Below are 144,179 nucleotides of genomic sequence, written 5' to 3' on the forward strand. Positions count from 1 at the left end.
CTTAGGTTTAGTGTATTTATTAAACCTATCCCACCCTCTAGAAAACACTTAGCACGTGAATGAATATTATTTGGGGTCCAGCCATGGGGAAGAGTTTAGACACTAGGATAAGATAAGGAACACACCCGTTAAAAAGAAATCACATTATGATTATCTTTTTAACCTGTTCCTTAAAACACTAGTGCTTAGGAAATCTATTTGAGGCATAATCAGTCAAGGGTAGCTTCGGGTTACAGTTAGGGTTAGGGTTAGTGTTAGGGTACGGCTTAGGGTACGGGTTCGGGTACGGGTTCTAGTACGGGTTCGGGTATGTGTTAGGGTTACGTTTAGTTTTAGGGTTAGGGCTCGGTTTAGGGTACAGGTTAGGATTAGTGTAAGTGTTAGGGTTAGGGTAGGGGTTAGGATTTGGGTATGCGTTAGGGTTAGGGTATTTATTAAACCTTTCCCACTCTCTAGATACCACTTAGAACGTAAAAGAATATTATTTGGAATCCAGCCATGGAAAAGAGTTTAGACACTAGGATAAGATACGGAACACACTCATTATAAAGAAAACACATTAGGATTCTCTTTTTAACCTGTTCCTTAAAACACTAGTGCTTAGGAAATCTATTGGAAACAGAAGCAGTCAAGGGTAGCTTAGGGTTTGGGTTAGGGTTAGGGTACTGCTTATGGTACGGGTTCGGGTACGGGTTCAGGTACGGCATAGTGTATGGGTTACGGTTAGGATTAAGTTTAGTTTTAGGGTTACGGCTCGGTTTAGGGTACGGGTTAGGATTGGGGTATGTGTTAGGGTTAGCGTAGGGTTTAGCGTTAGGGTACGCGTTAGGGTTAGGATATTTATTAAACCTATCCCACTCTCTAGATACCACTTAGCACGTAAAGGAATAGTATTTGGGGTCCAGCCATGGCGAATAGTTTACACACTAAGATAACATAAGGAACACACCTATTATAAAGAAATCACATTAGGATTCCCTTTTTAACCTGTTCCTTAAAACACTAGTGCTTAGGAAATCTATTGGAGGCAGAAGCAGTCAAGGCTAGCTTAGGGTTAGGGTTAGTGTTAGGGTTAGGGTACGGCTTAGGGTACGGATTCGGGTACGGCATAGGGTATGGGTTAGGGTTACGGTCAGAGTTAGTTTTAGAGTTAGGGCTCAGTTTAGGGTACGGGTTAGGATTAGGGTACGTGTTAGGGTTAGGGTAGGGGTTAGGGTAAGGGTACGCATTAGGTTAAGGGTATTTATTAAACCTATCCCACATTCTAGATAAAACTTTGCACGTAAAGGAATATTATTTGGGGTCCAACCATGGAGAAGAGTTTATACAGTAGGAAAAGATAAGGAACACACCCATTATAAAGGAATCACATTAGGATTCTCTTTTTAACCTGTTCCTTAAAACAATAGTGCTTAGGAAATCTATTGGATGCAGAAGCAGTCAAGGGTAGGTTAGGGTTATGGTTAGGGTTAGGGTTAGGGTACTGCTTATGGTTAGGTTTCGGGTACAGGTTCGGATACGGTGTAGGTTATGGGTTAGGGTTAGCGTTAGGGTTAGTTTTAGGGTTAGGGATCGGTTTAGGGTACAGGCTAGTATTGGGGTACGTGTTAGGATTAGGGTAGGGGTTACGGTTAGGGTACGCATTAGGGTTAGGGTATTTATTAAACCTATCCCACTCTCTAGATACCACTTAGCACGTAAAGGAATATTATTTGGGGTCCAGCCATGGAGAATAGTTTACACACTAGGATAACATAAGGAACACACCTATTATAAAGAAATCACATTAGGATTCTCTTTTTAACCTGTTCATTAAAACACTAGTGCTTAGGAAATCCATTGGAGGCAGAAGCAGTCAAGGCTAGCTTAGGATTAGGTTTAGGGTACGGCTTAGGGTAAGGATTCGGGTACGGCATAGGGCATGTTTTAGGGTTAGGGTTAGAGTTAGTTGTAGTGTTAGGGCTTAGTTTAGGTTACGGATTAGGATTAGGGTACGTGTTAGGGTTAGGGTAGGGGTTAGGGTTAGGGTACGCTTTAAGGTTAGGTTATTTATTAAATCTATCCCACTCTCTAGATACCACTTAGCACATAAAGGAATATTATTTTCTGTCCAGCCATGCAGAAGAGTTTAGACACTAGGATAAGATAAGGAACACACCCATAATAAAGAAATCACATTGGGATTCTCTTTTTAATCTGTTCCTTAAAACACTAGTGTTTAAGAAATCTATTGGAGGCAGAAGCAGTCAAGGATAGCTTAGGGTTAGGGTGAGGGTTAGGGTTAGTGTTAGGGTACGGCATAGGGTACGGGTTCGGGTACGGGTTCGGGTACGGCGTAGGGTATGGTTTAGGGTTAGGGTTAGGGTTAGTTTTAGGGTTGGGGATCGGTTTAGGGTACGGGTTAAGATTAGGGTACATGTTAGAGTTAGGGTAGGGGATAGGTTTAGGGTAAACGTTAGGGTTAGGGTATTTATTAAAGCTATCCCAGTCTCTAGATACCACTTACCATGTAAAGGAATATTATTTGGGGTCCAGCCATGGAGAAGAGTTTAGACACTAGGATAAGATAAGGAACACACCCATTATAAAGGAATCACATTAGGATTCTCTTTTTAACCTGTTTCTTAAAACACTAGGGCTTAGGAAATCTATTTGAGGCATAAGCAGTCAAGGGTGGCTTCGGGTTAGTGTTAGGGTTAGGGTTAGTGTTAGGGTACGGCTTAGGGTACAGATTCGGGTACGGGTTCGAGTATGGGTTAGGGTTAGGGTTAGTTTTAGGGTTAGGGCTCGGTTTAGGGTAGGAATTAGGATTAGTGTAGGTGTTAGGGTTAGGGTAGGGGTTAGGGTTAGTGTACGCGTTAGCTTTAGGGTATTTATTAAACCTATCCCACTCTCTAGATACCACTTAGAACGTAAAAGAGAATTATTTGGAATCCAGGGATGGAAAAGAGTTTAGACACTAGGATAGGATAAGGAACACACCCATTGTAAAGAAATCACATTAGGATTCTCTTTTTAATCTGTTCTTTAAAACACTAGTGCTTAGGAAATCTATTGGAGGCAGAAGCATTCAAGGGTACCTTAGGTTTAGGGTTAGGGTTAGTGTACGGCTTATGGTACGGGTTCGGTTACGGGTTCGGGTATGGCGTATGGTATAGTTTAGGGTTAGTTTTAGGGTTAATTTTAGGGTTAGGGCTCGGTTTAGGGTACAGGTTAGGATTAGGGTACGTGTTAGGGTAATGGTAGGGGATAGGGTTAGGATACGCGTTAGGGTTAGGGTATTTATTAAACCTATCCCACTCTCTACATACCACTTAGCACATAAAGAATATTATTTGGGGTCTAGCCATGTAGAAGAGTTTAGACATTAGGATAAGATAAGGAACACAACCATTACAAAGAAATCACATTAGGATTCTCTTTTTAACCTGTTCCTTAAAACACTAGTGCTTAGGGAATCTATTGGAGGCAGGAGCAATCAAGGGTAGCTTAGGTTTAGGGTTAGGGATAGTGTTAGGCTTAGGGTATGGGTTCGGGTACGGTGCAGAGAATGGGTTAGCGTTAGGGTTAGGGTTAGTTTTACAGTTAGGGCTCAGTTTTGGGTACGGGATAGGATTAGGTTACGTGTTAGGATTAGGGTAGGGGTTAGGGTTAAGGTACGCGTTAGAGCTAGGGCATTTATTAAACCTATCCCACTCTCTAGATACCACTTAGCATGTGAAGGAATATTATTTGTGGTTCCCCATGGAGAAGAGTTTAGACACTAGGATAAGATAAGGAACACACCCATTATAAAGAAATCACATTAGGATTGTCTTTTTAACCTGTTACTTAAAACACTAGTGCTTATGAAATCTATTGGAGGCAGAAGCAGTCAAGGGTAGCTTAGGGTTAGGGTTAGGGTTAGGGTACGGATTAGGGTACGGGTTCAGGTACGGCGTAGGTTATGGGTTAGGGTTAGGGTTACGGTTAGTTTTAGAGTTATGGCTCGGTTTAGTGTACGTGATAGGGCTAGGGTAGGGGTTAGGGATAGGGTACGCATTAAGTTTAGTGTATGTATTAAACCTATCCCACACTCTAGATAACACTTAGCACGTAAAGGAATATTATTTGGGTTCCAGCCATGGAGAAAAATTTAGACAGTAGGAAAAGATAAGGAACACACCCAATATAAAGTAATCCCATTAGGATTCTCTTTTTAACCTGTTCCTTAAAACACTAGTGCTTAGGAAATCTATTGGAAGCAGAAGAAGTCAAGGGTAGCTTAGCATTAGAGTTAGGGTTAGGGTACTGCTTATGGTATGGGTTCGGGTACGGGTTCAGGTACGGGGTAGGGTATGGGATAGGGTTAGGGTTAAGTTTAGTTTTAGGGTTAGGGATCAGTTTAGGGTACGGGTTAGGATTGGGGTACGTGTTAGGGTTAAGGTAGGTGTTAGGGTTAGGTTACGCGTTAGGGTTAGGGTATTTATTAAAACTATCCCACTCTCTAGATACCACTTAGCACGTAAAGGAATAATATTTGGGGTCCAGCCATGGAGAAGAGTTTAGACATTAGGATAAGATAAGGAACACACCCATTATAAAGAAATCACATTAGGATTCTCTTTTTAACCTGTTCCTTAAAACACTAGTGCTTAGGAAATGTATTGGAGGCCGAAGCAGTCAAGGGTAGCTTAGGGTTAGGGTTAGGGTACGATTTAGGGTACGGGTTCGCGTATGTCATGGAGTATGGGTTAGTGTTAGGTTTAGGGTTAGTTTTAGAGTTAGGGCTTGGTTTTTTGGTACGGGTTGGGATTAGGTTACGTGTTAGGGTTAGGGTAGGGGTTAGGGTTAAGGTACGCGTTAGGGTTAGGGTATTTATTAAACCTATCCCACTCTCTAGATACCACTTAGTACGTCAAGGAATATTATTTGGGGTCCAGCCATGGCGAAGAGTTTAGACACAAGGATAAGATAAGGAACACACCCGTTATAAAGGAATCACATTACGATTATCTTTTTAACCTGTTCCTTAAAACACTAGTGCTTAGGAAATCTATTGGAGGCAGAAGCAGTCAAGGGTACCTTAGGGTTATGATTAGGATTAGGCTACGGCTTATGGTACGGGTTCGGGTACGGGTTCGGTTATGTCGTAGGGTACGGTTTAGGGTTAGGGTTAGGGTTACTTTTAGGGTTAGGGCTGGGTTTAGGGTACAGGTTAGGATTAGGTTACGTGTTAGGGTTAGGGTAGGGGTTAGGGTTAAGGTACACATTAGGGTTAGGGTATTTATTAAACCTATCCCACTCTCTAGATACCACTTAGCATGTAAAGGAATATTATTTGTGGTTCCCCCATGGAGAAGAGTTTAGACACTAGGATAAGATAAGGAACACACCCATTATAAAGAAATCACATTAGGATTCTCTTTTTAACCTGTTCTTTAAAACACTAGTGCTTAGGAAATCTATTGGAGGCCGAAGCAGTCAAGGGTAGCTTAGGGTTTGGGTTAGGGTACGATTTAGGTTACGGGTTCGCATATGTCGTGGAGTATGGGTTAGTGTTAGGTTTAGGGTTAGTTTTAGAGTTAGGGCTCGGTTTAGGTTACGGGTTAAGATTAGTGTACTTGTTAGAGTTATGGTAGGGTTTAGGGTTAGGGTACGCAGTAGGATTAGGGTATTTATTAAACGTATCCCACTCTCTAGATACCACTTAGAACGTAAAGGAATATTATTAGGAATCCAGCCTTGGAGAAGAGTTTAGGCACTAGGATAATATCAGGAACACACCCATTATAAAGAAATCACATTAGGATGCTCTTTTTAACTTGTTCCTTAAAACACTAGCGCTTAGGAAGTCTATTGGAAGCAGAAGTGGTCAAGGGTAGCTTAGGGTTAGGGTTAGGGTTAGGGTACTGCTTATGGTACGGATTCGGGTACGGGTTCAGGTACGGCATAGTGTATGGGTTAGGGTTAGGATTAAGTTTAGTTTTAGGGTTAGGGCTCGGTTTAGGGTACGGGTTAGGATTGGTGTACGTGTTAGTGTAACGGTGGGCATAGGGTAAGGGTACGCGTTAGGGTTAGGGTATTTATTAAACCTATCCCACTCTCTAGATACCACTTAGCATGTAAAGGAATATTATTTGGGTCCAGCCATGGAGAAGAGTTTAGACACTAGGATAAGATAAGGAACACACCCATTATAAAGAAATCACATTAGGATTCTCTTTTTAACCTGTTCCTTAAAACACTAGTGCTTAGGAAATCTATTGGAGGCAGAAGGAGTCAAGGGTACCTTAGGGTTAGGGTACGGCTTATGGTTCGGGTTCGGTTACGGGTTTGGGTACGTCGTAGGGTATGGTTTAGGGTTAGGTTTAGGGTTAGTTTTAGGGTTAGGGCTCGTTTTAGGGTACAGGTTAGGATTAGGTTACGTGTTAGGTTAACGGTAATGGATAGGGTTAGGGTACGCGTTAGGGTTAGGGTATTTATTAAACCTATCCCACTCTCTAGATACCACTTAGCACGTAAAGAATATTATTTGGGAGCCAGCCATGTAGAATTGTTTAAACATTAGGATAAGATAAGGAACACACCCATTATAAAGTAATCGCATTAGGATTCTCTTTTTAACATGTTCCTTAAAACACTAGTACTTAGGAAATCTATTGGAAGCAGAAGCAGTCAAGGGTAGCTTAGGGTTAGGGTTAGGGTTACTGTTAGGGTACTGCTTATGGTACGGGTTCGGGTACGGGTTGGGGTACGGCGTAGGGTAAGGGTTAGGATTAGGGTTAGTTTTAGGGTTAGGGCTCGGTTTAGGGTACGGGTTAGGATTGGGGTACCTGTTAGGGTTAGGGTAGGGTTTAGCGTTAGGGTACGCGATAGAGTTAGGTTATTTATTAAACCTATCCCATTCTCTCGATACCACTTAGCACGTAAAGGAATAGTATTTGGGGTCCAGCCATGGAGAATAGTTTACACACTAGGATAACATAAGGAACACACCTATTATAAACAAATCACATTAGGATTCTCTTTTTAACCTGTTCCTTAAAACACTAGTGCTTAGGAAATCTATTGGAGGCAGAAGCAGTCAAGGCTAGCTTAGGGTTAGGGTTAGTGTTAGGGTTAGGGTACGGCTTAGGGTACGGATTCGGGTACGGCATAGGGTATGGGTTAGGGTTAGGGTCAGAGTTAGTTTTAGGGTTAGGGCTCAGTTTAGGGTACGGGTTAGAATTAGGGTACGTGTTAGGGTTAGGGTAGGGGTTAGGGTAAGGGTACGCATTAGGTTAAGGGTATTTATTAAATCTATCCCACACTCTAGATAACACTTTGCACGTAAAGGTATATTATTTGGGGTCCAACAATGGAGAAGAGTTTATACAGTAGGAAAAGATAAGGAACACACCCATTATAAAGAAATCACATTAGGATTGTCCTTTTAACCTGTTCCTTACAACACTACTGCTTAGGAAATGTATTGGAAGCAGAAGCAGTCAAGGGTAGCTTAGGGTTAGGTTTAGGGTTAGGGTTAGGGTTAGGGTACTGCTTATGCTAAGGTTTCGGGTACAGATTCGGGTACGGCGTAGGGTATGGTTTAGGGTTAGGATTAGGGTTAGTTTTAGGGTTAGGGCTCGGTTTAGGGTACGTGTTAGGATTAGGGTACGTGTTAGGGTTAGGGTAGTTGATAGGGTTAGGGTACGCGTTAAGGTTAAGTTAGTTATTAAACCTATCCCACTCTCTAGATACCACTTAGCACGTAAAGAAATATTATTTGGGGTCCAGCCATGTAGAAGAATTTAGACATAAGGATAAGATAAGGAACACACCCATTAAAAACAAAGCACATTAGGATTCTCTTTTTAACCTATTCCTTAAAACACTAGTGCTTAGGAAATCTATTGGAGGCAGAAGCAGTCAAGGGTAGCTTAGGGTTAGGGTTAGGGTTAGGGTACGATTTAGGGTACGGGTTCGGTCACGTCGTGGAGTATGGGTTATGGTTAGGTTTAGGGTTAGTTTTAGAGTTAGGGCTCGGTTTTTTGGTACGGGTTGGGATTAGGTTACGTGTTAGGGTTAGGGTAGGGGTTAGGGTTAAGGTACGTGTTAGGTTTAGGGTATTTATTAAACCTATCCCACTCTCTAGATACCACTTAGCATGTAAAGGAATATTATTTGGGTCCAGCCATGGAGAAGAGTTTAGACACTAGGATAAGATAAGGAAGACACCCGTTATAAAGGAATCACATTACGATTACCTTTTTAACCTGTTCCTTAAAACACTAGTGCTTAGGAAATCTATTGGAGGCAGAAGCAGTCAAGGGTACCTTAGGGTTATGATTAGGGTTAGGGTACGGCTTATGGTACGGGTTCGGGTACGTCATAGTGTATGGTTTAGGGTAGGGTTAGGGTTAGTTATAGGGTTAGGGCTCGGTTTAGGGTACAGGTTAGGATTAGGTTACGTGTTAGGGTTAGGGTAGGCGTTAGGGTTAAGGTACGTGTTAGGTTTAGGGTATTTATTAAACTTATCCTACTCTCTAGATACCACTTAGCATGTAAAGTAATATTATTTGGGTCCAGCCATGGAGAAGAGTTTAGACACTAGGATAAGATAGGAACACACCCATTATAAAGAAATCACATTAGGATGCTCTTTTTAACCTGTTCCTTAAAACACTAGTGCTTAAGAAATCTATTGGAAGCAGAAGCAGTCAAGGCTAGCTTACGGTTAGGGTTAGGGTTATGGTTAGGGTACGGCTTAGGGTACGGATTCGGGTACGGTATAGGGTATGGGTTAGAGTTAGGGTTAGAGTTAGTTTTAGGGTTAGGGCTCAGTTTAGGGTACGGCTTAGTATTAGGGTACGTGTTAGGGTTAGGGTATGGGTTATGGTTAGGGTACGCATTAGGTTTAGTGTATTTATTAAACCTATCCCACACTCTAGATAACACTTAACACGTAAAGCAATATTATTTGGGGTCAAGCCATGGAGAAGTGTTTAGACAGTAGGTAAAGATAAGGAACAAACCCATTAAAAAGAAATCACATTAGGATTCTCTTTTTAACCTGTTTCTTAAAACACTAGGGCTTAGGAAATCTATTTGAGGCATAAGCAGTCAAGGGTAGCTTTGGGTTAGTGTTAGGGTTAGGGTTAGTGTTAGGGTACGGCTTAGGGTACGGATTCGGGTACGGGTTCGGGTACGGTGCAGAGTATGGGTTAGGGTTAGTGTTAGTTTTACAGTTAGGGCTCGGATTTGGGTACGGGTTAGGATTAGGTTATGTGTTAGGTTTAGGGTACGCGTTAGGGTTAGGGTATTTATTAAACCTATCCCACTCTCTAGATACCACTTAGCCTGTAAAGGAATATTATTTGTGGTTCCCCCATGGAGAAGAGTTTAGACACTAGGATAAGATAAGGAACACACCCATTATAAAGAAATCACATTATGATTCTCTTGTTAACCTGTTCCTTAAAACACTAGTGCTTAGGAAATCTATTGGAGGCAGAAGGAGTCAAGGGTAGCTTCGGGTTAGGGTTAGTGTTAGGGTTAGTGTTAGGGTACGGCTTAGGGTATGGATTCGGGTACGGGTTCGGGTACGGCGTAGGGTATGGGTTAGGGTTAGGGTTAGTTTTAGGGTTAGGTTTCGGTTTAGGGTACAGGTTAAGATTAGTTTACGTGTTAGGGTTAGGGTATGGGTTAGTGTTAGGGTACGCGTTAGGATTAGGGTATTTATTAAACATATCCCACTCTCTAGATACGACTTAGAACGTAAAGGATTATTATTTGGAATCCAGCCTTGGAGAAGAGTTTAGGTACAAGGATAATATCAGGAACACAGCCATTATACAGAAATCACATTAGGATTCTCTTTTTAACCTGTTCCTTAAAACACTAGTGCTTAGGAAATCTATTGGAAGCAGAAGCAGTCAAGGGTAGCTTAGGGTTAGTGTTAGGGTTAGGGTTAGGGAACTGCTTAAGGTAAGATTTCTGGTACGGGTTCGGGTACGGCGTAGGGTGTGGTTTAGGGTTAGGGTTATGGTTAGTTTTAGGGTTAGGGATCGCTTTAAAGTACGGGTTAGGATTGGGGTACGTGTTAGGGTTAGGATTAGGTTATGCGTTAGGGTTAGGGTATTTATTAAACCTATCCCAATCTCTAGATACCACTTAGCACGTAAAGGAATATTATTTGGGGTCCAGCCATGGAGAAGAGTTTACACACTATGATAACATAAGGAACACACCTATTATAAAGAAATGACATTACGATTCTCTTTTTAACCTGTTCCTTAAAACACTAGTGCTTAGGAAATCTAATGGAGGTAGAAGCAGTCAAGGGGAGCTTAGGGTTAGCGTTAGGGTTATGGTACGGCTTAGGGTACGAGTTCGTGTATGGCTTAGGTTTTGTGTTTGGGTTAGGATTAGGGTTAGTTTTAGGGTTAGGGCTCGATTTAGGGTACGTTTTAGGATTTGGGTACGTGTTAGTGTTAGGGTAGTGGATAGGGTTAGGGTACGCGTTAAGGTTAGGTTAGTTATTAAACCTATCCCACTCTCTAGATACCACTTATCACATAAAGGAATATTATTTTGGGTCCAGCCATGGAGAAGAGTTTAGACACTAGGATAAGATAAGGAACACACGTATTATAATGAAATCACATTAGGATTCTCTTTTTAACCTGTTCCATAAAACACTAGTGCTTAGGACATCTATTGGAGGCAGAAGCAGTCAATGATAGCTTGAGTTAGGCTTAGGGTTAGGGTTAGGGTATGGCTTAGGGTTCGGATTCGGGTACGGCATAGGGTATGTGTTAGGGTTGGGTTAGAGTTAGTTGTAGGATTAGGGCTCGGTTTAGGGTATGGGTTAGGATTAGGGTACGTGTTAGGGTTAGGGTAGGGGTTAGGGTTAGGGTACGCCTTAGTTTTAGGGTATTTATTAAACCTTTCCCACACTGTAGATAACACTTAGCACGTAAAGGAGTATTATTTGGTGTCCAGTCATGGAGAAGAGTTTAGACACTAGGATAAGATAAGGAACACACCCGATATAAAGAAATCACATTACGATTGTCTTTTCAACGTGTTCCTTAAAACACTAGTGCTTAGGAAATCTATTTGAGGCATAATCAGTCCAGGGTAGCTTCGGGTTACATTTAGGGTTAGGGTTAGTGTTAGGGTACGGCTTAGGGTACAGATTCGGGTACGGGTTCGGGTATGGGTTAGGGTTATGTTTAGTTTTAGGGTTAGGGCTCGGTTTAGGGTACAGGTTAGGATTAGTGTAGGTGTTAGGGTTAGGGTAGGGGTTAGGATTTGGGTACGCGTTAGGGTTAGGGTATTTATTAAACCTATCCCACTCTCTAGATACCACTTAGAACGTAAAAGAATATTATTTGGAATCCAGCCATGGAAAAGAGTTTAGACACTAGGATAAGATAAGGAACACACCCATTATAAAGAAATCACATTAGGATTCTCTTTTTAATCTGTTCCTTAAAACACTAGTGCTTAGGAAATCTATTGGTAGCAGAAGCAGTCAAGGGTAGCTTAGGGTTAGAGTTAGGGTTAGGGTTAGGCTACTGCTTATAGTACGGGTTCGGGTACGGGTTCAGGTACGGCGTAGTGTATGGGTTAGGGTTAGGGTTAGGTTTAGTTTTAGGGTTAGGGATCAGTTTATGGTACGGGTTAGGATTGGGGTACGTGTTAGGATTAAGGGAGGAGTTAGGTTTAGTGTACGCGTTAGGGTTAGGTTAGTTATTAAAACTATCCCACACTCTAGATACCACTTAGCACGTAAAGGGATATTTTTTGGGGTCCAGCCATGGAAAAGAGTTTAGACACTAGGTTAAGATAAGGAACACACCCGTTATAAAGAAATCACATTACGATTAACTTTTTAACCTGTTCCTTAAAACACTAGTGCTTACGAAATATATTGGAGGCAGAAGCAGTCAAGGGTACCTTAGGGTTAGGGTTAGGTATAGGGTACGGCTTATGGTACGGGTTCGGGTCGGGTGTGGGTATGTCGTAGGTTATGGTTTAGGGTTAGGTTTAGGGTTAGTTTTACGGTTAGGGCTCGGTTTTAGGGTACAGGTTAGGATTAGGCTACGTGTTAGGGTAATGGTAGGAGATAGGGTTGGGGTATGCGTTAGGGTTAGGGTATTTATTAAACCTATCCCACTCTCTAGATACCACTTAGCATGTAAAGGAATATTATTTCTGGTTCCCCCATGGAGAAGAGTTTAGACACTAGGATAAGATAAAAAACACACCCATTATAAAGAAATCACATTAGGATTCTCTTTTTAACCTGTTCCTTAAAACACTAGTGCTTAGGAAACCTATTGGAGGCAGAAGGAGTCAAGGGTACCTTAGGGTTATGATTAGGGTTAGGGTACGGCTTATGGTACGGGTTCGGGTACGGGTTCGGGTACGTCGTAGGGTACGGTTTAGGGTTAGGGTTAGGGTTACTTTTAGGGTTAGGGCTCGGTTTAGGGTACAGGTTAGGATTAGTTTACGTGTTAGGATTAGGGTAGGCGTTAGGGTTAAGGTACGTGTTAGGTTTAGGGTATTTATTAAACCTATCCCACTCTCTAGATACCACTTAGCATGTAAAGGAATATTATTTGTGGTTCCCCCATGGAGAAGAGTTTAGACACTAGGATAAGATAAGGAACACACCCATTATAAAGAAATCACATTAGGATTCTCTTTTTAACCTGTTCCTTAAAACACTAGTGCTTAGCAAATCTATTGGAGGCAGAAGGAGTCAAGGGTAGCTTCGGGTTAGGGTTAGTGTTAGGTTACGGCTTAGGGTACGGATTCGGGTACGGGTTGGGTACGGCGTAGCGTATGGGTTAGTGTTAGGGTTAGTTTTAGGGTTATGGCTCGCTTTAGGGTACGGGTTAAGATTAGGTTACGTGTTAGGGTTATGGTAGGATTAGGGTTAGGGTACACCTTAGGTTTAGTGTATTTATTAAACCTATCCCACCCTCTAGAAAACACTTAGCACGTAAATGAATATTATTTGGGGTCCAGCCATGGGGAAGAGTTTAGACACTAGGATAAGATAAGGAACACACCCGTTAAAAAGAAATCACATTATGATTATCTTTTTAACCTGTTCCTTAAAACACTAGTGCTTAGGAAATCTATTTGAGGCATAATCAGTCAAGGGTAGCTTCGGGTTACAGTTAGGGTTAGGGTTAGTGTTAGGGTACGGCTTAGGGTACGGGTTCGGGTACGGGTTCTAGTACGGGTTCGGGTATGTGTTAGGGTTACGTTTAGTTTTAGGGTTAGGGCTCGGTTTAGGGTACAGGTTAGGATTAGTGTAAGTGTTAGGGTTAGGGTAGGGGTTAGGATTTGGGTATGCGTTAGGGTTAGGGTATTTATTAAACCTTTCCCACTCTCTAGATACCACTTAGAACGTAAAAGAATATTATTTGGAATCCAGCCATGGAAAAGAGTTTAGACACTAGGATAAGATACGGAACACACTCATTATAAAGAAAACACATTAGGATTCTCTTTTTAACCTGTTCCTTAAAACACTAGTGCTTAGGAAATCTATTGGAAACAGAAGCAGTCAAGGGTAGCTTAGGGTTTGGGTTAGGGTTAGGGTACTGCTTATGGTACGGGTTCGGGTACGGGTTCAGGTACGGCATAGTGTATGGGTTACGGTTAGGATTAAGTTTAGTTTTAGGGTTACGGCTCGGTTTAGGGTACGGGTTAGGATTGGGGTACGTGTTAGGGTTAGCGTAGGGTTTAGCGTTAGGGTACGCGTTAGGGTTAGGATATTTATTAAACCTATCCCACTCTCTAGATACCACTTAGCACGTAAAGGAATAGTATTTGGGGTCCAGCCATGGCGAATAGTTTACACACTAAGATAACATAAGGAACACACCTATTATAAAGAAATCACATTAGGATTCCCTTTTTAACCTGTTCCTTAAAACACTAGTGCTTAGGAAATCTATTGGAGGCAGAAGCAGTCAAGGCTAGCTTAGGGTTAGGGTTAGTGTTAGGGTTAGGGTACGGCTTAGGGTACGGATTCGGGTACGGCATAGGGTATGGGTTAGGGTTACGGTCAGAGTTAGTTTTAGAGTTAGGGCTCAGTTTAGGGTACGGGTTAGGATTAGGGTACGTGTTAGGGTTAGGGTAGGGGTTAGGGTAAGGGTACGCATTAGGTTAAGGGTATTTATTAAACCTATCCCACATTCTAGATAAAACTTTGCACGTAAAGGAATATTATTTGGGGTCCAACCATGGAGAAGAGTTTATACAGTAGGAAAAGATAAGGAACACACCCATTATAAAGGAATCACATTAGGATTCTCTTTTTAACCTGTTCCTTAAAACAATAGTGCTTAGGAAATCTATTGGATGCAGAAGCAGTCAAGGGTAGGTTAGGGTTATGGTTAGGGTTAGGGTTAGGGTACTGCTTATGGTTAGGTTTCGGGTACAGGTTCGGATACGGTGTAGGTTATGGGTTAGGGTTAGCGTTAGGGTTAGTTTTAGGGTTAGGGATCGGTTTAGGGTACAGGCTAGTATTGGGGTACGTGTTAGGATTAGGGTAGGGGTTACGGTTAGGGTACGCATTAGGGTTAGGGTATTTATTAAACCTATCCCACTCTCTAGATACCACTTAGCACGTAAAGGAATATTATTTGGGGTCCAGCCATGGAGAATAGTTTACACACTAGGATAACATAAGGAACACACCTATTATAAAGAAATCACATTAGGATTCTCTTTTTAACCTGTTCATTAAAACACTAGTGCTTAGGAAATCCATTGGAGGCAGAAGCAGTCAAGGCTAGCTTAGGATTAGGTTTAGGGTACGGCTTAGGGTAAGGATTCGGGTACGGCATAGGGCATGTTTTAGGGTTAGGGTTAGAGTTAGTTGTAGTGTTAGGGCTTAGTTTAGGTTACGGATTAGGATTAGGGTACGTGTTAGGGTTAGGGTAGGGGTTAGGGTTAGGGTACGCTTTAAGGTTAGGTTATTTATTAAATCTATCCCACTCTCTAGATACCACTTAGCACATAAAGGAATATTATTTTCTGTCCAGCCATGCAGAAGAGTTTAGACACTAGGATAAGATAAGGAACACACCCATAATAAAGAAATCACATTGGGATTCTCTTTTTAATCTGTTCCTTAAAACACTAGTGTTTAAGAAATCTATTGGAGGCAGAAGCAGTCAAGGATAGCTTAGGGTTAGGGTGAGGGTTAGGGTTAGTGTTAGGGTACGGCATAGGGTACGGGTTCGGGTACGGGTTCGGGTACGGCGTAGGGTATGGTTTAGGGTTAGGGTTAGGGTTAGTTTTAGGGTTGGGGATCGGTTTAGGGTACGGGTTAAGATTAGGGTACATGTTAGAGTTAGGGTAGGGGATAGGTTTAGGGTAAACGTTAGGGTTAGGGTATTTATTAAAGCTATCCCAGTCTCTAGATACCACTTACCATGTAAAGGAATATTATTTGGGGTCCAGCCATGGAGAAGAGTTTAGACACTAGGATAAGATAAGGAACACACCCATTATAAAGGAATCACATTAGGATTCTCTTTTTAACCTGTTTCTTAAAACACTAGGGCTTAGGAAATCTATTTGAGGCATAAGCAGTCAAGGGTGGCTTCGGGTTAGTGTTAGGGTTAGGGTTAGTGTTAGGGTACGGCTTAGGGTACAGATTCGGGTACGGGTTCGAGTATGGGTTAGGGTTAGGGTTAGTTTTAGGGTTAGGGCTCGGTTTAGGGTAGGAATTAGGATTAGTGTAGGTGTTAGGGTTAGGGTAGGGGTTAGGGTTAGTGTACGCGTTAGCTTTAGGGTATTTATTAAACCTATCCCACTCTCTAGATACCACTTAGAACGTAAAAGAGAATTATTTGGAATCCAGGGATGGAAAAGAGTTTAGACACTAGGATAGGATAAGGAACACACCCATTGTAAAGAAATCACATTAGGATTCTCTTTTTAATCTGTTCTTTAAAACACTAGTGCTTAGGAAATCTATTGGAGGCAGAAGCATTCAAGGGTACCTTAGGTTTAGGGTTAGGGTTAGTGTACGGCTTATGGTACGGGTTCGGTTACGGGTTCGGGTATGGCGTATGGTATAGTTTAGGGTTAGTTTTAGGGTTAATTTTAGGGTTAGGGCTCGGTTTAGGGTACAGGTTAGGATTAGGGTACGTGTTAGGGTAATGGTAGGGGATAGGGTTAGGATACGCGTTAGGGTTAGGGTATTTATTAAACCTATCCCACTCTCTACATACCACTTAGCACATAAAGAATATTATTTGGGGTCTAGCCATGTAGAAGAGTTTAGACATTAGGATAAGATAAGGAACACAACCATTACAAAGAAATCACATTAGGATTCTCTTTTTAACCTGTTCCTTAAAACACTAGTGCTTAGGGAATCTATTGGAGGCAGGAGCAATCAAGGGTAGCTTAGGTTTAGGGTTAGGGATAGTGTTAGGCTTAGGGTATGGGTTCGGGTACGGTGCAGAGAATGGGTTAGCGTTAGGGTTAGGGTTAGTTTTACAGTTAGGGCTCAGTTTTGGGTACGGGATAGGATTAGGTTACGTGTTAGGATTAGGGTAGGGGTTAGGGTTAAGGTACGCGTTAGAGCTAGGGCATTTATTAAACCTATCCCACTCTCTAGATACCACTTAGCATGTGAAGGAATATTATTTGTGGTTCCCCATGGAGAAGAGTTTAGACACTAGGATAAGATAAGGAACACACCCATTATAAAGAAATCACATTAGGATTGTCTTTTTAACCTGTTACTTAAAACACTAGTGCTTATGAAATCTATTGGAGGCAGAAGCAGTCAAGGGTAGCTTAGGGTTAGGGTTAGGGTTAGGGTACGGATTAGGGTACGGGTTCAGGTACGGCGTAGGTTATGGGTTAGGGTTAGGGTTACGGTTAGTTTTAGAGTTATGGCTCGGTTTAGTGTACGTGATAGGGCTAGGGTAGGGGTTAGGGATAGGGTACGCATTAAGTTTAGTGTATGTATTAAACCTATCCCACACTCTAGATAACACTTAGCACGTAAAGGAATATTATTTGGGTTCCAGCCATGGAGAAAAATTTAGACAGTAGGAAAAGATAAGGAACACACCCAATATAAAGTAATCCCATTAGGATTCTCTTTTTAACCTGTTCCTTAAAACACTAGTGCTTAGGAAATCTATTGGAAGCAGAAGAAGTCAAGGGTAGCTTAGCATTAGAGTTAGGGTTAGGGTACTGCTTATGGTATGGGTTCGGGTACGGGTTCAGGTACGGGGTAGGGTATGGGATAGGGTTAGGGTTAAGTTTAGTTTTAGGGTTAGGGATCAGTTTAGGGTACGGGTTAGGATTGGGGTACGTGTTAGGGTTAAGGTAGGTGTTAGGGTTAGGTTACGCGTTAGGGTTAGGGTATTTATTAAAACTATCCCACTCTCTAGATACCACTTAGCACGTAAAGGAATAATATTTGGGGTCCAGCCATGGAGAAGAGTTTAGACATTAGGATAAGATAAGGAACACACCCATTATAAAGAAATCACATTAGGATTCTCTTTTTAACCTGTTCCTTAAAACACTAGTGCTTAGGAAATGTATTGGAGGCCGAAGCAGTCAAGGGTAGCTTAGGGTTAGGGTTAGGGTACGATTTAGGGTACGGGTTCGCGTATGTCATGGAGTATGGGTTAGTGTTAGGTTTAGGGTTAGTTTTAGAGTTAGGGCTTGGTTTTTTGGTACGGGTTGGGATTAGGTTACGTGTTAGGGTTAGGGTAGGGGTTAGGGTTAAGGTACGCGTTAGGGTTAGGGTATTTATTAAACCTATCCCACTCTCTAGATACCACTTAGTACGTCAAGGAATATTATTTGGGGTCCAGCCATGGCGAAGAGTTTAGACACAAGGATAAGATAAGGAACACACCCGTTATAAAGGAATCACATTACGATTATCTTTTTAACCTGTTCCTTAAAACACTAGTGCTTAGGAAATCTATTGGAGGCAGAAGCAGTCAAGGGTACCTTAGGGTTATGATTAGGATTAGGCTACGGCTTATGGTACGGGTTCGGGTACGGGTTCGGTTATGTCGTAGGGTACGGTTTAGGGTTAGGGTTAGGGTTACTTTTAGGGTTAGGGCTGGGTTTAGGGTACAGGTTAGGATTAGGTTACGTGTTAGGGTTAGGGTAGGGGTTAGGGTTAAGGTACACATTAGGGTTAGGGTATTTATTAAACCTATCCCACTCTCTAGATACCACTTAGCATGTAAAGGAATATTATTTGTGGTTCCCCCATGGAGAAGAGTTTAGACACTAGGATAAGATAAGGAACACACCCATTATAAAGAAATCACATTAGGATTCTCTTTTTAACCTGTTCTTTAAAACACTAGTGCTTAGGAAATCTATTGGAGGCCGAAGCAGTCAAGGGTAGCTTAGGGTTTGGGTTAGGGTACGATTTAGGTTACGGGTTCGCATATGTCGTGGAGTATGGGTTAGTGTTAGGTTTAGGGTTAGTTTTAGAGTTAGGGCTCGGTTTAGGTTACGGGTTAAGATTAGTGTACTTGTTAGAGTTATGGTAGGGTTTAGGGTTAGGGTACGCAGTAGGATTAGGGTATTTATTAAACGTATCCCACTCTCTAGATACCACTTAGAACGTAAAGGAATATTATTAGGAATCCAGCCTTGGAGAAGAGTTTAGGCACTAGGATAATATCAGGAACACACCCATTATAAAGAAATCACATTAGGATGCTCTTTTTAACTTGTTCCTTAAAACACTAGCGCTTAGGAAGTCTATTGGAAGCAGAAGTGGTCAAGGGTAGCTTAGGGTTAGGGTTAGGGTTAGGGTACTGCTTATGGTACGGATTCGGGTACGGGTTCAGGTACGGCATAGTGTATGGGTTAGGGTTAGGATTAAGTTTAGTTTTAGGGTTAGGGCTCGGTTTAGGGTACGGGTTAGGATTGGTGTACGTGTTAGTGTAACGGTGGGCATAGGGTAAGGGTACGCGTTAGGGTTAGGGTATTTATTAAACCTATCCCACTCTCTAGATACCACTTAGCATGTAAAGGAATATTATTTGGGTCCAGCCATGGAGAAGAGTTTAGACACTAGGATAAGATAAGGAACACACCCATTATAAAGAAATCACATTAGGATTCTCTTTTTAACCTGTTCCTTAAAACACTAGTGCTTAGGAAATCTATTGGAGGCAGAAGCAGTCAAGGGTACCTTAGGGTTAGGGTACGGCTTATGGTTCGGGTTCGGTTACGGGTTTGGGTACGTCGTAGGGTATGGTTTAGGGTTAGGTTTAGGGTTAGTTTTAGGGTTAGGGCTCGTTTTAGGGTACAGGTTAGGATTAGGTTACGTGTTAGGTTAACGGTAATGGATAGGGTTAGGGTACGCGTTAGGGTTAGGGTATTTATTAAACCTATCCCACTCTCTAGATACCACTTAGCACGTAAAGAATATTATTTGGGATCCAGCCATGTAGAATTGTTTAAACATTAGGATAAGATAAGGAACACACCCATTATAAAGTAATCGCATTAGGATTCTCTTTTTAACATGTTCCTTAAAACACTAGTACTTAGGAAATCTATTGGAAGCAGAAGCAGTCAAGGGTAGCTTAGGGTTAGGGTTAGGGTTACTGTTAGGGTACTGCTTATGGTACGGGTTCGGGTACGGGTTGGGGTACGGCGTAGGGTAAGGGTTAGGATTAGGGTTAGTTTTAGGGTTAGGGCTCGGTTTAGGGTACGGGTTAGGATTGGGGTACCTGTTAGGGTTAGGGTAGGGTTTAGCGTTAGGGTACGCGATAGAGTTAGGTTATTTATTAAACCTATCCCATTCTCTCGATACCACTTAGCACGTAAAGGAATAGTATTTGGGGTCCAGCCATGGAGAATAGTTTACACACTAGGATAACATAAGGAACACACCTATTATAAACAAATCACATTAGGATTCTCTTTTTAACCTGTTCCTTAAAACACTAGTGCTTAGGAAATCTATTGGAGGCAGAAGCAGTCAAGGCTAGCTTAGGGTTAGGGTTAGTGTTAGGGTTAGGGTACGGCTTAGGGTACGGATTCGGGTACGGCATAGGGTATGGGTTAGGGTTAGGGTCAGAGTTAGTTTTAGGGTTAGGGCTCAGTTTAGGGTAAGGGTTAGAATTAGGGTACGTGTTAGGGTTAGGGTAGGGGTTAGGGTAAGGGTACGCATTAGGTTAAGGGTATTTATTAAATCTATCCCACACTCTAGATAACACTTTGCACGTAAAGGTATATTATTTGGGGTCCAACAATGGAGAAGAGTTTATACAGTAGGAAAAGATAAGGAACACACCCATTATAAAGAAATCACATTAGGATTGTCCTTTTAACCTGTTCCTTACAACACTACTGCTTAGGAAATGTATTGGAAGCAGAAGCAGTCAAGGGTAGCTTAGGGTTAGGGTTAGGGTTAGGGTTAGGGTTAGGGTACTGCTTATGCTAAGGTTTCGGGTACAGATTCGGGTACGGCGTAGGGTATGGTTTAGGGTTAGGATTAGGGTTAGTTTTAGGGTTAGGGCTCGGTTTAGGGTACGTGTTAGGATTAGGGTACGTGTTAGGGTTAGGGTAGTTGATAGGGTTAGGGTACGCGTTAAGGTTAAGTTAGTTATTAAACCTATCCCACTCTCTAGATACCACTTAGCACGTAAAGAAATATTATTTGGGGTCCAGCCATGTAGAAGAATTTAGACATAAGGATAAGATAAGGAACACACCCATTAAAAACAAAGCACATTAGGATTCTCTTTTTAACCTATTCCTTAAAACACTAGTGCTTAGGAAATCTATTGGAGGCAGAAGCAGTCAAGGGTAGCTTAGGGTTAGGGTTAGGGTTAGGGTACGATTTAGGGTACGGGTTCGGTCACGTCGTGGAGTATGGGTTATGGTTAGGTTTAGGGTTAGTTTTAGAGTTAGGGCTCGGTTTTTTGGTACGGGTTGGGATTAGGTTACGTGTTAGGGTTAGGGTAGGGGTTAGGGTTAAGGTACGTGTTAGGTTTAGGGTATTTATTAAACCTATCCCACTCTCTAGATACCACTTAGCATGTAAAGGAATATTATTTGGGTCCAGCCATGGAGAAGAGTTTAGACACTAGGATAAGATAAGGAAGACACCCGTTATAAAGGAATCACATTACGATTACCTTTTTAACCTGTTCCTTAAAACACTAGTGCTTAGGAAATCTATTGGAGGCAGAAGCAGTCAAGGGTACCTTAGGGTTATGATTAGGGTTAGGGTACGGCTTATGGTACGGGTTCGGGTACGTCATAGTGTATGGTTTAGGGTAGGGTTAGGGTTAGTTATAGGGTTAGGGCTCGGTTTAGGGTACAGGTTAGGATTAGGTTACGTGTTAGGGTTAGGGTAGGCGTTAGGGTTAAGGTACGTGTTAGGTTTAGGGTATTTATTAAACTTATCCTACTCTCTAGATACCACTTAGCATGTAAAGTAATATTATTTGGGTCCAGCCATGGAGAAGAGTTTAGACACTAGGATAAGATAGGAACACACCCATTATAAAGAAATCACATTAGGATGCTCTTTTTAACCTGTTCCTTAAAACACTAGTGCTTAAGAAATCTATTGGAAGCAGAAGCAGTCAAGGCTAGCTTACGGTTAGGGTTAGGGTTATGGTTAGGGTACGGCTTAGGGTACGGATTCGGGTACGGTATAGGGTATGGGTTAGAGTTAGGGTTAGAGTTAGTTTTAGGGTTAGGGCTCAGTTTAGGGTACGGCTTAGTATTAGGGTACGTGTTAGGGTTAGGGTATGGGTTATGGTTAGGGTACGCATTAGGTTTAGTGTATTTATTAAACCTATCCCACACTCTAGATAACACTTAACACGTAAAGCAATATTATTTGGGGTCAAGCCATGGAGAAGTGTTTAGACAGTAGGTAAAGATAAGGAACAAACCCATTAAAAAGAAATCACATTAGGATTCTCTTTTTAACCTGTTTCTTAAAACACTAGGGCTTAGGAAATCTATTTGAGGCATAAGCAGTCAAGGGTAGCTTTGGGTTAGTGTTAGGGTTAGGGTTAGTGTTAGGGTACGGCTTAGGGTACGGATTCGGGTACGGGTTCGGGTACGGTGCAGAGTATGGGTTAGGGTTAGTGTTAGTTTTACAGTTAGGGCTCGGATTTGGGTACGGGTTAGGATTAGGTTATGTGTTAGGTTTAGGGTACGCGTTAGGGTTAGGGTATTTATTAAACCTATCCCACTCTCTAGATACCACTTAGCCTGTAAAGGAATATTATTTGTGGTTCCCCCATGGAGAAGAGTTTAGACACTAGGATAAGATAAGGAACACACCCATTATAAAGAAATCACATTATGATTCTCTTGTTAACCTGTTCCTTAAAACACTAGTGCTTAGGAAATCTATTGGAGGCAGAAGGAGTCAAGGGTAGCTTCGGGTTAGGGTTAGTGTTAGGGTTAGTGTTAGGGTACGGCTTAGGGTATGGATTCGGGTACGGGTTCGGGTACGGCGTAGGGTATGGGTTAGGGTTAGGGTTAGTTTTAGGGTTAGGTTTCGGTTTAGGGTACAGGTTAAGATTAGTTTACGTGTTAGGGTTAGGGTATGGGTTAGTGTTAGGGTACGCGTTAGGATTAGGGTATTTATTAAACATATCCCACTCTCTAGATACGACTTAGAACGTAAAGGATTATTATTTGGAATCCAGCCTTGGAGAAGAGTTTAGGTACAAGGATAATATCAGGAACACAGCCATTATACAGAAATCACATTAGGATTCTCTTTTTAACCTGTTCCTTAAAACACTAGTGCTTAGGAAATCTATTGGAAGCAGAAGCAGTCAAGGGTAGCTTAGGGTTAGTGTTAGGGTTAGGGTTAGGGAACTGCTTAAGGTAAGATTTCTGGTACGGGTTCGGGTACGGCGTAGGGTGTGGTTTAGGGTTAGGGTTATGGTTAGTTTTAGGGTTAGGGATCGCTTTAAAGTACGGGTTAGGATTGGGGTACGTGTTAGGGTTAGGATTAGGTTATGCGTTAGGGTTAGGGTATTTATTAAACCTATCCCAATCTCTAGATACCACTTAGCACGTAAAGGAATATTATTTGGGGTCCAGCCATGGAGAAGAGTTTACACACTATGATAACATAAGGAACACACCTATTATAAAGAAATGACATTACGATTCTCTTTTTAACCTGTTCCTTAAAACACTAGTGCTTAGGAAATCTAATGGAGGTAGAAGCAGTCAAGGGGAGCTTAGGGTTAGCGTTAGGGTTATGGTACGGCTTAGGGTACGAGTTCGTGTATGGCTTAGGTTTTGTGTTTGGGTTAGGATTAGGGTTAGTTTTAGGGTTAGGGCTCGATTTAGGGTACGTTTTAGGATTTGGGTACGTGTTAGTGTTAGGGTAGTGGATAGGGTTAGGGTACGCGTTAAGGTTAGGTTAGTTATTAAACCTATCCCACTCTCTAGATACCACTTATCACATAAAGGAATATTATTTTGGGTCCAGCCATGGAGAAGAGTTTAGACACTAGGATAAGATAAGGAACACACGTATTATAATGAAATCACATTAGGATTCTCTTTTTAACCTGTTCCATAAAACACTAGTGCTTAGGACATCTATTGGAGGCAGAAGCAGTCAAGGATAGCTTGAGTTAGGCTTAGGGTTAGGGTTAGGGTATGGCTTAGGGTTCGGATTCGGGTACGGCATAGGGTATGTGTTAGGGTTGGGTTAGAGTTAGTTGTAGGATTAGGGCTCGGTTTAGGGTATGGGTTAGGATTAGGGTACGTGTTAGGGTTAGGGTAGGGGTTAGGGTTAGGGTACGCCTTAGTTTTAGGGTATTTATTAAACCTATCCCACACTGTAGATAACACTTAGCACGTAAAGGAGTATTATTTGGTGTCCAGTCATGGAGAAGAGTTTAGACACTAGGATAAGATAAGGAACACACCCGATATAAAGAAATCACATTACGATTGTCTTTTCAACGTGTTCCTTAAAACACTAGTGCTTAGGAAATCTATTTGAGGCATAATCAGTCCAGGGTAGCTTCGGGTTACATTTAGGGTTAGGGTTAGTGTTAGGGTACGGCTTAGGGTACAGATTCGGGTACGGGTTCGGGTATGGGTTAGGGTTATGTTTAGTTTTAGGGTCAGGGCTCGGTTTAGGGTACAGGTTAGGATTAGTGTAGGTGTTAGGGTTAGGGTAGGGGTTAGGATTTGGGTACGCGTTAGGGTTAGGGTATTTATTAAACCTATCCCACTCTCTAGATACCACTTAGAACGTAAAAGAATATTATTTGGAATCCAGCCATGGAAAAGAGTTTAGACACTAGGATAAGATAAGGAACACACCCATTATAAAGAAATCACATTAGGATTCTCTTTTTAATCTGTTCCTTAAAACACTAGTGCTTAGGAAATCTATTGGTAGCAGAAGCAGTCAAGGGTAGCTTAGGGTTAGAGTTAGGGTTAGGGTTAGGCTACTGCTTATAGTACGGGTTCGGGTACGGGTTCAGGTACGGCGTAGTGTATGGGTTAGGGTTAGGGTTAGGTTTAGTTTTAGGGTTAGGGATCAGTTTATGGTACGGGTTAGGATTGGGGTACGTGTTAGGATTAAGGGAGGAGTTAGGTTTAGTGTACGCGTTAGGGTTAGGTTAGTTATTAAAACTATCCCACACTCTAGATACCACTTAGCACGTAAAGGGATATTTTTTGGGGTCCAGCCATGGAAAAGAGTTTAGACACTAGGTTAAGATAAGGAACACACCCGTTATAAAGAAATCACATTACGATTAACTTTTTAACCTGTTCCTTAAAACACTAGTGCTTACGAAATATATTGGAGGCAGAAGCAGTCAAGGGTACCTTAGGGTTAGGGTTAGGTATAGGGTACGGCTTATGGTACGGGTTCGGGTCGGGTGTGGGTATGTCGTAGGTTATGGTTTAGGGTTAGGTTTAGGGTTAGTTTTACGGTTAGGGCTCGGTTTTAGGGTACAGGTTAGGATTAGGCTACGTGTTAGGGTAATGGTAGGAGATAGGGTTGGGGTATGCGTTAGGGTTAGGGTATTTATTAAACCTATCCCACTCTCTAGATACCACTTAGCATGTAAAGGAATATTATTTCTGGTTCCCCCATGGAGAAGAGTTTAGACACTAGGATAAGATAAAAAACACACCCATTATAAAGAAATCACATTAGGATTCTCTTTTTAACCTGTTCCTTAAAACACTAGTGCTTAGGAAACCTATTGGAGGCAGAAGGAGTCAAGGGTACCTTAGGGTTATGATTAGGGTTAGGGTACGGCTTATGGTACGGGTTCGGGTACGGGTTCGGGTACGTCGTAGGGTACGGTTTAGGGTTAGGGTTAGGGTTACTTTTAGGGTTAGGGCTCGGTTTAGGGTACAGGTTAGGATTAGTTTACGTGTTAGGATTAGGGTAGGCGTTAGGGTTAAGGTACGTGTTAGGTTTAGGGTATTTATTAAACCTATCCCACTCTCTAGATACCACTTAGCATGTAAAGGAATATTATTTGTGGTTCCCCCATGGAGAAGAGTTTAGACACTAGGATAAGATAAGGAACACACCCATTATAAAGAAATCACATTAGGATTCTCTTTTTAACCTGTTCCTTAAAACACTAGTGCTTAGCAAATCTATTGGAGGCAGAAGGAGTCAAGGGTAGCTTCGGGTTAGGGTTAGTGTTAGGTTACGGCTTAGGGTACGGATTCGGGTACGGGTTGGGTACGGCGTAGCGTATGGGTTAGTGTTAGGGTTAGTTTTAGGGTTATGGCTCGCTTTAGGGTACGGGTTAAGATTAGGTTACGTGTTAGGGTTATGGTAGGATTAGGGTTAGGGTACACCTTAGGTTTAGTGTATTTATTAAACCTATCCCACCCTCTAGAGAACACTTAGCACGTGAATGAATATTATTTGGGGTCCAGCCATGGGGAAGAGTTTAGACACTAGGATAAGATAAGGAACACACCCGTTAAAAAGAAATCACATTATGATTATCTTTTTAACCTGTTCCTTAAAACACTAGTGCTTAGGAAATCTATTTGAGGCATAATCAGTCAAGGGTAGCTTCGGGTTACAGTTAGGGTTAGGGTTAGTGTTAGGGTACGGCTTAGGGTACGGGTTCGGGTACGGGTTCTAGTACGGGTTCGGGTATGTGTTAGGGTTACGTTTAGTTTTAGGGTTAGGGCTCGGTTTAGGGTACAGGTTAGGATTAGTGTAAGTGTTAGGGTTAGGGTAGGGGTTAGGATTTGGGTATGCGTTAGGGTTAGGGTATTTATTAAACCTTTCCCACTCTCTAGATACCACTTAGAACGTAAAAGAATATTATTTGGAATCCAGCCATGGAAAAGAGTTTAGACACTAGGATAAGATACGGAACACACTCATTATAAAGAAAACACATTAGGATTCTCTTTTTAACCTGTTCCTTAAAACACTAGTGCTTAGGAAATCTATTGGAAACAGAAGCAGTCAAGGGTAGCTTAGGGTTTGGGTTAGGGTTAGGGTACTGCTTATGGTACGGGTTCGGGTACGGGTTCAGGTACGGCATAGTGTATGGGTTACGGTTAGGATTAAGTTTAGTTTTAGGGTTACGGCTCGGTTTAGGGTACGGGTTAGGATTGGGGTACGTGTTAGGGTTAGCGTAGGGTTTAGCGTTAGGGTACGCGTTAGGGTTAGGATATTTATTAAACCTATCCCACTCTCTAGATACCACTTAGCACGTAAAGGAATAGTATTTGGGGTCCAGCCATGGCGAATAGTTTACACACTAAGATAACATAAGGAACACACCTATTATAAAGAAATCACATTAGGATTCCCTTTTTAACCTGTTCCTTAAAACACTAGTGCTTAGGAAATCTATTGGAGGCAGAAGCAGTCAAGGCTAGCTTAGGGTTAGGGTTAGTGTTAGGGTTAGGGTACGGCTTAGGGTACGGATTCGGGTACGGCATAGGGTATGGGTTAGGGTTACGGTCAGAGTTAGTTTTAGAGTTAGGGCTCAGTTTAGGGTACGGGTTAGGATTAGGGTACGTGTTAGGGTTAGGGTAGGGGTTAGGGTAAGGGTACGCATTAGGTTAAGGGTATTTATTAAACCTATCCCACATTCTAGATAAAACTTTGCACGTAAAGGAATATTATTTGGGGTCCAACCATGGAGAAGAGTTTATACAGTAGGAAAAGATAAGGAACACACCCATTATAAAGGAATCACATTAGGATTCTCTTTTTAACCTGTTCCTTAAAACAATAGTGCTTAGGAAATCTATTGGATGCAGAAGCAGTCAAGGGTAGGTTAGGGTTATGGTTAGGGTTAGGGTTAGGGTACTGCTTATGGTTAGGTTTCGGGTACAGGTTCGGATACGGTGTAGCTTATGGGTTAGGGTTAGCGTTAGGGTTAGTTTTAGGGTTAGGGATCGGTTTAGGGTACAGGCTAGTATTGGGGTACGTGTTAGGATTAGGGTAGGGGTTACGGTTAGGGTACGCATTAGGGTTAGGGTATTTATTAAACCTATCCCACTCTCTAGATACCACTTAGCACGTAAAGGAATATTATTTGGGGTCCAGCCATGGAGAATAGTTTACACACTAGGATAACATAAGGAACACACCTATTATAAAGAAATCACATTAGGATTCTCTTTTTAACCTGTTCATTAAAACACTAGTGCTTAGGAAATCCATTGGAGGCAGAAGCAGTCAAGGCTAGCTTAGGATTAGGTTTAGGGTACGGCTTAGGGTAAGGATTCGGGTACGGCATAGGGCATGTTTTAGGGTTAGGGTTAGAGTTAGTTGTAGTGTTAGGGCTTAGTTTAGGTTACGGATTAGGATTAGGGTACGTGTTAGGGTTAGGGTAGGGGTTAGGGTTAGGGTACGCTTTAAGGTTAGGTTATTTATTAAATCTATCCCACTCTCTAGATACCACTTAGCACATAAAGGAATATTATTTTCTGTCCAGCCATGCAGAAGAGTTTAGACACTAGGATAAGATAAGGAACACACCCATAATAAAGAAATCACATTGGGATTCTCTTTTTAATCTGTTCCTTAAAACACTAGTGTTTAAGAAATCTATTGGAGGCAGAAGCAGTCAAGGATAGCTTAGGGTTAGGGTGAGGGTTAGGGTTAGTGTTAGGGTACGGCATAGGGTACGGGTTCGGGTACGGGTTCGGGTACGGCGTAGGGTATGGTTTAGGGTTAGGGTTAGGGTTAGTTTTAGGGTTGGGGATCGGTTTAGGGTACGGGTTAAGATTAGGGTACATGTTAGAGTTAGGGTAGGGGATAGGTTTAGGGTAAACGTTAGGGTTAGGGTATTTATTAAAGCTATCCCAGTCTCTAGATACCACTTACCATGTAAAGGAATATTATTTGGGGTCCAGCCATGGAGAAGAGTTTAGACACTAGGATAAGATAAGGAACACACCCATTATAAAGGAATCACATTAGGATTCTCTTTTTAACCTGTTTCTTAAAACACTAGGGCTTAGGAAATCTATTTGAGGCATAAGCAGTCAAGGGTGGCTTCGGGTTAGTGTTAGGGTTAGGGTTAGTGTTAGGGTACGGCTTAGGGTACAGATTCGGGTACGGGTTCGAGTATGGGTTAGGGTTAGGGTTAGTTTTAGGGTTAGGGCTCGGTTTAGGGTAGGAATTAGGATTAGTGTAGGTGTTAGGGTTAGGGTAGGGGTTAGGGTTAGTGTACGCGTTAGCTTTAGGGTATTTATTAAACCTATCCCACTCTCTAGATACCACTTAGAACGTAAAAGAGAATTATTTGGAATCCAGGGATGGAAAAGAGTTTAGACACTAGGATAGGATAAGGAACACACCCATTGTAAAGAAATCACATTAGGATTCTCTTTTTAATCTGTTCTTTAAAACACTAGTGCTTAGGAAATCTATTGGAGGCAGAAGCATTCAAGGGTACCTTAGGTTTAGGGTTAGGGTTAGTGTACGGCTTATGGTACGGGTTCGGTTACGGGTTCGGGTATGGCGTATGGTATAGTTTAGGGTTAGTTTTAGGGTTAATTTTAGGGTTAGGGCTCGGTTTAGGGTACAGGTTAGGATTAGGGTACGTGTTAGGGTAATGGTAGGGGATAGGGTTAGGATACGCGTTAGGGTTAGGGTATTTATTAAACCTATCCCACTCTCTACATACCACTTAGCACATAAAGAATATTATTTGGGGTCTAGCCATGTAGAAGAGTTTAGACATTAGGATAAGATAAGGAACACAACCATTACAAAGAAATCACATTAGGATTCTCTTTTTAACCTGTTCCTTAAAACACTAGTGCTTAGGGAATCTATTGGAGGCAGGAGCAATCAAGGGTAGCTTAGGTTTAGGGTTAGGGATAGTGTTAGGCTTAGGGTATGGGTTCGGGTACGGTGCAGAGAATGGGTTAGCGTTAGGGTTAGGGTTAGTTTTACAGTTAGGGCTCAGTTTTGGGTACGGGATAGGATTAGGTTACGTGTTAGGATTAGGGTAGGGGTTAGGGTTAAGGTACGCGTTAGAGCTAGGGCATTTATTAAACCTATCCCACTCTCTAGATACCACTTAGCATGTGAAGGAATATTATTTGTGGTTCCCCATGGAGAAGAGTTTAGACACTAGGATAAGATAAGGAACACACCCATTATAAAGAAATCACATTAGGATTGTCTTTTTAACCTGTTACTTAAAACACTAGTGCTTATGAAATCTATTGGAGGCAGAAGCAGTCAAGGGTAGCTTAGGGTTAGGGTTAGGGTTAGGGTACGGATTAGGGTACGGGTTCAGGTACGGCGTAGGTTATGGGTTAGGGTTAGGGTTACGGTTAGTTTTAGAGTTATGGCTCGGTTTAGTGTACGTGATAGGGCTAGGGTAGGGGTTAGGGATAGGGTACGCATTAAGTTTAGTGTATGTATTAAACCTATCCCACACTCTAGATAACACTTAGCACGTAAAGGAATATTATTTGGGTTCCAGCCATGGAGAAAAATTTAGACAGTAGGAAAAGATAAGGAACACACCCAATATAAAGTAATCCCATTAGGATTCTCTTTTTAACCTGTTCCTTAAAACACTAGTGCTTAGGAAATCTATTGGAAGCAGAAGAAGTCAAGGGTAGCTTAGCATTAGAGTTAGGGTTAGGGTACTGCTTATGGTATGGGTTCGGGTACGGGTTCAGGTACGGGGTAGGGTATGGGATAGGGTTAGGGTTAAGTTTAGTTTTAGGGTTAGGGATCAGTTTAGGGTACGGGTTAGGATTGGGGTACGTGTTAGGGTTAAGGTAGGTGTTAGGGTTAGGTTACGCGTTAGGGTTAGGGTATTTATTAAAACTATCCCACTCTCTAGATACCACTTAGCACGTAAAGGAATAATATTTGGGGTCCAGCCATGGAGAAGAGTTTAGACATTAGGATAAGATAAGGAACACACCCATTATAAAGAAATCACATTAGGATTCTCTTTTTAACCTGTTCCTTAAAACACTAGTGCTTAGGAAATGTATTGGAGGCCGAAGCAGTCAAGGGTAGCTTAGGGTTAGGGTTAGGGTACGATTTAGGGTACGGGTTCGCGTATGTCATGGAGTATGGGTTAGTGTTAGGTTTAGGGTTAGTTTTAGAGTTAGGGCTTGGTTTTTTGGTACGGGTTGGGATTAGGTTACGTGTTAGGGTTAGGGTAGGGGTTAGGGTTAAGGTACGCGTTAGGGTTAGGGTATTTATTAAACCTATCCCACTCTCTAGATACCACTTAGTACGTCAAGGAATATTATTTGGGGTCCAGCCATGGCGAAGAGTTTAGACACAAGGATAAGATAAGGAACACACCCGTTATAAAGGAATCACATTACGATTATCTTTTTAACCTGTTCCTTAAAACACTAGTGCTTAGGAAATCTATTGGAGGCAGAAGCAGTCAAGGGTACCTTAGGGTTATGATTAGGATTAGGCTACGGCTTATGGTACGGGTTCGGGTACGGGTTCGGTTATGTCGTAGGGTACGGTTTAGGGTTAGGGTTAGGGTTACTTTTAGGGTTAGGGCTGGGTTTAGGGTACAGGTTAGGATTAGGTTACGTGTTAGGGTTAGGGTAGGGGTTAGGGTTAAGGTACACATTAGGGTTAGGGTATTTATTAAACCTATCCCACTCTCTAGATACCACTTAGCATGTAAAGGAATATTATTTGTGGTTTCCCCATGGAGAAGAGTTTAGACACTAGGATAAGATAAGGAACACACCCATTATAAAGAAATCACATTAGGATTCTCTTTTTAACCTGTTCTTTAAAACACTAGTGCTTAGGAAATCTATTGGAGGCCGAAGCAGTCAAGGGTAGCTTAGGGTTTGGGTTAGGGTACGATTTAGGTTACGGGTTCGCATATGTCGTGGAGTATGGGTTAGTGTTAGGTTTAGGGTTAGTTTTAGAGTTAGGGCTCGGTTTAGGTTACGGGTTAAGATTAGTGTACTTGTTAGAGTTATGGTAGGGTTTAGGGTTAGGGTACGCAGTAGGATTAGGGTATTTATTAAACGTATCCCACTCTCTAGATACCACTTAGAACGTAAAGGAATATTATTAGGAATCCAGCCTTGGAGAAGAGTTTAGGCACTAGGATAATATCAGGAACACACCCATTATAAAGAAATCACATTAGGATGCTCTTTTTAACTTGTTCCTTAAAACACTAGCGCTTAGGAAGTCTATTGGAAGCAGAAGTGGTCAAGGGTAGCTTAGGGTTAGGGTTAGGGTTAGGGTACTGCTTATGGTACGGATTCGGGTACGGGTTCAGGTACGGCATAGTGTATGGGTTAGGGTTAGGATTAAGTTTAGTTTTAGGGTTAGGGCTCGGTTTAGGGTACGGGTTAGGATTGGTGTACGTGTTAGTGTAACGGTGGGCATAGGGTAAGGGTACGCGTTAGGGTTAGGGTATTTATTAAACCTATCCCACTGTCTAGATACCACTTAGCATGTAAAGGAATATTATTTGGGTCCAGCCATGGAGAAGAGTTTAGACACTAGGATAAGATAAGGAACACACCCATTATAAAGAAATCACATTAGGATTCTCTTTTTAACCTGTTCCTTAAAACACTAGTGCTTAGGAAATCTATTGGAGGCAGAAGCAGTCAAGGGTACCTTAGGGTTAGGGTACGGCTTATGGTTCGGGTTCGGTTACGGGTTTGGGTACGTCGTAGGGTATGGTTTAGGGTTAGGTTTAGGGTTAGTTTTAGGGTTAGGGCTCGTTTTAGGGTACAGGTTAGGATTAGGTTACGTGTTAGGTTAACGGTAATGGATAGGGTTAGGGTACGCGTTAGGGTTAGGGTATTTATTAAACCTATCCCACTCTCTAGATACCACTTAGCACGTAAAGAATATTATTTGGGATCCAGCCATGTAGAATTGTTTAAACATTAGGATAAGATAAGGAACACACCCATTATAAAGTAATCGCATTAGGATTCTCTTTTTAACATGTTCCTTAAAACACTAGTACTTAGGAAATCTATTGGAAGCAGAAGCAGTCAAGGGTAGCTTAGGGTTAGGGTTAGGGTTACTGTTAGGGTACTGCTTATGGTACGGGTTCGGGTACGGGTTGGGGTACGGCGTAGGGTAAGGGTTAGGATTAGGGTTAGTTTTAGGGTTAGGGCTCGGTTTAGGGTACGGGTTAGGATTGGGGTACCTGTTAGGGTTAGGGTAGGGTTTAGCGTTAGGGTACGCGATAGAGTTAGGTTATTTATTAAACCTATCCCATTCTCTCGATACCACTTAGCACGTAAAGGAATAGTATTTGGGGTCCAGCCATGGAGAATAGTTTACACACTAGGATAACATAAGGAACACACCTATTATAAACAAATCACATTAGGATTCTCTTTTTAACCTGTTCCTTAAAACACTAGTGCTTAGGAAATCTATTGGAGGCAGAAGCAGTCAAGGCTAGCTTAGGGTTAGGGTTAGTGTTAGGGTTAGGGTACGGCTTAGGGTACGGATTCGGGTACGGCATAGGGTATGGGTTAGGGTTAGGGTCAGAGTTAGTTTTAGGGTTAGGGCTCAGTTTAGGGTAAGGGTTAGAATTAGGGTACGTGTTAGGGTTAGGGTAGGGGTTAGGGTAAGGGTACGCATTAGGTTAAGGGTATTTATTAAATCTATCCCACACTCTAGATAACACTTTGCACGTAAAGGTATATTATTTGGGGTCCAACAATGGAGAAGAGTTTATACAGTAGGAAAAGATAAGGAACACACCCATTATAAAGAAATCACATTAGGATTGTCCTTTTAACCTGTTCCTTACAACACTACTGCTTAGGAAATGTATTGGAAGCAGAAGCAGTCAAGGGTAGCTTAGGGTTAGGGTTAGGGTTAGGGTTAGGGTTAGGGTACTGCTTATGCTAAGGTTTCGGGTACAGATTCGGGTACGGCGTAGGGTATGGTTTAGGGTTAGGATTAGGGTTAGTTTTAGGGTTAGGGCTCGGTTTAGGGTACGTGTTAGGATTAGGGTACGTGTTAGGGTTAGGGTAGTTGATAGGGTTAGGGTACGCGTTAAGGTTAAGTTAGTTATTAAACCTATCCCACTCTCTAGATACCACTTAGCACGTAAAGAAATATTATTTGGGGTCCAGCCATGTAGAAGAATTTAGACATAAGGATAAGATAAGGAACACACCCATTAAAAACAAAGCACATTAGGATTCTCTTTTTAACCTATTCCTTAAAACACTAGTGCTTAGGAAATCTATTGGAGGCAGAAGCAGTCAAGGGTAGCTTAGGGTTAGGGTTAGGGTTAGGGTACGATTTAGGGTACGGGTTCGGTCACGTCGTGGAGTATGGGTTATGGTTAGGTTTAGGGTTAGTTTTAGAGTTAGGGCTCGGTTTTTTGGTACGGGTTGGGATTAGGTTACGTGTTAGGGTTAGGGTAGGGGTTAGGGTTAAGGTACGTGTTAGGTTTAGGGTATTTATTAAACCTATCCCACTCTCTAGATACCACTTAGCATGTAAAGGAATATTATTTGGGTCCAGCCATGGAGAAGAGTTTAGACACTAGGATAAGATAAGGAAGACACCCGTTATAAAGGAATCACATTACGATTACCTTTTTAACCTGTTCCTTAAAACACTAGTGCTTAGGAAATCTATTGGAGGCAGAAGCAGTCAAGGGTACCTTAGGGTTATGATTAGGGTTAGGGTACGGCTTATGGTACGGGTTCGGGTACGTCATAGTGTATGGTTTAGGGTAGGGTTAGGGTTAGTTATAGGGTTAGGGCTCGGTTTAGGGTACAGGTTAGGATTAGGTTACGTGTTAGGGTTAGGGTAGGCGTTAGGGTTAAGGTACGTGTTAGGTTTAGGGTATTTATTAAACTTATCCTACTCTCTAGATACCACTTAGCATGTAAAGTAATATTATTTGGGTCCAGCCATGGAGAAGAGTTTAGACACTAGGATAAGATAGGAACACACCCATTATAAAGAAATCACATTAGGATGCTCTTTTTAACCTGTTCCTTAAAACACTAGTGCTTAAGAAATCTATTGGAAGCAGAAGCAGTCAAGGCTAGCTTACGGTTAGGGTTAGGGTTATGGTTAGGGTACGGCTTAGGGTACGGATTCGGGTACGGTATAGGGTATGGGTTAGAGTTAGGGTTAGAGTTAGTTTTAGGGTTAGGGCTCAGTTTAGGGTACGGCTTAGTATTAGGGTACGTGTTAGGGTTAGGGTATGGGTTATGGTTAGGGTACGCATTAGGTTTAGTGTATTTATTAAACCTATCCCACACTCTAGATAACACTTAACACGTAAAGCAATATTATTTGGGGTCAAGCCATGGAGAAGTGTTTAGACAGTAGGTAAAGATAAGGAACAAACCCATTAAAAAGAAATCACATTAGGATTCTCTTTTTAACCTGTTTCTTAAAACACTAGGGCTTAGGAAATCTATTTGAGGCATAAGCAGTCAAGGGTAGCTTTGGGTTAGTGTTAGGGTTAGGGTTAGTGTTAGGGTACGGCTTAGGGTACGGATTCGGGTACGGGTTCGGGTACGGTGCAGAGTATGGGTTAGGGTTAGTGTTAGTTTTACAGTTAGGGCTCGGATTTGGGTACGGGTTAGGATTAGGTTATGTGTTAGGTTTAGGGTACGCGTTAGGGTTAGGGTATTTATTAAACCTATCCCACTCTCTAGATACCACTTAGCCTGTAAAGGAATATTATTTGTGGTTCCCCCATGGAGAAGAGTTTAGACACTAGGATAAGATAAGGAACACACCCATTATAAAGAAATCACATTATGATTCTCTTGTTAACCTGTTCCTTAAAACACTAGTGCTTAGGAAATCTATTGGAGGCAGAAGGAGTCAAGGGTAGCTTCGGGTTAGGGTTAGTGTTAGGGTTAGTGTTAGGGTATGGATTCGGGTACGGGTTCGGGTACGGCGTAGGGTATGGGTTAGGGTTAGGGTTAGTTTTAGGGTTAGGTTTCGGTTTAGGGTACGGGTTAAGATTAGTTTACGTGTTAGGGTTAGGGTATGGGTTAGTGTTAGGGTACGCGTTAGGATTAGGGTATTTATTAAACATATCCCACTCTCTAGATACGACTTAGAACGTAAAGGATTATTATTTGGAATCCAGCCTTGGAGAAGAGTTTAGGTACAAGGATAATATCAGGAACACAGCCATTATACAGAAATCACATTAGGATTCTCTTTTTAACCTGTTCCTTAAAACACTAGTGCTTAGGAAATCTATTGGAAGCAGAAGCAGTCAAGGGTAGCTTAGGGTTAGTGTTAGGGTTAGGGTTAGGGAACTGCTTAAGGTAAGATTTCTGGTACGGGTTCGGGTACGGCGTAGGGTGTGGTTTAGGGTTAGGGTTATGGTTAGTTTTAGGGTTAGGGATCGCTTTAAAGTACGGGTTAGGATTGGGGTACGTGTTAGGGTTAGGATTAGGTTATGCGTTAGGGTTAGGGTATTTATTAAACCTATCCCAATCTCTAGATACCACTTAGCACGTAAAGGAATATTATTTGGGGTCCAGCCATGGAGAAGAGTTTACACACTATGATAACATAAGGAACACACCTATTATAAAGAAATGACATTACGATTCTCTTTTTAACCTGTTCCTTAAAACACTAGTGCTTAGGAAATCTAATGGAGGTAGAAGCAGTCAAGGGGAGCTTAGGGTTAGCGTTAGGGTTATGGTACGGCTTAGGGTACGAGTTCGTGTATGGCTTAGGTTTTGTGTTTGGGTTAGGATTAGGGTTAGTTTTAGGGTTAGGGCTCGATTTAGGGTACGTTTTAGGATTTGGGTACGTGTTAGTGTTAGGGTAGTGGATAGGGTTAGGGTACGCGTTAAGGTTAGGTTAGTTATTAAACCTATCCCACTCTCTAGATACCACTTATCACATAAAGGAATATTATTTTGGGTCCAGCCATGGAGAAGAGTTTAGACACTAGGATAAGATAAGGAACACACGTATTATAATGAAATCACATTAGGATTCTCTTTTTAACCTGTTCCATAAAACACTAGTGCTTAGGACATCTATTGGAGGCAGAAGCAGTCAAGGATAGCTTGAGTTAGGCTTAGGGTTAGGGTTAGGGTATGGCTTAGGGTTCGGATTCGGGTACGGCATAGGGTATGTGTTAGGGTTGGGTTAGAGTTAGTTGTAGGATTAGGGCTCGGTTTAGGGTATGGGTTAGGATTAGGGTACGTGTTAGGGTTAGGGTAGGGGTTAGGGTTAGGGTACGCCTTAGTTTTAGGGTATTTATTAAACCTATCCCACACTGTAGATAACACTTAGCACGTAAAGGAGTATTATTTGGTGTCCAGTCATGGAGAAGAGTTTAGACACTAGGATAAGATAAGGAACACACCCGATATAAAGAAATCACATTACGATTGTCTTTTCAACGTGTTCCTTAAAACACTAGTGCTTAGGAAATCTATTTGAGGCATAATCAGTCCAGGGTAGCTTCGGGTTACATTTAGGGTTAGGGTTAGTGTTAGGGTACGGCTTAGGGTACAGATTCGGGTACGGGTTCGGGTATGGGTTAGGGTTATGTTTAGTTTTAGGGTCAGGGCTCGGTTTAGGGTACAGGTTAGGATTAGTGTAGGTGTTAGGGTTAGGGTAGGGGTTAGGATTTGGGTACGCGTTAGGGTTAGGGTATTTATTAAACCTATCCCACTCTCTAGATACCACTTAGAACGTAAAAGAATATTATTTGGAATCCAGCCATGGAAAAGAGTTTAGACACTAGGATAAGATAAGGAACACACCCATTATAAAGAAATCACATTAGGATTCTCTTTTTAATCTGTTCCTTAAAACACTAGTGCTTAGGAAATCTATTGGTAGCAGAAGCAGTCAAGGGTAGCTTAGGGTTAGAGTTAGGGTTAGGGTTAGGCTACTGCTTATAGTACGGGTTCGGGTACGGGTTCAGGTACGGCGTAGTGTATGGGTTAGGGTTAGGGTTAGGTTTAGTTTTAGGGTTAGGGATCAGTTTATGGTACGGGTTAGGATTGGGGTACGTGTTAGGATTAAGGGAGGAGTTAGGTTTAGTGTACGCGTTAGGGTTAGGTTAGTTATTAAAACTATCCCACACTCTAGATACCACTTAGCACGTAAAGGGATATTTTTTGGGGTCCAGCCATGGAAAAGAGTTTAGACACTAGGTTAAGATAAGGAACACACCCGTTATAAAGAAATCACATTACGATTAACTTTTTAACCTGTTCCTTAAAACACTAGTGCTTACGAAATATATTGGAGGCAGAAGCAGTCAAGGGTACCTTAGGGTTAGGGTTAGGTATAGGGTACGGCTTATGGTACGGGTTCGGGTCGGGTGTGGGTATGTCGTAGGTTATGGTTTAGGGTTAGGTTTAGGGTTAGTTTTACGGTTAGGGCTCGGTTTTAGGGTACAGGTTAGGATTAGGCTACGTGTTAGGGTAATGGTAGGAGATAGGGTTGGGGTATGCGTTAGGGTTAGGGTATTTATTAAACCTATCCCACTCTCTAGATACCACTTAGCATGTAAAGGAATATTATTTCTGGTTCCCCCATGGAGAAGAGTTTAGACACTAGGATAAGATAAAAAACACACCCATTATAAAGAAATCACATTAGGATTCTCTTTTTAACCTGTTCCTTAAAACACTAGTGCTTAGGAAACCTATTGGAGGCAGAAGGAGTCAAGGGTACCTTAGGGTTATGATTAGGGTTAGGGTACGGCTTATGGTACGGGTTCGGGTACGGGTTCGGGTACGTCGTAGGGTACGGTTTAGGGTTAGGGTTAGGGTTACTTTTAGGGTTAGGGCTCGGTTTAGGGTACAGGTTAGGATTAGTTTACGTGTTAGGATTAGGGTAGGCGTTAGGGTTAAGGTACGTGTTAGGTTTAGGGTATTTATTAAACCTATCCCACTCTCTAGATACCACTTAGCATGTAAAGGAATATTATTTGTGGTTCCCCCATGGAGAAGAGTTTAGACACTAGGATAAGATAAGGAACACACCCATTATAAAGAAATCACATTAGGATTCTCTTTTTAACCTGTTCCTTAAAACACTAGTGCTTAGCAAATCTATTGGAGGCAGAAGGAGTCAAGGGTAGCTTCGGGTTAGGGTTAGTGTTAGGTTACGGCTTAGGGTACGGATTCGGGTACGGGTTGGGTACGGCGTAGCGTATGGGTTAGTGTTAGGGTTAGTTTTAGGGTTATGGCTCGCTTTAGGGTACGGGTTAAGATTAGGTTACGTGTTAGGGTTATGGTAGGATTAGGGTTAGGGTACACCTTAGGTTTAGTGTATTTATTAAACCTATCCCACCCTCTAGAGAACACTTAGCACGTGAATGAATATTATTTGGGGTCCAGCCATGGGGAAGAGTTTAGACACTAGGATAAGATAAGGAACACACCCGTTAAAAAGAAATCACATTATGATTATCTTTTTAACCTGTTCCTTAAAACACTAGTGCTTAGGAAATCTATTTGAGGCATAATCAGTCAAGGGTAGCTTCGGGTTACAGTTAGGGTTAGGGTTAGTGTTAGGGTACGGCTTAGGGTACGGGTTCGGGTACGGGTTCTAGTACGGGTTCGGGTATGTGTTAGGGTTACGTTTAGTTTTAGGGTTAGGGCTCGGTTTAGGGTACAGGTTAGGATTAGTGTAAGTGTTAGGGTTAGGGTAGGGGTTAGGATTTGGGTATGCGTTAGGGTTAGGGTATTTATTAAACCTTTCCCACTCTCTAGATACCACTTAGAACGTAAAAGAATATTATTTGGAATCCAGCCATGGAAAAGAGTTTAGACACTAGGATAAGATACGGAACACACTCATTATAAAGAAAACACATTAGGATTCTCTTTTTAACCTGTTCCTTAAAACACTAGTGCTTAGGAAATCTATTGGAAACAGAAGCAGTCAAGGGTAGCTTAGGGTTTGGGTTAGGGTTAGGGTACTGCTTATGGTACGGGTTCGGGTACGGGTTCAGGTACGGCATAGTGTATGGGTTACGGTTAGGATTAAGTTTAGTTTTAGGGTTACGGCTCGGTTTAGGGTACGGGTTAGGATTGGGGTACGTGTTAGGGTTAGCGTAGGGTTTAGCGTTAGGGTACGCGTTAGGGTTAGGATATTTATTAAACCTATCCCACTCTCTAGATACCACTTAGCACGTAAAGGAATAGTATTTGGGGTCCAGCCATGGCGAATAGTTTACACACTAAGATAACATAAGGAACACACCTATTATAAAGAAATCACATTAGGATTCCCTTTTTAACCTGTTCCTTAAAACACTAGTGCTTAGGAAATCTATTGGAGGCAGAAGCAGTCAAGGCTAGCTTAGGGTTAGGGTTAGTGTTAGGGTTAGGGTACGGCTTAGGGTACGGATTCGGGTACGGCATAGGGTATGGGTTAGGGTTACGGTCAGAGTTAGTTTTAGAGTTAGGGCTCAGTTTAGGGTACGGGTTAGGATTAGGGTACGTGTTAGGGTTAGGGTAGGGGTTAGGGTAAGGGTACGCATTAGGTTAAGGGTATTTATTAAACCTATCCCACATTCTAGATAAAACTTTGCACGTAAAGGAATATTATTTGGGGTCCAACCATGGAGAAGAGTTTATACAGTAGGAAAAGATTAGGAACACACCCATTATAAAGGAATCACATTAGGATTCTCTTTTTAACCTGTTCCTTAAAACAATAGTGCTTAGGAAATCTATTGGATGCAGAAGCAGTCAAGGGTAGGTTAGGGTTATGGTTAGGGTTAGGGTTAGGGTACTGCTTATGGTTAGGTTTCGGGTACAGGTTCGGATACGGTGTAGGTTATGGGTTAGGGTTAGCGTTAGGGTTAGTTTTAGGGTTAGGGATCGGTTTAGGGTACAGGCTAGTATTGGGGTACGTGTTAGGATTAGGGTAGGGGTTACGGTTAGGGTACGCATTAGGGTTAGGGTATTTATTAAACCTATCCCACTCTCTAGATACCACTTAGCACGTAAAGGAATATTATTTGGGGTCCAGCCATGGAGAATAGTTTACACACTAGGATAACATAAGGAACACACCTATTATAAAGAAATCACATTAGGATTCTCTTTTTAACCTGTTCATTAAAACACTAGTGCTTAGGAAATCCATTGGAGGCAGAAGCAGTCAAGGCTAGCTTAGGATTAGGTTTAGGGTACGGCTTAGGGTAAGGATTCGGGTACGGCATAGGGCATGTTTTAGGGTTAGGGTTAGAGTTAGTTGTAGTGTTAGGGCTTAGTTTAGGTTACGGATTAGGATTAGGGTACGTGTTAGGGTTAGGGTAGGGGTTAGGGTTAGGGTACGCTTTAAGGTTAGGTTATTTATTAAATCTATCCCACTCTCTAGATACCACTTAGCACATAAAGGAATATTATTTTCTGTCCAGCCATGCAGAAGAGTTTAGACACTAGGATAAGATAAGGAACACACCCATAATAAAGAAATCACATTGGGATTCTCTTTTTAATCTGTTCCTTAAAACACTAGTGTTTAAGAAATCTATTGGAGGCAGAAGCAGTCAAGGATAGCTTAGGGTTAGGGTGAGGGTTAGGGTTAGTGTTAGGGTACGGCATAGGGTACGGGTTCGGGTACGGGTTCGGGTACGGCGTAGGGTATGGTTTAGGGTTAGGGTTAGGGTTAGTTTTAGGGTTGGGGATCGGTTTAGGGTACGGGTTAAGATTAGGGTACATGTTAGAGTTAGGGTAGGGGATAGGTTTAGGGTAAACGTTAGGGTTAGGGTATTTATTAAAGCTATCCCAGTCTCTAGATACCACTTACCATGTAAAGGAATATTATTTGGGGTCCAGCCATGGAGAAGAGTTTAGACACTAGGATAAGATAAGGAACACACCCATTATAAAGGAATCACATTAGGATTCTCTTTTTAACCTGTTTCTTAAAACACTAGGGCTTAGGAAATCTATTTGAGGCATAAGCAGTCAAGGGTGGCTTCGGGTTAGTGTTAGGGTTAGGGTTAGTGTTAGGGTACGGCTTAGGGTACAGATTCGGGTACGGGTTCGAGTATGGGTTAGGGTTAGGGTTAGTTTTAGGGTTAGGGCTCGGTTTAGGGTAGGAATTAGGATTAGTGTAGGTGTTAGGGTTAGGGTAGGGGTTAGGGTTAGTGTACGCGTTAGCTTTAGGGTATTTATTAAACCTATCCCACTCTCTAGATACCACTTAGAACGTAAAAGAGAATTATTTGGAATCCAGGGATGGAAAAGAGTTTAGACACTAGGATAGGATAAGGAACACACCCATTGTAAAGAAATCACATTAGGATTCTCTTTTTAATCTGTTCTTTAAAACACTAGTGCTTAGGAAATCTATTGGAGGCAGAAGCATTCAAGGGTACCTTAGGTTTAGGGTTAGGGTTAGTGTACGGCTTATGGTACGGGTTCGGTTACGGGTTCGGGTATGGCGTATGGTATAGTTTAGGGTTAGTTTTAGGGTTAATTTTAGGGTTAGGGCTCGGTTTAGGGTACAGGTTAGGATTAGGGTACGTGTTAGGGTAATGGTAGGGGATAGGGTTAGGATACGCGTTAGGGTTAGGGTATTTATTAAACCTATCCCACTCTCTACATACCACTTAGCACATAAAGAATATTATTTGGGGTCTAGCCATGTAGAAGAGTTTAGACATTAGGATAAGATAAGGAACACAACCATTACAAAGAAATCACATTAGGATTCTCTTTTTAACCTGTTCCTTAAAACACTAGTGCTTAGGGAATCTATTGGAGGCAGGAGCAATCAAGGGTAGCTTAGGTTTAGGGTTAGGGATAGTGTTAGGCTTAGGGTATGGGTTCGGGTACGGTGCAGAGAATGGGTTAGCGTTAGGGTTAGGGTTAGTTTTACAGTTAGGGCTCAGTTTTGGGTACGGGATAGGATTAGGTTACGTGTTAGGATTAGGGTAGGGGTTAGGGTTAAGGTACGCGTTAGAGCTAGGGCATTTATTAAACCTATCCCACTCTCTAGATACCACTTAGCATGTGAAGGAATATTATTTGTGGTTCCCCATGGAGAAGAGTTTAGACACTAGGATAAGATAAGGAACACACCCATTATAAAGAAATCACATTAGGATTGTCTTTTTAACCTGTTACTTAAAACACTAGTGCTTATGAAATCTATTGGAGGCAGAAGCAGTCAAGGGTAGCTTAGGGTTAGGGTTAGGGTTAGGGTACGGATTAGGGTACGGGTTCAGGTACGGCGTAGGTTATGGGTTAGGGTTAGGGTTACGGTTAGTTTTAGAGTTATGGCTCGGTTTAGTGTACGTGATAGGGCTAGGGTAGGGGTTAGGGATAGGGTACGCATTAAGTTTAGTGTATGTATTAAACCTATCCCACACTCTAGATAACACTTAGCACGTAAAGGAATATTATTTGGGTTCCAGCCATGGAGAAAAATTTAGACAGTAGGAAAAGATAAGGAACACACCCAATATAAAGTAATCCCATTAGGATTCTCTTTTTAACCTGTTCCTTAAAACACTAGTGCTTAGGAAATCTATTGGAAGCAGAAGAAGTCAAGGGTAGCTTAGCATTAGAGTTAGGGTTAGGGTACTGCTTATGGTATGGGTTCGGGTACGGGTTCAGGTACGGGGTAGGGTATGGGATAGGGTTAGGGTTAAGTTTAGTTTTAGGGTTAGGGATCAGTTTAGGGTACGGGTTAGGATTGGGGTACGTGTTAGGGTTAAGGTAGGTGTTAGGGTTAGGTTACGCGTTAGGGTTAGGGTATTTATTAAAACTATCCCACTCTCTAGATACCACTTAGCACGTAAAGGAATAATATTTGGGGTCCAGCCATGGAGAAGAGTTTAGACATTAGGATAAGATAAGGAACACACCCATTATAAAGAAATCACATTAGGATTCTCTTTTTAACCTGTTCCTTAAAACACTAGTGCTTAGGAAATGTATTGGAGGCCGAAGCAGTCAAGGGTAGCTTAGGGTTAGGGTTAGGGTACGATTTAGGGTACGGGTTCGCGTATGTCATGGAGTATGGGTTAGTGTTAGGTTTAGGGTTAGTTTTAGAGTTAGGGCTTGGTTTTTTGGTACGGGTTGGGATTAGGTTACGTGTTAGGGTTAGGGTAGGGGTTAGGGTTAAGGTACGCGTTAGGGTTAGGGTATTTATTAAACCTATCCCACTCTCTAGATACCACTTAGTACGTCAAGGAATATTATTTGGGGTCCAGCCATGGCGAAGAGTTTAGACACAAGGATAAGATAAGGAACACACCCGTTATAAAGGAATCACATTACGATTATCTTTTTAACCTGTTCCTTAAAACACTAGTGCTTAGGAAATCTATTGGAGGCAGAAGCAGTCAAGGGTACCTTAGGGTTATGATTAGGATTAGGCTACGGCTTATGGTACGGGTTCGGGTACGGGTTCGGTTATGTCGTAGGGTACGGTTTAGGGTTAGGGTTAGGGTTACTTTTAGGGTTAGGGCTGGGTTTAGGGTACAGGTTAGGATTAGGTTACGTGTTAGGGTTAGGGTAGGGGTTAGGGTTAAGGTACACATTAGGGTTAGGGTATTTATTAAACCTATCCCACTCTCTAGATACCACTTAGCATGTAAAGGAATATTATTTGTGGTTTCCCCATGGAGAAGAGTTTAGACACTAGGATAAGATAAGGAACACACCCATTATAAAGAAATCACATTAGGATTCTCTTTTTAACCTGTTCTTTAAAACACTAGTGCTTAGGAAATCTATTGGAGGCCGAAGCAGTCAAGGGTAGCTTAGGGTTTGGGTTAGGGTACGATTTAGGTTACGGGTTCGCATATGTCGTGGAGTATGGGTTAGTGTTAGGTTTAGGGTTAGTTTTAGAGTTAGGGCTCGGTTTAGGTTACGGGTTAAGATTAGTGTACTTGTTAGAGTTATGGTAGGGTTTAGGGTTAGGGTACGCAGTAGGATTAGGGTATTTATTAAACGTATCCCACTCTCTAGATACCACTTAGAACGTAAAGGAATATTATTAGGAATCCAGCCTTGGAGAAGAGTTTAGGCACTAGGATAATATCAGGAACACACCCATTATAAAGAAATCACATTAGGATGCTCTTTTTAACTTGTTCCTTAAAACACTAGCGCTTAGGAAGTCTATTGGAAGCAGAAGTGGTCAAGGGTAGCTTAGGGTTAGGGTTAGGGTTAGGGTACTGCTTATGGTACGGATTCGGGTACGGGTTCAGGTACGGCATAGTGTATGGGTTAGGGTTAGGATTAAGTTTAGTTTTAGGGTTAGGGCTCGGTTTAGGGTACGGGTTAGGATTGGTGTACGTGTTAGTGTAACGGTGGGCATAGGGTAAGGGTACGCGTTAGGGTTAGGGTATTTATTAAACCTATCCCACTGTCTAGATACCACTTAGCATGTAAAGGAATATTATTTGGGTCCAGCCATGGAGAAGAGTTTAGACACTAGGATAAGATAAGGAACACACCCATTATAAAGAAATCACATTAGGATTCTCTTTTTAACCTGTTCCTTAAAACACTAGTGCTTAGGAAATCTATTGGAGGCAGAAGCAGTCAAGGGTACCTTAGGGTTAGGGTACGGCTTATGGTTCGGGTTCGGTTACGGGTTTGGGTACGTCGTAGGGTATGGTTTAGGGTTAGGTTTAGGGTTAGTTTTAGGGTTAGGGCTCGTTTTAGGGTACAGGTTAGGATTAGGTTACGTGTTAGGTTAACGGTAATGGATAGGGTTAGGGTACGCGTTAGGGTTAGGGTATTTATTAAACCTATCCCACTCTCTAGATACCACTTAGCACGTAAAGAATATTATTTGGGATCCAGCCATGTAGAATTGTTTAAACATTAGGATAAGATAAGGAACACACCCATTATAAAGTAATCGCATTAGGATTCTCTTTTTAACATGTTCCTTAAAACACTAGTACTTAGGAAATCTATTGGAAGCAGAAGCAGTCAAGGGTAGCTTAGGGTTAGGGTTAGGGTTACTGTTAGGGTACTGCTTATGGTACGGGTTCGGGTACGGGTTGGGGTACGGCGTAGGGTAAGGGTTAGGATTAGGGTTAGTTTTAGGGTTAGGGCTCGGTTTAGGGTACGGGTTAGGATTGGGGTACCTGTTAGGGTTAGGGTAGGGTTTAGCGTTAGGGTACGCGATAGAGTTAGGTTATTTATTAAACCTATCCCATTCTCTCGATACCACTTAGCACGTAAAGGAATAGTATTTGGGGTCCAGCCATGGAGAATAGTTTACACACTAGGATAACATAAGGAACACACCTATTATAAACAAATCACATTAGGATTCTCTTTTTAACCTGTTCCTTAAAACACTAGTGCTTAGGAAATCTATTGGAGGCAGAAGCAGTCAAGGCTAGCTTAGGGTTAGGGTTAGTGTTAGGGTTAGGGTACGGCTTAGGGTACGGATTCGGGTACGGCATAGGGTATGGGTTAGGGTTAGGGTCAGAGTTAGTTTTAGGGTTAGGGCTCAGTTTAGGGTAAGGGTTAGAATTAGGGTACGTGTTAGGGTTAGGGTAGGGGTTAGGGTAAGGGTACGCATTAGGTTAAGGGTATTTATTAAATCTATCCCACACTCTAGATAACACTTTGCACGTAAAGGTATATTATTTGGGGTCCAACAATGGAGAAGAGTTTATACAGTAGGAAAAGATAAGGAACACACCCATTATAAAGAAATCACATTAGGATTGTCCTTTTAACCTGTTCCTTACAACACTACTGCTTAGGAAATGTATTGGAAGCAGAAGCAGTCAAGGGTAGCTTAGGGTTAGGGTTAGGGTTAGGGTTAGGGTTAGGGTACTGCTTATGCTAAGGTTTCGGGTACAGATTCGGGTACGGCGTAGGGTATGGTTTAGGGTTAGGATTAGGGTTAGTTTTAGGGTTAGGGCTCGGTTTAGGGTACGTGTTAGGATTAGGGTACGTGTTAGGGTTAGGGTAGTTGATAGGGTTAGGGTACGCGTTAAGGTTAAGTTAGTTATTAAACCTATCCCACTCTCTAGATACCACTTAGCACGTAAAGAAATATTATTTGGGGTCCAGCCATGTAGAAGAATTTAGACATAAGGATAAGATAAGGAACACACCCATTAAAAACAAAGCACATTAGGATTCTCTTTTTAACCTATTCCTTAAAACACTAGTGCTTAGGAAATCTATTGGAGGCAGAAGCAGTCAAGGGTAGCTTAGGGTTAGGGTTAGGGTTAGGGTACGATTTAGGGTACGGGTTCGGTCACGTCGTGGAGTATGGGTTATGGTTAGGTTTAGGGTTAGTTTTAGAGTTAGGGCTCGGTTTTTTGGTACGGGTTGGGATTAGGTTACGTGTTAGGGTTAGGGTAGGGGTTAGGGTTAAGGTACGTGTTAGGTTTAGGGTATTTATTAAACCTATCCCACTCTCTAGATACCACTTAGCATGTAAAGGAATATTATTTGGGTCCAGCCATGGAGAAGAGTTTAGACACTAGGATAAGATAAGGAAGACACCCGTTATAAAGGAATCACATTACGATTACCTTTTTAACCTGTTCCTTAAAACACTAGTGCTTAGGAAATCTATTGGAGGCAGAAGCAGTCAAGGGTACCTTAGGGTTATGATTAGGGTTAGGGTACGGCTTATGGTACGGGTTCGGGTACGTCATAGTGTATGGTTTAGGGTAGGGTTAGGGTTAGTTATAGGGTTAGGGCTCGGTTTAGGGTACAGGTTAGGATTAGGTTACGTGTTAGGGTTAGGGTAGGCGTTAGGGTTAAGGTACGTGTTAGGTTTAGGGTATTTATTAAACTTATCCTACTCTCTAGATACCACTTAGCATGTAAAGTAATATTATTTGGGTCCAGCCATGGAGAAGAGTTTAGACACTAGGATAAGATAGGAACACACCCATTATAAAGAAATCACATTAGGATGCTCTTTTTAACCTGTTCCTTAAAACACTAGTGCTTAAGAAATCTATTGGAAGCAGAAGCAGTCAAGGCTAGCTTACGGTTAGGGTTAGGGTTATGGTTAGGGTACGGCTTAGGGTACGGATTCGGGTACGGTATAGGGTATGGGTTAGAGTTAGGGTTAGAGTTAGTTTTAGGGTTAGGGCTCAGTTTAGGGTACGGCTTAGTATTAGGGTACGTGTTAGGGTTAGGGTATGGGTTATGGTTAGGGTACGCATTAGGTTTAGTGTATTTATTAAACCTATCCCACACTCTAGATAACACTTAACACGTAAAGCAATATTATTTGGGGTCAAGCCATGGAGAAGTGTTTAGACAGTAGGTAAAGATAAGGAACAAACCCATTAAAAAGAAATCACATTAGGATTCTCTTTTTAACCTGTTTCTTAAAACACTAGGGCTTAGGAAATCTATTTGAGGCATAAGCAGTCAAGGGTAGCTTTGGGTTAGTGTTAGGGTTAGGGTTAGTGTTAGGGTACGGCTTAGGGTACGGATTCGGGTACGGGTTCGGGTACGGTGCAGAGTATGGGTTAGGGTTAGTGTTAGTTTTACAGTTAGGGCTCGGATTTGGGTACGGGTTAGGATTAGGTTATGTGTTAGGTTTAGGGTACGCGTTAGGGTTAGGGTATTTATTAAACCTATCCCACTCTCTAGATACCACTTAGCCTGTAAAGGAATATTATTTGTGGTTCCCCCATGGAGAAGAGTTTAGACACTAGGATAAGATAAGGAACACACCCATTATAAAGAAATCACATTATGATTCTCTTGTTAACCTGTTCCTTAAAACACTAGTGCTTAGGAAATCTATTGGAGGCAGAAGGAGTCAAGGGTAGCTTCGGGTTAGGGTTAGTGTTAGGGTTAGTGTTAGGGTACGGCTTAGGGTATGGATTCGGGTACGGGTTCGGGTACGGCGTAGGGTATGGGTTAGGGTTAGGGTTAGTTTTAGGGTTAGGTTTCGGTTTAGGGTACGGGTTAAGATTAGTTTACGTGTTAGGGTTAGGGTATGGGTTAGTGTTAGGGTACGCGTTAGGATTAGGGTATTTATTAAACATATCCCACTCTCTAGATACGACTTAGAACGTAAAGGATTATTATTTGGAATCCAGCCTTGGAGAAGAGTTTAGGTACAAGGATAATATCAGGAACACAGCCATTATACAGAAATCACATTAGGATTCTCTTTTTAACCTGTTCCTTAAAACACTAGTGCTTAGGAAATCTATTGGAAGCAGAAGCAGTCAAGGGTAGCTTAGGGTTAGTGTTAGGGTTAGGGTTAGGGAACTGCTTAAGGTAAGATTTCTGGTACGGGTTCGGGTACGGCGTAGGGTGTGGTTTAGGGTTAGGGTTATGGTTAGTTTTAGGGTTAGGGATCGCTTTAAAGTACGGGTTAGGATTGGGGTACGTGTTAGGGTTAGGATTAGGTTATGCGTTAGGGTTAGGGTATTTATTAAACCTATCCCAATCTCTAGATACCACTTAGCACGTAAAGGAATATTATTTGGGGTCCAGCCATGGAGAAGAGTTTACACACTATGATAACATAAGGAACACACCTATTATAAAGAAATGACATTACGATTCTCTTTTTAACCTGTTCCTTAAAACACTAGTGCTTAGGAAATCTAATGGAGGTAGAAGCAGTCAAGGGGAGCTTAGGGTTAGCGTTAGGGTTATGGTACGGCTTAGGGTACGAGTTCGTGTATGGCTTAGGTTTTGTGTTTGGGTTAGGATTAGGGTTAGTTTTAGGGTTAGGGCTCGATTTAGGGTACGTTTTAGGATTTGGGTACGTGTTAGTGTTAGGGTAGTGGATAGGGTTAGGGTACGCGTTAAGGTTAGGTTAGTTATTAAACCTATCCCACTCTCTAGATACCACTTATCACATAAAGGAATATTATTTTGGGTCCAGCCATGGAGAAGAGTTTAGACACTAGGATAAGATAAGGAACACACGTATTATAATGAAATCACATTAGGATTCTCTTTTTAACCTGTTCCATAAAACACTAGTGCTTAGGACATCTATTGGAGGCAGAAGCAGTCAAGGATAGCTTGAGTTAGGCTTAGGGTTAGGGTTAGGGTATGGCTTAGGGTTCGGATTCGGGTACGGCATAGGGTATGTGTTAGGGTTGGGTTAGAGTTAGTTGTAGGATTAGGGCTCGGTTTAGGGTATGGGTTAGGATTAGGGTACGTGTTAGGGTTAGGGTAGGGGTTAGGGTTAGGGTACGCCTTAGTTTTAGGGTATTTATTAAACCTATCCCACACTGTAGATAACACTTAGCACGTAAAGGAGTATTATTTGGTGTCCAGTCATGGAGAAGAGTTTAGACACTAGGATAAGATAAGGAACACACCCGATATAAAGAAATCACATTACGATTGTCTTTTCAACGTGTTCCTTAAAACACTAGTGCTTAGGAAATCTATTTGAGGCATAATCAGTCCAGGGTAGCTTCGGGTTACATTTAGGGTTAGGGTTAGTGTTAGGGTACGGCTTAGGGTACAGATTCGGGTACGGGTTCGGGTATGGGTTAGGGTTATGTTTAGTTTTAGGGTCAGGGCTCGGTTTAGGGTACAGGTTAGGATTAGTGTAGGTGTTAGGGTTAGGGTAGGGGTTAGGATTTGGGTACGCGTTAGGGTTAGGGTATTTATTAAACCTATCCCACTCTCTAGATACCACTTAGAACGTAAAAGAATATTATTTGGAATCCAGCCATGGAAAAGAGTTTAGACACTAGGATAAGATAAGGAACACACCCATTATAAAGAAATCACATTAGGATTCTCTTTTTAATCTGTTCCTTAAAACACTAGTGCTTAGGAAATCTATTGGTAGCAGAAGCAGTCAAGGGTAGCTTAGGGTTAGAGTTAGGGTTAGGGTTAGGCTACTGCTTATAGTACGGGTTCGGGTACGGGTTCAGGTACGGCGTAGTGTATGGGTTAGGGTTAGGGTTAGGTTTAGTTTTAGGGTTAGGGATCAGTTTATGGTACGGGTTAGGATTGGGGTACGTGTTAGGATTAAGGGAGGAGTTAGGTTTAGTGTACGCGTTAGGGTTAGGTTAGTTATTAAAACTATCCCACACTCTAGATACCACTTAGCACGTAAAGGGATATTTTTTGGGGTCCAGCCATGGAAAAGAGTTTAGACACTAGGTTAAGATAAGGAACACACCCGTTATAAAGAAATCACATTACGATTAACTTTTTAACCTGTTCCTTAAAACACTAGTGCTTACGAAATATATTGGAGGCAGAAGCAGTCAAGGGTACCTTAGGGTTAGGGTTAGGTATAGGGTACGGCTTATGGTACGGGTTCGGGTCGGGTGTGGGTATGTCGTAGGTTATGGTTTAGGGTTAGGTTTAGGGTTAGTTTTACGGTTAGGGCTCGGTTTTAGGGTACAGGTTAGGATTAGGCTACGTGTTAGGGTAATGGTAGGAGATAGGGTTGGGGTATGCGTTAGGGTTAGGGTATTTATTAAACCTATCCCACTCTCTAGATACCACTTAGCATGTAAAGGAATATTATTTCTGGTTCCCCCATGGAGAAGAGTTTAGACACTAGGATAAGATAAAAAACACACCCATTATAAAGAAATCACATTAGGATTCTCTTTTTAACCTGTTCCTTAAAACACTAGTGCTTAGGAAACCTATTGGAGGCAGAAGGAGTCAAGGGTACCTTAGGGTTATGATTAGGGTTAGGGTACGGCTTATGGTACGGGTTCGGGTACGGGTTCGGGTACGTCGTAGGGTACGGTTTAGGGTTAGGGTTAGGGTTACTTTTAGGGTTAGGGCTCGGTTTAGGGTACAGGTTAGGATTAGTTTACGTGTTAGGATTAGGGTAGGCGTTAGGGTTAAGGTACGTGTTAGGTTTAGGGTATTTATTAAACCTATCCCACTCTCTAGATACCACTTAGCATGTAAAGGAATATTATTTGTGGTTCCCCCATGGAGAAGAGTTTAGACACTAGGATAAGATAAGGAACACACCCATTATAAAGAAATCACATTAGGATTCTCTTTTTAACCTGTTCCTTAAAACACTAGTGCTTAGCAAATCTATTGGAGGCAGAAGGAGTCAAGGGTAGCTTCGGGTTAGGGTTAGTGTTAGGTTACGGCTTAGGGTACGGATTCGGGTACGGGTTGGGTACGGCGTAGCGTATGGGTTAGTGTTAGGGTTAGTTTTAGGGTTATGGCTCGCTTTAGGGTACGGGTTAAGATTAGGTTACGTGTTAGGGTTATGGTAGGATTAGGGTTAGGGTACACCTTAGGTTTAGTGTATTTATTAAACCTATCCCACCCTCTAGAGAACACTTAGCACGTGAATGAATATTATTTGGGGTCCAGCCATGGGGAAGAGTTTAGACACTAGGATAAGATAAGGAACACACCCGTTAAAAAGAAATCACATTATGATTATCTTTTTAACCTGTTCCTTAAAACACTAGTGCTTAGGAAATCTATTTGAGGCATAATCAGTCAAGGGTAGCTTCGGGTTACAGTTAGGGTTAGGGTTAGTGTTAGGGTACGGCTTAGGGTACGGGTTCGGGTACGGGTTCTAGTACGGGTTCGGGTATGTGTTAGGGTTACGTTTAGTTTTAGGGTTAGGGCTCGGTTTAGGGTACAGGTTAGGATTAGTGTAAGTGTTAGGGTTAGGGTAGGGGTTAGGATTTGGGTATGCGTTAGGGTTAGGGTATTTATTAAACCTTTCCCACTCTCTAGATACCACTTAGAACGTAAAAGAATATTATTTGGAATCCAGCCATGGAAAAGAGTTTAGACACTAGGATAAGATACGGAACACACTCATTATAAAGAAAACACATTAGGATTCTCTTTTTAACCTGTTCCTTAAAACACTAGTGCTTAGGAAATCTATTGGAAACAGAAGCAGTCAAGGGTAGCTTAGGGTTTGGGTTAGGGTTAGGGTACTGCTTATGGTACGGGTTCGGGTACGGGTTCAGGTACGGCATAGTGTATGGGTTACGGTTAGGATTAAGTTTAGTTTTAGGGTTACGGCTCGGTTTAGGGTACGGGTTAGGATTGGGGTACGTGTTAGGGTTAGCGTAGGGTTTAGCGTTAGGGTACGCGTTAGGGTTAGGATATTTATTAAACCTATCCCACTCTCTAGATACCACTTAGCACGTAAAGGAATAGTATTTGGGGTCCAGCCATGGCGAATAGTTTACACACTAAGATAACATAAGGAACACACCTATTATAAAGAAATCACATTAGGATTCCCTTTTTAACCTGTTCCTTAAAACACTAGTGCTTAGGAAATCTATTGGAGGCAGAAGCAGTCAAGGCTAGCTTAGGGTTAGGGTTAGTGTTAGGGTTAGGGTACGGCTTAGGGTACGGATTCGGGTACGGCATAGGGTATGGGTTAGGGTTACGGTCAGAGTTAGTTTTAGAGTTAGGGCTCAGTTTAGGGTACGGGTTAGGATTAGGGTACGTGTTAGGGTTAGGGTAGGGGTTAGGGTAAGGGTACGCATTAGGTTAAGGGTATTTATTAAACCTATCCCACATTCTAGATAAAACTTTGCACGTAAAGGAATATTATTTGGGGTCCAACCATGGAGAAGAGTTTATACAGTAGGAAAAGATAAGGAACACACCCATTATAAAGGAATCACATTAGGATTCTCTTTTTAACCTGTTCCTTAAAACAATAGTGCTTAGGAAATCTATTGGATGCAGAAGCAGTCAAGGGTAGGTTAGGGTTATGGTTAGGGTTAGGGTTAGGGTACTGCTTATGGTTAGGTTTCGGGTACAGGTTCGGATACGGTGTAGGTTATGGGTTAGGGTTAGCGTTAGGGTTAGTTTTAGGGTTAGGGATCGGTTTAGGGTACAGGCTAGTATTGGGGTACGTGTTAGGATTAGGGTAGGGGTTACGGTTAGGGTACGCATTAGGGTTAGGGTATTTATTAAACCTATCCCACTCTCTAGATACCACTTAGCACGTAAAGGAATATTATTTGGGGTCCAGCCATGGAGAATAGTTTACACACTAGGATAACATAAGGAACACACCTATTATAAAGAAATCACATTAGGATTCTCTTTTTAACCTGTTCATTAAAACACTAGTGCTTAGGAAATCCATTGGAGGCAGAAGCAGTCAAGGCTAGCTTAGGATTAGGTTTAGGGTACGGCTTAGGGTAAGGATTCGGGTACGGCATAGGGCATGTTTTAGGGTTAGGGTTAGAGTTAGTTGTAGTGTTAGGGCTTAGTTTAGGTTACGGATTAGGATTAGGGTACGTGTTAGGGTTAGGGTAGGGGTTAGGGTTAGGGTACGCTTTAAGGTTAGGTTATTTATTAAATCTATCCCACTCTCTAGATACCACTTAGCACATAAAGGAATATTATTTTCTGTCCAGCCATGCAGAAGAGTTTAGACACTAGGATAAGATAAGGAACACACCCATAATAAAGAAATCACATTGGGATTCTCTTTTTAATCTGTTCCTTAAAACACTAGTGTTTAAGAAATCTATTGGAGGCAGAAGCAGTCAAGGATAGCTTAGGGTTAGGGTGAGGGTTAGGGTTAGTGTTAGGGTACGGCATAGGGTACGGGTTCGGGTACGGGTTCGGGTACGGCGTAGGGTATGGTTTAGGGTTAGGGTTAGGGTTAGTTTTAGGGTTGGGGATCGGTTTAGGGTACGGGTTAAGATTAGGGTACATGTTAGAGTTAGGGTAGGGGATAGGTTTAGGGTAAACGTTAGGGTTAGGGTATTTATTAAAGCTATCCCAGTCTCTAGATACCACTTACCATGTAAAGGAATATTATTTGGGGTCCAGCCATGGAGAAGAGTTTAGACACTAGGATAAGATAAGGAACACACCCATTATAAAGGAATCACATTAGGATTCTCTTTTTAACCTGTTTCTTAAAACACTAGGGCTTAGGAAATCTATTTGAGGCATAAGCAGTCAAGGGTGGCTTCGGGTTAGTGTTAGGGTTAGGGTTAGTGTTAGGGTACGGCTTAGGGTACAGATTCGGGTACGGGTTCGAGTATGGGTTAGGGTTAGGGTTAGTTTTAGGGTTAGGGCTCGGTTTAGGGTAGGAATTAGGATTAGTGTAGGTGTTAGGGTTAGGGTAGGGGTTAGGGTTAGTGTACGCGTTAGCTTTAGGGTATTTATTAAACCTATCCCACTCTCTAGATACCACTTAGAACGTAAAAGAGAATTATTTGGAATCCAGGGATGGAAAAGAGTTTAGACACTAGGATAGGATAAGGAACACACCCATTGTAAAGAAATCACATTAGGATTCTCTTTTTAATCTGTTCTTTAAAACACTAGTGCTTAGGAAATCTATTGGAGGCAGAAGCATTCAAGGGTACCTTAGGTTTAGGGTTAGGGTTAGTGTACGGCTTATGGTACGGGTTCGGTTACGGGTTCGGGTATGGCGTATGGTATAGTTTAGGGTTAGTTTTAGGGTTAATTTTAGGGTTAGGGCTCGGTTTAGGGTACAGGTTAGGATTAGGGTACGTGTTAGGGTAATGGTAGGGGATAGGGTTAGGATACGCGTTAGGGTTAGGGTATTTATTAAACCTATCCCACTCTCTACATACCACTTAGCACATAAAGAATATTATTTGGGGTCTAGCCATGTAGAAGAGTTTAGACATTAGGATAAGATAAGGAACACAACCATTACAAAGAAATCACATTAGGATTCTCTTTTTAACCTGTTCCTTAAAACACTAGTGCTTAGGGAATCTATTGGAGGCAGGAGCAATCAAGGGTAGCTTAGGTTTAGGGTTAGGGATAGTGTTAGGCTTAGGGTATGGGTTCGGGTACGGTGCAGAGAATGGGTTAGCGTTAGGGTTAGGGTTAGTTTTACAGTTAGGGCTCAGTTTTGGGTACGGGATAGGATTAGGTTACGTGTTAGGATTAGGGTAGGGGTTAGGGTTAAGGTACGCGTTAGAGCTAGGGCATTTATTAAACCTATCCCACTCTCTAGATACCACTTAGCATGTGAAGGAATATTATTTGTGGTTCCCCATGGAGAAGAGTTTAGACACTAGGATAAGATAAGGAACACACCCATTATAAAGAAATCACATTAGGATTGTCTTTTTAACCTGTTACTTAAAACACTAGTGCTTATGAAATCTATTGGAGGCAGAAGCAGTCAAGGGTAGCTTAGGGTTAGGGTTAGGGTTAGGGTACGGATTAGGGTACGGGTTCAGGTACGGCGTAGGTTATGGGTTAGGGTTAGGGTTACGGTTAGTTTTAGAGTTATGGCTCGGTTTAGTGTACGTGATAGGGCTAGGGTAGGGGTTAGGGATAGGGTACGCATTAAGTTTAGTGTATGTATTAAACCTATCCCACACTCTAGATAACACTTAGCACGTAAAGGAATATTATTTGGGTTCCAGCCATGGAGAAAAATTTAGACAGTAGGAAAAGATAAGGAACACACCCAATATAAAGTAATCCCATTAGGATTCTCTTTTTAACCTGTTCCTTAAAACACTAGTGCTTAGGAAATCTATTGGAAGCAGAAGAAGTCAAGGGTAGCTTAGCATTAGAGTTAGGGTTAGGGTACTGCTTATGGTATGGGTTCGGGTACGGGTTCAGGTACGGGGTAGGGTATGGGATAGGGTTAGGGTTAAGTTTAGTTTTAGGGTTAGGGATCAGTTTAGGGTACGGGTTAGGATTGGGGTACGTGTTAGGGTTAAGGTAGGTGTTAGGGTTAGGTTACGCGTTAGGGTTAGGGTATTTATTAAAACTATCCCACTCTCTAGATACCACTTAGCACGTAAAGGAATAATATTTGGGGTCCAGCCATGGAGAAGAGTTTAGACATTAGGATAAGATAAGGAACACACCCATTATAAAGAAATCACATTAGGATTCTCTTTTTAACCTGTTCCTTAAAACACTAGTGCTTAGGAAATGTATTGGAGGCCGAAGCAGTCAAGGGTAGCTTAGGGTTAGGGTTAGGGTACGATTTAGGGTACGGGTTCGCGTATGTCATGGAGTATGGGTTAGTGTTAGGTTTAGGGTTAGTTTTAGAGTTAGGGCTTGGTTTTTTGGTACGGGTTGGGATTAGGTTACGTGTTAGGGTTAGGGTAGGGGTTAGGGTTAAGGTACGCGTTAGGGTTAGGGTATTTATTAAACCTATCCCACTCTCTAGATACCACTTAGTACGTCAAGGAATATTATTTGGGGTCCAGCCATGGCGAAGAGTTTAGACACAAGGATAAGATAAGGAACACACCCGTTATAAAGGAATCACATTACGATTATCTTTTTAACCTGTTCCTTAAAACACTAGTGCTTAGGAAATCTATTGGAGGCAGAAGCAGTCAAGGGTACCTTAGGGTTATGATTAGGATTAGGCTACGGCTTATGGTACGGGTTCGGGTACGGGTTCGGTTATGTCGTAGGGTACGGTTTAGGGTTAGGGTTAGGGTTACTTTTAGGGTTAGGGCTGGGTTTAGGGTACAGGTTAGGATTAGGTTACGTGTTAGGGTTAGGGTAGGGGTTAGGGTTAAGGTACACATTAGGGTTAGGGTATTTATTAAACCTATCCCACTCTCTAGATACCACTTAGCATGTAAAGGAATATTATTTGTGGTTCCCCCATGGAGAAGAGTTTAGACACTAGGATAAGATAAGGAACACACCCATTATAAAGAAATCACATTAGGATTCTCTTTTTAACCTGTTCTTTAAAACACTAGTGCTTAGGAAATCTATTGGAGGCCGAAGCAGTCAAGGGTAGCTTAGGGTTTGGGTTAGGGTACGATTTAGGTTACGGGTTCGCATATGTCGTGGAGTATGGGTTAGTGTTAGGTTTAGGGTTAGTTTTAGAGTTAGGGCTCGGTTTAGGTTACGGGTTAAGATTAGTGTACTTGTTAGAGTTATGGTAGGGTTTAGGGTTAGGGTACGCAGTAGGATTAGGGTATTTATTAAACGTATCCCACTCTCTAGATACCACTTAGAACGTAAAGGAATATTATTAGGAATCCAGCCTTGGAGAAGAGTTTAGGCACTAGGATAATATCAGGAACACACCCATTATAAAGAAATCACATTAGGATGCTCTTTTTAACTTGTTCCTTAAAACACTAGCGCTTAGGAAGTCTATTGGAAGCAGAAGTGGTCAAGGGTAGCTTAGGGTTAGGGTTAGGGTTAGGGTACTGCTTATGGTACGGATTCGGGTACGGGTTCAGGTACGGCATAGTGTATGGGTTAGGGTTAGGATTAAGTTTAGTTTTAGGGTTAGGGCTCGGTTTAGGGTACGGGTTAGGATTGGTGTACGTGTTAGTGTAACGGTGGGCATAGGGTAAGGGTACGCGTTAGGGTTAGGGTATTTATTAAACCTATCCCACTCTCTAGATACCACTTAGCATGTAAAGGAATATTATTTGGGTCCAGCCATGGAGAAGAGTTTAGACACTAGGATAAGATAAGGAACACACCCATTATAAAGAAATCACATTAGGATTCTCTTTTTAACCTGTTCCTTAAAACACTAGTGCTTAGGAAATCTATTGGAGGCAGAAGCAGTCAAGGGTACCTTAGGGTTAGGGTACGGCTTATGGTTCGGGTTCGGTTACGGGTTTGGGTACGTCGTAGGGTATGGTTTAGGGTTAGGTTTAGGGTTAGTTTTAGGGTTAGGGCTCGTTTTAGGGTACAGGTTAGGATTAGGTTACGTGTTAGGTTAACGGTAATGGATAGGGTTAGGGTACGCGTTAGGGTTAGGGTATTTATTAAACCTATCCCACTCTCTAGATACCACTTAGCACGTAAAGAATATTATTTGGGATCCAGCCATGTAGAATTGTTTAAACATTAGGATAAGATAAGGAACACACCCATTATAAAGTAATCGCATTAGGATTCTCTTTTTAACATGTTCCTTAAAACACTAGTACTTAGGAAATCTATTGGAAGCAGAAGCAGTCAAGGGTAGCTTAGGGTTAGGGTTAGGGTTACTGTTAGGGTACTGCTTATGGTACGGGTTCGGGTACGGGTTGGGGTACGGCGTAGGGTAAGGGTTAGGATTAGGGTTAGTTTTAGGGTTAGGGCTCGGTTTAGGGTACGGGTTAGGATTGGGGTACCTGTTAGGGTTAGGGTAGGGTTTAGCGTTAGGGTACGCGATAGAGTTAGGTTATTTATTAAACCTATCCCATTCTCTCGATACCACTTAGCACGTAAAGGAATAGTATTTGGGGTCCAGCCATGGAGAATAGTTTACACACTAGGATAACATAAGGAACACACCTATTATAAACAAATCACATTAGGATTCTCTTTTTAACCTGTTCCTTAAAACACTAGTGCTTAGGAAATCTATTGGAGGCAGAAGCAGTCAAGGCTAGCTTAGGGTTAGGGTTAGTGTTAGGGTTAGGGTACGGCTTAGGGTACGGATTCGGGTACGGCATAGGGTATGGGTTAGGGTTAGGGTCAGAGTTAGTTTTAGGGTTAGGGCTCAGTTTAGGGTAAGGGTTAGAATTAGGGTACGTGTTAGGGTTAGGGTAGGGGTTAGGGTAAGGGTACGCATTAGGTTAAGGGTATTTATTAAATCTATCCCACACTCTAGATAACACTTTGCACGTAAAGGTATATTATTTGGGGTCCAACAATGGAGAAGAGTTTATACAGTAGGAAAAGATAAGGAACACACCCATTATAAAGAAATCACATTAGGATTGTCCTTTTAACCTGTTCCTTACAACACTACTGCTTAGGAAATGTATTGGAAGCAGAAGCAGTCAAGGGTAGCTTAGGGTTAGGGTTAGGGTTAGGGTTAGGGTTAGGGTACTGCTTATGCTAAGGTTTCGGGTACAGATTCGGGTACGGCGTAGGGTATGGTTTAGGGTTAGGATTAGGGTTAGTTTTAGGGTTAGGGCTCGGTTTAGGGTACGTGTTAGGATTAGGGTACGTGTTAGGGTTAGGGTAGTTGATAGGGTTAGGGTACGCGTTAAGGTTAAGTTAGTTATTAAACCTATCCCACTCTCTAGATACCACTTAGCACGTAAAGAAATATTATTTGGGGTCCAGCCATGTAGAAGAATTTAGACATAAGGATAAGATAAGGAACACACCCATTAAAAACAAAGCACATTAGGATTCTCTTTTTAACCTATTCCTTAAAACACTAGTGCTTAGGAAATCTATTGGAGGCAGAAGCAGTCAAGGGTAGCTTAGGGTTAGGGTTAGGGTTAGGGTACGATTTAGGGTACGGGTTCGGTCACGTCGTGGAGTATGGGTTATGGTTAGGTTTAGGGTTAGTTTTAGAGTTAGGGCTCGGTTTTTTGGTACGGGTTGGGATTAGGTTACGTGTTAGGGTTAGGGTAGGGGTTAGGGTTAAGGTACGTGTTAGGTTTAGGGTATTTATTAAACCTATCCCACTCTCTAGATACCACTTAGCATGTAAAGGAATATTATTTGGGTCCAGCCATGGAGAAGAGTTTAGACACTAGGATAAGATAAGGAAGACACCCGTTATAAAGGAATCACATTACGATTACCTTTTTAACCTGTTCCTTAAAACACTAGTGCTTAGGAAATCTATTGGAGGCAGAAGCAGTCAAGGGTACCTTAGGGTTATGATTAGGGTTAGGGTACGGCTTATGGTACGGGTTCGGGTACGTCATAGTGTATGGTTTAGGGTAGGGTTAGGGTTAGTTATAGGGTTAGGGCTCGGTTTAGGGTACAGGTTAGGATTAGGTTACGTGTTAGGGTTAGGGTAGGCGTTAGGGTTAAGGTACGTGTTAGGTTTAGGGTATTTATTAAACTTATCCTACTCTCTAGATACCACTTAGCATGTAAAGTAATATTATTTGGGTCCAGCCATGGAGAAGAGTTTAGACACTAGGATAAGATAGGAACACACCCATTATAAAGAAATCACATTAGGATGCTCTTTTTAACCTGTTCCTTAAAACACTAGTGCTTAAGAAATCTATTGGAAGCAGAAGCAGTCAAGGCTAGCTTACGGTTAGGGTTAGGGTTATGGTTAGGGTACGGCTTAGGGTACGGATTCGGGTACGGTATAGGGTATGGGTTAGAGTTAGGGTTAGAGTTAGTTTTAGGGTTAGGGCTCAGTTTAGGGTACGGCTTAGTATTAGGGTACGTGTTAGGGTTAGGGTATGGGTTATGGTTAGGGTACGCATTAGGTTTAGTGTATTTATTAAACCTATCCCACACTCTAGATAACACTTAACACGTAAAGCAATATTATTTGGGGTCAAGCCATGGAGAAGTGTTTAGACAGTAGGTAAAGATAAGGAACAAACCCATTAAAAAGAAATCACATTAGGATTCTCTTTTTAACCTGTTTCTTAAAACACTAGGGCTTAGGAAATCTATTTGAGGCATAAGCAGTCAAGGGTAGCTTTGGGTTAGTGTTAGGGTTAGGGTTAGTGTTAGGGTACGGCTTAGGGTACGGATTCGGGTACGGGTTCGGGTACGGTGCAGAGTATGGGTTAGGGTTAGTGTTAGTTTTACAGTTAGGGCTCGGATTTGGGTACGGGTTAGGATTAGGTTATGTGTTAGGTTTAGGGTACGCGTTAGGGTTAGGGTATTTATTAAACCTATCCCACTCTCTAGATACCACTTAGCCTGTAAAGGAATATTATTTGTGGTTCCCCCATGGAGAAGAGTTTAGACACTAGGATAAGATAAGGAACACACCCATTATAAAGAAATCACATTATGATTCTCTTGTTAACCTGTTCCTTAAAACACTAGTGCTTAGGAAATCTATTGGAGGCAGAAGGAGTCAAGGGTAGCTTCGGGTTAGGGTTAGTGTTAGGGTTAGTGTTAGGGTACGGCTTAGGGTATGGATTCGGGTACGGCGTAGGGTATGGGTTAGGGTTAGGGTTAGTTTTAGGGTTAGGTTTCGGTTTAGGGTACGGGTTAAGATTAGTTTACGTGTTAGGGTTAGGGTATGGGTTAGTGTTAGGGTACGCGTTAGGATTAGGGTATTTATTAAACATATCCCACTCTCTAGATACGACTTAGAACGTAAAGGATTATTATTTGGAATCCAGCCTTGGAGAAGAGTTTAGGTACAAGGATAATATCAGGAACACAGCCATTATACAGAAATCACATTAGGATTCTCTTTTTAACCTGTTCCTTAAAACACTAGTGCTTAGGAAATCTATTGGAAGCAGAAGCAGTCAAGGGTAGCTTAGGGTTAGTGTTAGGGTTAGGGTTAGGGAACTGCTTAAGGTAAGATTTCTGGTACGGGTTCGGGTACGGCGTAGGGTGTGGTTTAGGGTTAGGGTTATGGTTAGTTTTAGGGTTAGGGATCGCTTTAAAGTACGGGTTAGGATTGGGGTACGTGTTAGGGTTAGGATTAGGTTATGCGTTAGGGTTAGGGTATTTATTAAACCTATCCCAATCTCTAGATACCACTTAGCACGTAAAGGAATATTATTTGGGGTCCAGCCATGGAGAAGAGTTTACACACTATGATAACATAAGGAACACACCTATTATAAAGAAATGACATTACGATTCTCTTTTTAACCTGTTCCTTAAAACACTAGTGCTTAGGAAATCTAATGGAGGTAGAAGCAGTCAAGGGGAGCTTAGGGTTAGCGTTAGGGTTATGGTACGGCTTAGGGTACGAGTTCGTGTATGGCTTAGGTTTTGTGTTTGGGTTAGGATTAGGGTTAGTTTTAGGGTTAGGGCTCGATTTAGGGTACGTTTTAGGATTTGGGTACGTGTTAGTGTTAGGGTAGTGGATAGGGTTAGGGTACGCGTTAAGGTTAGGTTAGTTATTAAACCTATCCCACTCTCTAGATACCACTTATCACATAAAGGAATATTATTTTGGGTCCAGCCATGGAGAAGAGTTTAGACACTAGGATAAGATAAGGAACACACGTATTATAATGAAATCACATTAGGATTCTCTTTTTAACCTGTTCCATAAAACACTAGTGCTTAGGACATCTATTGGAGGCAGAAGCAGTCAAGGATAGCTTGAGTTAGGCTTAGGGTTAGGGTTAGGGTATGGCTTAGGGTTCGGATTCGGGTACGGCATAGGGTATGTGTTAGGGTTGGGTTAGAGTTAGTTGTAGGATTAGGGCTCGGTTTAGGGTATGGGTTAGGATTAGGGTACGTGTTAGGGTTAGGGTAGGGGTTAGGGTTAGGGTACGCCTTAGTTTTAGGGTATTTATTAAACCTTTCCCACACTGTAGATAACACTTAGCACGTAAAGGAGTATTATTTGGTGTCCAGTCATGGAGAAGAGTTTAGACACTAGGATAAGATAAGGAACACACCCGATATAAAGAAATCACATTACGATTGTCTTTTCAACGTGTTCCTTAAAACACTAGTGCTTAGGAAATCTATTTGAGGCATAATCAGTCCAGGGTAGCTTCGGGTTACATTTAGGGTTAGGGTTAGTGTTAGGGTACGGCTTAGGGTACAGATTCGGGTACGGGTTCGGGTATGGGTTAGGGTTATGTTTAGTTTTAGGGTTAGGGCTCGGTTTAGGGTACAGGTTAGGATTAGTGTAGGTGTTAGGGTTAGGGTAGGGGTTAGGATTTGGGTACGCGTTAGGGTTAGGGTATTTATTAAACCTATCCCACTCTCTAGATACCACTTAGAACGTAAAAGAATATTATTTGGAATCCAGCCATGGAAAAGAGTTTAGACACTAGGATAAGATAAGGAACACACCCATTATAAAGAAATCACATTAGGATTCTCTTTTTAATCTGTTCCTTAAAACACTAGTGCTTAGGAAATCTATTGGTAGCAGAAGCAGTCAAGGGTAGCTTAGGGTTAGAGTTAGGGTTAGGGTTAGGCTACTGCTTATAGTACGGGTTCGGGTACGGGTTCAGGTACGGCGTAGTGTATGGGTTAGGGTTAGGGTTAGGTTTAGTTTTAGGGTTAGGGATCAGTTTATGGTACGGGTTAGGATTGGGGTACGTGTTAGGATTAAGGGAGGAGTTAGGTTTAGTGTACGCGTTAGGGTTAGGTTAGTTATTAAAACTATCCCACACTCTAGATACCACTTAGCACGTAAAGGGATATTTTTTGGGGTCCAGCCATGGAAAAGAGTTTAGACACTAGGTTAAGATAAGGAACACACCCGTTATAAAGAAATCACATTACGATTAACTTTTTAACCTGTTCCTTAAAACACTAGTGCTTACGAAATATATTGGAGGCAGAAGCAGTCAAGGGTACCTTAGGGTTAGGGTTAGGTATAGGGTACGGCTTATGGTACGGGTTCGGGTCGGGTGTGGGTATGTCGTAGGTTATGGTTTAGGGTTAGGTTTAGGGTTAGTTTTACGGTTAGGGCTCGGTTTTAGGGTACAGGTTAGGATTAGGCTACGTGTTAGGGTAATGGTAGGAGATAGGGTTGGGGTATGCGTTAGGGTTAGGGTATTTATTAAACCTATCCCACTCTCTAGATACCACTTAGCATGTAAAGGAATATTATTTCTGGTTCCCCCATGGAGAAGAGTTTAGACACTAGGATAAGATAAAAAACACACCCATTATAAAGAAATCACATTAGGATTCTCTTTTTAACCTGTTCCTTAAAACACTAGTGCTTAGGAAACCTATTGGAGGCAGAAGGAGTCAAGGGTACCTTAGGGTTATGATTAGGGTTAGGGTACGGCTTATGGTACGGGTTCGGGTACGGGTTCGGGTACATCGTAGGGTACGGTTTAGGGTTAGGGTTAGGGTTACTTTTAGGGTTAGGGCTCGGTTTAGGGTACAGGTTAGGATTAGTTTACGTGTTAGGATTAGGGTAGGCGTTAGGGTTAAGGTACGTGTTAGGTTTAGGGTATTTATTAAACCTATCCCACTCTCTAGATACCACTTAGCATGTAAAGGAATATTATTTGTGGTTCCCCCATGGAGAAGAGTTTAGACACTAGGATAAGATAAGGAACACAACCCATTATAAAGAAATCACATTAGGATTCTCTTTTTAACCTGTTCCTTAAAACACTAGTGCTTAGCAAATCTATTGGAGGCAGAAGGAGTCAAGGGTAGCTTCGGGTTAGGGTTAGTGTTAGGTTACGGCTTAGGGTACGGATTCGGGTACGGGTTGGGTACGGCGTAGCGTATGGGTTAGTGTTAGGGTTAGTTTTAGGGTTATGGCTCGCTTTAGGGTACGGGTTAAGATTAGGTTACGTGTTAGGGTTATGGTAGGATTAGGGTTAGGGTACACCTTAGGTTTAGTGTATTTATTAAACCTATCCCACCCTCTAGAAAACACTTAGCACGTGAATGAATATTATTTGGGGTCCAGCCATGGGGAAGAGTTTAGACACTAGGATAAGATAAGGAACACACCCGTTAAAAAGAAATCACATTATGATTATCTTTTTAACCTGTTCCTTAAAACACTAGTGCTTAGGAAATCTATTTGAGGCATAATCAGTCAAGGGTAGCTTCGGGTTACAGTTAGGGTTAGGGTTAGTGTTAGGGTACGGCTTAGGGTACGGGTTCGGGTACGGGTTCTAGTACGGGTTCGGGTATGTGTTAGGGTTACGTTTAGTTTTAGGGTTAGGGCTCGGTTTAGGGTACAGGTTAGGATTAGTGTAAGTGTTAGGGTTAGGGTAGGGGTTAGGATTTGGGTATGCGTTAGGGTTAGGGTATTTATTAAACCTTTCCCACTCTCTAGATACCACTTAGAACGTAAAAGAATATTATTTGGAATCCAGCCATGGAAAAGAGTTTAGACACTAGGATAAGATACGGAACACACTCATTATAAAGAAAACACATTAGGATTCTCTTTTTAACCTGTTCCTTAAAACACTAGTGCTTAGGAAATCTATTGGAAACAGAAGCAGTCAAGGGTAGCTTAGGGTTTGGGTTAGGGTTAGGGTACTGCTTATGGTACGGGTTCGGGTACGGGTTCAGGTACGGCATAGTGTATGGGTTACGGTTAGGATTAAGTTTAGTTTTAGGGTTACGGCTCGGTTTAGGGTACGGGTTAGGATTGGGGTACGTGTTAGGGTTAGCGTAGGGTTTAGCGTTAGGGTACGCGTTAGGGTTAGGATATTTATTAAACCTATCCCACTCTCTAGATACCACTTAGCACGTAAAGGAATAGTATTTGGGGTCCAGCCATGGCGAATAGTTTACACACTAAGATAACATAAGGAACACACCTATTATAAAGAAATCACATTAGGATTCCCTTTTTAACCTGTTCCTTAAAACACTAGTGCTTAGGAAATCTATTGGAGGCAGAAGCAGTCAAGGCTAGCTTAGGGTTAGGGTTAGTGTTAGGGTTAGGGTACGGCTTAGGGTACGGATTCGGGTACGGCATAGGGTATGGGTTAGGGTTACGGTCAGAGTTAGTTTTAGAGTTAGGGCTCAGTTTAGGGTACGGGTTAGGATTAGGGTACGTGTTAGGGTTAGGGTAGGGGTTAGGGTAAGGGTACGCATTAGGTTAAGGGTATTTATTAAACCTATCCCACATTCTAGATAAAACTTTGCACGTAAAGGAATATTATTTGGGGTCCAACCATGGAGAAGAGTTTATACAGTAGGAAAAGATAAGGAACACACCCATTATAAAGGAATCACATTAGGATTCTCTTTTTAACCTGTTCCTTAAAACAATAGTGCTTAGGAAATCTATTGGATGCAGAAGCAGTCAAGGGTAGGTTAGGGTTATGGTTAGGGTTAGGGTTAGGGTACTGCTTATGGTTAGGTTTCGGGTACAGGTTCGGATACGGTGTAGGTTATGGGTTAGGGTTAGCGTTAGGGTTAGTTTTAGGGTTAGGGATCGGTTTAGGGTACAGGCTAGTATTGGGGTACGTGTTAGGATTAGGGTAGGGGTTACGGTTAGGGTACGCATTAGGGTTAGGGTATTTATTAAACCTATCCCACTCTCTAGATACCACTTAGCACGTAAAGGAATATTATTTGGGGTCCAGCCATGGAGAATAGTTTACACACTAGGATAACATAAGGAACACACCTATTATAAAGAAATCACATTAGGATTCTCTTTTTAACCTGTTCATTAAAACACTAGTGCTTAGGAAATCCATTGGAGGCAGAAGCAGTCAAGGCTAGCTTAGGATTAGGTTTAGGGTACGGCTTAGGGTAAGGATTCGGGTACGGCATAGGGCATGTTTTAGGGTTAGGGTTAGAGTTAGTTGTAGTGTTAGGGCTTAGTTTAGGTTACGGATTAGGATTAGGGTACGTGTTAGGGTTAGGGTAGGGGTTAGGGTTAGGGTACGCTTTAAGGTTAGGTTATTTATTAAATCTATCCCACTCTCTAGATACCACTTAGCACATAAAGGAATATTATTTTCTGTCCAGCCATGCAGAAGAGTTTAGACACTAGGATAAGATAAGGAACACACCCATAATAAAGAAATCACATTGGGATTCTCTTTTTAATCTGTTCCTTAAAACACTAGTGTTTAAGAAATCTATTGGAGGCAGAAGCAGTCAAGGATAGCTTAGGGTTAGGGTGAGGGTTAGGGTTAGTGTTAGGGTACGGCATAGGGTACGGGTTCGGGTACGGGTTCGGGTACGGCGTAGGGTATGGTTTAGGGTTAGGGTTAGGGTTAGTTTTAGGGTTGGGGATCGGTTTAGGGTACGGGTTAAGATTAGGGTACATGTTAGAGTTAGGGTAGGGGATAGGTTTAGGGTAAACGTTAGGGTTAGGGTATTTATTAAAGCTATCCCAGTCTCTAGATACCACTTACCATGTAAAGGAATATTATTTGGGGTCCAGCCATGGAGAAGAGTTTAGACACTAGGATAAGATAAGGAACACACCCATTATAAAGGAATCACATTAGGATTCTCTTTTTAACCTGTTTCTTAAAACACTAGGGCTTAGGAAATCTATTTGAGGCATAAGCAGTCAAGGGTGGCTTCGGGTTAGTGTTAGGGTTAGGGTTAGTGTTAGGGTACGGCTTAGGGTACAGATTCGGGTACGGGTTCGAGTATGGGTTAGGGTTAGGGTTAGTTTTAGGGTTAGGGCTCGGTTTAGGGTAGGAATTAGGATTAGTGTAGGTGTTAGGGTTAGGGTAGGGGTTAGGGTTAGTGTACGCGTTAGCTTTAGGGTATTTATTAAACCTATCCCACTCTCTAGATACCACTTAGAACGTAAAAGAGAATTATTTGGAATCCAGGGATGGAAAAGAGTTTAGACACTAGGATAGGATAAGGAACACACCCATTGTAAAGAAATCACATTAGGATTCTCTTTTTAATCTGTTCTTTAAAACACTAGTGCTTAGGAAATCTATTGGAGGCAGAAGCATTCAAGGGTACCTTAGGTTTAGGGTTAGGGTTAGTGTACGGCTTATGGTACGGGTTCGGTTACGGGTTCGGGTATGGCGTATGGTATAGTTTAGGGTTAGTTTTAGGGTTAATTTTAGGGTTAGGGCTCGGTTTAGGGTACAGGTTAGGATTAGGGTACGTGTTAGGGTAATGGTAGGGGATAGGGTTAGGATACGCGTTAGGGTTAGGGTATTTATTAAACCTATCCCACTCTCTACATACCACTTAGCACATAAAGAATATTATTTGGGGTCTAGCCATGTAGAAGAGTTTAGACATTAGGATAAGATAAGGAACACAACCATTACAAAGAAATCACATTAGGATTCTCTTTTTAACCTGTTCCTTAAAACACTAGTGCTTAGGGAATCTATTGGAGGCAGGAGCAATCAAGGGTAGCTTAGGTTTAGGGTTAGGGATAGTGTTAGGCTTAGGGTATGGGTTCGGGTACGGTGCAGAGAATGGGTTAGCGTTAGGGTTAGGGTTAGTTTTACAGTTAGGGCTCAGTTTTGGGTACGGGATAGGATTAGGTTACGTGTTAGGATTAGGGTAGGGGTTAGGGTTAAGGTACGCGTTAGAGCTAGGGCATTTATTAAACCTATCCCACTCTCTAGATACCACTTAGCATGTGAAGGAATATTATTTGTGGTTCCCCATGGAGAAGAGTTTAGACACTAGGATGAGATAAGGAACACACCCATTATAAAGAAATCACATTAGGATTGTCTTTTTAACCTGTTACTTAAAACACTAGTGCTTATGAAATCTATTGGAGGCAGAAGCAGTCAAGGGTAGCTTAGGGTTAGGGTTAGGGTTAGGGTACGGATTAGGGTACGGGTTCAGGTACGGCGTAGGTTATGGGTTAGGGTTAGGGTTACGGTTAGTTTTAGAGTTATGGCTCGGTTTAGTGTACGTGATAGGGCTAGGGTAGGGGTTAGGGATAGGGTACGCATTAAGTTTAGTGTATGTATTAAACCTATCCCACACTCTAGATAACACTTAGCACGTAAAGGAATATTATTTGGGTTCCAGCCATGGAGAAAAATTTAGACAGTAGGAAAAGATAAGGAACACACCCAATATAAAGTAATCCCATTAGGATTCTCTTTTTAACCTGTTCCTTAAAACACTAGTGCTTAGGAAATCTATTGGAAGCAGAAGAAGTCAAGGGTAGCTTAGCATTAGAGTTAGGGTTAGGGTACTGCTTATGGTATGGGTTCGGGTACGGGTTCAGGTACGGGGTAGGGTATGGGATAGGGTTAGGGTTAAGTTTAGTTTTAGGGTTAGGGATCAGTTTAGGGTACGGGTTAGGATTGGGGTACGTGTTAGGGTTAAGGTAGGTGTTAGGGTTAGGTTACGCGTTAGGGTTAGGGTATTTATTAAAACTATCCCACTCTCTAGATACCACTTAGCACGTAAAGGAATAATATTTGGGGTCCAGCCATGGAGAAGAGTTTAGACATTAGGATAAGATAAGGAACACACCCATTATAAAGAAATCACATTAGGATTCTCTTTTTAACCTGTTCCTTAAAACACTAGTGCTTAGGAAATGTATTGGAGGCCGAAGCAGTCAAGGGTAGCTTAGGGTTAGGGTTAGGGTACGATTTAGGGTACGGGTTCGCGTATGTCATGGAGTATGGGTTAGTGTTAGGTTTAGGGTTAGTTTTAGAGTTAGGGCTTGGTTTTTTGGTACGGGTTGGGATTAGGTTACGTGTTAGGGTTAGGGTAGGGGTTAGGGTTAAGGTACGCGTTAGGGTTAGGGTATTTATTAAACCTATCCCACTCTCTAGATACCACTTAGTACGTCAAGGAATATTATTTGGGGTCCAGCCATGGCGAAGAGTTTAGACACAAGGATAAGATAAGGAACACACCCGTTATAAAGGAATCACATTACGATTATCTTTTTAACCTGTTCCTTAAAACACTAGTGCTTAGGAAATCTATTGGAGGCAGAAGCAGTCAAGGGTACCTTAGGGTTATGATTAGGATTAGGCTACGGCTTATGGTACGGGTTCGGGTACGGGTTCGGTTATGTCGTAGGGTACGGTTTAGGGTTAGGGTTAGGGTTACTTTTAGGGTTAGGGCTGGGTTTAGGGTACAGGTTAGGATTAGGTTACGTGTTAGGGTTAGGGTAGGGGTTAGGGTTAAGGTACACATTAGGGTTAGGGTATTTATTAAACCTATCCCACTCTCTAGATACCACTTAGCATGTAAAGGAATATTATTTGTGGTTCCCCCATGGAGAAGAGTTTAGACACTAGGATAAGATAAGGAACACACCCATTATAAAGAAATCACATTAGGATTCTCTTTTTAACCTGTTCTTTAAAACACTAGTGCTTAGGAAATCTATTGGAGGCCGAAGCAGTCAAGGGTAGCTTAGGGTTAGGGTTAGGGTACGATTTAGGTTACGGGTTCGCGTATGTCGTGGAGTATGGGTTAGTGTTAGGTTTAGGGTTAGTTTTAGAGTTAGGGCTCGGTTTAGGTTACGGGTTAAGATTAGTGTACTTGTTAGAGTTATGGTAGGGTTTAGGGTTAGGGTACGCAGTAGGATTAGGGTATTTATTAAACGTATCCCACTCTCTAGATACCACTTAGAACGTAAAGGAATATTATTAGGAATCCAGCCTTGGAGAAGAGTTTAGGCACTAGGATAATATCAGGAACACACCCATTATAAAGAAATCACATTAGGATGCTCTTTTTAACTTGTTCCTTAAAACACTAGCGCTTAGGAAGTCTATTGGAAGCAGAAGCGGTCAAGGGTAGCTTAGGGTTAGGGTTAGGGTTAGGGTACTGCTTATGGTACGGGTTCGGGTACGGGTTCAGGTACGGCATAGTGTATGGGTTAGGGTTAGGATTAAGTTTAGTTTTAGGGTTAGGGCTCGGTTTAGGGTACGGGTTAGGATTGGTGTACGTGTTAGTGTAACGGTGGGCATAGGGTAAGGGTACGCGTTAGGGTTAGGGTATTTATTAAACCTATCCCACTGTCTAGATACCACTTAGCATGTAAAGGAATATTATTTGGGTCCAGCCATGGAGAAGAGTTTAGACACTAGGATAAGATAAGGAACACACCCATTATAAAGAAATCACATTAGGATTCTCTTTTTAACCTGTTCCTTAAAACACTAGTGCTTAGGAAATCTATTGGAGGCAGAAGCAGTCAAGGGTACCTTAGGGTTAGGGTACGGCTTATGGTTCGGGTTCGGTTACGGGTTTGGGTACGTCGTAGGGTATGGTTTAGGGTTAGGTTTAGGGTTAGTTTTAGGGTTAGGGCTCGTTTTAGGGTACAGGTTAGGATTAGGTTACGTGTTAGGTTAACGGTAATGGATAGGGTTAGGGTACGCGTTAGGGTTAGGGTATTTATTAAACCTATCCCACTCTCTAGATACCACTTAGCACGTAAAGAATATTATTTGGGATCCAGCCATGTAGAATTGTTTAAACATTAGGATAAGATAAGGAACACACCCATTATAAAGTAATCGCATTAGGATTCTCTTTTTAACATGTTCCTTAAAACACTAGTACTTAGGAAATCTATTGGAAGCAGAAGCAGTCAAGGGTAGCTTAGGGTTAGGGTTAGGGTTACTGTTAGGGTACTGCTTATGGTACGGGTTCGGGTACGGGTTGGGGTACGGCGTAGGGTAAGGGTTAGGATTAGGGTTAGTTTTAGGGTTAGGGCTCGGTTTAGGGTACGGGTTAGGATTGGGGTACCTGTTAGGGTTAGGGTAGGGTTTAGCGTTAGGGTACGCGATAGAGTTAGGTTATTTATTAAACCTATCCCATTCTCTCGATACCACTTAGCACGTAAAGGAATAGTATTTGGGGTCCAGCCATGGAGAATAGTTTACACACTAGGATAAAATAAGGAACACACCTATTATAAACAAATCACATTAGGATTCTCTTTTTAACCTGTTCCTTAAAACACTAGTGCTTAGGAAATCTATTGGAGGCAGAAGCAGTCAAGGCTAGCTTAGGGTTAGGGTTAGTGTTAGGGTTAGGGTACGGCTTAGGGTACGGATTCGGGTACGGCATAGGGTATGGGTTAGGGTTAGGGTCAGAGTTAGTTTTAGGGTTAGGGCTCAGTTTAGGGTACGGGTTAGAATTAGGGTACGTGTTAGGGTTAGGGTAGGGGTTAGGGTAAGGGTACGCATTAGGTTAAGGGTATTTATTAAATCTATCCCACACTCTAGATAACACTTTGCACGTAAAGGTATATTATTTGGGGTCCAACAATGGAGAAGAGTTTATACAGTAGGAAAAGATAAGGAACACACCCATTATAAAGAAATCACATTAGGATTGTCCTTTTAACCTGTTCCTTACAACACTACTGCTTAGGAAATGTATTGGAAGCAGAAGCAGTCAAGGGTAGCTTAGGGTTAGGGTTAGGGTTAGGGTTAGGGTTAGGGTACTGCTTATGCTAAGGTTTCGGGTACAGATTCGGGTACGGCGTAGGGTATGGTTTAGGGTTAGGATTAGGGTTAGTTTTAGGGTTAGGGCTCGGTTTAGGGTACGTGTTAGGATTAGGGTACGTGTTAGGGTTAGGGTAGTTGATAGGGTTAGGGTATGCGTTAAGGTTAAGTTAGTTATTAAACCTATCCCACTCTCTAGATACCACTTAGCACGTAAAGAAATATTATTTGGGGTCCAGCCATGTAGAAGAATTTAGACATAAGGATAAGATAAGGAACACACCCATTAAAAACAAAGCACATTAGGATTCTCTTTTTAACCTATTCCTTAAAACACTAGTGCTTAGGAAATCTATTGGAGGCAGAAGCAGTCAAGGGTAGCTTAGGGTTAGGGTTAGGGTTAGGGTACGATTTAGGGTACGGGTTCGGTCACGTCGTGGAGTATGGGTTATGGTTAGGTTTAGGGTTAGTTTTAGAGTTAGGGCTCGGTTTTTTGGTACGGGTTGGGATTAGGTTACGTGTTAGGGTTAGGGTAGGGGTTAGGGTTAAGGTACGTGTTAGGTTTAGGGTATTTATTAAACCTATCCCACTCTCTAGATACCACTTAGCATGTAAAGGAATATTATTTGGGTCCAGCCATGGAGAAGAGTTTAGACACTAGGATAAGATAAGGAAGACACCCGTTATAAAGGAATCACATTACGATTACCTTTTTAACCTGTTCCTTAAAACACTAGTGCTTAGGAAATCTATTGGAGGCAGAAGCAGTCAAGGGTACCTTAGGGTTATGATTAGGGTTAGGGTACGGCTTATGGTACGGGTTCGGGTACGTCATAGTGTATGGTTTAGGGTAGGGTTAGGGTTAGTTATAGGGTTAGGGCTCGGTTTAGGGTACAGGTTAGGATTAGGTTACGTGTTAGGGTTAGGGTAGGCGTTAGGGTTAAGGTACGTGTTAGGTTTAGGGTATTTATTAAACTTATCCTACTCTCTAGATACCACTTAGCATGTAAAGTAATATTATTTGGGTCCAGCCATGGAGAAGAGTTTAGACACTAGGATAAGATAGGAACACACCCATTATAAAGAAATCACATTAGGATGCTCTTTTTAACCTGTTCCTTAAAACACTAGTGCTTAAGAAATCTATTGGAAGCAGAAGCAGTCAAGGCTAGCTTACGGTTAGGGTTAGGGTTATGGTTAGGGTACGGCTTAGGGTACGGATTCGGGTACGGTATAGGGTATGGGTTAGAGTTAGGGTTAGAGTTAGTTTTAGGGTTAGGGCTCAGTTTAGGGTACGGCTTAGTATTAGGGTACGTGTTAGGGTTAGGGTATGGGTTATGGTTAGGGTACGCATTAGGTTTAGTGTATTTATTAAACCTATCCCACACTCTAGATAACACTTAACACGTAAAGCAATATTATTTGGGGTCAAGCCATGGAGAAGTGTTTAGACAGTAGGTAAAGATAAGGAACAAACCCATTAAAAAGAAATCACATTAGGATTCTCTTTTTAACCTGTTTCTTAAAACACTAGGGCTTAGGAAATCTATTTGAGGCATAAGCAGTCAAGGGTAGCTTTGGGTTAGTGTTAGGGTTAGGGTTAGTGTTAGGGTACGGCTTAGGGTACGGATTCGGGTACGGGTTCGGGTACGGTGCAGAGTATGGGTTAGGGTTAGTGTTAGTTTTACAGTTAGGGCTCGGATTTGGGTACGGGTTAGGATTAGGTTATGTGTTAGGTTTAGGGTACGCGTTAGGGTTAGGGTATTTATTAAACCTATCCCACTCTCTAGATACCACTTAGCCTGTAAAGGAATATTATTTGTGGTTCCCCCATGGAGAAGAGTTTAGACACTAGGATAAGATAAGGAACACACCCATTATAAAGAAATCACATTATGATTCTCTTGTTAACCTGTTCCTTAAAACACTAGTGCTTAGGAAATCTATTGGAGGCAGAAGGAGTCAAGGGTAGCTTCGGGTTAGGGTTAGTGTTAGGGTTAGTGTTAGGGTACGGCTTAGGGTATGGATTCGGGTACGGGTTCGGGTACGGCGTAGGGTATGGGTTAGGGTTAGGGTTAGTTTTAGGGTTAGGTTTCGGTTTAGGGTACGGGTTAAGATTAGTTTACGTGTTAGGGTTAGGGTATGGGTTAGTGTTAGGGTACGCGTTAGGATTAGGGTATTTATTAAACATATCCCACTCTCTAGATACGACTTAGAACGTAAAGGATTATTATTTGGAATCCAGCCTTGGAGAAGAGTTTAGGTACAAGGATAATATCAGGAACACAGCCATTATACAGAAATCACATTAGGATTCTCTTTTTAACCTGTTCCTTAAAACACTAGTGCTTAGGAAATCTATTGGAAGCAGAAGCAGTCAAGGGTAGCTTAGGGTTAGTGTTAGGGTTAGGGTTAGGGAACTGCTTAAGGTAAGATTTCTGGTACGGGTTCAGGTACGGCGTAGGGTGTGGTTTAGGGTTAGGGTTATGGTTAGTTTTAGGGTTAGGGATCGCTTTAAAGTACGGGTTAGGATTGGGGTACGTGTTAGGGTTAGGATTAGGTTATGCGTTAGGGTTAGGGTATTTATTAAACCTATCCCAATCTCTAGATACCACTTAGCACGTAAAGGAATATTATTTGGGGTCCAGCCATGGAGAAGAGTTTACACACTATGATAACATAAGGAACACACCTATTATAAAGAAATGACATTACGATTCTCTTTTTAACCTGTTCCTTAAAACACTAGTGCTTAGGAAATCTAATGGAGGTAGAAGCAGTCAAGGGGAGCTTAGGGTTAGCGTTAGGGTTATGGTACGGCTTAGGGTACGAGTTCGTGTATGGCTTAGGTTTTGTGTTTGGGTTAGGATTAGGGTTAGTTTTAGGGTTAGGGCTCGATTTAGGGTACGTTTTAGGATTTGGGTACGTGTTAGTGTTAGGGTAGTGGATAGGGTTAGGGTACGCGTTAAGGTTAGGTTAGTTATTAAACCTATCCCACTCTCTAGATACCACTTATCACATAAAGGAATATTATTTTGGGTCCAGCCATGGAGAAGAGTTTAGACACTAGGATAAGATAAGGAACACACGTATTATAATGAAATCACATTAGGATTCTCTTTTTAACCTGTTCCATAAAACACTAGTGCTTAGGACATCTATTGGAGGCAGAAGCAGTCAAGGATAGCTTGAGTTAGGCTTAGGGTTAGGGTTAGGGTATGGCTTAGGGTTCGGATTCGGGTACGGCATAGGGTATGTGTTAGGGTTGGGTTAGAGTTAGTTGTAGGATTAGGGCTCGGTTTAGGGTATGGGTTAGGATTAGGGTACGTGTTAGGGTTAGGGTAGGGGTTAGGGTTAGGGTACGCCTTAGTTTTAGGGTATTTATTAAACCTTTCCCACACTGTAGATAACACTTAGCACGTAAAGGAGTATTATTTGGTGTCCAGTCATGGAGAAGAGTTTAGACACTAGGATAAGATAAGGAACACACCCGATATAAAGAAATCACATTACGATTGTCTTTTCAACGTGTTCCTTAAAACACTAGTGCTTAGGAAATCTATTTGAGGCATAATCAGTCCAGGGTAGCTTCGGGTTACATTTAGGGTTAGGGTTAGTGTTAGGGTACGGCTTAGGGTACAGATTCGGGTACGGGTTCGGGTATGGGTTAGGGTTATGTTTAGTTTTAGGGTTAGGGCTCGGTTTAGGGTACAGGTTAGGATTAGTGTAGGTGTTAGGGTTAGGGTAGGGGTTAGGATTTGGGTACGCGTTAGGGTTAGGGTATTTATTAAACCTATCCCACTCTCTAGATACCACTTAGAACGTAAAAGAATATTATTTGGAATCCAGCCATGGAAAAGAGTTTAGACACTAGGATAAGATAAGGAACACACCCATTATAAAGAAATCACATTAGGATTCTCTTTTTAATCTGTTCCTTAAAACACTAGTGCTTAGGAAATCTATTGGTAGCAGAAGCAGTCAAGGGTAGCTTAGGGTTAGAGTTAGGGTTAGGGTTAGGCTACTGCTTATAGTACGGGTTCGGGTACGGGTTCAGGTACGGCGTAGTGTATGGGTTAGGGTTAGGGTTAGGTTTAGTTTTAGGGTTAGGGATCAGTTTATGGTACGGGTTAGGATTGGGGTACGTGTTAGGATTAAGGGAGGAGTTAGGTTTAGTGTACGCGTTAGGGTTAGGTTAGTTATTAAAACTATCCCACACTCTAGATACCACTTAGCACGTAAAGGGATATTTTTTGGGGTCCAGCCATGGAAAAGAGTTTAGACACTAGGTTAAGATAAGGAACACACCCGTTATAAAGAAATCACATTACGATTAACTTTTTAACCTGTTCCTTAAAACACTAGTGCTTACGAAATATATTGGAGGCAGAAGCAGTCAAGGGTACCTTAGGGTTAGGGTTAGGTATAGGGTACGGCTTATGGTACGGGTTCGGGTCGGGTGTGGGTATGTCGTAGGTTATGGTTTAGGGTTAGGTTTAGGGTTAGTTTTACGGTTAGGGCTCGGTTTTAGGGTACAGGTTAGGATTAGGCTACGTGTTAGGGTAATGGTAGGAGATAGGGTTGGGGTATGCGTTAGGGTTAGGGTATTTATTAAACCTATCCCACTCTCTAGATACCACTTAGCATGTAAAGGAATATTATTTCTGGTTCCCCCATGGAGAAGAGTTTAGACACTAGGATAAGATAAAAAACACACCCATTATAAAGAAATCACATTAGGATTCTCTTTTTAACCTGTTCCTTAAAACACTAGTGCTTAGGAAACCTATTGGAGGCAGAAGGAGTCAAGGGTACCTTAGGGTTATGATTAGGGTTAGGGTACGGCTTATGGTACGGGTTCGGGTACGGGTTCGGGTACGTCGTAGGGTACGGTTTAGGGTTAGGGTTAGGGTTACTTTTAGGGTTAGGGCTCGGTTTAGGGTACAGGTTAGGATTAGTTTACGTGTTAGGATTAGGGTAGGCGTTAGGGTTAAGGTACGTGTTAGGTTTAGGGTATTTATTAAACCTATCCCACTCTCTAGATACCACTTAGCATGTAAAGGAATATTATTTGTGGTTCCCCCATGGAGAAGAGTTTAGACACTAGGATAAGATAAGGAACACACCCATTATAAAGAAATCACATTAGGATTCTCTTTTTAACCTGTTCCTTAAAACACTAGTGCTTAGCAAATCTATTGGAGGCAGAAGGAGTCAAGGGTAGCTTCGGGTTAGGGTTAGTGTTAGGTTACGGCTTAGGGTACGGATTCGGGTACGGGTTGGGTACGGCGTAGCGTATGGGTTAGTGTTAGGGTTAGTTTTAGGGTTATGGCTCGCTTTAGGGTACGGGTTAAGATTAGGTTACGTGTTAGGGTTATGGTAGGATTAGGGTTAGGGTACACCTTAGGTTTAGTGTATTTATTAAACCTATCCCACCCTCTAGAAAACACTTAGCACGTAAATGAATATTATTTGGGGTCCAGACATGGGGAAGAGTTTAGACACTAGGATAAGATAAGGAACACACCCGTTAAAAAGAAATCACATTATGATTATCTTTTTAACCTGTTCCTTAAAACACTAGTGCTTAGGAAATCTATTTGAGGCATAATCAGTCAAGGGTAGCTTCGGGTTACAGTTAGGGTTAGGGTTAGTGTTAGGGTACGGCTTAGGGTACGGGTTCGGGTACGGGTTCTAGTACGGGTTCGGGTATGTGTTAGGGTTACGTTTAGTTTTAGGGTTAGGGCTCGGTTTAGGGTACAGGTTAGGATTAGTGTAAGTGTTAGGGTTAGGGTAGGGGTTAGGATTTGGGTATGCGTTAGGGTTAGGGTATTTATTAAACCTTTCCCACTCTCTAGATACCACTTAGAACGTAAAAGAATATTATTTGGAATCCAGCCATGGAAAAGAGTTTAGACACTAGGATAAGATACGGAACACACTCATTATAAAGAAAACACATTAGGATTCTCTTTTTAACCTGTTCCTTAAAACACTAGTGCTTAGGAAATCTATTGGAAACAGAAGCAGTCAAGGGTAGCTTAGGGTTTGGGTTAGGGTTAGGGTACTGCTTATGGTACGGGTTCGGGTACGGGTTCAGGTACGGCATAGTGTATGGGTTACGGTTAGGATTAAGTTTAGTTTTAGGGTTACGGCTCGGTTTAGGGTACGGGTTAGGATTGGGGTACGTGTTAGGGTTAGCGTAGGGTTTAGCGTTAGGGTACGCGTTAGGGTTAGGATATTTATTAAACCTATCCCACTCTCTAGATACCACTTAGCACGTAAAGGAATAGTATTTGGGGTCCAGCCATGGCGAATAGTTTACACACTAAGATAACATAAGGAACACACCTATTATAAAAAAATCACATTAGGATTCCCTTTTTAACCTGTTCCTTAAAACACTAGTGCTTAGGAAATCTATTGGAGGCAGAAGCAGTCAAGGCTAGCTTAGGGTTAGGGTTAGTGTTAGGGTTAGGGTACGGCTTAGGGTACGGATTCGGGTACGGCATAGGGTATGGGTTAGGGTTACGGTCAGAGTTAGTTTTAGAGTTAGGGCTCAGTTTAGGGTACGGGTTAGGATTAGGGTACGTGTTAGGGTTAGGGTAGGGGTTAGGGTAAGGGTACGCATTAGGTTAAGGGTATTTATTAAACCTATCCCACATTCTAGATAAAACTTTGCACGTAAAGGAATATTATTTGGGGTCCAACCATGGAGAAGAGTTTATACAGTAGGAAAAGATAAGGAACACACCCATTATAAAGGAATCACATTAGGATTCTCTTTTTAACCTGTTCCTTAAAACAATAGTGCTTAGGAAATCTATTGGATGCAGAAGCAGTCAAGGGTAGGTTAGGGTTATGGTTAGGGTTAGGGTTAGGGTACTGCTTATGGTTAGGTTTCGGGTACAGGTTCGGATACGGTGTAGGTTATGGGTTAGGGTTAGCGTTAGGGTTAGTTTTAGGGTTAGGGATCGGTTTAGGGTACAGGCTAGTATTGGGGTACGTGTTAGGATTAGGGTAGGGGTTACGGTTAGGGTACGCATTAGGGTTAGGGTATTTATTAAACCTATCCCACTCTCTAGATACCACTTAGCACGTAAAGGAATATTATTTGGGGTCCAGCCATGGAGAATAGTTTACACACTAGGATAACATAAGGAACACACCTATTATAAAGAAATCACATTAGGATTCTCTTTTTAACCTGTTCATTAAAACACTAGTGCTTAGGAAATCCATTGGAGGCAGAAGCAGTCAAGGCTAGCTTAGGATTAGGTTTAGGGTACGGCTTAGGGTAAGGATTCGGGTACGGCATAGGGCATGTTTTAGGGTTAGGGTTAGAGTTAGTTGTAGTGTTAGGGCTTAGTTTAGGTTACGGATTAGGATTAGGGTACGTGTTAGGGTTAGGGTAGGGGTTAGGGTTAGGGTACGCTTTAAGGTTAGGTTATTTATTAAATCTATCCCACTCTCTAGATACCACTTAGCACATAAAGGAATATTATTTTCTGTCCAGCCATGCAGAAGAGTTTAGACACTAGGATAAGATAAGGAACACACCCATAATAAAGAAATCACATTGGGATTCTCTTTTTAATCTGTTCCTTAAAACACTAGTGTTTAAGAAATCTATTGGAGGCAGAAGCAGTCAAGGATAGCTTAGGGTTAGGGTGAGGGTTAGGGTTAGTGTTAGGGTACGGCATAGGGTACGGGTTCGGGTACGGGTTCGGGTACGGCGTAGGGTATGGTTTAGGGTTAGGGTTAGGGTTAGTTTTAGGGTTGGGGATCGGTTTAGGGTACGGGTTAAGATTAGGGTACATGTTAGAGTTAGGGTAGGGGATAGGTTTAGGGTAAACGTTAGGGTTAGGGTATTTATTAAAGCTATCCCAGTCTCTAGATACCACTTACCATGTAAAGGAATATTATTTGGGGTCCAGCCATGGAGAAGAGTTTAGACACTAGGATAAGATAAGGAACACACCCATTATAAAGGAATCACATTAGGATTCTCTTTTTAACCTGTTTCTTAAAACACTAGGGCTTAGGAAATCTATTTGAGGCATAAGCAGTCAAGGGTGGCTTCGGGTTAGTGTTAGGGTTAGGGTTAGTGTTAGGGTACGGCTTAGGGTACAGATTCGGGTACGGGTTCGAGTATGGGTTAGGGTTAGGGTTAGTTTTAGGGTTAGGGCTCGGTTTAGGGTAGGAATTAGGATTAGTGTAGGTGTTAGGGTTAGGGTAGGGGTTAGGGTTAGTGTACGCGTTAGCTTTAGGGTATTTATTAAACCTATCCCACTCTCTAGATACCACTTAGAACGTAAAAGAGAATTATTTGGAATCCAGGGATGGAAAAGAGTTTAGACACTAGGATAGGATAAGGAACACACCCATTGTAAAGAAATCACATTAGGATTCTCTTTTTAATCTGTTCTTTAAAACACTAGTGCTTAGGAAATCTATTGGAGGCAGAAGCATTCAAGGGTACCTTAGGTTTAGGGTTAGGGTTAGTGTACGGCTTATGGTACGGGTTCGGTTACGGGTTCGGGTATGGCGTATGGTATAGTTTAGGGTTAGTTTTAGGGTTAATTTTAGGGTTAGGGCTCGGTTTAGGGTACAGGTTAGGATTAGGGTACGTGTTAGGGTAATGGTAGGGGATAGGGTTAGGATACGCGTTAGGGTTAGGGTATTTATTAAACCTATCCCACTCTCTACATACCACTTAGCACATAAAGAATATTATTTGGGGTCTAGCCATGTAGAAGAGTTTAGACATTAGGATAAGATAAGGAACACAACCATTACAAAGAAATCACATTAGGATTCTCTTTTTAACCTGTTCCTTAAAACACTAGTGCTTAGGGAATCTATTGGAGGCAGGAGCAATCAAGGGTAGCTTAGGTTTAGGGTTAGGGATAGTGTTAGGCTTAGGGTATGGGTTCGGGTACGGTGCAGAGAATGGGTTAGCGTTAGGGTTAGGGTTAGTTTTACAGTTAGGGCTCAGTTTTGGGTACGGGATAGGATTAGGTTACGTGTTAGGATTAGGGTAGGGGTTAGGGTTAAGGTACGCGTTAGAGCTAGGGCATTTATTAAACCTATCCCACTCTCTAGATACCACTTAGCATGTGAAGGAATATTATTTGTGGTTCCCCATGGAGAAGAGTTTAGACACTAGGATGAGATAAGGAACACACCCATTATAAAGAAATCACATTAGGATTGTCTTTTTAACCTGTTACTTAAAACACTAGTGCTTATGAAATCTATTGGAGGCAGAAGCAGTCAAGGGTAGCTTAGGGTTAGGGTTAGGGTTAGGGTACGGATTAGGGTACGGGTTCAGGTACGGCGTAGGTTATGGGTTAGGGTTAGGGTTACGGTTAGTTTTAGAGTTATGGCTCGGTTTAGTGTACGTGATAGGGCTAGGGTAGGGGTTAGGGATAGGGTACGCATTAAGTTTAGTGTATGTATTAAACCTATCCCACACTCTAGATAACACTTAGCACGTAAAGGAATATTATTTGGGTTCCAGCCATGGAGAAAAATTTAGACAGTAGGAAAAGATAAGGAACACACCCAATATAAAGTAATCCCATTAGGATTCTCTTTTTAACCTGTTCCTTAAAACACTAGTGCTTAGGAAATCTATTGGAAGCAGAAGAAGTCAAGGGTAGCTTAGCATTAGAGTTAGGGTTAGGGTACTGCTTATGGTATGGGTTCGGGTACGGGTTCAGGTACGGGGTAGGGTATGGGATAGGGTTAGGGTTAAGTTTAGTTTTAGGGTTAGGGATCAGTTTAGGGTACGGGTTAGGATTGGGGTACGTGTTAGGGTTAAGGTAGGTGTTAGGGTTAGGTTACGCGTTAGGGTTAGGGTATTTATTAAAACTATCCCACTCTCTAGATACCACTTAGCACGTAAAGGAATAATATTTGGGGTCCAGCCATGGAGAAGAGTTTAGACATTAGGATAAGATAAGGAACACACCCATTATAAAGAAATCACATTAGGATTCTCTTTTTAACCTGTTCCTTAAAACACTAGTGCTTAGGAAATGTATTGGAGGCCGAAGCAGTCAAGGGTAGCTTAGGGTTAGGGTTAGGGTACGATTTAGGGTACGGGTTCGCGTATGTCATGGAGTATGGGTTAGTGTTAGGTTTAGGGTTAGTTTTAGAGTTAGGGCTTGGTTTTTTGGTACGGGTTGGGATTAGGTTACGTGTTAGGGTTAGGGTAGGGGTTAGGGTTAAGGTACGCGTTAGGGTTAGGGTATTTATTAAACCTATCCCACTCTCTAGATACCACTTAGTACGTCAAGGAATATTATTTGGGGTCCAGCCATGGCGAAGAGTTTAGACACAAGGATAAGATAAGGAACACACCCGTTATAAAGGAATCACATTACGATTATCTTTTTAACCTGTTCCTTAAAACACTAGTGCTTAGGAAATCTATTGGAGGCAGAAGCAGTCAAGGGTACCTTAGGGTTATGATTAGGATTAGGCTACGGCTTATGGTACGGGTTCGGGTACGGGTTCGGTTATGTCGTAGGGTACGGTTTAGGGTTAGGGTTAGGGTTACTTTTAGGGTTAGGGCTGGGTTTAGGGTACAGGTTAGGATTAGGTTACGTGTTAGGGTTAGGGTAGGGGTTAGGGTTAAGGTACACATTAGGGTTAGGGTATTTATTAAACCTATCCCACTCTCTAGATACCACTTAGCATGTAAAGGAATATTATTTGTGGTTCCCCCATGGAGAAGAGTTTAGACACTAGGATAAGATAAGGAACACACCCATTATAAAGAAATCACATTAGGATTCTCTTTTTAACCTGTTCTTTAAAACACTAGTGCTTAGGAAATCTATTGGAGGCCGAAGCAGTCAAGGGTAGCTTAGGGTTTGGGTTAGGGTACGATTTAGGTTACGGGTTCGCATATGTCGTGGAGTATGGGTTAGTGTTAGGTTTAGGGTTAGTTTTAGAGTTAGGGCTCGGTTTAGGTTACGGGTTAAGATTAGTGTACTTGTTAGAGTTATGGTAGGGTTTAGGGTTAGGGTACGCAGTAGGATTAGGGTATTTATTAAACGTATCCCACTCTCTAGATACCACTTAGAACGTAAAGGAATATTATTAGGAATCCAGCCTTGGAGAAGAGTTTAGGCACTAGGATAATATCAGGAACACACCCATTATAAAGAAATCACATTAGGATGCTCTTTTTAACTTGTTCCTTAAAACACTAGCGCTTAGGAAGTCTATTGGAAGCAGAAGTGGTCAAGGGTAGCTTAGGGTTAGGGTTAGGGTTAGGGTACTGCTTATGGTACGGATTCGGGTACGGGTTCAGGTACGGCATAGTGTATGGGTTAGGGTTAGGATTAAGTTTAGTTTTAGGGTTAGGGCTCGGTTTAGGGTACGGGTTAGGATTGGTGTACGTGTTAGTGTAACGGTGGGCATAGGGTAAGGGTACGCGTTAGGGTTAGGGTATTTATTAAACCTATCCCACTCTCTAGATACCACTTAGCATGTAAAGGAATATTATTTGGGTCCAGCCATGGAGAAGAGTTTAGACACTAGGATAAGATAAGGAACACACCCATTATAAAGAAATCACATTAGGATTCTCTTTTTAACCTGTTCCTTAAAACACTAGTGCTTAGGAAATCTATTGGAGGCAGAAGCAGTCAAGGGTACCTTAGGGTTAGGGTACGGCTTATGGTTCGGGTTCGGTTACGGGTTTGGGTACGTCGTAGGGTATGGTTTAGGGTTAGGTTTAGGGTTAGTTTTAGGGTTAGGGCTCGTTTTAGGGTACAGGTTAGGATTAGGTTACGTGTTAGGTTAACGGTAATGGATAGGGTTAGGGTACGCGTTAGGGTTAGGGTATTTATTAAACCTATCCCACTCTCTAGATACCACTTAGCACGTAAAGAATATTATTTGGGATCCAGCCATGTAGAATTGTTTAAACATTAGGATAAGATAAGGAACACACCCATTATAAAGTAATCGCATTAGGATTCTCTTTTTAACATGTTCCTTAAAACACTAGTACTTAGGAAATCTATTGGAAGCAGAAGCAGTCAAGGGTAGCTTAGGGTTAGGGTTAGGGTTACTGTTAGGGTACTGCTTATGGTACGGGTTCGGGTACGGGTTGGGGTACGGCGTAGGGTAAGGGTTAGGATTAGGGTTAGTTTTAGGGTTAGGGCTCGGTTTAGGGTACGGGTTAGGATTGGGGTACCTGTTAGGGTTAGGGTAGGGTTTAGCGTTAGGGTACGCGATAGAGTTAGGTTATTTATTAAACCTATCCCATTCTCTCGATACCACTTAGCACGTAAAGGAATAGTATTTGGGGTCCAGCCATGGAGAATAGTTTACACACTAGGATAACATAAGGAACACACCTATTATAAACAAATCACATTAGGATTCTCTTTTTAACCTGTTCCTTAAAACACTAGTGCTTAGGAAATCTATTGGAGGCAGAAGCAGTCAAGGCTAGCTTAGGGTTAGGGTTAGTGTTAGGGTTAGGGTACGGCTTAGGGTACGGATTCGGGTACGGCATAGGGTATGGGTTAGGGTTAGGGTCAGAGTTAGTTTTAGGGTTAGGGCTCAGTTTAGGGTACGGGTTAGAATTAGGGTACGTGTTAGGGTTAGGGTAGGGGTTAGGGTAAGGGTACGCATTAGGTTAAGGGTATTTATTAAATCTATCCCACACTCTAGATAACACTTTGCACGTAAAGGTATATTATTTGGGGTCCAACAATGGAGAAGAGTTTATACAGTAGGAAAAGATAAGGAACACACCCATTATAAAGAAATCACATTAGGATTGTCCTTTTAACCTGTTCCTTACAACACTACTGCTTAGGAAATGTATTGGAAGCAGAAGCAGTCAAGGGTAGCTTAGGGTTAGGGTTAGGGTTAGGGTTAGGGTTAGGGTACTGCTTATGCTAAGGTTTCGGGTACAGATTCGGGTACGGCGTAGGGTATGGTTTAGGGTTAGGATTAGGGTTAGTTTTAGGGTTAGGGCTCGGTTTAGGGTACGTGTTAGGATTAGGGTACGTGTTAGGGTTAGGGTAGTTGATAGGGTTAGGGTACGCGTTAAGGTTAAGTTAGTTATTAAACCTATCCCACTCTCTAGATACCACTTAGCACGTAAAGAAATATTATTTGGGGTCCAGCCATGTAGAAGAATTTAGACATAAGGATAAGATAAGGAACACACCCATTAAAAACAAAGCACATTAGGATTCTCTTTTTAACCTATTCCTTAAAACACTAGTGCTTAGGAAATCTATTGGAGGCAGAAGCAGTCAAGGGTAGCTTAGGGTTAGGGTTAGGGTTAGGGTACGATTTAGGGTACGGGTTCGGTCACGTCGTGGAGTATGGGTTATGGTTAGGTTTAGGGTTAGTTTTAGAGTTAGGGCTCGGTTTTTTGGTACGGGTTGGGATTAGGTTACGTGTTAGGGTTAGGGTAGGGGTTAGGGTTAAGGTACGTGTTAGGTTTAGGGTATTTATTAAACCTATCCCACTCTCTAGATACCACTTAGCATGTAAAGGAATATTATTTGGGTCCAGCCATGGAGAAGAGTTTAGACACTAGGATAAGATAAGGAAGACACCCGTTATAAAGGAATCACATTACGATTACCTTTTTAACCTGTTCCTTAAAACACTAGTGCTTAGGAAATCTATTGGAGGCAGAAGCAGTCAAGGGTACCTTAGGGTTATGATTAGGGTTAGGGTACGGCTTATGGTACGGGTTCGGGTACGTCATAGTGTATGGTTTAGGGTAGGGTTAGGGTTAGTTATAGGGTTAGGGCTCGGTTTAGGGTACAGGTTAGGATTAGGTTACGTGTTAGGGTTAGGGTAGGCGTTAGGGTTAAGGTACGTGTTAGGTTTAGGGTATTTATTAAACTTATCCTACTCTCTAGATACCACTTAGCATGTAAAGTAATATTATTTGGGTCCAGCCATGGAGAAGAGTTTAGACACTAGGATAAGATAGGAACACACCCATTATAAAGAAATCACATTAGGATGCTCTTTTTAACCTGTTCCTTAAAACACTAGTGCTTAAGAAATCTATTGGAAGCAGAAGCAGTCAAGGCTAGCTTACGGTTAGGGTTAGGGTTATGGTTAGGGTACGGCTTAGGGTACGGATTCGGGTACGGTATAGGGTATGGGTTAGAGTTAGGGTTAGAGTTAGTTTTAGGGTTAGGGCTCAGTTTAGGGTACGGCTTAGTATTAGGGTACGTGTTAGGGTTAGGGTATGGGTTATGGTTAGGGTACGCATTAGGTTTAGTGTATTTATTAAACCTATCCCACACTCTAGATAACACTTAACACGTAAAGCAATATTATTTGGGGTCAAGCCATGGAGAAGTGTTTAGACAGTAGGTAAAGATAAGGAACAAACCCATTAAAAAGAAATCACATTAGGATTCTCTTTTTAACCTGTTTCTTAAAACACTAGGGCTTAGGAAATCTATTTGAGGCATAAGCAGTCAAGGGTAGCTTTGGGTTAGTGTTAGGGTTAGGGTTAGTGTTAGGGTACGGCTTAGGGTACGGATTCGGGTACGGGTTCGGGTACGGTGCAGAGTATGGGTTAGGGTTAGTGTTAGTTTTACAGTTAGGGCTCGGATTTGGGTACGGGTTAGGATTAGGTTATGTGTTAGGTTTAGGGTACGCGTTAGGGTTAGGGTATTTATTAAACCTATCCCACTCTCTAGATACCACTTAGCCTGTAAAGGAATATTATTTGTGGTTCCCCCATGGAGAAGAGTTTAGACACTAGGATAAGATAAGGAACACACCCATTATAAAGAAATCACATTATGATTCTCTTGTTAACCTGTTCCTTAAAACACTAGTGCTTAGGAAATCTATTGGAGGCAGAAGGAGTCAAGGGTAGCTTCGGGTTAGGGTTAGTGTTAGGGTTAGTGTTAGGGTACGGCTTAGGGTATGGATTCGGGTACGGGTTCGGGTACGGCGTAGGGTATGGGTTAGGGTTAGGGTTAGTTTTAGGGTTAGGTTTCGGTTTAGGGTACGGGTTAAGATTAGTTTACGTGTTAGGGTTAGGGTATGGGTTAGTGTTAGGGTACGCGTTAGGATTAGGGTATTTATTAAACATATCCCACTCTCTAGATACGACTTAGAACGTAAAGGATTATTATTTGGAATCCAGCCTTGGAGAAGAGTTTAGGTACAAGGATAATATCAGGAACACAGCCATTATACAGAAATCACATTAGGATTCTCTTTTTAACCTGTTCCTTAAAACACTAGTGCTTAGGAAATCTATTGGAAGCAGAAGCAGTCAAGGGTAGCTTAGGGTTAGTGTTAGGGTTAGGGTTAGGGAACTGCTTAAGGTAAGATTTCTGGTACGGGTTCAGGTACGGCGTAGGGTGTGGTTTAGGGTTAGGGTTATGGTTAGTTTTAGGGTTAGGGATCGCTTTAAAGTACGGGTTAGGATTGGGGTACGTGTTAGGGTTAGGATTAGGTTATGCGTTAGGGTTAGGGTATTTATTAAACCTATCCCAATCTCTAGATACCACTTAGCACGTAAAGGAATATTATTTGGGGTCCAGCCATGGAGAAGAGTTTACACACTATGATAACATAAGGAACACACCTATTATAAAGAAATGACATTACGATTCTCTTTTTAACCTGTTCCTTAAAACACTAGTGCTTAGGAAATCTAATGGAGGTAGAAGCAGTCAAGGGGAGCTTAGGGTTAGCGTTAGGGTTATGGTACGGCTTAGGGTACGAGTTCGTGTATGGCTTAGGTTTTGTGTTTGGGTTAGGATTAGGGTTAGTTTTAGGGTTAGGGCTCGATTTAGGGTACGTTTTAGGATTTGGGTACGTGTTAGTGTTAGGGTAGTGGATAGGGTTAGGGTACGCGTTAAGGTTAGGTTAGTTATTAAACCTATCCCACTCTCTAGATACCACTTATCACATAAAGGAATATTATTTTGGGTCCAGCCATGGAGAAGAGTTTAGACACTAGGATAAGATAAGGAACACACGTATTATAATGAAATCACATTAGGATTCTCTTTTTAACCTGTTCCATAAAACACTAGTGCTTAGGACATCTATTGGAGGCAGAAGCAGTCAAGGATAGCTTGAGTTAGGCTTAGGGTTAGGGTTAGGGTATGGCTTAGGGTTCGGATTCGGGTACGGCATAGGGTATGTGTTAGGGTTGGGTTAGAGTTAGTTGTAGGATTAGGGCTCGGTTTAGGGTATGGGTTAGGATTAGGGTACGTGTTAGGGTTAGGGTAGGGGTTAGGGTTAGGGTACGCCTTAGTTTTAGGGTATTTATTAAACCTTTCCCACACTGTAGATAACACTTAGCACGTAAAGGAGTATTATTTGGTGTCCAGTCATGGAGAAGAGTTTAGACACTAGGATAAGATAAGGAACACACCCGATATAAAGAAATCACATTACGATTGTCTTTTCAACGTGTTCCTTAAAACACTAGTGCTTAGGAAATCTATTTGAGGCATAATCAGTCCAGGGTAGCTTCGGGTTACATTTAGGGTTAGGGTTAGTGTTAGGGTACGGCTTAGGGTACAGATTCGGGTACGGGTTCGGGTATGGGTTAGGGTTATGTTTAGTTTTAGGGTTAGGGCTCAGTTTAGGGTACAGGTTAGGATTAGTGTAGGTGTTAGGGTTAGGGTAGGGGTTAGGATTTGGGTACGCGTTAGGGTTAGGGTATTTATTAAACCTATCCCACTCTCTAGATACCACTTAGAACGTAAAAGAATATTATTTGGAATCCAGCCATGGAAAAGAGTTTAGACACTAGGATAAGATAAGGAACACACCCATTATAAAGAAATCACATTAGGATTCTCTTTTTAATCTGTTCCTTAAAACACTAGTGCTTAGGAAATCTATTGGTAGCAGAAGCAGTCAAGGGTAGCTTAGGGTTAGAGTTAGGGTTAGGGTTAGGCTACTGCTTATAGTACGGGTTCGGGTACGGGTTCAGGTACGGCGTAGTGTATGGGTTAGGGTTAGGGTTAAGTTTAGTTTTAGGGTTAGGGCTCGGTTTAGGGTACGGGTTAGGATTGGTGTACGTGTTAGTGTAACGGTGGGCATAGGGTAAGGGTACGCGTTAGGGTTAGGGTATTTATTAAACCTATCCCACTCTCTAGATACCACTTAGCATGTAAAGGAATATTATTTCTGGTTCCCCCATGGAGAAGAGTTTAGACACTAGGATAAGATAAAAAACACACCCATTATAAAGAAATCACATTAGGATTCTCTTTTTAACCTGTTCCTTAAAACACTAGTGCTTAGGAAACCTATTGGAGGCAGAAGGAGTCAAGGGTACCTTAGGGTTATGATTAGGGTTAGGGTACGGCTTATGGTACGGGTTCGGGTACGGGTTCGGGTACGTCGTAGGGTACGGTTTAGGGTTAGGGTTAGGGTTACTTTTAGGGTTAGGGCTCGGTTTAGGGTACAGGTTAGGATTAGTTTACGTGTTAGGATTAGGGTAGGCGTTAGGGTTAAGGTACGTGTTAGGTTTAGGGTATTTATTAAACCTATCCCACTCTCTAGATACCACTTAGCATGTAAAGGAATATTATTTGTGGTTCCCCCATGGAGAAGAGTTTAGACACTAGGATAAGATAAGGAACACACCCATTATAAAGAAATCACATTAGGATTCTCTTTTTAACCTGTTCCTTAAAACACTAGTGCTTAGCAAATCTATTGGAGGCAGAAGGAGTCAAGGGTAGCTTCGGGTTAGGGTTAGTGTTAGGTTACGGCTTAGGGTACGGATTCGGGTACGGGTTGGGTACGGCGTAGCGTATGGGTTAGTGTTAGGGTTAGTTTTAGGGTTATGGCTCGCTTTAGGGTACGGGTTAAGATTAGGTTACGTGTTAGGGTTATGGTAGGATTAGGGTTAGGGTACACCTTAGGTTTAGTGTATTTATTAAACCTATCCCACCCTCTAGAAAACACTTAGCACGTGAATGAATATTATTTGGGGTCCAGCCATGGGGAAGAGTTTAGACACTAGGATAAGATAAGGAACACACCCGTTAAAAAGAAATCACATTATGATTATCTTTTTAACCTGTTCCTTAAAACACTAGTGCTTAGGAAATCTATTTGAGGCATAATCAGTCAAGGGTAGCTTCGGGTTACAGTTAGGGTTAGGGTTAGTGTTAGGGTACGGCTTAGGGTACGGGTTCGGGTACGGGTTCTAGTACGGGTTCGGGTATGTGTTAGGGTTACGTTTAGTTTTAGGGTTAGGGCTCGGTTTAGGGTACAGGTTAGGATTAGTGTAAGTGTTAGGGTTAGGGTAGGGGTTAGGATTTGGGTATGCGTTAGGGTTAGGGTATTTATTAAACCTTTCCCACTCTCTAGATACCACTTAGAACGTAAAAGAATATTATTTGGAATCCAGCCATGGAAAAGAGTTTAGACACTAGGATAAGATACGGAACACACTCATTATAAAGAAAACACATTAGGATTCTCTTTTTAACCTGTTCCTTAAAACACTAGTGCTTAGGAAATCTATTGGAAACAGAAGCAGTCAAGGGTAGCTTAGGGTTTGGGTTAGGGTTAGGGTACTGCTTATGGTACGGGTTCGGGTACGGGTTCAGGTACGGCATAGTGTATGGGTTACGGTTAGGATTAAGTTTAGTTTTAGGGTTACGGCTCGGTTTAGGGTACGGGTTAGGATTGGGGTACGTGTTAGGGTTAGCGTAGGGTTTAGCGTTAGGGTACGCGTTAGGGTTAGGATATTTATTAAACCTATCCCACTCTCTAGATACCACTTAGCACGTAAAGGAATAGTATTTGGGGTCCAGCCATGGCGAATAGTTTACACACTAAGATAACATAAGGAACACACCTATTATAAAGAAATCACATTAGGATTCCCTTTTTAACCTGTTCCTTAAAACACTAGTGCTTAGGAAATCTATTGGAGGCAGAAGCAGTCAAGGCTAGCTTAGGGTTAGGGTTAGTGTTAGGGTTAGGGTACGGCTTAGGGTACGGATTCGGGTACGGCATAGGGTATGGGTTAGGGTTACGGTCAGAGTTAGTTTTAGAGTTAGGGCTCAGTTTAGGGTACGGGTTAGGATTAGGGTACGTGTTAGGGTTAGGGTAGGGGTTAGGGTAAGGGTACGCATTAGGTTAAGGGTATTTATTAAACCTATCCCACATTCTAGATAAAACTTTGCACGTAAAGGAATATTATTTGGGGTCCAACCATGGAGAAGAGTTTATACAGTAGGAAAAGATAAGGAACACACCCATTATAAAGGAATCACATTAGGATTCTCTTTTTAACCTGTTCCTTAAAACAATAGTGCTTAGGAAATCTATTGGATGCAGAAGCAGTCAAGGGTAGGTTAGGGTTATGGTTAGGGTTAGGGTTAGGGTACTGCTTATGGTTAGGTTTCGGGTACAGGTTCGGATACGGTGTAGGTTATGGGTTAGGGTTAGCGTTAGGGTTAGTTTTAGGGTTAGGGATCGGTTTAGGGTACAGGCTAGTATTGGGGTACGTGTTAGGATTAGGGTAGGGGTTACGGTTAGGGTACGCATTAGGGTTAGGGTATTTATTAAACCTATCCCACTCTCTAGATACCACTTAGCACGTAAAGGAATATTATTTGGGGTCCAGCCATGGAGAATAGTTTACACACTAGGATAACATAAGGAACACACCTATTATAAAGAAATCACATTAGGATTCTCTTTTTAACCTGTTCATTAAAACACTAGTGCTTAGGAAATCCATTGGAGGCAGAAGCAGTCAAGGCTAGCTTAGGATTAGGTTTAGGGTACGGCTTAGGGTAAGGATTCGGGTACGGCATAGGGCATGTTTTAGGGTTAGGGTTAGAGTTAGTTGTAGTGTTAGGGCTTAGTTTAGGTTACGGATTAGGATTAGGGTACGTGTTAGGGTTAGGGTAGGGGTTAGGGTTAGGGTACGCTTTAAGGTTAGGTTATTTATTAAATCTATCCCACTCTCTAGATACCACTTAGCACATAAAGGAATATTATTTTCTGTCCAGCCATGCAGAAGAGTTTAGACACTAGGATAAGATAAGGAACACACCCATAATAAAGAAATCACATTGGGATTCTCTTTTTAATCTGTTCCTTAAAACACTAGTGTTTAAGAAATCTATTGGAGGCAGAAGCAGTCAAGGATAGCTTAGGGTTAGGGTGAGGGTTAGGGTTAGTGTTAGGGTACGGCATAGGGTACGGGTTCGGGTACGGGTTCGGGTACGGCGTAGGGTATGGTTTAGGGTTAGGGTTAGGGTTAGTTTTAGGGTTGGGGATCGGTTTAGGGTACGGGTTAAGATTAGGGTACATGTTAGAGTTAGGGTAGGGGATAGGTTTAGGGTAAACGTTAGGGTTAGGGTATTTATTAAAGCTATCCCAGTCTCTAGATACCACTTACCATGTAAAGGAATATTATTTGGGGTCCAGCCATGGAGAAGAGTTTAGACACTAGGATAAGATAAGGAACACACCCATTATAAAGGAATCACATTAGGATTCTCTTTTTAACCTGTTTCTTAAAACACTAGGGCTTAGGAAATCTATTTGAGGCATAAGCAGTCAAGGGTGGCTTCGGGTTAGTGTTAGGGTTAGGGTTAGTGTTAGGGTACGGCTTAGGGTACAGATTCGGGTACGGGTTCGAGTATGGGTTAGGGTTAGGGTTAGTTTTAGGGTTAGGGCTCGGTTTAGGGTAGGAATTAGGATTAGTGTAGGTGTTAGGGTTAGGGTAGGGGTTAGGGTTAGTGTACGCGTTAGCTTTAGGGTATTTATTAAACCTATCCCACTCTCTAGATACCACTTAGAACGTAAAAGAGAATTATTTGGAATCCAGGGATGGAAAAGAGTTTAGACACTAGGATAGGATAAGGAACACACCCATTGTAAAGAAATCACATTAGGATTCTCTTTTTAATCTGTTCTTTAAAACACTAGTGCTTAGGAAATCTATTGGAGGCAGAAGCATTCAAGGGTACCTTAGGTTTAGGGTTAGGGTTAGTGTACGGCTTATGGTACGGGTTCGGTTACGGGTTCGGGTATGGCGTATGGTATAGTTTAGGGTTAGTTTTAGGGTTAATTTTAGGGTTAGGGCTCGGTTTAGGGTACAGGTTAGGATTAGGGTACGTGTTAGGGTAATGGTAGGGGATAGGGTTAGGATACGCGTTAGGGTTAGGGTATTTATTAAACCTATCCCACTCTCTACATACCACTTAGCACATAAAGAATATTATTTGGGGTCTAGCCATGTAGAAGAGTTTAGACATTAGGATAAGATAAGGAACACAACCATTACAAAGAAATCACATTAGGATTCTCTTTTTAACCTGTTCCTTAAAACACTAGTGCTTAGGGAATCTATTGGAGGCAGGAGCAATCAAGGGTAGCTTAGGTTTAGGGTTAGGGATAGTGTTAGGCTTAGGGTATGGGTTCGGGTACGGTGCAGAGAATGGGTTAGCGTTAGGGTTAGGGTTAGTTTTACAGTTAGGGCTCAGTTTTGGGTACGGGATAGGATTAGGTTACGTGTTAGGATTAGGGTAGGGGTTAGGGTTAAGGTACGCGTTAGAGCTAGGGCATTTATTAAACCTATCCCACTCTCTAGATACCACTTAGCATGTGAAGGAATATTATTTGTGGTTCCCCATGGAGAAGAGTTTAGACACTAGGATAAGATAAGGAACACACCCATTATAAAGAAATCACATTAGGATTGTCTTTTTAACCTGTTACTTAAAACACTAGTGCTTATGAAATCTATTGGAGGCAGAAGCAGTCAAGGGTAGCTTAGGGTTAGGGTTAGGGTTAGGGTACGGATTAGGGTACGGGTTCAGGTACGGCGTAGGTTATGGGTTAGGGTTAGGGTTACGGTTAGTTTTAGAGTTATGGCTCGGTTTAGTGTACGTGATAGGGCTAGGGTAGGGGTTAGGGATAGGGTACGCATTAAGTTTAGTGTATGTATTAAACCTATCCCACACTCTAGATAACACTTAGCACGTAAAGGAATATTATTTGGGTTCCAGCCATGGAGAAAAATTTAGACAGTAGGAAAAGATAAGGAACACACCCAATATAAAGTAATCCCATTAGGATTCTCTTTTTAACCTGTTCCTTAAAACACTAGTGCTTAGGAAATCTATTGGAAGCAGAAGAAGTCAAGGGTAGCTTAGCATTAGAGTTAGGGTTAGGGTACTGCTTATGGTATGGGTTCGGGTACGGGTTCAGGTACGGGGTAGGGTATGGGATAGGGTTAGGGTTAAGTTTAGTTTTAGGGTTAGGGATCAGTTTAGGGTACGGGTTAGGATTGGGGTACGTGTTAGGGTTAAGGTAGGTGTTAGGGTATTTATTAAAACTATCCCACTCTCTAGATACCACTTAGCACGTAAAGGAATAATATTTGGGGTCCAGCCATGGAGAAGAGTTTAGACATTAGGATAAGATAAGGAACACACCCATTATAAAGAAATCACATTAGGATTCTCTTTTTAACCTGTTCCTTAAAACACTAGTGCTTAGGAAATGTATTGGAGGCCGAAGCAGTCAAGGGTAGCTTAGGGTTAGGGTTAGGGTACGATTTAGGGTACGGGTTCGCGTATGTCATGGAGTATGGGTTAGTGTTAGGTTTAGGGTTAGTTTTAGAGTTAGGGCTTGGTTTTTTGGTACGGGTTGGGATTAGGTTACGTGTTAGGGTTAGGGTAGGGGTTAGGGTTAAGGTACGCGTTAGGGTTAGGGTATTTATTAAACCTATCCCACTCTCTAGATACCACTTAGTACGTCAAGGAATATTATTTGGGGTCCAGCCATGGCGAAGAGTTTAGACACAAGGATAAGATAAGGAACACACCCGTTATAAAGGAATCACATTACGATTATCTTTTTAACCTGTTCCTTAAAACACTAGTGCTTAGGAAATCTATTGGAGGCAGAAGCAGTCAAGGGTACCTTAGGGTTATGATTAGGATTAGGCTACGGCTTATGGTACGGGTTCGGGTACGGGTTCGGTTATGTCGTAGGGTACGGTTTAGGGTTAGGGTTAGGGTTACTTTTAGGGTTAGGGCTGGGTTTAGGGTACAGGTTAGGATTAGGTTACGTGTTAGGGTTAGGGTAGGGGTTAGGGTTAAGGTACACATTAGGGTTAGGGTATTTATTAAACCTATCCCACTCTCTAGATACCACTTAGCATGTAAAGGAATATTATTTGTGGTTCCCCCATGGAGAAGAGTTTAGACACTAGGATAAGATAAGGAACACACCCATTATAAAGAAATCACATTAGGATTCTCTTTTTAACCTGTTCTTTAAAACACTAGTGCTTAGGAAATCTATTGGAGGCCGAAGCAGTCAAGGGTAGCTTAGGGTTAGGGTTAGGGTACGATTTAGGTTACGGGTTCGCGTATGTCGTGGAGTATGGGTTAGTGTTAGGTTTAGGGTTAGTTTTAGAGTTAGGGCTCGGTTTAGGTTACGGGTTAAGATTAGTGTACTTGTTAGAGTTATGGTAGGGTTTAGGGTTAGGGTACGCAGTAGGATTAGGGTATTTATTAAACGTATCCCACTCTCTAGATACCACTTAGAACGTAAAGGAATATTATTAGGAATCCAGCCTTGGAGAAGAGTTTAGGCACTAGGATAATATCAGGAACACACCCATTATAAAGAAATCACATTAGGATGCTCTTTTTAACTTGTTCCTTAAAACACTAGCGCTTAGGAAGTCTATTGGAAGCAGAAGTGGTCAAGGGTAGCTTAGGGTTAGGGTTAGGGTTAGGGTACTGCTTATGGTACGGATTCGGGTACGGGTTCAGGTACGGCATAGTGTATGGGTTAGGGTTAGGATTAAGTTTAGTTTTAGGGTTAGGGCTCGGTTTAGGGTACGGGTTAGGATTGGTGTACGTGTTAGTGTAACGGTGGGCATAGGGTAAGGGTACGCGTTAGGGTTAGGGTATTTATTAAACCTATCCCACTCTCTAGATACCACTTAGCATGTAAAGGAATATTATTTGGGTCCAGCCATGGAGAAGAGTTTAGACACTAGGATAAGATAAGGAACACACCCATTATAAAGAAATCACATTAGGATTCTCTTTTTAACCTGTTCCTTAAAACACTAGTGCTTAGGAAATCTATTGGAGGCAGAAGCAGTCAAGGGTACCTTAGGGTTAGGGTACGGCTTATGGTTCGGGTTCGGTTACGGGTTTGGGTACGTCGTAGGGTATGGTTTAGGGTTAGGTTTAGGGTTAGTTTTAGGGTTAGGGCTCGTTTTAGGGTACAGGTTAGGATTAGGTTACGTGTTAGGTTAACGGTAATGGATAGGGTTAGGGTACGCGTTAGGGTTAGGGTATTTATTAAACCTATCCCACTCTCTAGATACCACTTAGCACGTAAAGAATATTATTTGGGATCCAGCCATGTAGAATTGTTTAAACATTAGGATAAGATAAGGAACACACCCATTATAAAGTAATCGCATTAGGATTCTCTTTTTAACATGTTCCTTAAAACACTAGTACTTAGGAAATCTATTGGAAGCAGAAGCAGTCAAGGGTAGCTTAGGGTTAGGGTTAGGGTTACTGTTAGGGTACTGCTTATGGTACGGGTTCGGGTACGGGTTGGGGTACGGCGTAGGGTAAGGGTTAGGATTAGGGTTAGTTTTAGGGTTAGGGCTCGGTTTAGGGTACGGGTTAGGATTGGGGTACCTGTTAGGGTTAGGGTAGGGTTTAGCGTTAGGGTACGCGATAGAGTTAGGTTATTTATTAAACCTATCCCATTCTCTCGATACCACTTAGCACGTAAAGGAATAGTATTTGGGGTCCAGCCATGGAGAATAGTTTACACACTAGGATAACATAAGGAACACACCTATTATAAACAAATCACATTAGGATTCTCTTTTTAACCTGTTCCTTAAAACACTAGTGCTTAGGAAATCTATTGGAGGCAGAAGCAGTCAAGGCTAGCTTAGGGTTAGGGTTAGTGTTAGGGTTAGGGTACGGCTTAGGGTACGGATTCGGGTACGGCATAGGGTATGGGTTAGGGTTAGGGTCAGAGTTAGTTTTAGGGTTAGGGCTCAGTTTAGGGTACGGGTTAGAATTAGGGTACGTGTTAGGGTTAGGGTAGGGGTTAGGGTAAGGGTACGCATTAGGTTAAGGGTATTTATTAAATCTATCCCACACTCTAGATAACACTTTGCACGTAAAGGTATATTATTTGGGGTCCAACAATGGAGAAGAGTTTATACAGTAGGATAAGATAAGGAACACACCCATTATAAAGGAATCACATTAGGATTCTCTGTTTAGTCTGTTCCTTAAAACAATAGTGCTTAGGAAATCTATTGGATGCAGAAGCAGTCAAGGGTACCTTAGGGTTAGGGTTAGGGTTAGTGTACGGCTTATGGTACGGGTTCGGTTACAGGTTCGGGTACGGCGTAGGGTATGGTTTAGGGTTAGTTATAGGGTTAGGGCTCGGTTTAGGTTACAGGTTAGGATTAGGGTACGTGTTAGGGTAATGGTAGGGGATAGGGTTAGGGTACGTGTTAGGGTTAGGGTATTTATTAAACCTATCCCACTCTCTAGATACCACTTAGCACATAAAGAATATTATTTGGGGTCTAGCCATGTAGAAGAGTTTAGACATTAGGATAAGATAAGGAACACACCCATTACAAAGAAATCACATTAGGATTCTCTTTTTAACCTGTTCCTTAAAACACTAGTGCTTAGGAAATCTTTTGGAGGCAGAAGCAGTCAAGGGTAGCTTAGGTTTAAGGTTAGAGTTAGGGTTAGGGTTAGGGTACGGGTTCGGCTACCGCATAGAGTATGGGTTAGGGTTAGGGTTAGGGTTAGTTTTAGATTTAGGGCTCGGTTTTCGGAACGGGTTAGGATTAGGTTACGTTTTAGGGTTAGGGTACGCGTTAGGGTTAGGGTATTTATTAAACCTATCCCACTCTCTAGATACCACTTAGCACGTAAAGGAATATTATTTGGGGTCCAGCCATGGAGAAGAGTTTAGACACTAGGATAAGATAAGGAACACACCCGTTATAAAGGAATCACATTACGATTATCTCTTTAACCTGTTCTTAAAACTCTAGTGTTTAGGAAATCTATTGGAGGCAGAAGCAGTCAAGGGTACCTTAGGGTTAGGGTTAGGGTTAGGGTACGGCTTATGGTACGGTTTCGGGTACGGGTTCGGGTATGGGTTAGGGTTATGTTTAGTTTTAGGGTTAGGGCTCGGTTTAGGGTACAGGTTACGATTAGTGTAGGTGTTAGGGTTAGGGTAGGGGTTAGGATTTGGGTACGCGTTAGGGTTAGGGTATTTATTAAACCTATCCCACTCTCTAGATACCACTTAGAACGTAAAAGAATATTATTTGGAATCCAGCCATGTAAAAGAGTTTAGACACTAGGATAAGATAAGGAACACACCCATTATAAAGAAATCACATTAGGATTCTCTTTTTAACCTGTTCCTTAAAACACTAGTGCTTAGGAAATCTACTGGAAGCAGAAGCAGTCAAGGGTAGCTTACGGTTAGAGTTAGGGTTAGGGTACTGCTTATGGTACGGGTTTGGGTATGGGTTCAGATACGGCGTAGGGTATGGGTTAGGGTTAGGATTAAGATTAGTTTTAGGGTTAGGGATCGGTTTAGGGTACGGGTTAGGATTGGGGTACGTGTTACGGTTAGGGTAGGCGTTAGGGTTAAGGTACGTGTTAGATTTAGGGTATTTATTAAACCTATCCCACTCTCTAGATACCACTTAGCATGTAAAGGAATATTATTTGGGTCCAGCCATGGAGAAAAGTTTAGACACTAGGATTAGATAGGAACACACCCATTATAAAGAAATCACATTAGGATTCTATTTTTAACCTGTTCCTTAAAACACTAGTGCTTAGGAAATCTATTGGAGGCAGAAGCAGTCAAGGGTACCTTAGGGTTAGGGTTAGGGTTAGGGTACGGCTTATGGTTCGGGTTCGGTTACGGGTTTGGGTACGTCGTAGGGTATGGTTTAGGGTTAGGTTTAGGGTTAGTTTTAGGGTTAGGGCTCGGTTTAGGGTACAGGTTAGGATTAGGGTACGGGTTAGGGTAACGGTAATGGATAGGGTTAGGGTACGCGTTAGGGTTAGGGTATTTATTAAACCTATCCCACTCTCTAGATACCACTTAGCACGTAAAGAATATTATTTGGGATCCAGCCATGTAGGAGTGTTTAAACATTAGGATAAGATAAGGTACACACCCATTATAAAGAAATCACATTAGGATTCTCTTTTTAACCTGTTCCTTAAAACACTAGTTCTTAGGAAATCTATTGGAGGCAGAAGCAGTCAAGGGTAGCTTAGGGTTAGGGTTAGGGTTAGGGTACGGCTTAGGGTACGTGTTCGGGTACGGCGTAGAGTATGGGTTAGGGTTAGTGTTAGGGTTATTTTAGAGTTAGGGCTCGGTTTTGGGAACGGGTTAGGATTAGGTTACCTGCTAGGGTTAGGGTAGGAGTTGGGATTAGTGTACGTGTTAGGGTTAGGGTGTTTATTAAACCTATCCCACTCTCTACATAGCACTTAGCACGTAAAGGAATATTATTTGGGGTCCAGCCATGGAGAAGAGTTTAGACACTAGGATAAGTTACGTAACACACCCGTTATATAGGAATCACATTACGATTATCTTTTTAACCTGTTCCTTAAATCACTAGTGTTTAGGAAATCAATTGGAGGCAGAAGCAGTCAAGGGTACCTTAGGGTTAGGGTTAGGGTACGAATATGGTACAGGTTCGGATACGTCGTAGGTATGGTTTAGGGTTAGGGTTAGCTTTAGTTTTAGGGTTAGGTCTAGGTTTAGGGTACAGGTTAGGATTATGTTAAGTGTTAGGGTTAGGGTAGGGGTTAGGGTTAATGTACGCGTTAGGGTTAGGGTACTTATTAAACCTGTCCCACTCTCTAGATACCACTTAGTATGTAAAGGAATATTATTTGTGGTTCCCCCATGGAGAAGAGTTTACACACTAGGATAAGATAAGGAACACACCCATTATAAAGAAATCACATTAGGATTCTCTTTTTAACCTGTTCCTTAAAACACTAGTGCTTAGGAAATCTATTGGAGTCAGAAGGATTCAAGGGTAGATTTGGGTTAGCGTTAGTGTTAGGGTACGACTCAGGGTACGGATTCGGGTATGGGTTCGGGTACAGCGTAAGGTATGGGTTAGGGTTACATTAGTTTTAGTGTTAGGGTTCGGTTTAGGGTACGGTTTAAGATTAGTGTACGTGTTAGTGTAAGGGTAGGTGTTCGGGTTAGGGTACGTGTTAAGGTTAGGTTATTTATTAAACCTATCCCACTCTCTAGAAACCACTTAGCACATAAAGGAATATTATTTTGGGTCCAGCAATGGAGAAGAGTTTAGACACTAGTATAAGATAAGGAACACACCCATAATAAAGAAATCACATTGGGATTCTCTTTTTAACCTGTTCCTTAAAACACTAGTGCTTAGGAAATCGATTGGATGCAGAAGCAGTCAAGGGTAGGTTAGGGTTATGTTTAGGGTTAGGGATAGGGTACTGCTTATGGTTAGGTTTCGGGTACAGGTTCGGATACGGCCTAGGGTATGGGTTAGGATTAGCGTTAGGGTTAGTTTTAGGGTTAGGGATCGGTTTAGGGTACAGGTTAGTATTGGGGTACGTGTTAGGGTTAGGGTAGGTGTTAGGGTTAGGGTACGCGTTAGGGTTAGGGTATTTATTAAATCTATCCCACTCTCTAGATACCACTTAGCACGTAAAGGAATATTATTTGGGGTCCACCCATGGAGAATAGTTTACACACTAGGATAACATAAGTAACACACCTATTATAAAGAAATCACATTAGGATTCTCCTTTTAACCTGTTCCTTAAAACACTAGTGCTTAGGAAATCTATTGGAGGCAGAAGCAGTCAAGGCTAGCTTAGGGTTGGGGTTAGGGTTAGGGTTAGGGTACGGCTTAGGGTACGGATTTGGGTACGGCATAGGGCATGTGATAGGGTTAGGGTTAGAGTTAGTTGTAGGGTTAGGGCTCAGTTTAGGTTACGGTTTAGGATTAGGGTACGTGTTAGGGTTAGGGTAGGGTTTAGGGTTAGGGTACGCATTAGGTTTAGGGTATTTATTAAACCTATCCCACACTCTAGATAACACTTAGGACGTAAAGGAATATTATTTGGGGTCCAGCCATGGAGAAGAGTTTAGACAGTAGGAAAAGATAAGGAACACACCCATTATAAAGAAATCACATTACGATTCTCTTTTTAACCTGTTCCTTAAAACACTAATGCTTAGGAAATCTATTGGATGCAGAAGAAGTAAAGGGTAGCTTAGGGTTAGGGTTAGGGTTAGGGTTAGGGTACGGCTTAGGGTACGGATTCGGGTACGGGTTTGAGTATGGGTTAGGGTTAGTTTTCGGGTTAGTTTTAAGGTTAGGGCTCGGTTTAGTGTAAAGGTTAGGATTAGGGTACGTTTTACGGTAATGGTAGGGGATAGGGTTAGGGTACGCGTTAGGGTTAGGGTATTTATTAAACCTGTCCCACTCTCTAGATTCCACTTAGCACATAAAGGAATATTATTTTCGGTCAGGCCATGGAGATCAGTTTAGTCACTAGGATAAGATAAGGAACATACCCATTATAAAGATATCACATTGGGATTCTCTTTTTAATCTGTTCCTTAAAACACTAGTGTTTAGGAAATCTATTGGAGGCAGAAGCAGTCAAGGTTAGCTTAGGTTTAGAGTTAGGGTAAAGGTTAGTGTTAGGGTACGGCTTAGAGTATGGGTTCGCGTACGGCATAGGGTGTGGTTTAGGCTTAGGGTTACGGTTGGTTTTGGGGTTAGGGCTCGGTTTAGGGTACGGGTTAAGATTAGGGTACGTGTTAGGGTTAGGGTAGGGGATAGGATTAGGGTACACGTTAGGGTTAGGTTATTTATTAACCCTATTCCTCTCTCTAGATACCACTTAGCACTTAAAGGAATATTATTTGGGGTCCAGCCATGGAGAAGAGTTTAGACACTAGGATAAGATAAGGAACACACCCATAATAAAGAAATCACTTTGGGATTCTCTTTTTAATCTGTTCCTTAAAACACAAGTGTTTAGGAAATCTATTGGAGGCAGAAGCAGTCAAGGGTAGCTTAGGTTTAAGGTTAGGGTTAGGGTTCGGGTACGGCTTAGGGTACGGGTTCGGCTACGGCGTAGAGTATGTGTTATGGTTAGGGTTAGGGTTAGTTTTAGAGTTAGGGCTCGGTTTTCGGAACAGGTTAGGATTAGGTTACGTTTTAGGGTTAGGGTACGCGTTAGGTTTAGGGTACGCGTTAGGGTTAGGATATTTATTAAACCTATCCCACTCTCTAGATACCACTTACCATGTAAAGGAATATTATTTGGGGTCCAGCCATGGAGAAGAGTTTAGACACTAGGATAAGATAAGGAACACACCCATTTTAAAGGAATCACATTAGGATTCTCTTTTTAACCTGTTTCTTAAAACACTTGTGCTTAGGAAATCTATTGGAGGCAGAAGCAGTCAAGGCTAGCTTAGGGTTAGGGTTAGGGTTATGGTTAGGGTACGGCTTAGTGTACGGATTCGGGTACGGCATAGGGTATGTGTTAGAGTTAGTGTTAGAGTTAGTTTTATGGTTAGGGCACGGTTTAGGGTACGGGTTATGGTTAGGGTACGCATTAGGTTTAGTGAATTTATTAAACCTATCCCACACTCTAGATAACACTTAGCACATAAAGGAATATTATTTGGGGTCCAGCCATGGAGAAGTGTTTAGACAGTAGGAAAAGATAAGGAACACACCCATTATAAAGAAATCACATTAGGATTCTCTTTTAAACCTGTTCCTTAAAACACTAGGGCTTAGGAAATCTATGTGAGGCATAAGCAGTCAAGGGTAACTTCGGGTTAGTGTTAGGGTTAGGGTTAGTGTTAGGGTACGGCTTAGGGTACGGATTCGGGTACGGGTTCGAGTATGGGTTAGGGTTAGTTTTCGGGTTAGTTTTAGGTTTAGGGCTCGGTTTAGGGTAAAGGTTAGGATGAGGGTACGTTTTAGGGTAATGGTAGGGGATAGGGTTAGGGTACACGTTAGGGTTAGGGAATTTATTAAACCTATCCCACTCTCTAGATACCACTTAGCACATAAAGGAATATTATTTTCGGTCAGGCCATGGAGATTAGTTTAGTCACTAGGATAAGATAAGGAACACACCCATAATAAAGAAATCACATTGGGATTCTCTTTTTAATCTGTTCCTTAAAACACTAGTGTTTAGGAAATCTATTGGAGTCAGAAGCAGTCAAGGATAGCTTAGGGTTAGAGTTAGGGTTAGGATTAGTGTTAGGGTATGGCTTAGGGTATGGGTTCGCGTACGGCGTAGGGTATGGTTTAGGTTTAGTGTTAGGGTTAGTTTTGCGGTTAGGGCTCGGTTTAGGGTACCGGTTAAGATTAGGGTACGTGTTAGGGTTAGGGTAGGGGATAGGATTATGGTACACGTTAGGGTTAGGTTATTTATTAACCCTATCCCTCTCTCTAGATACCACTTAGCACTTAAAGGAATATTATTTGGGGTCCAGCCATGGAGAAGAGTTTAGACACTAGGATAAGATAAGGAACACACCCATAATAAAGAAATCACTTTGGGATTCTCTTTTTAATCTGTTCCTTAAAACACTAGTGTTTAGGAAATCTATTGGAGGCAGAAGCAGTCAAGGGTAGCTTAGGTTAAAGTTAGGGTTAGGGTTAGGGTTAGGGTACAGCTTAGGTTACGGGTTCGGCTTCGGCGTAGAGTATGGGTTAGGGTTAGGTTTAGGGTTAGTTTTAGAGTTAGGGCTCGGTTTTCGGAACAGGTTAGGATAGGTTACGTTTTAGGGTTAGGGTACGCGTTAGGGTTAGGGTACGCGTTAGGGTTAGGGTATTTATTAAACCTATCCCACTCTCTAGATACCACTTAGCACGTAAAGGAATATTATTTGGGTTCCAGCCATGGAGAAGAGTTTAGACACTAGGATAAGATAAGGAACACACCCGTTATAAAGGAATCACATTACGATTATCTTTTTAACCTGTTCTTAAAACTCTAGTGTTTAGGAAATCTATTGGAGGCAGAAGCAGTCAAGGGTACCTTAGGTTTAGGGTTAGGGTTAGGGTACTGCTTATGGTAAGGGTTCGGGTACTGGTTCGGGTACGTCGTAGGGTATGGTTTAGGGTTAGGGTTAGGGTTTGTTTTAGGGTTAGAGCTCGGTTTAGGGTACAGGTTAGGATTAGGTTACGTGTTAGGTTTAGGGTAGGGGTTAGGGTTAAGGTACGCAGTAGGGTTAGAGTATTTATTAAAACTATCCCACTCTCTAGATAACACTTAGCATGTAAAGGAATATTATTTGTGGTTCCCTTATGGAGAAGAGTTTAGACACTAGGATAAGATAAGGAACACACCCATTATAACGAAATCACATTAGGATTCTCTTTTTAACCTGTTCCTTAATATACTAGTGCTTAGGAAAACTATTGGAGGCAGAAGGAGTCAAGGGTAGCTTCGGGTTAGGGTTAGTGTTAGGGTTAGTGTTAGGGTACAGATTCGGGTATGGGTTCGGGTACGGCGTAGGGTATGGGTTAGGGTTAGGGTTAGTTTTAGGGTTAGGGCTTGGTTTAGGGTACGGCTTAAGGTTAGTGTACGTGATAGTGTTAGGGTAGGGGTTAGGGTTAGGGTACGCTGTAGAATTAGGGTATTTATTAAACGTATCCAACTCTCTAGATACCAGTTATAACGTAAAGGAATATTATTTGGAATCCAGCCTTGGAGAAGAGTTTAGGCACTAGGATAATATCAGGAACACACCCATTATACAGAAATCACATTCGGATTCTCTTTTTAACCTGTTCCTTAAAACACTAGTGCTTAGGATATCTATGGGAAGCAGAAGCAGTCAAGGGTAGCTTAGGGTTAGGGTTAGGGTTAGGGTACTGCTTATGGTACGGGATCGGGTACGGGTTCGGGTACGGCGTAGGGTAAGGGTTAGGTTTAGGGTTAGGGTTAGTTTTAGGGTTAGGGGTCAGTTTAGGGTACGGGTTAGGATTAGGGTACGTGTTACGGTTAGGGTAGGGGTTAGGCTTAGGGTACGCATTAGGTTTAGGGTATTTATTAAACCTATCCCACACCCTAGATAACACTTAGGACGTAAAGGAATATTATTTGGGGTCCAGCCATGGAGAAGAGTTTAGACAGTAGGAAAAGATAAGGAACACACCCATTATAAAGAAATCACATTAGGATTCTCTTTTAAACCTCTTCCTTAAAACACTAATGCTTAGGAAATCTTTTGGATACAGAAACAGTCAAGGGTAGCTTAGGGTTAGGGTTAGGAGTAAATTAGGGTACTGCTTATGGTAAGGTTTCGGGTACGGGTTCGGGTACGGCATAGGGTATGGTTTAGGGTTTGGGTTAGGGTTAGTTTTAGGGTTAGGGATCGGTTTAGGGTACGGGTTAGGATAGGTGTACGTGTTCGGGTTAGTGTAGGGGTTAGGGTTAGGGTTCGCGTTAGGGTTAGGGTATTTATTAAACCTATCCCAATCTCTAGATACCACTTAGCACTTAAAGCAATATTATTTGGGATCCAGCCATGGAGAATAGTTTACACACTAGGATAACATAAGGAACACACTTATAATAAGGAAGTGACATTAGGATTCTCTTTTTAACCTGTTCCTTAAAACACTAGTGCTTAGGAAATCTAATGGAGGTAGAAGCAGTCAAGGGTAGCTTAGGGTTAGCGTTAGGGTTAGGGTACGTCTTAGGGTACGGTTTCGGGTATGGCTTAGGTTTTGTTTTAGGGTTAGGATTAGGGTTACTTTTAGGGTTAGGGCTCGGTTTAGGGTACAGGTTAGGATTAGGGTACGTGTTAGGCTTAGGGTAGTGGATAGGTTTAGGGTACGCATTAAGGTTAGGTTATTTATTAAACCTATCCCACTGTCTAGATACCACTTAGCACATAAAGGAATATTATTTTGGGTCCAGCCATGGAGAAGAGTTTAGACACTAGGAGAAGATAATGTACAGACCCGTAATAAAGAAATCACATTGGGATTCTCTTTTTAATCTGTTCCTTAAAACACTAGTGTTTAGGAAATCTATTGGAGGCAGAAGCAGTCAAGGATAGCTTAGGGTTAGGGTTAGGGTTAGTGTTAGGGTATGGCTTAGGGTACGGATTCGGGTACGGCATAGGGTATGGGTTAGAGTTAGTTTTATTGTTAGGGCTCGGTTTAGGGTACGGCTTAGTATTAGGGTACGTGTTAGGGTTAGTGTAGTGGCTATGGATAGGGTACACATTAGATTTAGTTTATTTATTAAACCTATCCCACACTCTAGATAACACTTAGCACGTAAAGGAATATTATTTGGGGTCCAGCCATGGAGAAGAGTTTAGACAGTAGGAAAAGATAAGGAACACACCCATTATAAAGTAATCACATTAGGATTCTTTTTAACCTGTTCCTTAAAACACTAGTGCTTAGGAAATCTATTTGAGGCATAAGCAGTGAAGGGTAGCTTCGGGTTAGTGTTAGGGTTAGGGTTAGTGTTAGGGTACGGCTTAGGGTTCGGATTCGGGTACGGGTTCGAGTATGGGTTAGGGTTAGTGTTAGTTTTAGGGTTAGGGCTCGGTTTAGGGTACGGATTAGGATTAGTGTAGGTTTTAGGGTTAGGGTAGGGGTTAGGTTTAGGGTACGCGTTACGTTTAGTGTATTTATTAAACCTATCCCACTCTCTAGATACCACTTAGAACGTACCAAGTATTATTTGGAATCCAGCCTTGGAAAAGAGTTTAGATACTAGGATAGGATAAGGAACACAGCCATTATAAGGAAATCGCATTAGGATTCTCTTTTTAACCTGTTCCTTAAAACACTAGTGCTTAGGAAATCTATTGGAGGCAGAAGCAGTGAAAGGTCCCTTAGGGTAAGGGATAGGGTTAGGGTACTGCTTATGGTAAAGTTTCGGGTACGGGTTCGGGTACGGCGTAGGGTATGGGTTAGGGTTAGGGTTAGTTTTAGGGTTAGGGATCGGTTTAGGGTACGGGTTAGTATTGGGGTAGAGTTAGGGTTACGGTAGGGGTTAGGGTTAGGGTATGCATTAGGGTTAGGGTATTTATTAAACCTATCCCAATCTCTATATACCACTTAGCACGTAAAGGAATATTATTTGTGGTCCAGCCATGGAGAATAGTTTACAGACTAGGATAACATAAGGAACACACCTATTATAAAGAAATGACATTAGGATTCTCTTTTTAACCTGTTCCTTAAACCACTAGTGCTTATGAAATCTAATGGAGGTAGAAGCAGTCAAGGGTAGATTAGGGTTATTGTTAGGGTTAGGGTACGGCTTAGGGTACGGCTTAGGTTACGGGTTCGGGTATGGCTTAGGTTTTGTGTTAGGGTTAGGATTAGGGTTAGTTTTAGTGTTAGGGCTCGGTTTAGGGTACAGGTTAGGATTAGGTTATGTGTTAGGGTTAGGGTAGGGGATAGGGTTAGGGTATGCGTTTAGGTTAGGTTAGTTATTAAACTTATCCCACTCTCTAGATACCACTTAGCACATAAAGGAATATTATTTTGTGTCCAGCCATGGAGAAGAGTTTAGACACTAGGATAAGATAAGGAACACACCCATAATAAAGAAATCACATTGGGATTCTCTTTTTAATCTGTTTCTTAAAACACTAGTGTTTAGGAAATCTATTGGAGGCAGAAACAGTCAAGGGTACCTTAGGGTTAGGGTTAGGGTTAGGGTTAGTGTTAGGGTACGGCTTAGGGTACGGGTTCGGGTACGGGTTCGGGTACGGCATAGGGTATGGTTTAGGGTTAGGTTTAGGGTTAGTTTTAGGGTTAGGGCTCAGTTTAGGGTACGGGTTATGATTAGTGTACGTGTTAGGGTAAGGGTAGGGGATAGGATTACGGTACACGTTAGGGTTAGGGTATTTATTAAACATATCCGACTCTCTAGATACCACTTAGCATGTAAAGGAATATTATTTGGGGTCCAGCCATGGAGAAGAGTTTAGACACTAGGATAAGATAAGGAACACACCCATTATAAAGAAATCACATTAGGATTCTCTTTTTAACCTGTTCCTTAAAACACTAGTGCTTAGGAAATCTATTGGAGGGAGAAGCAGTCAAGGGTACCTTAGGGTTAGGGGTAGGGTTAGGGTACGGCTTATGGTTTGGGTTCGGTTACGGGTTTGGGTACGTCATAAGGTATGGTTTAGGGTTAGGTTTAGGGTTAATTTTAGGGTTTGGGATCGGTTTAGGGTATAGGTTAGGATTAGGGTACGTGTTAGGGTAATGGTAAAGGATAGGGTTAGGGTACGCATTAGGGTTATGTTATTTATTAAACCTATCCCACTCTATAGATACCACTTAGCACGTAAAGAATATTATTTGGGGTCCAGCCATGTAGAAGAGTTTAGACATTAGGATAAGATAAGGAAAACACCCATTAAAAACAAATCACATTAGGATTCTCTTTTTAACCTGTTCCTTAAAACACTAGTGCTTAGGAAATCTATTGGAGGGAGAAGCAGTCAAGGGTAGCTTAGGGATCGGGTTAGGGTTAGGGTATGGCTTAGGGTACAGGTTCGGATACGGCGTAGATTATGGGTTAGGGTTATGGTTAGGGATAGGGTATGCGTTAAGGTTAGGTTATTTATTAAACCTATCCCACTCTCTAGATAACACTTAGCACATAAAGGAATATTATTTTGGGTCCAGCCATGGAGAAGAGTTTAGACGCTAGGATAAAATAAGGAACACACCCATTATAAAGAAATCATATTGGGATTCTCTTTTTAATCTGTTCCTTAAAACACTAGTGTTTAGGAAATCTATTGGTGGCAGAAGCAGTCAAGGATAGCTTAGGGTTAGGGTTAGGGTTAGGGTTAGTGTTAGGGTATGGCTTAGGGTACGGGTTGGGGTACGGCGTAGGGTATGGTTTAGTCTTAGGGTTAGAGTTAGTTTTAGGGTTAGGGCTCGGTTTAGGGTACGGGTTAAGATTAGGGTACGTGTTAGAGTTAGGGTAGGGGATAGGATTAGGGTACACGTTAGAGTTAGGTTATTTATTAACCCTATCCCTCTCTCTAGATTCCACTTAGCATGTAAAGGAATATTATTTGTGGTTCCCACATGGAGAGGAGTTTAGACACTAGGATAACATATGGAACACACCCATTATAAAGAAATCACATTAGGATTCTCTTTTTAACCTGTTCCTTAAAACACTAGTGCTTAGGAAATCTACTGGAGGCAGAAGGACTCAAGGGTAGCTTCGGATTAGGGTTAGGGTCAGGGTACGGCTTATGGTTCGGGTTCAGTTATGGGTTCGGGTACGTCATAGGGTATGGTTTAGGGTCAGGTTTAGGGTTAGTTTTAGGGTTAGGTCTCGGTTTAGGGTACAGGTTAGGATTAGGGTACGTGTTAGAGTAACGGTAAGGGATAGGTTTGGGTACGAGTTAGGGTTAGGGTATTTATTAAACCTATCCCACTCTCTAGATACCACTTAGCATGTAAAGGAATATTATTTGTGGTTCCCACATGGAGAAGAGTTTAGACACTAGGATAAGATATGGAACACACCCATTATAAAGAAAGCACATTAGTATTCTCTTTTTAACATGTTCCTTAAAACACTAGTGCTTAGGAAATCTATTGGAGGCAGAAGGACTCAAGGGTAGCTACGGGTTAGGGTTAGTGTTAGGGTACGGCTTAGGGTACGGATTCGGGTATGGGTTCGGTTATGGCGTATGGTATGGTTTAGGGTTACGTTAGTTTTAGGGTTAGGGCTCGGTTTAGGGTACAGGTTAAGATTAGTGTACGTGTTAGTGTTAGGGTACGGGTTAGGGTTAGTGTACACGTTAGGATAAGGTTATTTATTAAACGTATCCCACTCTCTGTATACCACTTATAACGTAAAGGAATATGATTTGGAATCCAGCCTTGGAGAAGAGTTTAGGCACTAGGATAATATCAGGAACAAACCCATTATAAAGAAATCACATTAGGATGCTCTTTTTAACCTGTTTCTTAAAGCACTAGTGCTTAGGAAATCTATTGGAAGCAGAAGCAGTCAAGGGTAGCTTAGGGTTAGGGTTAGGGTACTGCTTATGGTAAAGTTTTGGGTACGGGTTCGGGTATGGCGTAGGGTATGGGTTAGGGTTAGGGTTAGGGTTAGTTTTAGGGTTAGGGACCTGTTTAGGGTACAGGTTAGGATTAGGGTACGTGTTAGGGTAATGGTAAGGGATAGCGTTAGGTTACGCGTTAGGGTTAGGATATTTATTAAACCTATCCCACTCTCTAGATACCACTTAGCATGTAAAGAATATTATTTGGGGTACAGCCATGTAGAAGTGTTTAGACATTAGGATAAGATAAGGAACACACCCATTATAAAGAAATGATATTACGATTCTCTTTTTAACCTGTTCCTTAAAACACTAGTGCTTAGGAAATCTATTGGAGGCAGAAGCAGTCAAGGGTAGCTTAGGGATAGGGTTAGGGTTAGGGTACGGCTTAGGGTACGGGTTCGGGTACGGCGTAGAGTACCGGTTAGAGTTAGGGATAGGGTACACGTTAAGGTTAGTTTATTTATTAAACCTATCCCACCCTCTAGATACCACTTAGCACATAAAGGAATATTAATTTGCGTCTAGCCATGGAGAAGAGTTTAGACACTAGGATAAGATAAGGAACACACCCATTATAAAGAAATCATATTAGGATTCTCTTTTTAATCTGTTCCTTAAAACACTAGTGTTTAGGAAATCTATTGGAGGTAGAAGCTGTCAAGGCTAGCTTAGTCTTACGGTTAGTGTTAGGGTACGGCTTAGGGTAAGGGTTCGGGTACGTCAAAGGGTATGGTTTAGGGTTAGGGTTAGGGATAGTTTTAGGGTTAGGGCTCGGTTTAGGGTACGGGTTAAGATTAGGGTACGTGTTAGAGTTAGGGTAGGGGATAGGATTAGGGTACACATTAGGGTTTGGTTATATATTAACCGTATCCCTCTCTCTAGATACCACTTAGCATGTAAAGGAATATTATTTGGGTGCAGCCATGGAGAAGGGTTTAGACACTAGGATAAGATAAGGAAGACACCCGTTATAAAGGAATCACATTAGGATTCTCTTTTTACCCTGTTCCTTAAAACTCTAGTGCTTAGGAAATCTATTGGAGGCAGATGCAGTCAAGAGTACCTTAGTGTTAGGGTTAGGGTCAGGGTACGGCTTATGGTTCGGGTTCGGTTATGGGTTCGGGTACGTCGTAGGGTATGGTTTAGGGTTAGGTTTAGGGTTAGTTTTAGGGTTAGGGCTCGGTTTAGGGTACAGGTTAGGATTAGGGTACGTGTTAGGGTAACGGTAAGGGATAGGGTTGTGTACGAGTTAAGGTTAGGGTATTTATTAAACCTGTCCCACCCTCTAGATACCACTTAGCATGTAAAGGAATATTATTTGTGATTCCCCCATGGAGAAGAGTTTAGACACTAGGATAAGATATGGAACACACCCATTATAAAGAAATCACATTAGGTTTCTCTTTTTAACATGTTCCTTAAAACACTAGTGCTTAGGAAATCTATTGGAGGCAGAAGGGCTCAAGGGTAGCTTCGGGTTAGGGTTAGTGTTAGGGTTAGTGTTAGGGTACGGCTTAGGTTAAGGATTCGGTTATGGGTTCCGGTATGGCGTAGAGTATGGGTTAGGGTTACGTTAGTTTTAGGGTTAGGGCTCGGTTTAGCATACGGGTTAAGATTAGTGGACGTGTTAGTGTTAGGGTAGGGGTTAGGGTTAGTGTACACGTTAGCATAAGGGTATTTATTAAACGTATCCCACTCTCTGTATACCACTTATAACGTAAAGGAATATTATTTGGAATCCAGCCTTGGAGAAGAGTTTAGGCACTACGATAATATCAGGAACAAACCCATTATAAAGAAATCACATTAGGATTCTCTTTTTAACCTGTTCCTTAAAACACTAGTGCTTAGGAAATCTATTGGAAGCAGAAGCAGTCAAGGGTAGCTTAAGTTAGGGTTAGGGTTAGGGTACTGCTTATGGTAAAGTTTCGGATACGGGTTCGGGAATGGCGTAGGGTATGGGTTAGGGTTAGTTTTAGGGTTAGGGTTCGGTTTAGGTTACGGTTTAGGATTGGGGTACATGTTAGGGTGAGTGTAGGGGTTAGGGTTAGGGTATGAGGTAGGGTTAGGGTATTTATTAAACCTATCCCAATCTCTAGATACCAATTAGCATGTAAAGGAATATTATTTGGGGTCCAGCCATGGTGAATAGTTTACACACTAGGGTAACATAAGGAACACACCTATTATAAAGAAATGACATTAGGATTCTCTTTTTAACCTGTACCTTAAAACACTAGTGCTTAGTAAATCTAATGGAGGTAGAAGCAGTCAAGGGTAGCTTAGAGTTAGCGTTAGGGTTAGGGTATGGCTTAAGGTACGGGTTCGGGTATGGCTTAGGTTTTGTGTTAGGGTTAGGATTAGGGTTAGTTTTAGGGTTAGGGCTCTGTTTAGGGTACGTGTTTGGATTAGGGTACGTTTTAGGGTTAGGTTAGGGGATAGCGTTAGGGTACGCGTTAAGGTTAGGTTATTTATTAAACCTATCCCACTCTCTAGATACCACTTAGCACATAAAGGAATATTATTTTGGGTCCAGTCATGGAGAAGAGTGTAGACATTAGGATAAGATAAGGAACTCACCCATAATAAAGAAATCACATTGGGATTCTCTTTTTAATCTGTTCCTTAAAACACTAGTGTTTAGGAAATCTATTGGAGGCAGAAGCAGTCAAGGGTACCTTCGGGTTAGTGTTAGGGTTAGGGTTAGTGTTAGGGTACGGCTTAGGGTACGGATTCGAGTATGGGTTCGAGTATAGGTTAGGGTTAGGTTTAGGGTTAGTTTTAGGGTTAGGGCTCGGTTTAGGGTACGGATTAGGATTAGTGTACGTGTTAGGGTAGGGGTTAGGGTTAGGGTACGCATTAGGTTTAGGGTATTATTAAACCTATCCCACTCTCTAGATACCACATAGAACGTAAAAGAGTATTATTTGGAATCCAGCCATGGAAAAGAGTTTAGACACTAGGATAGGATAAGGAACGCACACATTATAAAGAAATCACATTAGGATTCTCTTTTTAATCTGTTCCTTAAAACACTAGTGCTAAGGAAATCTATTGGAGGCAGAAGCATTCAAGGGTACCTTAGGGTTAGGGTTAGGGTTAGTGTACGGCTTATGGTACGGGTTCGGTTACGGGTTCGGTTACGGCGTAGGGTATGGTTTAGGGTTAGTTTTAGGGTTAGTTTTAGGGTTAGGGCTCGGTTTAGGGTACAGGTTAGGATTAGTTTACGTGTTAGGGTAATGGTGGGGGATAGGGTTAGGGTACGCGTTAGGGTTAGGGTATTTATTAAACCTATCCCACTCTCTAGATACCACTTAGCACGTAAAGAATATTATTTGGGGTTTAGCCATGTAGAAGAGTTTAGACATTAGGATAAGATAAGGAACACACCCATTATAAAGAAATCACATTAGGATTCTCTTTTTAACCTGTTCCTTAAAACACTAGTGCTTAGGAAATCTATTGGAGGCAGAAGGAGTCAAGGGTAGCTTCGGGTTATGGTTAGTGTTAGGGTTAGTGTTAGTGTACGGCTTAGGGTACGGATTCGGGTACGGATTCGCGTACGGCGTAGGGTATGGGTTAGGGTTAGGGTTAGTTTTAGGGTTAGGGCATGGTTTAGGGTACGGGTTAAGATTAGTTTACGTGTTAGGGTTAGGATATTGGTTAGGGTTAGGGTACTCGTTAGGATTAGGGTATTTATTAAACATATTCCACTCTCTAGATACCACTTAGAACGTAAAGGAATATTATTTGGAATCCAGCCTTGGAGAAGAGTTTAGGCACTAGGATAACATCAGGAACACAGCCATTATAAAGACGTCACATTAGGATTTTCTTTTTAACCTGTTCCTTAAAACACTAGTGCTTAGGAAATCTATTGGAAGCAGAAGCAGTCAAGGGTAGCTTAGGGTTAGGGTTAAGGTACTGCTTATGGTAAGGTTTCGGGTTCGGGTTCGGGTAAGGCGTAGGGTATGGTTTAGGTTTAGAGTTAGGGTTAGTTTTAGGGTTAGGGATCGGTTTAAATTACGGGTTAGGATTGGCGTACGTGTTAGGGTTAGGGTAGGGGTAGGGTTAGGGTATGCGTTAGGGTTAGGGTATTTATTAAACTTATCCCAATCTCTAGATACCACGTAGCACGTAAAGGAATATTATTTGGGGTCTAGCCATGGAGAATAGTTTACACACTATGATAACATAAGGAACACACCTATTATAAAGAAATGACATTAGGATTCTCTTTATAACCTGTTCCTTAAAACACTAGTGCTTAGGAAATCTAATGGAGGTAGAAGCAGTCAAGGGTAGCTTAGGGTTAGCGTTAGGGTTAGGGTACGGCTTAGGGTACGGGTTCGGGTATGGCTTAGGTTTTGTGTTGGGGTTAGGATTAGGGTTGGTTTTAGGGTTAGGGCTTGGTTTAGGGTACGTGTTAGGATTAGGGTACGTGTTTGGGTTAGGGTAGGGGATAGGATTAGGGTACACGTTAGGGTTAGGGTATTTATTAAACCTATCGCACTCTCTAGATACCACTTAGCATGTAAAGGAATATTATTTGGGTGCAGCCAAGGAGAAGAGTTTAGACACTAGGATAAAATAAGGAACACACCCATTATAAAGAAATCACATTAGGATTCTCTTTTTAACCTGTTCCTTAAAACACTAGTGCTTAGGAAATCTATTGGAGGCAGAAGCAGTCAAGGGTACCTTAGGGTTAGGGTTAGGCTTAGGGTACGGCTTATGGTTCTTGTTCGGTTACGGGTTCGGGTACGTCGTAGGGTATGGTTTAGGGTTAGGGTTCGGGTTAATTTTAGGGTTAGGGCTCGGTTTATGGTACAGGTTAGGATTAGGGTACGTGTTAGAGTAACGGTAAGGGATAGGGTTAGGGTACGTGTTAGGGTTAGGGTATTTATTAAACCTATCCCACTCTCTAGATACCACTTAGCACATAAAGAATATTATTTGGCGTTCAGCCATGTAGAAGAGTTTAGACATTAGGATGAGATAAGGAACACACCCAGTATAAAGAAATCACATTAGGATCCTCTTTTTAACGTGTTCCTTAAAACACTAGTGCTTAGGACTCTATTGGTGTCAGAAGCAGTCAAGGGTAGCTTAGGTATAGGGTTACGGTTACGGTACGGCTTAGGGTACGGTTTCGGGTACGGCGTAGAGTATGGGTTAGGGTTAGGGTTAGGGTACGCGTAAAGGTTAGGTTATTTATTAAACCTATCCCACTCTCTAGATACCACTTAGCACATAAAGGAATATTATTTTGGGTCCAGCCATGGAGAAGAGTTTAGACACTAGGATAAGATAAGGAACACACCCATTATAAAGAAATCACATTGGGATTCTCTTTTTAATCTGTTCCTTAAACACTCGTGTTTAGGAAATGTATTGGAGGCAGAAGCAGTCCAGGATAGCTTAGGGTTAGGGTTAGGGTTAGGGTTAGTGTTAGGGTACGGCTTAGGGTACGTGTTCGGGTACGGTGTAGGGTATGGTTTAGGCTTAGGGTTAGGGTTAGTTTTAGGGTTAGGGCTCGGTTTAGGGTACGGGTTAAGATTAGGGCACGTGTTAGGGTTAGGGTAGGGGATAGGATTAGGGTACATGTTTGAGTTAGGTTATTTATTAACCCTATCCCTCTCTCAAGATACCACTTAGCACGTAAAGGAATATTATTTGGGGTCCAGCCATGGAGAAGAGTTTAGGCACTAAGATAATATCAGGAACACACCCATTATACAGATATCACATTAGGATTCTCTTTTTATCCTTTTCCTTAAAACACTAGTGCTTAGGAAATCTATGGGAAGCAGAAGCAGTAAAGGGTAGACTAGGGTTAGGGTTAGGGTTAGGGTTAGGGTACTGCTTATTGTAAGGTTTCTGGTACGGGTTCGGGTACGGCGTAGGGTATGGGTTAGGGTTAGGGTTAGGGTTAGTTTTAGGGTTAGGGTACGGGTTAGGTTTGGGGTACGTGTTAGGGTTAGGTTATTTATTAAACCTATCCCAATCTCTAGATACCATTTAGCACATAAAGGAATATTATTTGGGATCCAGCCATGGAGAAGAGTTTAGACACTAGGATAAGATAAGGAACAAACCCATTATAAAGAAATCACATTAGGATTCTCTTTTTTTTTTCACACACACACACACTGTATTTTATTTTTACAAGAGATAAATAGACTGACACCAAGCATTGTTCATGGATGACCACAACAAAAGCAACAATGTTTGCAAATACCGACATGAAACACAGTCATACTATGTCATAATATTGACATTCAGACCAGTAATCCTCCACTGTAACAGCTCCTTTACTTTGCAGTGAAAATTGATTTCTGTATTCTTTGCCTCTGAGTCCTTGTGGGATTTTTTATAATTCAGACAGAAAGTCACAAAAATTATACTCATCCTCATCAGTTCACTCAGTCCCATGTAATTAATTTTTTTTTCATCTTGATCTTTTGTTAGCACTTTTATGAGTTCATCAGTTTTTCATTAGCGTTCTGAAAATGCTTATTCATTCAGTTCAGCAGTACAGTCAGTTACCAGAAACCTGTACTTGTCAGAGTCTTTTCCATGAATTTCTTGAAGATGAAAGACTTTTGTAGGAACATATTTGCAAAAGCATCAGAGTACACCCAGAACTGTCTGTAAATGACAAAAGACTTAAAAATGACCACTGTTAAAGATTTGATGAAAGTTCATAATAATGCAGTTGACAAGAAAATTAGTTATTTTTGAGATATACATTTTAAAGTAATAACTAGGATTATTACTTATAACATTATACCAGAACATATAAAATTTTTAGAAATTTCATGTAATGTCTGAAACATTTATATTAACATATTTCCATACATATTTCCATACAAATACAAATAAAAGATTTTTAGAAATTTCATGTTTTGTCTGAAACATTTATATTAACATATTTCCATACAAATAACCCAATGAAAGTTTAGTATTAGTTGTTTTGTTTGTTTGTTTTTTTATACTGCAGGTTCTTATGAGGCATCAATTTTATACACATCAGTGTATACATGTCAATCCCAATCGCCCAATTCAGCACAACACCATCCCCACCCCACCGCAGTTTTCCCCCCTTGCTGTGCATATGTCCATTCTCTACATCTGTGTCTCAACTTCTGCCCTGCAAACCGGCTCATCTATACCATTTTTCTAGGTTCCACATACATGCATTAATATACGATATTTGTTTTTCTCTTTCTGACTTACTTCACTCTGTATGACAGTCTCTAGATCCATCCACTTCTCAACAAATGACTCAATTTCGTTCCTTTTTATGGCTGAGTAATATTCCTTTGTATATATGTACCACAACTTCTTTATCCATTCGTCTGTTGATGGGCATTTAGGTTGCTTCCATGACCTGGCTATTGTAAATAGTGTTGCAATGAACATTCGGGTGCATGTGTCTTTTGGAATTACGGTTTTCTCTGGGTGTATGCCCAGTAGTGGGATTGCTGGGTCATATGGTAATTCTATTTTTAGTTTTTTAAGGAACCTCCATATTGTTCTCCATAGTGGCTGTATCAATTTACATTCCCACCAACAGTGCAAGAGGGTTCCCTTTTCTCCACACCCTCTCCAGCATTTGTTGTTTGTAGATTTTCTGATGATGCCCATTCTAACAGGAGTGAGGTGATACCTCATTGTAGTTTTGATTTGCATTTCTCTAATAATTAGTGATGTTGAGCATCTTTTCATATGCTTCGTGGCCGTCTGTATGTCTTCTTTGGAGAAATGTCTATTTAGGTCTTCTGCCCATTTTTGGATTGGGGTGTTTGTTTCTTTAATATTGAGCTGAATGAGCTGTTTATATATTTTGGAGATTAATCCTTTGTCCGTTGATTCGTTTGCAAATATTTTCTCCCATTCTGAGGGTTGTCTTTTCGTCTTGTTGATGGTTTCGTTTGCTGTGCAAAAGCTTTGAAGTTTCATTAGGTCCCATTTGTTTATTTTTGTTTTTATTTCCATTACTCTAGGAGGTGGATCCAAAAAGATCTTGCTGTGATTTATGTCAAAGAGTGTTCTTCCTATGTTTTCCTCTAAGAGTTTTATAGTGTCCAGTCTTATATTTAGGTCTCTAATCCATTTTGAGTTTATTTTTGTGTATGGTGTTAGGGAGTATTCTAATTTCATTCTTTTACATGTAGCTGTCCAGTTTTCCCAGCACCACTTATTGAAGAGACTGTCTTTTCTCCATTGTATATCTTTGCCTCCTTTGTCATAGATTAGTTGACCATAGGTGCGTGGGTTAATCTCTGGGCTTTCTATCTTGTTCCATTGATCTATGCTTGTTTTTGTGCCAGTACCATATTGTCTTGATTACTGTAGCTTTGTAGTATAGTCTGAAGTCAGGGAGTCTGATTCCTCCAGCTCCATTTTTTTGCCTCAAGACTGCTTAGGCTATTCGGGGTCTTTTGTGTCTCCATACAAATTTTAAGATGATTTGTTCTAGCTCTGTAAAAAATGCCATTGGTAATTTGATAGGGATGGCATTGAATCTGTAGATTGCTTTGGGTAGTATACTCATTTTCACAATGTTGCTTCTTCCAATCCAGGAACATGGTATATCTCTCCATCTGTTGGTATCATCTGTAATTTCTTTCATCAGTGTCTTACAGTTTTCTGCATACAGGTCTTTTGTCTCCCTAGGTAGGTGTATTCCTAGGTATTTTATTCTTTTTGTTGCAATGGGAAATGGGAGTGTTTCCATAATTTCTCTTTCAGATTTCTCATCATTAGTGTCTAGGAATACAAGAGATTTCTGTGCATTAATTTTGTATCCTGCAACGTTACCATATTCATTAATTAGCTCTAGTAGTTTTCTGGTGGCAGTTATAGGATTCTCTATGTATAGTATCATGTTATCCGCAAAAAGTGACAGTTTTACTTCTTCTTTTCCAATTTGTATTCCTTTTATTTCTTTTTCTTTTCCTTAAAACACTAGTGCTTAGGAAATCTATTGGAGGCAGAAACAGTCAAGGGTAGCTTAGGGTTAGGGTTAGGGTTAGGTTACAGCTTAGGGTACGGGTTCTGGTACGGCGTAGGATATGGATTAGGGTTAGGGTTAGTTTTAGGGTTAGGGCTCGGTCTAGGGTATATGTTAGGGTTAGGGTAGGGGTTAAGGTTAGGGTACACGTTAGAGTTAGGTTATTTATTAAACCTATCCCACTCTCTAGATACCACTTAGCACGTAAAGGAATATTATTTGGGGTCCAGCCATGGAGAAGAGTTTAGAGACAAGGATAAGATTAGAAACACACCCATTATAAAGAAATCACATTAGGATTCTATTTTTAATTTGTTCCTTAAAACACTAGTGCTAAGGAAATCTACTGGAGGCAGAAGCAGTCAAGTGTAGAATAGGGTTAGGGGAAAATGGGTAAAAGCTCAACCTCAGGAATTATTAGACTCATGCAATCTAATCAACCAAAAAGTTTCAACTCACACCTGTCGACTGACCGTCAGCAAAAAGTGTACCAACAATAAATGCTGATGGGGTTGTAGAGAACTGTGTAACCTCTAGGTGCTGGTGAGATGTAAAGTGGTTAACAGCCAGTAATGAGTACAGAAAGGAACTCCGTTGAAAAGTAAAAACTGAGGTACCATTCAATTCAGCAGGCACACCACTGGGCCTCTCACCTGAGAAGACCAGGATCGAGAAGACACAGGCTGCAAAGGCTGCACTGCAGCCTTATTCAAAATAGCCAAGATGGGAAGCAACCAAAATGTCCATCAACAGGTGAATGGATAAAGAAGAAGGAGTCCATGTACACAATGGAATATTAGCCATGGAAAATAATGAAACACTGCTCTTTGAGGCACCAGAGATGAGCCTGGAGATAATCACAAAACATGAGGTAAGTCGGAAAGCAAAAGACCTATATCCTATGATATCCCTTAGAGGCGTTATCTAATCACTGACACAAATGAACATATTTCCACAGAGAAAGACACTCACAGACTTAGAAAACCAACTATGCTCATCTAAAAGGAAAGGTGGGGGGAATGGATAAATGAGATTAGTGTTACTATACATATCCAAATACATATTATATACATATTTCAAAACGACCGACCATATAGCAAGGGAGGTCTACAGAACACTCTGTAATATTTTACATGGGAAGAGGATCTGTAGAGTAGACATATATAATGTACAAATGAACCAGATTGTGTACCCCTAGGACAAACAATATTCTAGTCCTTACCCCGATTAAAAAAATTAACAAAAACAAGAAGTAATGAGACCTAAACTTATGGGGGTTTCTCCTGGCACATTCCATTCTAATTTACAACCTAGGAACAGGACTTCCAGAAAGGCTCTGCTGCCCTAGTACTCAGATTTGGGAATGGAGAAATGCTGCCTCCTTGTGGCCATTTCCCACAACAGCAGCTTTCAACCCACTGCTAAAGGTCACTAAATATTCACCAACTTGCCATTCTGTAAATGACACCTGCCCTCCAAATAAATCCTGGGATCAAAAATGGAGAAAAAATTTCAAAAGAGGGCAACCTTCCAAGAAGACAATTTCAAGAGCTATGTGGTACTCACAGCTTTTCCTTTAAAGAGGTAAGAAAAGGTGTGGGAAAATGATATATTTTAGGAATTTTTAAAGACATGCAAACCCAAATTACAAAACCCTATCAGCTCACAGCAGTCAGAATGGCCATCAGCAAAAATGTTTCAAAAAATAAATGCTGAAGGGACTGTGGAGGAATGCGTACACTCGGCCCTAAGGGGGACGTGGTAAGAGCCACTAATGAAAACACAATGGAAGTGCCTTGAAAAGGTAAACACTGAGCTACCCGTCAATCAGTCATACCCACTGCTGGGCCTATCCCCTGAGAAAATGAGAATCAAAACGTCACAGGCTGGCAATCCTGCACTCCAGCCATATTGACCATAGCCAACATTTGGAAGCAATGAAAATGTCCATCAACAGAGGAACGCACCAAGAAGAACTGTTCCATGTACACAATGTAATATTGCTCCAATAATAAATATAAGGTAAATTTAAAAGACAAACATAAGTAAGGAGACATCAGCATTTGTGGGTTTCTTCAGGCACATTCCACTCTAATTTATAACCGAGGAACACCACTGGCCGGAAGGCCTGTTGCCCTAGTACCAGCATGGGGAACGTAGAAAGACTGCCACCCTCTGGCCGTTCCCTGCAAACGCAGGTTTAAGCCTGTGCTAATGGTCACCGCAAAATGTCTTCAGGGAGGTAATGGCCAAAAAATTTTAAAATTATGACATACATACTTTAAGAAAACACTTTGAAGAACTAAGCGGTACTCACAGCCTGAAAAATGAAAAGGACCTGCCTTAAAGCTCAGTTTTAATGGATCATGAGACACATGCAAATTCAGCCACAAAGACGTATCAGCTCACACCAGTCAGAATAACCATCAGTAAAAAACCACAAAGAATAAATGCTGAAGGTGCTGTGGAGAAATGCAAACCCTCCACTTTAAGTGGGATGTAACCTGGAGAGAGCCACTCATGAGAGCAGAGCGGAGGTGCCGTTAAAAGGTAAACATTGAGCTACCGTACGATCCAGAGGCTTATTCCTGGACCTATAACCTAAGAAGACAGAATTGGAAAGAAAGAGGCAGGCAAATCTGCATTGCACAGTATTACCATAGCCAAGATATGGAAGTCACCAAAAAGTCCACCGACAGATGGGTGGACAAAGAAGAACTGCTACATGTACAGATGGATTATGAGCTAGCGATAAAATGAAGCAATGCCATTTGCAGCACCATAGATGACTCTAGAAGTAATCACGCAACTTGGAGTAAGTGAGAAAGCGAAAGACACATATCCTATTATATCACATAGAGGTGTTACCTAAAAATTGATACAAACGAAGATACTTCCACAGAGAAAGGCAATCACAGATTCAGTACAAAAACTTATGGTTCACCAAATGGAAAGGTGTGAGGATTGGGTACATTACCATATTGAGGTGAACAGAGATATACAAACACACGTGAAATATATAATCACCAAAGACTTACAGAATACCAAGAGAAGACTACTCAACATTGTGTCATAACCTACACGGGAAAAGATTCCAAAGAAGCATAGATATATGTATATGTGTGAAGGCACCACATCTTGCACACCTAGACCAAACAAACCATTGTAATCGAATTTGCTGTGATAAAGAATAAAAATTTTGTTAAAAATACAAACAAGAAGGAATGACACATAAACTTAAAGGGCTTTTTCCCGGCACATTCCATTGTAATTTACAACCTAGAACACGACTTCCATTAAGGCTCTGTTGCCCTAGTGACCAGATTTGGTAAAGGAGAAATGCTGCCCCCTTGTGGCCGTTTCCCGCAAGAGCAGCTTTAAACCCACAGCTACTGGTCACTTAAAATTCACAAGGGCTCAGGGCTGTAAAGGACACCTGCCGTCAAAAATTGTGCTCAGGTGGGGAATGGACAAAAGAAATTCAAAACAGGCGAATGTTTCAAGAAGATAGTATGCAGAGGTAAGTATTTCTCACTCTCTTTAAACAAAAAAACAGGAAAATGGGTAAAAGCTCAACCTCAGGAATGATTAGACTCATGCAATCTAATCAACCAAAAGGTTTCAACTCACACCTGTCGACTGACCGTCAGCAAAAAGTCTACCAACAATAAATGCTGACGGGGTTGTAGAGAACTGTGTAACCTCTAGGTGCTGGTGAGATGTAAAGTGGTTAACAGCCAGTAAGGAGTACCAAAAGGAACTGCGTTGAAAAGTGAAAATTGAGGTACCACTCAATGCAACAGGCACACCACTGGGCCTCTCACCTGAGAAGACCAGGATCGAAAAGACACAGGCTGCAAAGGCTGCACTGCAGCCTTATTCAAAATAGCCAAGATGGGAAGCAACCAAAATGTCCATCAACAGGTGAATGGATAAAGAAGAAGGAGTCCATGTACACAATGGAATATTAGCCATGGAAAACAATGAAACACTGCTCTTTGAGGCACCAGAGATGAGCCTGGAGATAATCACAAAACATGAGGTAAGTCGGAAAGCAAAAGACCTATATCCTATGATATCCCTTAGAGGCGTTATCTAATCACTGACACAAATGAACATATTTCCACAGAGAAAGACACTCACAGACTTAGAAAACCAACTATGCTCATCTAAAAGGAAAGGTGGGGGGAATGGATAAATGAGATTAGTGTTACTATACATATCCAAATACATATTATATGCATATTTCAAAACGACCGACCATATAGCAAGGGAGGTCTACAGAACACTCTGTAATATTTTACATGGGAAGAGGATCTGTAGAGTAGACATATATAATGTACAAATGAACCAGATTGTGTACCCCTAGGACAAACAATATTCTAGTCCTTACCCTGATTAAAAAAATTAACAAAAACAAGAAGTAATGAGACCTAAACTTATGGGGGTTTCTCCTGGCACATTCCATTCTAATTTACAACCTAGGAACACGACTTCCAGAAAGGCTCTGCTGCCCTAGTACTCAGATTTGGGAATGGAGAAATGCTGCCTCCTTGTGGCCATTTCCCACAACAGCAGCTTTCAACCCACTGCTAAAGGTCACTAAATATTCACCAACTTGCCATTCTGTAAATGACACCTGCCCTCCAAATAAATCCTGGGATCAAAAATGGAGCAAAAATTTCAAAAGAGGGCAACCTTCCAAGAGGACAATTTCAAGAGCTATGTGGTACTCACAGCTTTTCCTTTAAAGAGGAAAGAAAAAGGTGTGGGAAAATGATATATTTTAGGAATTTTTAAAGACATGCAAACCCAAATTACAAAACCCTATCAGCTCACAGCAGTCAGAATGGCCATCAGCAAAAATGTTTCAAAAAATAAATGCTGAAGGGACTGTGGAGGAATGCGTACACTCGGCCCTAAGGGGGACGTGGTAAGAGCCACTAATGAAAACACAATGGAAGTGCCTTGAAAAGGTAAACACTGAGCTACCCGTCAATCAGTCATACCCACTGCTGGGCCTATCCCCTGAGAAAATGAGAATCAAAACGTCACAGGCTGGCAATCCTGCACTCCAGCCATATTGACCATAGCCAACATTTGGAAGCAATGAAAATGTCCATCAACAGAGGAACGCACCAAGAAGAACTGTTCCATGTACACAATGTAATATTGCTCCAAAAATAAATATAAGGTAAATTTAAAAGACAAACATAAGTAAGGAGACATCAGCATTTGTGGGTTTCTTCAGGCACATTCCACTCTAATTTATAACCGAGGAACACCACTGGCCGGAAGGCCTGTTGCCCTAGTACCAGCACGGGGAACGTAGAAAGACTGCCACCCTCTGGCCGTTACCTGCAAACGCAGGTTTAAGCCTGTGCTAATGGTCACCGCAAAATGTCTTCAGGGAGGTAATGGCCAAAAAATTTTAAAATTATGACATACATACTTTAAGAAAACACTTTGAAGAACTAAGCGGTACTCACAGCCTGAAAAATGAAAAGGACCTGCCTTAAAGCTCAGTTTTAATGGATCATGAGACACATGCAAATTCAGCCACAAAGACGTATCAGCTCACACCAGTCAGAATAACCATCAGTAAAAAACCACAAAGAATAAATGCTGAAGGTGCTGTGGAGAAATGCAAACCCTCCACTTTAAGTGGGATGTAACCTGGAGAGAGCCACTCATGAGAGCAGAGCGGAGGTGCCGTTAAAAGGTAAACATTGAGCTACCGTACGATCCAGAGGCTTATTCCTGGACCTATAACCTAAGAAGACAGAATTGGAAAGAAAGAGGCAGGCAAATCTGCATTGCACAGTATTACCATAGCCAAGATATGGAAGTCACCAAAAAGTCCACCGACAGATGGGTGGACAAAGAAGAACTGCTACATGTACAGATGGATTATGAGCTAGCGATAAAATGAAGCAATGCCATTTGCAGCACCATAGATGACTCTAGAAGTAATCACGCAACTTGGAGTAAGTGAGAAAACGAAAGACCCATATCCTATCATACCACATAGAGGTGTTACCTAAAAATTGATACAAACGAAGATACTTCCACAGAGAAAGGCAATCACAGATTCAGTACAAAAACTTAAGGTTCACCAAATGGAAAGGTGTGAGGATTGGGTACATTACCATATTGAGGTGAACAGAGATATACAAACACACGTGAAATATATAATCACCAAAGACCTACAGAATACCAAGAGAAGACTACTCAACATTGTGTCATAACCTACACGGGAAAAGATTCCAAAGAAGAATAGATATATGTATATGTGTGAAGGAACCACGTCTTGCACACCTAGACCAAACAAACCATTGTAATCGAATTTGCTGTGATAAAGAATAAAAATTTTGTTAAAAATACAAACAAGGAGGAATGACACATACACTTAAAGGGCTTTTTCCCGGCACATTCCATTGTAATTTACAACCTAGAACACGACTTCCATTAAGGCTCTGTTGCCCTAGTGACCAGATTTGGTAAAGGAGAAATGCTGCCCCCTTGTGGCCGTTTCCCGCAAGAGCAGCTTTAAACCCACAGCTACTGGTCACTTAAAATTCACAAGGGCTCAGGGCTGTAAAGGACACCTGCCATCAAAAATTGTGCTCAGGTGGGGAATGGACAAAAGAAATTCAAAACAGGCGAATGTTTCAAGAAGATAGTATGCAGAGGTAAGTATTCCTCACTCTCTTTAAACAAAAAAACAGGAAAATGGGTAAAAGCTCAACCTCAGGAATTATTAGACTCATGCAATCTAATCAACCAAAAGGTTTCAACTCACACCTGTCGACTGACCGTCAGCAAAAAGTCTACCAACAATAAATGCTGACGGGGTTGTAGAGAACTGTGTAACCTCTAGGTGCTGGTGAGATGTAAAGTGGTTAACAGCCAGTAAGGAGTACCGAAAGGAACTGCGTTGAAAAGTGAAAACTGAGGTACCATTCAATCCAGCAGGCACACCACTGGGCCTCTCACCTGAGAAGACCAGGATCGAAAAGACACAGGCTGCAAAGGCTGCACTGCAGCCTTATTCAAAATAGCCAAGATGGGAAGCAACCAAAATGTCCATCAACAGGTGAATGGATAAAGAAGAAGGAGTCCATGTACACAATGGAATATTAGCCATGGAAAACAATGAAACACTGCTCTTTGAGGCACCAGAGATGAGCCTGGAGATAATCACAAAACATGAGGTAAGTCGGAAAGCAAAAGACCTATATCCTATGATATCCCTTAGAGGCGTTATCTAATCACTGACACAAATGAACATATTTCCACAGAGAAAGACACTCACAGACTTAGAAAACCAACTATGCTCATCTAAAAGGAAAGGTGGGGGGAATGGATAAATGAGATTAGTGTTACTATACATATCCAAATACATATTATATACATATTTCAAAACGACCGACCATATAGCAAGGGAGGTCTACAGAACACTCTGTAATATTTTACATGGGAAGAGGATCTGTAGAGTAGACATATATAATGTACAAATGAACCAGATTGTGTACCCCTAGGACAAACAATATTCTAGTCCTTACCCCGATTAAAAAAATTAACAAAAACAAGAAGTAATGAGACCTAAACTTATGGGGGTTTCTCCTGGCACATTCCATTCTAGTTTACAACCTAGGAACACGACTTCCAGAAAGGCTCTGCTGCCCTAGTACTCAGATTTGGGAATGGAGAAATGCTGCCTCCTTGTGGCCATTTCCCACAACAGCAGCTTTCCACCCACTGCTAAAGGTCACTAAATATTCACCAACTTGCAATTCTGTAAATGACACCTGCCCTCCAAATAAATCCTGGGATCAAAAATGGAGCAAAAATTTCAAAAGAGGGCAACCTTCCAAGAGGACAATTTCAAGAGCTATGTGGTACTCACAGCTTTTCCTTTAAAGAGGAAAGAAAAAGGTGTGGGAAAATGATATATTTTAGGAATTTTTAAAGACATGCAAACCCAAATTACAAAACCGTATCAGCTCACAGCAGTCAGAATGGCCATCAGCAAAAATGTTTCAAAAAATAAATGCTGAAGGGACTGTGGAGGAATGCGTACACTCGGCCCTAAGGGGGACGTGGTAAGAGCCACTAATGAAAACACAATGGAAGTGCCTTGAAAAGGTAAACACTGAGCTACCCGTCAATCAGTCATACCCGCTGCTGGGCCTATCCCCTGAGAAAATGAGAATCAAAACGTCACAGGCTGGCAATCCTGCACTCCAGCCATATTGACCATAGCCAACATTTGGAAGCAATGAAAATGTCCTTCAACAGAGGAACGCACCAAGAAGAACTGTTCCATGTACACAATGTAATATTGCTCCAATAATAAATATAAGGTAAATTTAAAAGACAAACATAAGTAAGGAGACATCAGCATTTGTGGGTTTCTTCAGGCACATTCCACTCTAATTTATAACCGAGGAACACCACTGGCCGGAAGGCCTGTTGCCCTAGTACCAGCACGGGGAACGTAGAAAGACTGCCACCCTCTGGCTGTTACCTGCAAAGGCAGGTTTAAGCCTGTGCTAATGGTCACCGCAAAATGTCTTCAGGGAGGTAATGGCCAAAAAATTTTAAAATTATGACATACATACTTTAAGAAAACACTTTGAAGAACTAAGCGGTACTCACAGCCTGAAAAATGAAAAGGACCTGCCTTAAAGCTCAGTTTTAATGGATCATGAGACACATGCAAATTCAGCCACAAAGACGTATCAGCTCACACCAGTCAGAATAACCATCAGTAAAAAACCACAAAGAATAAATGCTGAAGGTGCTGTGGAGAAATGCAAACCCTCCACTTTAAGTGGGATGTAACCTGGAGAGAGCCACTCATGAGAGCAGAGCGGAGGTGCCGTTAAAAGGTAAACATTGAGCTACCGTACGATCCAGAGGCTTATTCCTGGACCTATAACCTAAGAAGACAGAATTGGAAAGAAAGAGGCAGGCAAATCTGCATTGCACAGTATTACCATAGCCAAGATATGGAAGTCACCAAAAAGTCCACCGACAGATGGGTGGACAAAGAAGAACTGCTACATGTACAGATGGATTATGAGCTAGCGATAAAATGAAGCAATGCCATTTGCAGCACCATAGATGACTCTAGAAGTAATCACGCAACTTGGAGTAAGTGAGAAAACGAAAGACCCATATCCTATCATACCACATAGAGGTGTTACCTAAAAATTGATACAAACGAAGATACTTCCACAGAGAAAGGCAATCACAGATTCAGTACAAAAACTTAAGGTTCACCAAATGGAAAGGTGTGAGGATTGGGTACATTACCATATTGAGGTGAACAGAGATATACAAACACACGTGAAATATATAATCACCAAAGACCTACAGAATACCAAGAGAAGACTACTCAACATTGTGTCATAACCTACACGGGAAAAGATTCCAAAGAAGAATAGATATATGTATATGTGTGAAGGAACCACGTCTTGCACACCTAGACCAAACAAACCATTGTAATCGAATTTGCTGTGATAAAGAATAAAAATTTTGTTCAAAATACAAACAAGAAGGAATGACACATACACTTAAAGGGCTTTTTCCCGGCACATTCCATTGTACTTTACAACCTAGAACACGACTTCCATTAAGGCTCTGTTGCCCTAGTGACCAGATTTGGTAAAGGAGAAATGCTGCCCCCTTGTGGCCGTTTCCCGCAAGAGCAGCTTTAAACCCACAGCTACTGGTCACTTAAAATTCACAAGGGCTCAGGGCTGTAAAGGACACCTGCCATCAAAAATTGTGCTCAGGTGGGGAATGGACAAAAGAAATTCAAAACAGGCGAATGTTTCAAGAAGATAGTATGCAGAGGTAAGTATTCCTCACTCTCTTTAAACAAAAAAACAGGAAAATGGGTAAAAGCTCAACCTCAGGAATGATTAGACTCATGCAATCTAATCAACCAAAAGGTTCCAACTCACACCTGTCGACTGACCGTCAGCAAAAAGTCTACCAACAATAAATGCTGACGGGGTTGTAGAGAACTGTGTAACCTCTAGGTGCTGGTGGGATGGAAAGTGGTTAACAGCCAATAATGACCACCGAAAGGAACTGCGTTGAAAAGTGAAAACTGAGGTACCATTCAATCCAGCAGGCACACCACTGGGCCTCTCACCTGAGAAGACCAGGATCGAAAAGACACAGGCTGCAAAGGCTGCACTGCAGCCTTATTCAAAATAGCCAAGATGGGAAGCAACCAAAATGTCCATCAACAGGTGAATGGATAAAGAAGAAGGAGTCCATGTACACAATGGAATATTAGCCATGGAAAACAATGAAACACTGCTCTTTGAGGCACCAGAGATGAGCCTGGAGATAATCACAAAACATGAGGTAAGTCGGAAAGCAAAAGACCTATATCCTATGATATCCCTTAGAGGCGTTATCTAATCACTGACACAAATGAACATATTTCCACAGAGAAAGACACTCACAGACTTAGAAAACCAACTATGCTCATCTAAAAGGAAAGGTGGGGGGAATGGATAAATGAGATTAGTGTTACTATACATATCCAAATACATATTATATACATATTTCAAAACGACCGACCATATAGCAAGGGAGGTCTACAGAACACTCTGTAATATTTTACATGGGAAGAGGATCTGTAGAGTAGACATATATAATGTACAAATGAACCAGATTGTGTACCCCTAGGACAAACAATATTCTAGTCCTTACCCCGATTAAAAAAATTAACAAAAACAAGAAGTAATGAGACCTAAACTTATGGGGGTTTCTCCTGGCACATTCCATTCTAATTTACAACCTAGGAACACGACTTCCAGAAAGGCTCTGCTGCCCTAGTACTCAGATTTGGGAATGGAGAAATGCTGCCTCCTTGTGGCCATTTCCCACAACAGCAGCTTTCAACCCACTGCTAAAGGTCACTAAATATTCACCAACTTGCCATTCTGTAAATGACACCTGCCCTCCAAATAAATCCTGGGATCAAAAATGGAGCAAAAATTTCAAAAGAGGGCAACCTTCCAAGAAGACAATTTCAAGAGCTATGTGGTACTCACAGCTTTTCCTTTAAAGAAGAGGAAAGAAAACGGTGTGGGAAAATGATATATTTTAGGAATTTTTAAAGACATGCAAACCCAAATTACAAAAACCTATCAGCTCACAGCAGTCAGAATGGCCATCAGCAAAAATGTTTCAAAAAATAAATGCTGAAGGGACTGTGGAGGAATGCGTACACTCGGCCCTAAGGGGGACGTGGTAAGAGCCACTAATGAAAACACAATGGAAGTGCCTTGAAAAGGTAAACACTGAGCTACCCGTCAATCAGTCATACCCACTGCTGGGCCTATCCCCTGAGAAAATGAGAATCAAAACGTCACAGGCTGGCAATCCTGCACTCCAGCCATATTGACCATAGCCAACATTTGGAAGCAATGAAAATGTCCATCAACAGAGGAACGCACCAAGAAGAACTGTTCCATGTACACAATGTAATATTGCTCCAATAATAAATATAAGGTAAATTTAAAAGACAAACATAAGTAAGGAGACATCAGCATTTGTGGGTTTCTTCAGGCACATTCCACTCTAATTTATAACCGAGGAACACCACTGGCCGGAAGGCCTGTTGCCCTAGTACCAGCACGGGGAACGTAGAAAGACCGCCACCCTCTGGCCGTTACCTGCAAACGCAGGTTTAAGCCTGTGCTAATGGTCACCGCAAAATGTCTTCAGGGAGGTAATGGCCAAAAAATTTTAAAATTATGACATACATACTTTAAGAAAACACTTTGAAGAACTAAGCGGTACTCACAGCCTGAAAAATGAAAAGGACCTGCCTTAAAGCTCAGTTTTAATGGATCATGAGACACATGCAAATTCAGCCACAAAGACGTATCAGCTCACACCAGTCAGAATAACCATCAGTAAAAAACCACAAAGAATAAATGCTGAAGGTGCTGTGGAGAAATGCAAACCCTCCACTTTATGTGGGATGTAACCTGGAGAGAGCCACTCATGAGAGCAGAGTGGAGGTGCCGTTAAAAGGTAAACATTGAGCTACCGTACGATCCAGAGGCTTATTCCTGGACCTATAACCTAAGAAGACAGAATTGGAAAGAAAGAGGCAGGCAAATCTGCATTGCACAGTATTACCATAGCCAAGATATGGAAGTCACCAAAAAGTCCACCGACAGATGGGTGGACAAAGAAGAACTGCTACATGTACAGATGGATTATGAGCTAGCGATAAAATGAAGCAATGCCATTTGCAGCACCATAGATGACTCTAGAAGTAATCACGCAACTTGGAGTAAGTGAGAAAACGAAAGACCCATATCCTATCATACCACATAGAGGTGTTACCTAAAAATTGATACAAACGAAGATACTTCCACAGAGAAAGGCAATCACAGATTCAGTACAAAAACTTAAGGTTCACCAAATGGAAACGTGTGAGGATTGGGTACATTACCATATTGAGGTGAACAGAGATATACAAACACACGTGAAATATATAATCACCAAAGACCTACAGAATACCAAGAGAAGACTACTCAACATTGTGTCATAACCTACACGGGAAAAGATTCCAAAGAAGAATAGATATATGTATATGTGTGAAGGAACCACGTCTTGCACACCTAGACCAAACAAACCATTGTAATCGAATTTGCTGTGATAAAGAATAAAAATTTTGTTCAAAATACAAACAAGAAGGAATGACACATACACTTAAAGGGCTTTTTCCCGGCACATTCCATTGTACTTTACAACCTAGAACACGACTTCCATTAAGGCTCTGTTGCCCTAGTGACCAGATTTGGTAAAGGAGAAATGCTGCCCCCTTGTGGCCGTTTCCCGCAAGAGCAGCTTTAAACCCACAGCTACTGGTCACTTAAAATTCACAAGGGCTCAGGGCTGTAAAGGACACCTGCCATCAAAAATTGTGCTCAGGTGGGGAATGGACAAAAGAAATTCAAAACAGGCGAATGTTTCAAGAAGATAGTATGCAGAGGTAAGTATTCCTCACTCTCTTTAAACAAAAAAACAGGAAAATGGGTAAAAGCTCAACCTCAGGAATGATTAGACTCATGCAATCTAATCAACCAAAAGGTTCCAACTCACACCTGTCGACTGACCGTCAGCAAAAAGTCTACCAACAATAAATGCTGACGGGGTTGTAGAGAACTGTGTAACCTCTAGGTGCTGGTGGGATGGAAAGTGGTTAACAGCCAATAATGACCACCGAAAGGAACTGCGTTGAAAAGTGAAAACTGAGGTACCATTCAATCCAGCAGGCACACCACTGGGCCTCTCACCTGAGAAGACCAGGATCGAAAAGACACAGGCTGCAAAGGCTGCACTGCAGCCTTATTCAAAATAGCCAAGATGGGAAGCAACCAAAATGTCCATCAACAGGTGAATGGATAAAGAAGAAGGAGTCCATGTACACAATGGAATATTAGCCATGGAAAACAATGAAACACTGCTCTTTGAGGCACCAGAGATGAGCCTGGAGATAATCACAAAACATGAGGTAAGTCGGAAAGCAAAAGACCTATATCCTATGATATCCCTTAGAGGCGTTATCTAATCACTGACACAAATGAACATATTTCCACAGAGAAAGACACTCACAGACTTAGAAAACCAACTATGCTCATCTAAAAGGAAAGGTGGGGGGAATGGATAAATGAGATTAGTGTTACTATACATATCCAAATACATATTATATACATATTTCAAAACGACCGACCATATAGCAAGGGAGGTCTACAGAACACTCTGTAATATTTTACATGGGAAGAGGATCTGTAGAGTAGACATATATAATGTACAAATGAACCAGATTGTGTACCCCTAGGACAAACAATATTCTAGTCCTTACCCCGATTAAAAAAATTAACAAAAACAAGAAGTAATGAGACCTAAACTTATGGGGGTTTCTCCTGGCACATTCCATTCTAATTTACAACCTAGGAACACGACTTCCAGAAAGGCTCTGCTGCCCTAGTACTCAGATTTGGGAATGGAGAAATGCTGCCTCCTTGTGGCCATTTCCCACAACAGCAGCTTTCAACCCACTGCTAAAGGTCACTAAATATTCACCAACTTGCCATTCTGTAAATGACACCTGCCCTCCAAATAAATCCTGGGATCAAAAATGGAGCAAAAATTTCAAAAGAGGGCAACCTTCCAAGAAGACAATTTCAAGAGCTATGTGGTACTCACAGCTTTTCCTTTAAAGAAGAGGAAAGAAAACGGTGTGGGAAAATGATATATTTTAGGAATTTTTAAAGACATGCAAACCCAAATTACAAAAACCTATCAGCTCACAGCAGTCAGAATGGCCATCAGCAAAAATGTTTCAAAAAATAAATGCTGAAGGGACTGTGGAGGAATGCGTACACTCGGCCCTAAGGGGGACGTGGTAAGAGCCACTAATGAAAACACAATGGAAGTGCCTTGAAAAGGTAAACACTGAGCTACCCGTCAATCAGTCATACCCACTGCTGGGCCTATCCCCTGAGAAAATGAGAATCAAAACGTCACAGGCTGGCAATCCTGCACTCCAGCCATATTGACCATAGCCAACATTTGGAAGCAATGAAAATGTCCATCAACAGAGGAACGCACCAAGAAGAACTGTTCCATGTACACAATGTAATATTGCTCCAATAATAAATATAAGGTAAATTTAAAAGACAAACATAAGTAAGGAGACATCAGCATTTGTGGGTTTCTTCAGGCACATTCCACTCTAATTTATAACCGAGGAACACCACTGGCCGGAAGGCCTGTTGCCCTAGTACCAGCACGGGGAACGTAGAAAGACCGCCACCCTCTGGCCGTTACCTGCAAACGCAGGTTTAAGCCTGTGCTAATGGTCACCGCAAAATGTCTTCAGGGAGGTAATGGCCAAAAAATTTTAAAATTATGACATACATACTTTAAGAAAACACTTTGAAGAACTAAGCGGTACTCACAGCCTGAAAAATGAAAAGGACCTGCCTTAAAGCTCAGTTTTAATGGATCATGAGACACATGCAAATTCAGCCACAAAGACGTATCAGCTCACACCAGTCAGAATAACCATCAGTAAAAAACCACAAAGAATAAATGCTGAAGGTGCTGTGGAGAAATGCAAACCCTCCACTTTATGTGGGATGTAACCTGGAGAGAGCCACTCATGAGAGCAGAGTGGAGGTGCCGTTAAAAGGTAAACATTGAGCTACCGTACGATCCAGAGGCTTATTCCTGGACCTATAACCTAAGAAGACAGAATTGGAAAGAAAGAGGCAGGCAAATCTGCATTGCACAGTATTACCATAGCCAAGATATGGAAGTCACCAAAAAGTCCACCGACAGATGGGTGGACAAAGAAGAACTGCTACATGTACAGATGGATTATGAGCTAGCGATAAAATGAAGCAATGCCATTTGCAGCACCATAGATGACTCTAGAAGTAATCACGCAACTTGGAGTAAGTGAGAAAACGAAAGACCCATATCCTATCATACCACATAGAGGTGTTACCTAAAAATTGATACAAACGAAGATACTTCCACAGAGAAAGGCAATCACAGATTCAGTACAAAAACTTAAGGTTCACCAAATGGAAACGTGTGAGGATTGGGTACATTACCATATTGAGGTGAACAGAGATATACAAACACACGTGAAATATATAATCACCAAAGACCTACAGAATACCAAGAGAAGACTACTCAACATTGTGTCATAACCTACACGGGAAAAGATTCCAAAGAAGAATAGATATATGTATATGTGTGAAGGAACCACGTCTTGCACACCTAGACCAAACAAACCATTGTAATCGAATTTGCTGTGATAAAGAATAAAAATTTTGTTCAAAATACAAACAAGAAGGAATGACACATACACTTAAAGGGCTTTTTCCCGGCACATTCCATTGTACTTTACAACCTAGAACACGACTTCCATTAAGGCTCTGTTGCCCTAGTGACCAGATTTGGTAAAGGAGAAATGCTGCCCCCTTGTGGCCGTTTCCCGCAAGAGCAGCTTTAAACCCACAGCTACTGGTCACTTAAAATTCACAAGGGCTCAGGGCTGTAAAGGACACCTGCCATCAAAAATTGTGCTCAGGTGGGGAATGGACAAAAGAAATTCAAAACAGGCGAATGTTTCAAGAAGATAGTATGCAGAGGTAAGTATTCCTCACTCTCTTTAAACAAAAAAACAGGAAAATGGGTAAAAGCTCAACCTCAGGAATGATTAGACTCATGCAATCTAATCAACCAAAAGGTTCCAACTCACACCTGTCGACTGACCGTCAGCAAAAAGTCTACCAACAATAAATGCTGACGGGGTTGTAGAGAACTGTGTAACCTCTAGGTGCTGGTGGGATGGAAAGTGGTTAACAGCCAATAATGACCACCGAAAGGAACTGCGTTGAAAAGTGAAAACTGAGGTACCATTCAATCCAGCAGGCACACCACTGGGCCTCTCACCTGAGAAGACCAGGATCGAAAAGACACAGGCTGCAAAGGCTGCACTGCAGCCTTATTCAAAATAGCCAAGATGGGAAGCAACCAAAATGTCCATCAACAGGTGAATGGATAAAGAAGAAGGAGTCCATGTACACAATGGAATATTAGCCATGGAAAACAATGAAACACTGCTCTTTGAGGCACCAGAGATGAGCCTGGAGATAATCACAAAACATGAGGTAAGTCGGAAAGCAAAAGACCTATATCCTATGATATCCCTTAGAGGCGTTATCTAATCACTGACACAAATGAACATATTTCCACAGAGAAAGACACTCACAGACTTAGAAAACCAACTATGCTCATCTAAAAGGAAAGGTGGGGGGAATGGATAAATGAGATTAGTGTTACTATACATATCCAAATACATATTATATACATATTTCAAAACGACCGACCATATAGCAAGGGAGGTCTACAGAACACTCTGTAATATTTTACATGGGAAGAGGATCTGTAGAGTAGACATATATAATGTACAAATGAACCAGATTGTGTACCCCTAGGACAAACAATATTCTAGTCCTTACCCCGATTAAAAAAATTAACAAAAACAAGAAGTAATGAGACCTAAACTTATGGGGGTTTCTCCTGGCACATTCCATTCTAATTTACAACCTAGGAACACGACTTCCAGAAAGGCTCTGCTGCCCTAGTACTCAGATTTGGGAATGGAGAAATGCTGCCTCCTTGTGGCCATTTCCCACAACAGCAGCTTTCAACCCACTGCTAAAGGTCACTAAATATTCACCAACTTGCCATTCTGTAAATGACACCTGCCCTCCAAATAAATCCTGGGATCAAAAATGGAGCAAAAATTTCAAAAGAGGGCAACCTTCCAAGAAGACAATTTCAAGAGCTATGTGGTACTCACAGCTTTTCCTTTAAAGAAGAGGAAAGAAAACGGTGTGGGAAAATGATATATTTTAGGAATTTTTAAAGACATGCAAACCCAAATTACAAAAACCTATCAGCTCACAGCAGTCAGAATGGCCATCAGCAAAAATGTTTCAAAAAATAAATGCTGAAGGGACTGTGGAGGAATGCGTACACTCGGCCCTAAGGGGGACGTGGTAAGAGCCACTAATGAAAACACAATGGAAGTGCCTTGAAAAGGTAAACACTGAGCTACCCGTCAATCAGTCATACCCACTGCTGGGCCTATCCCCTGAGAAAATGAGAATCAAAACGTCACAGGCTGGCAATCCTGCACTCCAGCCATATTGACCATAGCCAACATTTGGAAGCAATGAAAATGTCCATCAACAGAGGAACGCACCAAGAAGAACTCTTCCATGTACACAATGTAATATTGCTCCAATAATAAATATAAGGTAAATTTAAAAGACAAACATAAGTAAGGAGACATCAGCATTTGTGGGTTTCTTCAGGCACATTCCACTCTAATTTATAACCGAGGAACACCACTGGCCGGAAGGCCTGTTGCCCTAGTACCAGCACGGGGAACGTAGAAAGACCGCCACCCTCTGGCCGTTACATGCAAACGCAGGTTTAAGCCTGTGCTAATGGTCACCGCAAAATGTCTTCAGGGAGGTAATGGCCAAAAAATTTTAAAATTATGACATACATACTTTAAGAAAACACTTTGAAGAAATAAGCGGTACTCACAGCCTGAAAAATGAAAAGGACCTGCCTTAAAGCTCAGTTTTAATGGATCATGAGACACATGCAAATTCAGCCACAAAGACGTATCAGCTCACACCAGTCAGAATAACCATCAGTAAAAAACCACAAAGAATAAATGCTGAAGGTGCTGTGGAGAAATGCAAACCCTCCACTTTAAGTGGGATGTAACCTGGAGAGAGCCACTCATGAGAGCAGAGTGGAGGTGCCGTTAAAAGGTAAACATTGAGCTACCGTACGATCCAGAGGCTTATTCCTAGACCTATAACCTAAGAAGACAGAATTGGAAAGAAAGAGGCAGGCAAATCTGCATTGCACAGTATTACCATAGCCAAGATATGGAAGTCACCAAAAAGTCCACCGACAGATGGGTGGACAAAGAAGAACTGCTACATGTACAGATGGATTATGAGCTAGCGATAAAATGAAGCAATGCCATTTGCAGCACCATAGATGACTCTAGAAGTAATCACGCAACTTGGAGTAAGTGAGAAAACGAAAGACCCATATCCTATCATACCACATAGAGGTGTTACCTAAAAATTGATACAAACGAAGATACTTCCACAGAGAAAGGCAATCACAGATTCAGTAAAAAACTTAATGTTCACCAAATGGAAACGTGTGAGGATTGGGTACATTACCATATTGAGGTGAACAGAGATATACAAACACACGTGAAATATATAATCACCAAAGACCTACAGAATACCAAGAGAAGACTACTCAACGTTGTGTCATAACCTACACGGGAAAAGATTCCAAAGAAGAATAGATATATGTATATGTGTGAAGGAACCACGTCTTGCACACTTAGACCAAACAAACCATTGTAATCGAATTTGCTGTGATAAAGAATAAAAATTTTGTTAAAAATACAAACAAGAAGGAATGACACATAAACTTAAAGGGCTTTTTCCCGGCACATTCCATTGTAATTTACAACCTAGAACACGTCTTCCATTAAGGCTCTGTTGCCCTAGTGACCAGATTTGGTAAAGGAGAAATGCTGCCCCCTTGTGGCCGTTTCCCGCAAGAGCAGCTTTAAACCCACAGCTACTGGTCACTTAAAATTCACAAGGGCTCAGGGCTGTAAAGGACACCTGCCGTCAAAAATTGTGCTCAGGTGGGGAATGGACAAAAGAAATTCAAAACAGGCGAATGTTTCAAGAAGATAGTATGCAGAGGTAAGTATTCCTCACTCTCTTTAAACAAAAAAACAGGAAAATGGGTAAAAGCTCAACCTCAGGAATGATTAGACTCATGCAATCTAATCAACCAAAAGGTTCCAACTCACACCTGTCGACTGACCGTCAGCAAAAAGTCTACCAACAATAAATGCTGACGGGGTTGTAGAGAACTGTGTAACCTCTAGGTGCTGGTGGGATGGAAAGTGGTTAACAGCCAATAATAACCACCGAAAGGAACTGCGTTGAAAAGTGAAAACTGAGGTACCATTCAATCCAGCAGGCACACCACTGGGCCTCTCACCTGAGAAGACCAGGATCGAAAAGACACAGGCTGCAAATGCTGCACTGCAGCCTTATTCAAAATAGCCAAGATGGGAAGCAACCAAAATGTCCATCAACAGGTGAATGGATAAAGAAGAAGGAGTCCATGTACACAATGGAATATTAGCCATGGAAAACAATGAAACACTGCTCTTTGAGGCACCAGAGATGAGCCTGGAGATAATCACAAAACATGAGGTAAGTCGGAAAGCAAAAGACCTATATCCTATGATATCCCTTAGAGGCGTTATCTAATCACTGACACAAATGAACATATTTCCACAGAGAAAGACACTCACAGACTTAGAAAACCAACTATGCTCATCTAAAAGGAAAGGTGGGGGGAATGGATAAATGAGATTAGTGTTACTATACATATCCAAATACATATTATATACATATTTCAAAACGACCGACCATATAGCAAGGGAGGTCTACAGAACACTCTGTAATATTTTACATGGGAAGAGGATCTGTAGAGTAGACATATATAATGTACAAATGAACCAGATTGTGTACCCCTAGGACAAACAATATTCTAGTCCTTACCCCGATTAAAAAAATTAACAAAAACAAGAAGTAATGAGACCTAAACTTATGGGGGTTTCTCCTGGCACATTCCATTCTAGTTTACAACCTAGGAACACGACTTCCAGAAAGGCTCTGCTGCCCTAGTACTCAGATTTGGGAATGGAGAAATGCTGCCTCCTTGTGGCCATTTCCCACAACAGCAGCTTTCAACCCACTGCTAAAGGTCACTAAATATTCACCAACTTGCCATTCTGTAAATGACACCTGCCCTCCAAATAAATCCTGGGATCAAAAATGGAGCAAAAATTTCAAAAGAGGGCAACCTTCCAAGAAGACAATTTCAAGAGCTATGTGGTACTCACAGCTTTTCCTTTAAAGAAGAGGAAAGAAAAAGGTGTGGGAAAATGATATATTTTAGGAATTTTTAAAGACATGCAAACCCAAATTACAAAAACCTATCAGCTCACAGCAGTCAGAATGGCCATCAGCAAAAATGTTTCAAAAAATAAATGCTGAAGGGACTGTGGAGGAATGTGTACACTCGGCCCTAAGGGGGACGTGGTAAGAGCCACTAATGAAAACACAATGGAAGTGCCTTGAAAAGGTAAACACTGAGCTACCCGTCAATCAGTCATACCCACTGCTGGGCCTATCCCCTGAGAAAATGAGAATCAAAACGTCACAGGCTGGCAATCCTGCACTCCAGCCATATTGACCATAGCCATCATTTGGAAGCAATGAAAATGTCCATCAACAGAGGAACGCACCAAGAAGAACTGTTCCATGTACACAATGTAATATTGCTCCAATAATAAATATAAGGTAAATTTAAAAGACAAACATAAGTAAGGAGACATCAGCATTTGTGGGTTTCTTCAGGCACATTCCACTCTAATTTATAACCGAGGAACACCACTGGCCGGAAGGCCTGTTGCCCTAGTACCAGCATGGGGAACGTAGAAAGACCGCCACCCTCTGGCCGTTACCTGCAAACGCAGGTTTAAGCCTGTGCTAATGGTCACCGCAAAATGTCTTCAGGGAGGTAATGGCCAAAAAATTTTAAAATTATGACATACATACTTTAAGAAAACACTTTGAAGAACTAAGCGGTACTCACAGCCTGAAAAATGAAAAGGACCTGCCTTAAAGCTCAGTTTTAATGGATCATGAGACACATGCAAATTCAGCCACAAAGACGTATCAGCTCACACCAGTCAGAATAACCATCAGTAAAAAACCACAAAGAATAAATGCTGAAGGTGCTGTGGAGAAATGCAAACCCTCCACTTTAAGTGGGATGTAACCTGGAGAGAGCCACTCATGAGAGCAGAGTGGAGGTGCCGTTAAAAGGTAAACATTGAGCTACCGTACGATCCAGAGGCTTATTCCTGGACCTATAACCTAAGAAGACAGAATTGGAAAGAAAGAGGCAGGCAAATCTGCATTGCACAGTATTACCATAGCCAAGATATGGAAGTCACCAAAAAGTCCACCGACAGATGGGTGGACAAAGAAGAACTGCTACATGTACAGATGGATTATGAGCTAGCGATAAAATGAAGCAATGCCATTTGCAGCACCATAGATGACTCTAGAAGTAATCACGCAACTTGGAGTAAGTGAGAAAGCGAAAGACACATATCCTATCATATCACATAGAGGTGTTACCTAAAAATTGAATACAAACGAAGATACTTCCACAGAGAAAGGCAATCACAGATTCAGTACAAAAACTTAAGGTTCACCAAATGGAAACGTGTGAGGATTGGGTACATTACCATATTGAGGTGAACAGAGATATACAAACACACGTGAAATATATAATCACCAAAGACCTACAGAATACCAAGAGAAGACTACTCAACATTGTGTCATAACCTACACGGGAAAAGATTCCAAAGAAGAATAGATATATGTATATGTGTGAAGGAACCACGTCTTGCACACCTAGACCAAACAAACCATTGTAATCGAATTTGCTGTGATAAAGAATAAAAATTTTGTTCAAAATACAAACAAGAAGGAATGACACATACACTTAAAGGGCTTTTTCCCGGCACATTCCATTGTAACTTACAACCTAGAACACGACTTCCTTTAAGGCTCTGTTGCCCTAGTGACCAGATTTGGTAAAGGAGAAATGCTGCCCCCTTGTGGCCGTTTCCCGCAAGAGCAGCTTTAAACCCACAGCTACTGGTCACTTAAAATTCACAAGGGCTCAGGGCTGTAAAGGACACCTGCCGTCAAAAATTGTGCTCAGGTGGGGAATGGACAAAAGAAATTCAAAACAGGCGAATGTTTCAAGAAGATAGTATGCAGAGGTAAGTATTCCTCACTCTCTTTAAACAAAAAAACAGGAAAATGGGTAAAAGCTCAACCTCAGGAATGATTAGACTCATGCAATCTAATCAACCAAAAGGTTTCAACTCACACCTGTCGACTGACCGTCAGCAAAAAGTCTACCAACAATAAATGCTGACGGGGTTGTAGAGAACTGTGTAACCTCTAGGTGCTGGTGGGAAGGAAAGTGGTTAACAGCCAATAATGACCACCGAAAGGAACTGCGTTGAAAAGTGAAAACTGAGGTACCATTCAATCCAGCAGGCACACCACTGGGCCTCTCACCTGAGAAGACCAGGATCGAAAAGACACAGGCTGCAAATGCTGCACTGCAGCCTTATTCAAAATAGCCAAGATGGGAAGCAACCAAAATGTCCATCAACAGGTGAATGGATAAAGAAGAAGGAGTCCATGTACACAATGGAATATTAGCCATGGAAAACAATGAAACACTGCTCTTTGAGGCACCAGAGATGAGCCTGGAGATAATCACAAAACATGAGGTAAGTCGGAAAGCAAAAGACCTATATCCTATGATATCCGTTAGAGGCGTTATCTAATCACTGACACAAATGAACATATTTCCACAGAGAAAGACACTCACAGACTTAGAAAACCAACTATGCTCATCTAAAAGGAAAGGTGGGGGGAATGGATAAATGAGATTAGTGTTACTATACATATCCAAATACATATTATATACATATTTCAAAACGACCGACCATATAGCAAGGGAGGTCTACAGAACACTCTGTAATATTTTACATGGGAAGAGGATCTGTAGAGTAGACATATATAATGTACAAATGAACCAGATTGTGTACCCCTAGGACAAACAATATTCTAGTCCTTACCCCGATTAAAAAAATTAACAAAAACAAGAAGTAATGAGACCTACACTTATGGGGGTTTCTCCTGGCACATTCCATTCTAATTTACAACCTAGGAACACGACTTCCAGAAAGGCTCTGCTGCCCTAGTACTCAGATTTGGGAATGGAGAAATGCTGCCTCCTTGTGGCCATTTCCCACAACAGCAGCTTTCAACCCACTGCTAAAGGTCACTAAATATTCACCAACTTGCCATTCTGTAAATGACACCTGCCCTCCAAATAAATCCTGGGATCAAAAATGGAGCAAAAATTTCAAAAGAGGGCAACCTTCCAAGAAGACAATTTCAAGAGCTATGTGGTACTCACAGCTTTTCCTTTAAAGAAGAGGAAAGAAAAAGGTGTGGGAAAATGATATATTTTAGGAATTTTTAAAGACATGCAAACCCAAATTACAAAAACCTATCAGCTCACAGCAGTCAGAATGGCCATCAGCAAAAATGTTTCAAAAAATAAATGCTGAAGGGACTGTGGAGGAATGCGTACACTCGGCCCTAAGAGGGACGTGGTAAGAGCCACTAATGAAAACACAATGGAAGTGCCTTGAAAAGGTAAACACTGAGCTACCCGTCAATCAGTCATACCCACTGCTGGGCCTATCCCCTGAGAAAATGAGAATCAAAACGTCACAGGCTGGCAATCCTGCACTCCAGCCATATTGACCATAGCCAACATTTGGAAGCAATGAAAATGTCCATCAACAGAGGAACGCACCAAGAAGAACTGTTCCATGTACACAATGTAATATTGCTCCAATAATAAATATAAGGTAAATTTAAAAGACAAACATAAGTAAGGAGACATCAGCATTTGTGGGTTTCTTCAGGCACATTCCACTCTAATTTATAACCGAGGAACACCATTGGCCGGAAGGCCTGTTGCCCTAGTACCAGCATGGGGAACGTAGAAAGACCACCACCCTCTGGCCGTTACCTGCAAACGCAGGTTTAAGCCTGTGCTAATGGTCACCGCAAAATGTCTTCAGGGAGGTAATGGCCAAAAAATTTTAAAATTATGACATACATACTTTAAGAAAACACTTTGAAGAACTAAGCGGTACTCACAGCCTGAAAAATGAAAAGGACCTGCCTTAAAGCTCAGTTTTAATGGATCATGAGACACATGCAAATTCAGCCACAAAGACGTATCAGCTCACACCAGTCAGAATAACCATCAGTAAAAAACCACAAAGAATAAATGCTGAAGGTGCTGTGGAGAAATGCAAACCCTCCACTTTAAGTGGGATGTAACCTGGAGAGAGCCACTCATGAGAGCAGAGGGGAGGTGCCGTTAAAAGGTAAACATTGAGCTACCGTACGATCCAGAGGTTTATTCCTGGACCTATAACCTAAGAAGACAGAATTGGAAAGAAAGAGGCA

Source organism: Eschrichtius robustus, chromosome 5, assembly GCF_028021215.1.
Source record: "Eschrichtius robustus isolate mEscRob2 chromosome 5, mEscRob2.pri, whole genome shotgun sequence".
Taxonomy (NCBI): domain Eukaryota; kingdom Metazoa; phylum Chordata; class Mammalia; order Artiodactyla; family Eschrichtiidae; genus Eschrichtius; species Eschrichtius robustus.